This window comes from Carcharhinus amblyrhynchos, chromosome 7 (genome assembly GCF_965287045.1).
Source record: "Carcharhinus amblyrhynchos chromosome 7, sCarAmb.v2.hapA, whole genome shotgun sequence".
NCBI classification, from domain to species: domain Eukaryota; kingdom Metazoa; phylum Chordata; class Chondrichthyes; order Carcharhiniformes; family Carcharhinidae; genus Carcharhinus; species Carcharhinus amblyrhynchos.
The window spans coordinates 30649120-30793298 of record NC_137330.1 but is presented as its reverse complement, the minus strand read 5'-3'; the positions used below and the strand labels follow the sequence as shown (position 1 = coordinate 30793298).

General features: G+C 42.6%; 1 non-coding gene across 1 annotated transcript; it reads left to right on the top strand.

Moving 5' to 3' along the window:
- Window positions 1-140811: 140811 nt before the first annotated feature.
- LOC145345795 (U2 spliceosomal RNA) lies at window positions 140812-140994 on the top strand. The gene has a single exon (XR_013887178.1). It is a non-coding gene; the product is annotated as a U2 spliceosomal RNA (small nuclear RNA).
- Window positions 140995-144179: the final 3185 nt, after the last annotated feature.

The window sequence follows — 144179 nt, the reverse complement described above, 5'->3', positions numbered from 1 at the left end:
TGTTTCCCACTGGTGGGAGGTGCGATGTTGTTTGTTAGCGGGATTCTCTGGTCCTGCCACTGTCAATGGGAATTCGCATTGACATCACCCCACGCTGGCAGGAAACCTGCTGGCATGAACAGCCATAGCATTCTGGCCAATATCTCTTAAACAATTTCTTAGTTTCGTATATTGGTTAGAAAAATTTTCAGCCCATTCCATGTGTGGGAATGGTGCAGGCTGAGTGCGTGGTTTTGTGCCACTGGTTAGCATGCTGGTTAGCTGGCAGCGTCTTGGCCCTGAGCCACTTTCTGGTGGGCTGGATCAGGAGAAGAATGGTCGCCCAAATTCAATTGGCAGGTAGCTTGTCAAGATAATCAGGATCGGAAACAGGAAATGTTGGAACTACTCAGCAAGTCAGGCAGCATCTTCCAGGTGAAACAACAATTTGACCCCGATGTTGTGGTCCCCATCCAAGGTGCAAAATCCTGTCTCAGTTCAAAAAAATACAGTAACGTTTCCAGTGATATTTCATTGCAGATTGTATTATGGATTGGACTTTACTTTCAGCAACATTAAACTTTTGAAAAAAAAGGTCAGAATTGCTGAATTTTGAAGCTTGTGGCTGCAACAATAATCAGGTAAGTGGGGAAGCTAGATCTCCCCCGCCTGCTGCCAACAGGATGTCTTTAGGTAACTCCATAGCAATGTTTAATATTGCTGAATGGCTACATAGAATCATAGAATTCTACAGTACAGGAGAAGGCCTTTTGGCCCATTGAGTCTGCACCGGCCATAATCCCACCCAGGCTCCATCCTCATAACCCCATGCATTTACCCTAGCTAATCCCCCTGACACTAAGGGGCAATTTAGCATGGCCAATCAATCTAACCCACACATCTTTGGACTGTGGGAGGAAACTGGAACACCTGAAGGAAACACACGCAGACACGGGTGCAAACTCCACCCTGGCAGTGACCCAGACTGGGATAATTACATCTCATTTGTAAATTAGAAACTATTTTGCTAAGCTCTGTTGCTGCAATCTATGTTAAAATAATTACATGGCAACACATTACCAGGAGATACAGTTCCAGCATTCAGGTAATCTTTTTTATTCCTTTTATTTTGCAGGGATGCCGCAGGGGCAGGTCTGATTTCAATGATTTCAATATACCCTATGTTATAGGGTAACATATAAATGAGACTTTATAAATTGTGACCAATGGAAGGCAATAATGGCAGAACTTTATAAATCACTGGTTCAGCCTAAGCTGAAGCATTGTGTTCGTTCTGTACACTTTAGGAATGAATTCAAGGAGAGATTTACTAGAAAGGTATCTGGAATTAGGGACATAATTTAGGTAGAGCACACAGAAGTTAGGATGGGAGAAACTTATTGGAGGAATTCAAATTTGTGAGGGGTTTTGTTAGGGTAATTTGGGAGAAACTGGTTCCACTGGCAGGGGGGCTGGTAACTAAAGGGTACAGATTCAGTAGTAATTTTCAAAGGCCTATTGAATAGGGAAAATTTGTATGGAAAAAGAGAAAGACCAAGGGAGTGGGATTTATTGGTTATTCCTTTCAAAGAGCTGATGCACACAGCGGACTGATTGGCCTTCTATGCTAAATGATTCTGATTCAAGATCCTTATCTTCAAAGAGCCAAGGGAGCAGAGAACCACTTCTGATGGAGGTTTGCTGTAAAACCGGAAATTCAGGAGACAGCAAATGTTAGCTTGTGGGTATGCGACTGTTCCACTTGTTTCTTCTACTGTAATTCGGCATCACAAGTTTAGAGGAATAAATTGCACACAATTGGGAGCTGCCATAATGTGCATGCTGCTTGAATTAGAAAATGTATATCAAAGGGTTCAGAACAATAGTTTATTGCATTGACAGTGGCAGCAAAGATAATGCACCACAGATGTCTTCACAACACAAATGCATCTTGCAAAGTTGCAAGCTGTAGCCTAGAGGTGTGAGTGCTGAGAACCATTATTGATAGTAATTGCACTGAAAGTCATAACACAAATATTCAGAGTCAGGCTTTCAAGAAGTAAGCTTGGATGCACAGTAATTGGTCCATACTGATGGTTAGTTCCATAATTCTTCTTGTCATATGGCAGAAAACAATCAGAAATGAGTGATGAATAGGATGAAATGCAGATAAATATATGATACAAATATAGTGCATATTAATCCAGGCAATCTTAGACCATGAATCAGGGAATTTTAGTAACAATAAGCCTAACGTTCCACGGAATGCTAGCTACCTTCAACTAATATGAGCAATGCCTGGAATTCTTTGAGGAGGTAACCCCAGTGGCTCTGGGCTATTCAATGGAAATATTTACACAGACTTTTGGAAACATGATAACATCTATTCTTGAGGCTTTTTACAGAAGACAAAAGCACACAGAATTCATGGGAACACTGTTGGTCTGGGCTTAAAATTGGCTTTACAATAAGGGGATGATAACAGGGAAAGATTTAGTCTCTGGACCAATGATAAATGGAGCTCCATGGGACTGGGTTATTGATCTTCTGCTCTTCACACTATCCATAAATGTTTAGGAAGAGATTATTTTCTTGATGTTGTGGAATTTGTTAAGAAGACTAAAAATAATTGCCATTTATACTGCAGCTGTTATGTGTTCTGATGATAGAGAAAAACCCCTGGAATTATGCACAGAAATATTGTACTTTTAAAAAAACCTGAGTTTTATGTTTTTATAAATGACACAGACCTTGAAGATGACTGAAACTGAAACCAGCTAGTCATGGACAGGAATGGCTGCCGGGTCTTCCTCTAAGGAACAACGAAACTCCTTCCCGTGGATGCTAAAAGAATCCAGAGACTGATTAGCATCTCTGGTACACTCAAAGGAACATAATGACTATCTCATCCAAAGACTCTGTGTGTAATTGCCTAGATTGACCAGCGGATTCCAGTGCAAAAACACAAAGACGGGGTTTGAAAGCTCATTGAGAGGACTGCCCAGTGTCCGTTGGTCGGTGTGTGTGCTGTGTGAAAAACAGCTAAATGTTTTCCACACTAAAGTTGATACAGTATCCAAGGCAAGACCCCTGCAAAAATAGCCAGCTTTTGCAGGAATATTTAGAACTCTCCCTGACTGTGAAAGTTGATCAGTTAGCAGAAGAATGGCAAGTGGAAAAATAACTGAAATATTTCAGTAGAACTACAGACCACCTGAACTGGAAAATCAACCATACTAGAATCAAGCTGTATCTGATGTAACACATCATCATTCTACTCCTCAAAATTCAAGGACTGTTCTGTAGAACCTTTTATTTATATTTACTGACGATTGGACTCAATTCTTACTTCTAATCCATATGATTGTAGATGCCTGTGTTTTAACATTTCTCCTTGCCTTTTTAATAATTAATAAACTTACTCTATCTTACCTCAAGGAAGCCTGGTTAAATTGCTTCCTTTTTAAACATAACCGTATGGTTTGAAAAAGATATCCAAGGGAAACTCATTAGATTAAACAAAAACAGAAAATGCCGGCAAATCTTAGCAGGGCTGATGGCATCTTTGGAGAGAGAACATGGCTAACATTTAGAGTCTGGATGACCCTTTGTCAGAGATCTTGCTATCAGAAAAGGATAAATTGAATAAATACATGGAAACAGTCATCACTGCTCACCGGGGTTTGTGACAATTTGAAGAGTATCCCAGCTAAATGTGATAAATTAGGGGCCTTGCCTGGATCAATAACTTTTGGGGAACCTCAGCTGACGCTAGTCATAACAATAGTGGAAAAATGTCCATGGTATTTCACAAATATGTGTGATTTCTTATGGGGTTTGGGGAAATGCCTGAAGCACTTGTCAAGGGGATGCTCAGGGAGCTTCTAAAACCATTATCAAAATTAAGGAGGCCAAGATGAATAAAGGGAGGGGATCCTAGTGAACTGAATCTAGATGGCTGAGGCCCATGCAGGAACAGCATAAAAGTCATAAGGAATACAGACACATCAAGCCAGAATCAGGGGTGTAGGGTAGAAAAGAGACATGAGTTTAGAATAGATCTGCACATGTGGGCGTAATCTGGGACCATGAATGTCTTTGTAGATGAGGATGAGATTTTAAATGTGATGTACAGAGTTCCAAGGACCTAGTGTACATTACTGTGGAGTGAAATTGAGTGTGGTGTCTAATATGGAATCAGAGAATGGTATAGCACAGGAGGAGATCATTCAGCCCCTCTTGATAGTGCCAGCTCTTTAAAAAAGTTATTCAAGTAATCCCACTCCCACACTTATAACGCTTTTGTTTTTCAAGTACATACTCAATTTTCTCTTTCAGGTTATAGAATATACTATACCATACTTTCATGCAGTTCATTCCTGATCACACCAACTCACTGCATAAATAAAATGCTCTTCATCTCACCCTGGCTTTCTTTGCCAGTTATGCCAATACTGGAGAACATGATTTTAGCAACTGGCTCTGGAATAAAACTACTCCAGTTAAGGTGTTTTAAATGGTAATGAAGAAAAGTATCCTCTCATGCACTAGTGTGACATTTAATTTTAGTAACTTCTGTAGTGGTGACATTTTAGAGAAGTTGGAGCTTGTGGAAGGCAGGAGGGCAGTCAAGAACATTGTAACAAAATGGGTGGCATGGTGGCACAGTAGTTAGCACTGTTATCTTATAGCGCCAGGGATCCGTGTTCAATTCTAGCCTTGGGTAACTGTCTGTGTGGAGTTTGCACATTCTCCCTGTGTCTGTGTCGGTTTCCTCCAGGTGCTCCAATTTCATCCCACAGATCAAAGATGTGCAGGTTAAGTTGATTGGCCATGCTAAGTTGCCCCATAGTATCCCAAGACGTGTAGGTTGGGGGGGGATTAGCAGGTTTAATATGTGGTGTTACAGGGATAGGGTCAGGGTGGGGTGCTCTGTCAGACAGTTGGTGCAGACTTGATGGGTCAAATGGCCTGTTTCTGCACTGTAGGATTCTATGAAAAATATGGATAAGGTTCAGGACTGTGTGGAGTTTGCACATTCTCCTCGTGTCTGCGTGGGTTTCCTCCGGGTGCTCGGGTTTCCTCCCACAGTCCAAAGATGTGCGGGTTAGGTTGATTGGCCATGCTAAGAAATTGCCCCCTTGGTGTCCAGGGGTGCGTAGGTTAGAGGGATTAGTGGGTATAATATGGAGGGATATGGGGGTAGGGCCTGGGTGGGATTGTGTTCGGTGCAGACTCGATGGGCCGAAGGGCCTCTTTCTGCACTGTAGGGTTCTATTATTCTAATGTAAGTGTGGCTGGGGTGAAGGCAAAAACTGTTGATCATGGACATAAGTGTTTTGGTGTTATCTTTTCTCAGTTCTAAGGAAGAGACAATTTGATGTATTACTCTCCACAGATTCTGCCAGACCTGTTAAGTATTTCCAGCATTTCTTGTTTCGCTGTTGGATTGTTGTAAGCCTATCATATCTTCACACTCTTCCCTGCCACATGGCTACACATGCCTTGGCAGTAGCATTAAGCACCCAAACAGGAGTTGGCAGCAGAGCAGATGGCCCATTGTTTGCAGCTTATCACCACAGTCACTTCACTGAGTTACTGTCAATGCAACCTCATTCCACATCGTTACCCTTGAATGGCCTGTTCGTAAGTGGCTGAAACATTGCCAGATCGGCGATGGCTCAGAGGCTCCAGCTGGGAGATTCTCTTTGGGTTTGACATCCAGACGATGGTTTATTCTGTAGCTGTGACCTCTATGCAATCATTCTCGACTGTTCTACACTAAACAGAGTGGGTTGGCCGAGTGCAAGAAGCTGTGTCTCATCTCCAGTTGACTGTGGGCATTATAACTGCTTTCATCTGCCTGGTGGTCCAGCACCAGCCAGCAGATACAGATCATTTTCATGGGTAGGTTTGAGGCAGCCAATAATGCAACAATAGCAGGTATTTGGAACTAAGCACTCCCATACTGAGCAAACATTTTCAGCAGCAAATTCTTCACAGTCTTTGGACCAGTGCCCATTTGGAGTTAGCCAGATTTCGTGTTATTCCACGTTCCAACATTAGCTTTGATGATGCATTCCTTGTAACTCAAAGTGCAATCTGTGTAGACATGGTTGAAACAAGAATCAAGTCTCTTCCCATTCAAACCAATATATGATTTCTGTTGGCTTCCCTATTCTTAAAATGGAATGCGGGGAGTTGTATATTATCTAAATTGGTCTTCAGTTGATTGTAGGTCTAGTATTGTGATAGGTCAGCAAGGTTGTCACTCTGAATTACTCCAATCCTATCAAACGTCCAGCTTTGAATGGTAATGGGAAGAGCATGTTAATGCAGGAAAATTCTGATGCCAGCCTGGAAGGGTTGGTGATTTACATGTATAATTGCATCCCACTGTACCTTATGGGAGCCCATTCTACTGCCTCTGCCAATTAAATTTTTTAATCCCACATAGCTGCCTGAAGGAATGGCAATTTGCCAATAAAGGTTGAATAAGAATTTGAGATGAGAATCCTGTGTCCATATTGAAACATTATATGTAAGTATGCGAAATGCAGTGTCACAGGCACCTGGCAGATTAACAGTCGCTCCAGTTATTAGGCTTTGTTCAAATCTTTCTTCAGTATGCTGGGTCAGATTGTGGTGTTGGTCCATGCAGCCTTTCTAAGGAGGAATTAGGCTTGTTTAGGTATGAGCTGTTGCTTTGGCCAGGGAGAAAGATGGTTCAAATACAGGACCAGTGAAGGAGTGTTTGTGTTGCTGACTCTGTCGCAGTTTATATTAAACTGTAGTGCCAACTATTTCTTTATTATAGTCTCAAAGACACATTTTATGACCATGTTGGTTGTCCTGCTTGAAAAGTTGTTGGCATGAAGGCCATAGGATGAATGTAGATGAAGGCAATCACATTTATGAAGAAAGGTTGGACAGGGAAGGCTTCTAATCACTGGAGTTTAGAAGAGTAAGAGGTGACTTGATTGAAGCTCCTGAGTGGTTTTGAGAGGGTGGATGGAGAGGATGACCATAAGACCACAGGACATGAGATCAGAAGTAAGCCATTCAGCCCATCGAGTCTGCTCCACCTTCAATGAGATCTTGACTGATTTGAAATCATAAACCTCAACTCAACGTTCCTGCCTTATCCCCTATCCTTTGATTCCCTTACTGATTAAAAATCAAGGGGAAGTTGCTAGGAAGTGGTGGCCAAAGAAGATAACTGCCCTGCAGTGCAGGAAAAGAATGAAAAATCTGATGGGATCCACCAGGGTACATCAAACTTCAACTCACTCTGGACTGAGAAGGTTTTTCTTATTGATGTTTTTATTGAAAGATTTCTATTTTACATTTACTACACGATGCAACAATTTTTCAAAATCTAGTACAGTCTAGAGTAATCATTATTCCACATAAATAAACAGAAAAGGCTAACATGTATTCATGCAACTGATTCAAAATATCAATCATTGCAATCATTGTATTTGTCGTCTCTCTCGTACAGATAACGAAATGATACCAGAAAGGATAGGGAATCTCAGAATAACAGGGTAAAGCCATGAGCACATGGCCCAATGGTGCACACTTTCCTCCACAGGATAACAGAGATAGAGCTGCACAATAATCAGGATCCCTCCTGGGGTAATATACCATTAATTGAGGTCTAACTCAACAACCAAGGATCTCCATGCAATAAAAGGATAACCTAGAAAGGGGGAACCTACGGATACTGCCATTGGTACAAGGTGCGACGTGGTATTGTGTGCTCTCATGTACAGAAACCAGTAAACCAAGGATTCATACACCTCATCCAGGCTTGGGACAGCCATATCAAAGGCACTGATCGGGCCTTCCATCAATGGAGCAGTTAGATCATTTTCCTCCAAAGAATCCTTACTGACAAGGAGAAGAAGAATCGTCAAGACACCTATCAATGGGGTATCTAAGGGAAAGATATGACTCTCCTCCTCTTGAGGAGATAAGGAAAATCCTCTAGAATTAGCAATAACAGATCAGAACCTGTATCAACACCCCACCTTTGTAGAAAAAGGCACTCCAAAGGAAAAGGAACATCAGGATTCTCCAAAGATTGCCAGATGCAATCTTTCAGTATAGACTTCCACAGGAAGGATACCAGGAATAGAACAGCATAACCTTACAAGGAACAGGATAATGCTTCCCACCCCCCTCCCTCCCACAACCCCCATCCTCCCCAAGGGAGCCCAAACCTGGGAGACAAACTGGAAACCTCCATATAAGACCACTTGAAGGAGGCAACCTTCTGCCAGCCTAATCTCCAACTGAAGAAAGATTCTAACAACTCTGAACTGAAGTATCCAAACTCGCACTCAGGCCCCGCAGCTAACAGGCCACTACACCCTCAGGGGAATCAAGTGTCAAGAGGGAGAGCAGTCCAGATGCTCCCCGAAGGAGACATCTTGGGGGAAAGCAACCTACCCTCCCCTGCCCAACACACCGTCCACCTGACCTGGACTGCTGACTGCCCTAACTTGCTCACAACACACTAAAGGCCAACAAGCCAAGAATATTCACATACTCCTGATATAAATCAGCGGTAAACTTGACCCACCTTTAACCTGCCATCAACATCGGGAGAACAGAATTCCAAACAGAATTTCCCACTGGAGGAAAACTGACGTTTTCAATGCCTTATTTTAAACTATTATTTTTGCTGCCCTGCCTCCAAAAGGAGGTTAATTAAGTGCTGGAGTGTCTACGGTACTACGCATTGTACACTCCTTCCGCTGGCCCCACAAAAAGAAGCTGTGGACCCTGAAAGGAAAACAATGACAGAGCATGTCCTTTGGTATCTGAAAACAGAAAAACACAAACACACGCAATCCTGATGAGGAGCTTATTCCTGAAATGTTAACTCTTGCTGTCTTCTTACCAGAGGCTTCTTTGTTCTTATTGCAAATGTGCTGAATACAAAGAATACAGCATTATTAATACATTATGGGTCTGGACAGACATTTTTCCAACAACTTTTTCAGGCACCAGAAGCCTACCCACTTTGTGATTATATATTCTTTCCTCGGGGAAGCGTAAACTAACACATCAGTTATCAGCTATTCAGCTACGTAATAAAGGACCCTTTGTGAAATGCAGAAGGGAGGAATGCATTTCCTACATTGTTGTATCGAAATCCCGGAAAGTAAACCTCTCTCAGAACGACAGATATAGTCGAGTGCTCCAGTTTCTCTGATGAAATGTTAAGCAGACATAAAGAGCCCGATTTTACCATCAAGCTGCGCCCGTTTTCGGGTGTAAAAACTTGGTAAAGTCAGGTGTGAGGTGAGTAGCGTGTTCCACGACTGCCTCAGTGCCCGTTCCCCCTTTACCAAGCGTCTAAAATGGCTGCGATCTGGACTGTGCCCGAAACAGTTGCGATGGCAATATAAATGTATTTGAATGCATTTAAATTGAATTAATGGGCTGGCCGTCCAACTTTGCCAGCACTTCCCCTCTTTACCATCACATTCGCCAATCGGGACTTGGTGCAAATCAGACATACTCAATAGAAGTCCAGTTCAGGCACTCCACCAGTGAGGATTAGTGAGGAGGTAAGTGCACAGCATCTGACGGCTCTCTGCTACTCATAGGTATCCTGTTGTTGCGGCCATTTTCTGTCTCGGATCGGTGGCGGCTCTGCGAGTGTGTGGAGGGGTGGGAGAACTGTTGCTCAGCAGGGTCTCTGATATCCGACTTGCAGCACGGAGCCGGGTCTCAGCACCGACCTCACGTCTTGCGGTGCTTCTGGGCCTTAGTGCACTCAGCTCACTTCCAGCTGAAGGATGTGCACTTTGCAAATTGCACTGCTGCAGCCTTTCAACTTCGCAAGGAGCTGTGATTTGGGAAGGATGTAGCTGGGAGAATTGGGGGGCTGTGATTGTGGGGAGCGTGTGGCTGGGGGAATTGGGGGGGCTGTGATTGTGGGGAGCATGTGGCTGGGGGAATTGGGGGACTGTGATTGTGGGGAGCATGTGGCTGGGGGAATTGGGGGGGCTGTGATTGTGGGGAGGATGTGGCTGGGGGAATTGGGGGGGCTGTGATTGTGGGGAGGATGTGGCTGGGGGAATTGGGGGGGGTGCTGTGATTGTGGGGAGTGTGTGGCTGGGGGAATTGGGGGGGCTGTGATTGTGGGGAGGATGTGGCTGGGGGAATTGGGGGGGCTGTGATTGTGGGGAGGATGTGGCTGGGGGAATTGGGGGGGGTGCTGTGATTGTGGGGAGTGTGTGGCTGGGGGAATTGGGGGGGCTGTGATTGTGGGGAGGATGTGGCTGGGGGAATTGGGGGGTATGATTGTGGGGAGCATGTGGCTGGGGGAATTGGGGGGCTGTGATTGTGGGGAGAGTGTGGCTGGGGGAATTGGGGGGTATGATTGAGGGGAGCATGTGGCTGGGGGAATTGGGGGGCTGTGATTGTGGGGAGCATGTGGCTGGGGGAATTGGGGGGCTGTGATTGTGGGGAGGATGTGGCTGGGGGAATTGGGGGGGCTGTGATTGTGGGGAGAGTGTGGCTGGGGGAATTGGGGGGTATGATTGTGGGGAACATGTGGCTGGGGGAATTGGGGGGCTGTGATTGTGGGGAACATGTGGCTGGGGGAATTGGGGGGTATGATTGTGGGGAGCATGTGGCTGGGGGAATTGGGGGGGCTGTGATTGTGGGGAGAATGTGGCTGGGGGAATTGGGGGGGCTGTGATTGTGGGGAGCATGTGGCTGGGGGAATTGGGGGGGGCTGTGATTGTGGGGAGCATGTGGCTGGGGGAATTGGGGGGCTGTGATTGTGGGGAGCATGTGGCTGGGGGAATTGGGGGGGCTGTGATTGTGGGGAGGATGTGGCTGGGGGAATTGGGGGGGCTGTGATTGTGGGGAGCATGTGGCTGGGGGAATTGGGGGGCTGTGATTGTGGGGAGCGTGTGGCTGGGGGAATTGGGGGGGCTGTGATTGTGGGGAGAGTGTGGCTGGGGGAATTGGGGGGGCTGTGATTGTGGGGAGAATGTGGCTGGGGGAATGGGGGGGGCTGTGATTGTGGGGAGGATGTGGCTGGGGGAATTGGGGGGGCTGTGATTGTGGGGAGAATGTGGCTGGGGGAATGGGGGGGGCTGTGATTGTGGGGAGCATGTGGCTGGGGGAATTGGGGGGCTGTGATTGTGGGGAGAATGTGGCTGGGGGAATTGGGGGGGCTGTGATTGTGGGGAGAATGTGGCTGGGGGAATGGGGGGGGCTGTGATTGTGGGGAACATGTGGCTGGGGGAATTGGGGGGCTGTGATTGTGGGGAGCATGTGGCTGGGGGAATTGGGGGGGCTGTGATTGTGGGGAACATGTGGCTGGGGGAATTGGGGGGGCTGTGATTGTGGGGAGCATGTGGCTGGGGGAATTGGGGGGCTGTGATTGTGGGGAGCATGTGGCTGGGGGAATTGGGGGGTATGGACAGTGACTGTTGATGTGCTAAGGGCAAGGAGCATGTGCTCCTCTCCATCCCCCCTCCCTTCAGAGTGACAAGATGGCTTTTGCGATGCAACCAATTGATCTTGCTGTTCTTTAGGTTGCTGCTGGAGCTGAGAAGGAGGAGCTGGAGGAAGAATTGCGGGCACAGGAGGCCCGGGCCTTACCACTTGCAGGAGTGGAGAGAGATGACCATCAGAGGCAGGAGGTGGCCATCATTCCCCAGAGAAGGAGGGATCAGAACCCCCTGGCATTTCCATGCATGAGTGTCATTTGAACACATGCCGGACACTGTGCACCGCCGACATCTCTGCCTCCGAAAGGAGACAGTGCAACACCTGTGCAACCCTGTTGTAGGACCAGGCACCCAGAGGCGCAGGGCAGGGGGGCACCCACCCTCGGTGGCTGTCAAATTGACGGCCACTCTGAACTTTTATGCCACTGGCTCTTTTCAGACCCTATCAGAGATGTCTGTAGCATCTCCCAATCAGCCATGCACACCTTTGTCAAGCAAGTCACAGAAGGTCTGTATGCCCAGGCTGGACCAGGCTCATTAGGAAGCCCAGACTGCAGGGTTCACAGCTATTGCGGGATGCCTAACATACAGGAGGCCATTAATTCCACCCATGTCACCCTCGAGGCTCCGCTACAGAATCCCCGGCGATTCATCAATAAAAAGGGGTTCCACTGCCTGAATGTTCCACTCATGTGCGACCGTAACATGAACATTATGCAGGTCTGCGCAAGACATCCAGGTAGTGTAGCGTCATTGTCAGGAACTCAGACATCCCGGAGGCATTTGAGGAGGACCCCAGGCTGAGAAGGGGGTTCCTGAGTGATATGGCTTACCTGCTTTGAACATGGCTGATGAGGCCTGTGACTGAGGTGGAGACCCAATATAATGAGGCCCACGTAACCACCCGCATAACAGTGGAGAGATACATTGCGCTCCTCAAAATGCGATTCTGGTGCCTGGACTGATCTGGTGGGGTCCTCCAATACAGCCCAGTGATCTCTCCCCACACAGTGGTCATATGCTGTGCCTTGCACAAGCTGGTTCTACAGAGAGGTGACCTAACGGAGAACAAGGAGGACGTGGAGGCTGACCAGCCAGGCATCGCTGGGGAGGAGGGCCAGCCAGAGGAGGAGGAGGAAGAAGAGGAAGAGCACACCAAGGAACGCCAACTAGGCACTGGAGCGCTGGCAGCCCAAATGAAGCATTTTGGGGGGTGGCAAGAGAGGCCTGATCATCAGGCGATTTACTCACTAGGGGTTTGTGGCTGTGGATTCCAACTCCTCCCCCCCAAAATTCCTTCTAAATCCTGTGGCATTGTCACACCAGAGTGGTGGAGCTGGGTATTCTGTGTTAGTGAGTTCTTTTTGGCAGGCAGGAGGGTGATGGCGACTCGCAAAGCACCATTATAATGATACCCTGGTGCAAACTAATCTGACCCCTCCCTGAGCGCCACATGCACACTGGCACCTGGGCCCTGCGTAGTGGGTAAGGGACCTGAAACCCCTATACAGGGCCCTAGGGCAGGAGGGGAGGACATCACTTGTGGGGTCCGCGGAACCAATGCCTTTCTTTTCTCAGTGACATAGCATTGAGGGGCCTCCCTAACTGACAGGCGATCATCAGTGGAAGAGGATTCATAATCGAGACAAATTAGTCGCAGGTGGGTGGTGAAAAACATTTATATACAATAAAAATGTTTAAATAAGACGTTTGAACATAAAAGTTTGTGAACCGAAAACATTAAGATGCTTAAATATCTTCCTAACAAGTGCAGACCTTCTCCCTTGCTATCTCAGTGCAACTACAACTTCCTAACCTTACGTGGCTACCACGACGTCTCAGTGACTCCCCACAATGTACATCGGAGGTGGAGGGGGCCAGCTCCCTACCATGCCCCACAGCCTGTGATGCGCGTGGCAGGTGTCCTCTGGAGGCCCTGGACCTTGAGGGCCCTGGCCTGTTTCCTGGTGTCTGGGATTTTTCCATGACACCCTCTTCATCCTGCTGCCCCTGAGATGCCACGGTATCAGGAAGGGGAGAATCCGAAAGTGTAGTCATAGCCATAGTCTCCTGGCTGGAAGGCCCTGGCAATGGCTTGAGCCCTTCTCCTTCCTTGAGGTTCCAGTGGGCCCCTGGGTCACTCCATGGGATGGCAGTGCTTCTGCAGTGAGCTCCAGAAGTTCCAGCATTAGCTGGCACTGCCAGTCCTGGAGGACCTTCTGCGTCCTACACATGGTGGCTGAGCTCTCTGCGATGGTCACGAGTCGTGGGCCACCTCTCAATGGCTGCAGCAAGTACTCTGAGACTGGGCCATGCTCTTCAACCCCTTAGCCATGAATCTCTGCAACTGGGCCACATTTTCAAGGGCTGCTGCCTTAGCCCACTGTGTCTCAGCGTTGTCCCAAGGGGTCTCCTGCAAGCTCTCAAATCTTTCAACCATGGGTTGCAGAACCTCAAGAAGCCTGTTCAGTCCCTCAGCTGTGGCCTGGTGTTTTTCGGCCATCGCTTGGAGCCTGCGACTCGGTGAGGATCCCTGCTCCAGGTTTTCCACTGCAGGCACCACCCTTGCAGTGTTGGCTTGGGAAGCACGCAAGACAGGCAATAGCTGGTCTGCCTGAAAGCTTTGGGACTCCTCCCAACAGGCTCACAGTTGGCCCAGTGTGGCCGTCAGCCCCTCCTGCACTCCCTGGCTCTGTTCCTGCATCTCCAGCAGCTGAGGGAGAAGTGATCTCAGAGACCAAACATGTACCCTGGGGCCAGCTAAGTCCGTGCCTCCGGTGGGCCCCTGCATGCCAGAGGCCTTGGACGTTCCCTCCTCCACCCAATGTACATTATCAGATGTGTCATGCTCACCAGAGAGTGACCCAGAAGCCTCAGCACTAACTGGACCCACCGACATGTCAGTGTCTGGGATGGTGAGTTGTGAGGTGGAAGCTGATGCCAAAACGGTGCCACCCTCAGAGGTCGCTTCAACCATTACCCTTGCTGCAAGGCTGAGGTCATTGACTTGTTTCTGACGCTGCTTTGCGGTTCGGGGTGTGGGGCCTGTGCCCTGGCACGGACTGAGGTGGTGACTTCCTCCCGGGCCACATTTCCATCATCCTCCCCCAGATGTGCATCCCCCTAGGGGGAAGAGGGTGTCCTGCCTCGCCCCTGCTGCATCCAGCAGCCTCCCCAGGTCGCCCTCAGAATTGGGGGGGTTTGTTGTGCACACATTTTGTGCAGGATTGCCTGCCCCTGTCTATCCTTGAGTTTTGAATGGAGCTGCCCCTCGTTAGGGCAGATCAGCTGCTGGCAGTTTAGCAGAACATTCTAGCAAGTTCCATGCAGTTTGCTTGTTAGCATTGAGGGGAAGGCCAGTGAGCACTTGCAGGTGTGCTAAGGGGGAGAGGGAGGGGGAGGGGGGGTCCGGTGGCGGTGGATCAGTGCCTCAATGATTGGGGACAGGGGGAGAGAGGGGGAAGTGTCACACAGCCATCGGAGTCCAGAGGGGATTGAGGCCTTGTGCAGGAGGGTCCGGGGTGAGGGTGAGGTGGATCACTCTGCCTGATATCTATAGGGTGGAAAGGGGAGGGTGGATCTCTCTGCCTGAGATCAGTGGTGGGGAAAGGGGGGGTTCCACTGCCACCCTGCCTGAGGTTGTTGGGGGGAAGGGAGAAGGGCCCACAATCAGGGGGCAGATAAGGAGGTCAGTAATGTTGTGGGGGGAGGGGTAATATCTGTGGGAGCCGGGGAAACATTTCAGCAATGTGGTAGGGGAGCAGCATGCTATGTTATTTTCTGCCCCATGGTCAGTTGGAGGCGCTGATTGGAGTTGCAGGGTTTCAAGCACATTAAGCCCCACCCACAGGTTTATTCTTTTCTGATGTGTACTTTGTCTCACCATATACTTTTTCCCAATCCTCTCCTAAAAAAGATAACATATAGGAATGAAAATATAAATTTAGACAAATCAGCAAATTACGTCATTCAAAAACCCAAAATGCTCTGATGTTGTTTCGAGAACAGTCTGAAACTGCACTTATGTTTTACATTTGATAATCCCACCTGTTGGTTAAGATACAAAGAAAAGCTAAACTTGTGTGTTGTGTATATAAGTAGGGATATGCATTTTGTAGATTTGTGTTGAAGGATTTGATATTGACTTTTCTCCAAGCTAAATAGTGAAGAGGATTAGCTCATAATGACCTTAGCATGTCTGTCTGCTAAGATTTTCCATAAAATATTTCAACTAGCAAGTTATTCAGCTGTTTGGATTTTTTTTTTATTTCTGCGAGACTAACTGCAATAATAAATGCACAGTTCTAAACAGTGGAGGAATAAGGTAATTGTTGTAGCTACATAGAGATTTCACACACGTAAAGGTAATCAATCACAGAAAATTTTTGCCCCAAAAGAGCTACAACGATTGTCTGATGTTGCAGCTTTGAGAAGCGCCACTCTGCATTGATGAATTGAGGAGGTATTGTGGCAAATTTTCCTGTTCCACCCGCCACGGGAATTGTAGCGGGTGAGGGGCAGAAAGGTTTATTGACCTTGGATGGGATTTTCCAGTTTCGGGGTGAGCGTGGCTGGAAAATCCCGCCCATTGTGTCTAATGTGTTCTTACAAGGTGGGATCCTAGTCCCAACTACTTCACCAGTAGAGTGAACCCTAGGTTCACTATACAGAGAATAGCCCAGCTTCTAATGATGCATAATGGACCCACAATTCCTGATACATCAGTTCGCTGTATAATCGGGGATGGAGCGAGGGTGCAGTCTGCATGGCCCCCTCCTGCATCCCTTTCCAGAGAGTAGTCCCAGTGATTTAAAATTTGCCAGCCCTTTTGGGGTGATCACATACAAATTAAGATAAAATTTAATTAAATGCTGTATTTTCTGCTGCTTTGTGTAGAAGAACAATCAGCTTCATTTGTGTCTTTTCTGATTTTGATTTGATTTATTATTGTCACATGTATTAGTATACAGTGAAAAGTATTGTTTCTTTCGTGCTATACAGATTAAGCATGCCGTTCATAGAGAAGGAGAGAGTGCAGAATGTAGTGTTAATTCATAGCTAGGGTGTAGAGAAAGATCATCTTAATGCGAGGTAGATCCACTCAAAAGTCTGATGCTGGCAGTGAAGAGGCTGTTTGCATCGGTTGGTATGTGACCTCAGACTTTTTTGTATTTTTCCCGATGCGAGAAGTTGGAAGAAAGTATGTCTGAGGTGCGTGGGGTCTTAATTATGCTGGCTGCTTTTCCGAGGCAGTGGGGAGTTTAGACAGAGTCGATGGATGGGGGGCTGGTTTGCGCGATGGACTGGGCTTCATTCATGATTTCTTGCGGTCTTGGACAGAGCAGGAGCCATACCAAGCTGTAATACAACCAGAAAGAATGCTTTTGATGGTTTCTATGCTTTCTATGTCTTGTGCCAGCGAAAGGCTTTATTGAATCGTTCAGAAATGGCAGCCTCCAGCGCTTGCCTAATAGCACAGTCACATGACTAGGTCAAGCCAGTTAATTGGATAATATTGGATTGCATTTACAATATCTAATTACCTATCATGTGCCCTCTTTACTGTATCCTGGGGCAGATTGTTGGACCCCAGTTTCCACTGTTTGAATTCCAGTGGAAGGTATATATTAAATTTACTTTGTCTCCCTTAAATTTTAAAAGGCTGCCTTGTTACAATTAAGTAGTCAAAAGCCATTGGTAAGAAGTCGGTGGGCCAAAGAAACACATGGGAAAAATGCAGTGAACTGATCTGTATGATGAGTATGCAAATATTTCTGCCAGGTCCTGTCTACAGTTCAATGCAGCAGATGTAGCTATTTTTCTTTCATCTTCTGAGAAAACAGTTAAACTTGTAACTACTGCCAATCTACAATATATTGTTTCCATTTATCCATTTATTTATAGTCCAAAAATAAGGACAATCAAGGGAGGGATTTGATATAACTACTAACCAAAGTTCAGTGATACTGGCTTTCCGCTCAGCCCATGAATTTGTTAGACATGACCGATGTGTGAATTGGAGAAAGGCACATTGCGTCACAGAGTGAGAGAATGCCCACAACAGTTGTGTGAGAGGCTGCACCCAAGAGAAATATTTGGAATTAAGACTGCAGAAGGGAAAAAGCCAACTCCCTGAATGCCGTGGCCATCATACAATGTATGGAAATAATTCAGATTAATGTTTTTATAAATCAATTTCTATTAGTGCTGTACACAAATCATTAGTTGTCACTGTTAGAATGTAGAAAACACAGAAACCAGTTTCCTTTTACCAACAGTGATGCGATGCAGACTGGATAATCAGTTTCTGTCATGTTGATTCAGGAATAAAAATGACCAGGACAAACAGGGATAACTCCCCTGCTCATCTTCAAACTATTGCTGTGGGGTCTACTTACATCCACCCGAAGGAGCAACTAAAACTCTCATCTGAAAGAAATCCCCACACTTTGATGCCCAAATCAGAAAGACATGCTGTTAGGTGCATTGGCCATGCTAAATTCTCCCTCAGTGTACCCGAACAGGCGCTGGAGAGTGGTGACTAGGGGATTTTCAGAGTAACTGCATTGCAGTGTTAATGTAAGCCTAAAGAAGCAACTCTTGCCTGGTGCAGGGATGATTACTCTTGCTCCTCAATGTACGATACCATCCTGGCAATTCAATTCATCTTTGTAATAACAAATGGTTTTATCTCTTCAGAAACTGGCCCATTGGCCTACCCTGTAAGTGTTTCACTTTGGGCAGGAATGGATCCGGGCTGGCCCAGTACCTGAATTGCTTCACCAAGACTGGCAATGTGTCTAAAAAAATTAAGTTTCCTGTGGTTCTGGAGCTGGTATAACACTTGTAAAGATAGGCAGCTAATGCATGGTATGTGTGTTCCAAGTCAGTGTTTGAATGTATATTCATAGATGGACAGAATTATTGCCCAGTGTTGAATTCTTGCAATATGCGGAATAGCCTTGTCTTCTTTAAGAAGACCTAAGAATGGCTTGTGGTTAGAAATGATGATAAAGTGTCTACCATATAAATACTGGTGAAATTTCTTGGCATCATAAACTATTGATAATCCTCTTTTTCAATCTGTTAGTAGTCTTTTTTGGCCTCTGAAAAGGATTCTTAAGACCTGGACCGGAACTCTACCACCTTGCCCGCCATGAAATTGATGCGGGCGAGGGTCTGAAAATGGAAATCTCCACTGACGTCAGGTAGGAATTTCCGGTCTCGCTTGAGTGAGACCATATGTCCATAGTCTATTGGCATCTCATGTAGCAAAACCACATCTACACCATATGGAGAGATATCGCAGGTCAACGCCAGTTCCTTAGACCCTGGGTCAAAATGTAGTAAGAAGTTTGAAGAATGCAGCAGTAATTTTAGGAAAGCTTCTTTCTGGGGCGTCTTCTAAGACCTACACTGGTGTTTCTTTAGCAGAATATGCAAAGAGGTCAGTAACGTTGACAAGTTTGGTTAAAAAGAAAGCCCACAGTAATTTACCGTTCCCAAAAATGACTTGAGCTCAGATGCGTTTTTGGGAGCTCGTGCCTCCTTCATGGCCATGGGGTGTAATCCTTGTTGATCAGCATTTGGAATAGTCCTTCAAGTAGAGTAGGCAAAAACCTATTTAAGAAACAAGCAGATGCAGCAAATGGGAAAATATAGGGTCTCATCACTAGATATCTTGTGATCTTATACTGTTAACACAGTGTGTTTATGCACAGCTTTATTTACGACTGTAATTGTGGTCTCAGAAGGGAATAGATTTATTTCTTTCCCTTCAGGGTGCAGAAAACACTATTTTTGAAATATATAAAAACCCACAGGATTTCCTGGCTCCTGCTTGTTTGCCAACTCTTTGTTTCGGTGTTAAAGATCTGAAGGCAGCGCTGTTGGTTCTTAAGTCTGGCAGCCCCACGGATCATTGCAGGTGCTGAACTTCCTTTTGAGGTCGAGCATTTCTGTGAGGCTCGGGAAGAGTTTAAAATAGCTTGAGGTTTACTACAAGCTGTAAAATTCTGGATGGAAAAATGAAATACTCTCCAAAGCCAGATAAAACTCCCGAAAACCAGACACAGACTTGCCTCATTTCCATCAAAAAATAAAATCAGGCAATCTGCTCCAAAAGCAAACAAGCAAGAACCCGCACTTGCATCATTTTCTTTCATCTATCTGTCTTCTCTCATCTCTTTTGTTTGCTTTTAACTTTCCCTGTTCATGTCCTTTTAAACTAAATACCATGGCAGATCTTTCAACAAGAGGCTGAATTGAAGCAGATTGTTTTGGAAGACAGGATGAATGTTTCTGGAAAGTTTTATGAAATCTATTCACATCAGATCACCTTGGAAACAGCACTAACTAGATTGAGATGGTTCAAAGGTGCTGGTTTCTCACTTTACATGCAATTGATATGCTTCCTACTCTGCTCTGATGAAGGGTCATCTAAGCTCAAAACGTTGGCTCTATTCTCTCCCCACAGATGCTGTCAGATCTGCTGAGATTTTCCAGCATTTTCTGTTTTGGCTTCCTAGTGAAAAACCTGTTAACTTTTTCTTAATTAAGTTTTATTGCACTTGCTTGCGAACAGTACAAATTCCAGATATAAATAGGCAACCTCCCGACACCATTTCCCACAGCTGCCTGAATATGAGGACTAATAAGGAGGACTGATTTTGTAGGTTTGTCAAGATGCAGAGGGAGAATTTTGATCCCCTGATTACCCCGTTTTACAGTGTGAGTGACAGAAAGGTGAAAACAGCAAAATCAAATAAATAATAATAATAAACAATAACTCACACTTGTTTGGACCTATCCTGATAGTAGAGTCAACATCATAAAGAGAGAAGGGATTAGAAGGCAGAAAACCAAGTATTTTCCCCTCTAATTTCTATTGTTGCCAATTCTATGTTGCTAAGATCAAAACAGCTACAAGAGCACAGTCATCGTTATGGAAATAATTGAATTGTCCCAATAAATATCGATGAGTACCATTAGACTACAAATTAAAGTCACTCTGGACTTCGCAATAGGAGTTGCTCTCAGCTGGGGTGCCGGATTTGAGAATTGCACTGGAATCCCTGCACTAGGGAGAGGATGAATTGAAAAATGGAATATAATAGCAGGAAACACTGGGTAAGAACTGGTGCCCATGGAGATGTGTGGAAGGGGATAAATTATGAGGATAAGTCACATAAACAAGACTTGTACCCCCTTAAGTAAAGAAGGATAAAAGGTGATCTAATTGAGCAGTTTAAGATGATTAAAGAAATTGATTGGCAAGATAGAGAGTAACTATTTCCCTCCGTAAGATATTACATAAAAGTTGGAGTTCGGCCATTCAGGAGTGATGTCAAGAGGACATTCTTCACACAGGGTGCAGTGAAAATCTGGAACGCTGTCCCTAAAGGCTGTTGAGGCTAAGGGACAAGTGAACATTTCAAAATTGAAATTTATAGAATATTATTAGGTGTTATGGAGCCATGGAGAGCAGCTAGAGTTCAGAGACAGACTTTTAATGATTCTTGAGATATGAACATCGATGGAAAGGCCAGCATTCATGCTTGTTTGGCACTTCGAATCTTTTTGGTAAGACTGCCCCCAAGGTGAGGGAGAAAATAAAGCGCTAAACATTGGAACCAGCTATAACCGCTGTTATAATGGGCATTTTGAAATTGAAAATATGGGCCTCACTTTTAGCCATAATATTTTCTTAATGTATCGCCCAGCTTCCATCAAACGTACTGGACTGAAACAGCTTTCTGTTGATTACACATTCCTGCTGAAGAACAACAAGGCTTCAGATGTTTTGATAGTCAAATTATGCCAGAGGAATTGCGATATAGAAACACAGAAATTAGAAGCAGGAATAGGCTATTCAGCTCTTCGAGCCATTTATTTTGATCATGACTGATCATCAAATTCAATATCCTGATCCCTCGCTTCACCCCATATCCTTTCATCCCTTTAGCATCAAGAGCTATATCTAATTTCTTCTTAAAATCAGACAATGTTTCGGCCTCAACTACTTTTTGTGGTGGCGAATTCCACACATTCACCACTCTCTGGGTGAAGAAATTTCTCCTCACCTCAGTTCTACCTTATCCTATGACTCCTTGTTCATCTTTCTGTCTTGAAGCCAGCTAGCAAACCATTCTGTCATCTATCTCCTGACTCTATCTCTGAACAAATTTATTTTCTATAAAAGGGATACCCTGTCAAATGATAATGATGACAATAATTTAATTTCCTTTAACAACAGCAAGGCACAGTTTCAGTAGATCCTCCAAGTCACTTACCAAATACCTGACTGTATTGTAGATCAAACAAGAAGTGAAGGATGAATTGCCATTACCATCCTGTCACAAAATATACTTCCAATCTCTGCTGGACCAAGGCAATGCAAATGAATCATTCCACCTACACCCTCCCCCACATCCCTTTCCCCCACTTGAGTGTGGAGTTGATCATGAATTCAGGGTCTCAGTTATAATAAATTAGTAATGGAAATAAGGGAAGATTGCATTGTATGTTTGGTGGCAGCTGTATGATACATTAAGAAAATGTTATGGCTAAAAGTGAGGGCTATGCTTTCAATTTCGAAGTGTCCATTATAACAGGGGTTATGGTTTAATTATATGAATGGTTCCAAAATTATTCTCTCCCTTGCCTTGGCAGTGATGGATTATCATTACTGACATCTGATAGTTCTCACACAATAGAAGCACAATAAAACATTTTCATACCACCCTGCCAGTTTCCCACTAGTGTGGGACTGAAATTGCTTTCACTTGATCACACATTCCTGCTGAAGAGCATCAAGGCTTCAGATGTTTTGGCAGTCAAATTATGCCAGAGGAACTGAGACATATGAGGGAGAGATTCTGTGCTTTTGTAATCATAGAATCCTACAGTGCAGAAGGAGGCCATTTGGCCCATCGAGTCTGCACCGACCACAAGTCCACACAGGCTTTATCCCCATAACCCCATGCATTTACGCTAGCCAGTGCCCCTGACACAAAGGAGCAATTTAGTGTGGCCGATCCACCTAGCCCACACAGCTTTGGCTCGTGGGAGGAAACCGGAGCACCCGGAGGAAACCCACACAGACACGGAGAGACCATGCAAGCTCCACACAGACAGTGACCCAAGCCAGGAATCGAAACCGGGTCTCTGGCACTGTGAGGCAGCCATGATTCAGTGGACAATATTATCCAGCAACACATGAAAACCATCTGACCATTGTATCCTCTCAAAAGATGTGACCAAGATATTGGTAACTAATGTTAAATGATTGTGTTAGATTCTGTTGTGCGAAACAAATAGCAAAAATTAAAGACTGTAACAACATGATGTCATTTTAATTTAAAATTGAAAACAGTTATGGTATGGGGTGTGCAAGGTAGAATGTTTCAGAATGGGGAGAGCCCTGCAGTTCCATAATACCAATCTAAGATTATGCATTGAAATTACAATGTACAATGTATTGCTAATATAGGTATGGTGTTGGAAAACCCTGGGACAGAATCTACATCGGATTTTGGAGCTGTTGGTTTTCAGATCAGGAGGTTTGTGTTGGACAATTTGGTGCAGGGTGGGTTAATTGGGGTTAGCGTCTAATAATAACTCATGCATGCTAGGTTAAAAAAAAACCTGGTTTTCAGACATTGTCAGTTATTGGACAGTTCGAGTTAAGACACTATATCTGTAAGGGTCTAGGGTGTGTTAAAACTATCTTTGTGTCTATTTTGATTAAGAGGTTTAGTTTAATTTATTTATTAGTGTCACAAGTAGGCTTACATTAACGCTGCAATGAAGTTACTGTGAAAATTCCTCAGTCGCCACTCTTCGGCACCTGTTTGGGTACACTGAGGGAGAATTTAGCACGGCCAATGCACCTAACCTGCACATACTTCAGACTGTGGGAGGAAACCGGAGCATCCAGAGGAAACTCATGCAGACATGGGGAGAACGTGCAAATGTTCTTTACTGAGAGGGTGGTTTGGGTGTGGAATGCACTGCCTGCCGTGATAGTGGAGTCGGATACTTTAGGAACTTTCAAGCAGTTGTTGAATAGGCACATGGAGAGGGAGTGGGACAGCTTGATCCTGAGTTTGGACATAGCTCGGCACAACATGGAGGGCCGAAGGGCCGGTAATGTGCTGTATTGTTCTATATTCTATGTTCAAACTCTGTACAGACAGTGACCCAAGACAGGAATCAAAACCTGGTCCCTAGTGCTGTGAGTAGCAGTGCTAATGACTGGGCCATCATGCCACCCCAGCTTAAGAAAGAGAAAGAAAGAAAAAGTAAAAGCTTCTATTTATATGGCATCAATTATGACCTCAGGAATTTCCACCCCTGGTGAAGTACTTTTGAAATGGAGTCACTGGTGCATTGTAGAGATTGGAACAGATAATCAACACACATTAAATTCTCACTGACAGCTATGAGATACTAACTAAATAACCTGCCCTCATAATGTTGATTGAGGGAAAAAATATTGACCATCCCTTAATTCTCTTCTTCAGATTGTTGCCATGGAATTATTTCTGCCCACCCTAGACAGGAGACATAGGTCTCGGTTCAATATCTGATCTGAAATAATGGTTGAAATCCTCGGATCTCCTCCGCAGCTGGGATTCTCCAGACCTGCTGCAGTAAATGGAGTTTTGGCTGAGTTCTAAATTCTCCGTTCTTGCCGGCAGTGGTGGAAGAATGTACGAGACTGGAGAAACCTGGTCATACACTTAAATTTGTGGTAAAAAAGTTTCAAATTTTTAGGTGTTCAGATTACCAGCAACCTGTTCTGGTCCCCCCATGCTGACACTATAGTTAGGAAAGCCCACCATTGCCTCTACTTTTGCAGAAGACTAGGGAAATTTGGTATGTATGCTACGACTCTCACCAACTTACAAAGATACACCATAGAAAGCATTCTTTCTGGCTGTATCACAGTGTAAGACCATAAGACATAAGAATTAGGCCACTCAGCTTGGCATGGCTTCTGCTCTATCCAAGACCACAAGAAACTGCAAAGGGTTGTGAGTCCATTGTTCAAACCAACCTCCCACCCATTGACACTGTCTACACTTCCCATGCCTTGGAAAAGCAGCCAGCACAATTAAGGACTCACGCATCCTGGACATATTCTGTTCCACCTTCTTCCGTTAGGAAAAAGATACAAAAGTCTGAGGTCATGTACCAACTGATTCAAGAACAGCTTCTTCCCTGCTGCCATCAGACTGTTGAATGGGCCTGCCTCACGTTAAGTTGATCTTTCTCTACATCCTCGCTATGACTGTAACTCTACATTCTGTACTCTCTCATTTCCTTTTCTATGTGCAGCATGCTTTGTATGTATACTGTGCAAGAAATAATACTTTTCGCTGTATACTAATACGAGTGACAATAATAAATCAAATCAAAATAATAGATAACAAAATTTCATACACACTCCTATCTTTTTGAGTTACCAACACATTGTTAATTTGGTGCAAAATAGATGTAGTATAATCCTAGATCCATGCAAATCATACTGGTACTTATATTTCCATTATTTGGTCAGTTGTTCACTTTGCTAATCCTCCCTTTCATTCTGCTTCATTTTCTGCATATTTTCCCATATTTTTACTTGGGTTCTTTTTTACAGGGTTACCCCGAGCATTGTTAGGCTTGTTCCAAATTAAAACAAGATTGCAATTTTAAAAAAGGGATTTCTGCATGAATTATGAAGTTGAGTGTGTTTTGAAGTTTGACTAACTGTCTACCATTGAATTCCAGGATTTTGCTGGTCAGTTTTACATTTTACATCAAACTGACTTACAAAGGCTCTTAAAAACGTGTCTCTACCCACATCTGAATTCTAGACATGGAGTCAGAGTCCATTGTGGTTTATCATATTTACTTAAGTCTCCATTCTGAATGGTATCAAAAATATAAAACTAAATTGTAGTCTAAACAAATCTGGAATTCAAAAAGAAACAAATGACTTGACCACTTCAAGAGACAGGGGTCTTGAAATTACAAATGTGGGTTGTACATTCATTTAAAATGTAATTTATTTTCAATTGATAGAAACCTTCATTAAAGTAACAGTCAAAATAATTCTAGATGAAACATAACACACCATGTTGAAATTTCAACTTTAAATGTTTTGCAGAATTCTTTGCACAATTCTTCCTTTTTATTCCATCACAAAATGCAAATTTAATTTAATATTTCTAACTTCCATCAGGATTTATGCTTAAAGTGAAAAGAAACTTAAATATTCTTTGAAAACTAAGTGATTACATGACATGAGATAAATTATTAAGTTAACTCAGTAGTTCATTGGGTTGTCATGTTAACATTTATGTATTACTTCCCAACTTTATCCTCTAGCCCCCATCATGCTGAGGGTCTGTTGGTCACCATAGTACTTGGGGCCTGTTGTGTGGTCTCCAAGACTGCCATGATATGTACAGTAAGAAGTCTCACCACGCAAGGTTAAAGTCCAACAGGTTTATTTGGCAGCACAAGCTTTCAGAGCACTGCACCTTCATCAGGTGAGTGGGAGTTATGTTCACAAACAGGGCATATACAGACACAAACTCAATTTACAAGATAATGGCTGCAATGCAAACCTTTACAGGTAATCAAGTCATAAAGGTACAGACAATATGAGCGTAACCTGGTGTTGTGAAACTGTGCGAACCCCAGTCCAACACTGGCATCTCCACATATGACATGTACAACCATAATTACACTCTTTAAATATGCAAACGAGAGTAAACCTTTAGGTATTTGCAGCATTTTGTACAAAACATGAAATAATTCACACCATTACTACTCGGTCTTCTGTGATAAAACAATTAGGAGGAAAAAGCTAGTGCCGTAATGAGGTTAAGATTAATGGGTGGGAAGGGAATAACTGGAGCAGGCTGGTTGGATCAGAGTTGCGGAAATGGAGGCCAGTTGAGGCCAAAAGAGGATGATGAAGTAACGTGGTGGTGGGTGTTGTGTTTAGGGTGGGAAAGACAGTAAAGCATTGTGGAGGAGACATGGATATGACTGGGTCCCACAGGACTGTTGCAATCGACACTGAACAATATTCTTTCTAAATAAATTGTTTCCTGGTTATAATTCAGAATCTCTGTTGATATGCAGTGGCTTTCGACAAAACTTTTCTCACCTTTTATACCAGTGACTGATTTTTGTCCTGTAAAAATTGCTTTTTCTACTCTAGTACATATTTACACATCATGCCATCTGACAACTTACCAACCATATGTATTCCATTCCAGCCATTGTAAAATTGAATAATTGTTTCATTGGTTGATTCTATCTAGACCTGTCTTAAATGAACAAAATGAAAACATCATGAAGCCCGTGTATTAATCGTATTGTGTACGGTATGTGGAAAATTAGTTACTGCGATATGTTTTAAATATCTGTCAAGGAAAAGTGGGCCTTATTCCTGAAAGCCATTAAACAGCCTTCCCAGTCAATTCTTAAACATGCAGCATTGTTAACAAATGGTTAATAATTCAGGTCAAAGATTGAATTATGCATACAGGGCTGAAATAATGAAAGTAACCTAATCAGTATTAAGAGATTAGAATTATTATTCCAAACCTAGTACAGTCATGCGTTATTAAGCTGATTCTATATCCCATTTAATACACAGCTGGCGGTGACTTGGGGCCTGGCAGTCTCAGCCTGTGCAACCTCCTCCCCTAGTCCCCTGATGTCTGCAATCTGTCTCCTATTTTAGTGGGTGGAGTGGGTTGTCCCTTTGCTGCATTTCTATCCTTCACCACTCGCTGCTTCCTACTGGTAAGCTGGGAGTTGAGTTTTCAAGCAGCAGGAGCTGGATCCAGGGAATGGGTTCAATGCTATCAGGAGGCCCTGAACAAGTAATTTCTAACTCATAAACTGAACAAAGGAGGATCTGTGGAAATCTGGGAAAAAAATGGAGAAGATCCAGGCAAAGACTCAGAATGGCTGACTTGTTGCTTGGTTAGTGATTGGTGAGGCATAGTGAGTCCGAGCAAGAGGCCTGGAAGGGTAGGGATGCAGATGCTAGTGCTAGAGGGAGGAAATAAAAGGCAGGGGAAGGAAAAATGCACTTAATTAAAAGGAGAAAAATGCTAACTTTAAAAGTTAAAGATCAACTCATCTCGCAAGGAAGTATCAGTATTCAAAATAAAAGCTCACTTAACTTTGATGTGAAAAGATAACTGTAAGAGCTATGCACATTGTTATTAATGTAAAAATTGTCCAGCAACTTGTACCCCATAAATTGTGGATTGCTAGAAGTTACAGTTTAATTTGCATTACTCTGCTAGTAGCTTCACAAGAATGGCATCTTCCCTTTAACCTCCCTTTGAGTTTACATGAGGTTGCTGCATTTGTGTGTTAATGGCTGTTAAACTTGTCACAGTATTATAGAATTATACAGGACATAAGAGGCCTTTTGGCCCATTGAATCCACACAGACACATTATTCATTTGCATGCATAGTACTCTTTTAAGGATGTGCTAATTATTAATGTTTGTCAATTAACCTCTTTTGCCAGAGAATGAACATTTAAAGAAGTGGATGGAGTCTCATTCTTTTCCATTGTTAATTGATTCAGGAGATTTTTAACATGTTAAAATTTAACTTTTGTTTTTTTTTCCTAACTACCCTTATAGAGAACAATGACTTTTAAAGAGAAATCTGAGCTATTTGGTGAAAAGATGACACTTCAAGATTTTGCATTTCAAAATACTTTTATGCAATCAATGACTAGAAACATTATGACCAAAATATTCTATCCTTGTTCGTGGCTGGGATTCTCCGGTGCCGCTGAGAATTAATGGAGTTTTGTCTGGAATGACAAATTTTCCATTCTCGCTTGCAAGGGGTCCCACCATGGATTAGATTCGTGCCTTTTTATTGTAGGCAAATCATACCTTGAACTGTCAATCAGAATTTGCTGCTTTCTAATTTTAATGGTAACCTAATTTTGTTATGTTACTTGGCTTCTTAAGTAGACTTCCAATCCTCCTGGAACTAATTCAAAGGATTCTACTCCTGTTTGTTTCCTTTCTTAGTACAATCTTCCAATATGAGATTTTTCCTGCAGAATCTCCCTCTAGCTCCAGCTAGGAGAACCCTCCAGCCATGTTTTAAACACTCAAAAGCTTGGTGTTCAAATTCAACATGAGTTCCAGCTGATATTCCACATGGTGAACAATAGAATCAACATTTTCTTTGCTTAAGGTGCTGGCCTCTGCTTTCCTCCCCGTTTGACTGCAGACTTCACAATGCCAAACTATATCTTCCTCTGTGATATATTTGAGTTCATAGGGAAGTCTGAAACCTGAAGTCAAAATGCTTTATCTACCCTCTTCTCCATGGCAACAGGAAGACAGTTATTGTTTTTACATTGGAACCCAAGTTCCCAACATTCCTTCCTTTTATAAGTAAAGACATAGTGCCGAATTCACCCATTTTGAAGTATGGCGGTGCGCATTTTGGGCAATACCTGATTCAGTGCTTGGAACTTAATTAATTATGAACGTGAGCTCCGCTCTGAATCCGGGCGTTTGGGGATAGAGACAGTTGGCATCCTGACACTGCCTCCTGGGCACTGGGCAGTGCCCAGGGAGTGGGGCCTAGCGGCAGGGCTTTTTGGGGAGTGGGGCCAGACCGGGGAGGACTGACTGGGGGAGAGCTTTCTGGGCAGCAGGGCCAGACCGAGGGCTGATTGCAAGAGAGGGGTGGTCAGGGAAACCATTGGGAGGCTGGCGATTGGGTGGCCATTGATGAGTGGGCTAATGCAGATGCACCAATCTCCCTACTGGGTGACTGGTGCATGCACAATGGCCTGCTCAGTATGCTGATGCCAGCCTCTTGGAAGGGATTAGACCCTAACCCTCCCACCAGTGTAAATCCCCGGTGGACTCTGTGGAGCACAGATTGCCAGAAATTCAATTGATAAAGTGCACCCAAAAACAGGCTTGAAAATTTCCTGTTTCCCTGCTCATTGGGTTCTTGTTTTTTGGGGGGAAAATTGCCCCCAGTGAGTCTGTTGTTGCACAGAATCTCACTGTGCATTGAGTCCTTGGACTCTACTATTTTTTACCTTTACACAAGATTTCACTTGTACTACTGGAATTGTCTCTTCCATGCCTTTACTAAAGGCATCTAGAAAGTGATGGTTATGGGACAAAATATCACATCACTGCCTTTGATTGCACTAAAAAATGCACCCTGCTGGAAGCAGTTAGCAAATTCTGCTACTTTGAGTTCATGGTCATTGATAATCTGTCCGCAATTGCAGATCTTGGTATTTGCATGGGAAAACAACTATGACTTTGGCTAACTCACAAAATGTGCATGGAATGACATCAAGCTGATTCTGAGGACCAAGATGCTTGTTTATAAAACCTGCGTTCTCAGCACTTTGTTTATGGTCCTGAAACATGGTCAACTTGTAGTTATGAAGGAAGGAACCTCAACAACTTTTATGTTTGCGGTTTGAGGTTTATTCTGGACATCTCATGGAAAGACAAAATCATGAATGCGGCAGTCCTCTCAAGGCAAAACTTCCAAATATGTTGCCAGTCATTAAGCCTAGGTGACGTTGCTGACTCAGAAATGTTTGCAGCATACGGTCACGTACTCTAAGGATGGGTAGCCAGAGCTGGATGACCAGAAGGATGTTCAAATCTTTGCTCCAAGGGTGTTTGCAAGCATGACATGAAGGCCTTACACACCATGATTACAGAAGACAATGTCAAGATTACCTGCATGCTGTCCTGTCTGCCATGACAATCAGTGGTCACAGTCAGGTGTTGGCATCAGGTGCCAACACTGAAAACAGCAATCCAGAACAACACTTCATATTGTTGGCAGGGGCTGTCTCTGATGGATTGGTCTCTTCAGCCATCAACAAAAGTGCACGATATGAAGATACCCTAATCCAAACAACTTGAGGGGGTGATGGGGGGTGATTCTCTGGCCTCCTCGTAGCATGTTTCTCGCGACAGGAAGTGGTGGCACGCTGTTTGCCAGTGGCAGAATCTTCTGGTCCCGCCAATATCAGTGCGATTTCCCATTGACAGCACCCCACATTACCAAGAAATCCGTGGTGGAGGTACACTGTCAGTGGGACTAGTTGATCCTATTGGCGTGAACAAGTAGCAAATTCCAGCCTTGATTTCTTGCACGTCCACCATCTTACACAGATGGCAGAATGCCAAGAAGATAAGTGGCATTTTCATCAGCAAAATAACGTGTCCCGCCATAATGTCTGGCCTTACAGTGAATTTGCCTTTTGTCCAGTTTGTTAATCCCAAGCTGCCTAGTAACCACAAAGTCTCAGACGATGGTAGAAGGAAATTAGATGTGCCTTGGTTCTCTTTTGTTTCACAATTCCGATGTTCCAATGTAAATGTTTGGTCTGAAATTCCTCTCTGCTCTTTTAGCTGAGACATTAGCCCTATTACAATAAATAAATTAATGCTTCCAGTCAGATGGTGAAGAGTGGAAGTTCAGGCAAACATGCTCAGCTTTAATACAGCAGTTTCCCCATTTTAAAATTTAAAAGCTCTGCGCTCTGTCTTCTGGTCAGAACACCTCCATTTACAGTTTCCTGCTGTATACGAGCCTTTTCTGAAGTTGCCCCTCCACGGGTGGCATAGTGGCATAGTGGTTAGCACTGCTGCCTCACTGCACAGGGACTTGAGTTCGATTCCCAGCTTGGGTCACGGTGTAAGTTTGCACATTCTACTTGTGTCTGCATGGTTTCCTCTGGGTGCTCCAGCTTCCTCCCACACTACAAAGAGGATCGGCCGTGCTAAATTCCCCTTAGTGTCAGGGGGACTAGCTAGGGTACATGCTTGAGATTATGGGGATAGGGCTCTGGGTGAGATTGTGGTCAGTGCAGACCCAATGGGCCAAATTGCCTCCTTCTGCACAGTAGGATTCCATGATAATTACTGTCAGTTCTTTGGAAATAATTCCAGCATGTTAATTCCTTTTCTCACTTCTACTCCCTCCACCATGATAAAATTGTTTTCATATGAAGCTCCGTTTAGAAAAACTGGTCAGGTCTTAGGTAGGTAATTTTGAGTGACAGGCAGATGTAGGACCTCCAATATTGACCATCTGTTGTCTTTTAGGATAAAGAAAATAAGTCTGCAGGCTTTTTTATGCAAGTCTGACACGTTTTTGTTATTTCAAGACTGCACACTTTAGAGTTCAAGACCTTTCACTGGAAACTCAAACGTGTCCAGACCCAGAGTAGCAGCTGTTATTGGAACACTGTATATCAACAGTGAATCTATACATAGATCATCAAGACTTTGATGTTGCAATTTAGTATTTAGCATAGCTACCACAGTTGAATTTCTACATTTCTTTCATGATTTGTTTATTGTGAAATGTTTTTGTAGTTAAATAATTCAATCCATACGTCATTTGCAGTTACCTTTCGTTCTGGATCATGTTTGTTCTTACAAGCCAAAGGAATTGGCAGCTTTACTTCAGTTGCCTTCCTTGGCAGCCGTTAAAAGTAGTTTTCTTCTGTATATTTTGCCTCTTTCGTTAAAACAAAACTGAAGTAATTACATCCGAACTTCTAGTGCCACCTTTGGAATCGGATCCTTTTCCATCTGCAGTTTTATTTTGGCAACTGTCTGAGTGCCACTGTTGTTTCAGAATCCCAATGGCTCACTATTTTAAGATTGCAAATGTTTTCATCTCAATAAAGAACTGGGTTCATTCACATTTATAAGTAGTTGAATAAATTGATGGCATTGATGATAGCAAGGACAACGTGTGAATTATAGAGCTGATATATCAATATACACTAACCCAAGAATGTAGTAAGTGCTGATTGTGATTCCCAAATAACTAATTTTGTTCTAGCCTTCAGTATTGACATGTTATGTGTGAACCAATAATACAGGTGTGCCTTGTTAAACTGCAGGTATAACTAACTTCCCATCAATTGTTTTGGAGGAAGCTAATAACCTGATGCAGTTTGTAACAGAAGTTGAGTGAGAAATTTTTGAACAGGATCGTGGGCACTGCACAATTGAGAGTCAGAGCTCTCTGATCTCGCACAACTGCCAGCAAGAATGGAGAATTTGGAGCTCAGCCAAAACTCCATTCACTGCAGCGGGACCAGAGAGTCCCTGCTGCGGGAAAGGTTGGAGAATTCCAGCTAAAGTCTAGTAATCTCCTTTTCTTTCTTTCCCCATCTTCAAAACATGAGAGTTTTGGTTGGTGACTGTAGTTTCAGGAGATCAAAGATGTGCCATTTGCTGAAGATTATTGCCCAGTGATGTTTCTCATTTTAAAACTGGTTTCTTAAGCCACTTTACTATTAAGTCCATTGAAGTCAGCTGAAAATGTGTCCATAAGAGGACACATTTGAGAGGGCATGGGATCCAAGGGCCTTTGGCCTTGTGGATCCAGAACTGGCTTGCCTGCAGAAGGCAGAGAGTGGTTGTGGATGGGTCTTTTTCGGCATGGAGGTCAGTCACCAGTGGAGTGCCCCAGGGATCTGTTCTAGGACCCTTGCTGTTTGTCATTTTCATAAATGACCTAGATGAGGAAGTGGAGGGATGACACGAAGGTCGGTGGTGTTGTGGATGGTAGGGAAGGATGTCAAAAGTTGCAGCAGGACATAAATAGGATGCAGGACTGGGCGGAGAAGTGGCAGATGGACTTCAACGCGGATAAATGTGTAGTCGTCCATTTTGGCAGAACCAATGGGATGAACGAGTACACTATCAAGGGCAGGAGTCTTAGCCGTGTTGAAGAGCAGAAGGATCTTGGGGTCCGGGTCCATAGGACTCTTAAATCGGCCTCGCAGGTGGAGGATGTGGTCAAGAAGGCGTATGGTGTACTGGCCTTCATTAATTGAGGGATTGAGTTTAGGAATCGGGAGGTAATGCTGCAACTTTATAAGACCCTTGTCAGGCCTTATTTGGAGTACTGTGTGCAGTTCTGGTTGCCTCACTATAGGAAGGACGTAGAAGCTATTGAAAGGGTACAGAGGAGATTTACAAGGATGTTGCCTGGACTGGGAGGCATGCCTTATGAAGTTAGGTTGAGGGAGCTGGGACTCTTTTCCCTGGAGAGACGAAGGTTGAGAGGCGACCTGATAGAAGTTTATAAAATGTTGAGAGGAATAGATAGGGTGGATTCTCAGAGGCTATTTCCCCGGGTTGAAATGGTCGCTACGAGAGGACACAGATTGAAGGTGCGGGGAGGCAAGTACAGAAGTGATGTTAGGGGTAAGTTTTTCACTCAGAGGGTGGTGAGTGAATGGAATCGGCTGCCGTCAGTGGTGGTGGAGGCGAACTCGCTGGGGTCTTTTAAAAGACTCCTGGATGAGTATATGGAATTTAATGGGATTGGGGGTTATAGATAGGTCTATAGATTGGTAGGTGTTGATGTGATCGGCGCAACTCGTGGGCCGAAGGGCCTGTTTGTGCTGTAGTGTTCTAAGTTCTATGTTCTATGAATATTACTCAAATTAAATTGTTAATTTAAATGTTCCAACTGTTGAGGACACAGTGCTGATGAGATCTGCCCTGCCACATTCTGCATTTTAGTACAAGATTATGTACCTTTTCAACAGATGGGTCCAAATTGAAAAAAAAATGATGCTGCTAAATATATACACAATACAAAGAGCCTGATAATTACCCCATCTACTTCCATTGTACATCTAATCAGCATCCTTTCCACCTCCCTGCAGTGCAACATTATTACTTCTTCACTTTGTGTAATGAGGGGGTATTACTCCTCTTGTACAGTACAAATGCTTATGTCCTCTTCTGCCCAAGGGCAGATTGTGCTCTTTGTGCTCATTGTGCCCTTCCTGTTTCTCTCTATCTTGTGACAGTCGTTTCACTTTCCCATAACTTCTCTCAATTTTCAAGGCATCCAGCATTGATATTCTCTTCCTATCACCTTCCTCTTCTTCTTTTTCCTTGAAATCTCCTTCATAATGTGTCTTATAAGTCTATTTCCTCCTAAGATGTGACCTACCCAGACTGCCTGTCTAATCCTAATGATGTTCAGCAAATTTCTTTGTTCATTCACTCTCTACAGGACTTCAACATTGGTTACTTGTTCCATCCCAGAGATCCTTTCCAGTCTTCTCCAAACCCACATCACAAAACTCTCACATCCGTAGAAAGCAAATGTGACCACCTTTTCATTGTGTCATTCATTTCATTGATTATTGTCTTCTTTTCAAGAATGTACAGATTTATACATATATCCATACGTACCCTTTTCCTGTTACTCCAATCATTCCATATACATTTAAACTTTTTACTCACCGTTCTGTCAACCATAAACATTCTAGATACACCAATAAAGTAAATATAAACAAAATATTGTACTTGCGCTGAAAGTCTAATTTTTGCTAATTGGTGTCTTTTAAACAAAATCTTCACAATTGTACTACATTTTTACAACAACAATTGTATTACATTTTCCATTATAGCAAAGAGCTCAACTGATTGAAAGAGTCTTATTAGAGTAGGTCACAATTTGTAAAAGATTTTGGCTCTGTAATGATCATTTCAATTAATCTTGTCCAATACTGGAGTCACGTGTTTACAATACACAACCCATGTTGGCTCATGGACCTATATCAATCCTTAGTGATTCACATCAGCACACTTGGACAAGCTGTCTCAAGGTGTAGAATGCTGACTGTCCATGTACAATGTGGGCATCATGTGTGTAATTTTGTTGTTGTTTCTCTTCCTACAGCTGGTGGTGCAGGCTTTCATGTGTTTCCATAGGGAGGTTTTTCCTGGAACAGGTCACTAGTCTGTCACCAGAGACTTATAGCTCGAAGGGAACCACTCCATGTGGCTGTCCAGGAGCCTCTCCTGTGCTGACCACTTACCATTAGCATGTAGGAAGGACTTTGCAGGTTGACACTGAAACTGTTGGCCATGCTTAAACACACCTTCCTTGGCCATTAAATCCTGAGGTGGGGCTCAAATCCAGACTTTCAACCCAGAGACGTGGATGCCAGCCACTGTGCCACAAGTATGAATGCAACATGCAATGTGTTAATTCAACCAAGTTGTTTAACTTGCCTCAGTGGTCTCTTGTTCACCTGGGTTCAAGCCCCACTTTATAGACTTGGACACAAAATCAACCAAACACTTCAGTGCTGATGGGATTCGGCCAGTTTTCAGAAAAAACATTCAGCTAAATCCCAAATATGAAAAAGTGATGAATTTATTTACAAATGTAAATTCAAAAAAAAATCTTTTAATACCCAGGTGAGAGGTGGATGATATTAGTGGAAGTTGTGAAGGGACATGGATGAAGTGAGCAACTGTTTGCAATGAGAATGTCAGATGATATAATGTGGACATGTGCTGTGTGGTGAAGAATATGATGGAAGGATGGGAATTATTAAGATGAATGAGAGGGAATGAGGTGAAGTACTGTTACCACTTGTTGACAGGTCATTGAAGTGGTTCCTGCATTATATCCAAGTCTTGGAGGTCACACTCCTGGAATGGATGAGTTCTAAAATCTCCATGTATTATGGACAAAGAGCTTGACAGCCTTCTGGCACTGCTGAGAAAAGGAGTTCCTGTTTAGTCTTCACCTCTATCACAACCATTTCCAGGGAGGCTTCTGGCAACCTGATGGCTTGTCAGTGGCTCAGAGGGGAACCTACCTCTTTTAAGAGGTGTATTCCCACTTCAAATAGGCCTCTGTCCTGCCAGAATTGACTCACCAAAAGTGGATGTGTTTTCAGACAGGCCAGCCAATTCAGTGAGGAACTTATACATGATCATAAATAGATCTGGAAATTAAAATACACCACTTCTGTTTTTGACTGAAGGAGACAAGTTGTAAATTGAATGGGATACTCATCTGTTCAAAATTGACCAGGTGTTCAAATTGGAGCAGCAGAAAAGGATCATGTGGGTCTAAAAATAATTGATTAGCCTGAATCTAGCTTTTAGCAGTTGGCATTGTGCCTTAAGCCCTGCCTGGCAGGCTGCTTTGTCTCACTGCTGCCTTGAACTTGAAGGGGATAGGAATTGCTTTGTTTTAAAAATGTATCCAAATGGCCAATTCCTGTTTTTAACTACCTACACTGGAAGTACTGAGAGACCATTGACCTGTGCTAAATATTTGAATTCCATATAACTTATCATTTTGGTTATCGCTTGTTTGATAAATTGTTGACTATCTTCACTGTAGAAATATATTATTTGAATATTAACTAATTAGTATGTATTTCCCTCCGTGTTCACTCCTTCATTAAGACTTGTAGATTTAATAGCCAACTGCTACACACCAATCGTTTGAGTCAATTTTATGTGTTCATCATGGCAACTTGCAATCCTGCTGTATTGTGGAATTGTTTGTTCACTTTAGGGTCTTGTCAAACTGTGATTAAAACAAAATTTATAACTTAACGTAACTCTGTCCTGTGTATATTAGTCCATGACATAAACTTAGAAGTCTTGCATATTACTTACTTTATTCTTCTTTTGATAATTCTTCAGGATTGTGACGTGGTACTAATTTTATTCAATAAATAATATTAGAAGCAAGCTTAATTTTTATGGGCTTTCATTCGTAATGTTGTCGTTCCATTTGCTAGAAATTTTATTGAAGTTTTCAAGAATATTCCATGTTTTTAAACTAATCTTATTAGTGTGATACTGATGTTGATGTAGGGACAATTCTAAAGTAAGTATCAAACTAATAGGTGGCAGAATTGATCAATGGGCATAAGTAGTTAGAAGTAACACATTATACAGTATTAGCATATGATCATTATGTGTTCTGTCATGATCTCTGTGGAGTCCAATAACATGGAAGAACCAAGCTTCCCAAATGACCCCAAGGGAAGAAATCAGAATAGATTTCACTTGTTAAAAGTTTTACTGTAACAAACAAACCAAAATGGGGGCAAATTGTATTTCATAGAAACTATAAATTACATTTTAAATCGACAATACAGCAAAGATAAGGCTCATGAATTTACTGGGTGTTTCCCCAGCATATAAGGCACCATATGCAATCACCAAAGTCTTTCACAATTTATTTATTTATTTATTAGTGTCACAAGCAGGCTTACATTAACACTGCAATGAAGTTACTGTGAAAATCCCCTTGTCTCCTGTTTGGGCAAACTGAGGGAGAATTTAGTATGACCAATGCACCTAACCAGTATATCTTTCGGACTGTGGGAGGAAACTAGAGCACCCATAGGAAACCCATGCAGACACAGGGACAACATTGCAAACTCTGCTGAAACAGTGGCCCAAAGGGAATGAAACCTGGGTCGCTGTGAGATAGCAGTACTAATCACTGTGCTACTGTGTCACCCTTTGGCTTCCTCAGCTAAAGTTGAACTTCTTCCTCTAAAGCTGGATTGGATCATTAAGTGGCCCATTCTTTTCTACATTCAAATTCCAGTGATACAATCATCACTATCGAGGCACACTTCTGCTAAAGTTCTTTCATTAGGTTCACAACAATCTTGATGACAGTCACCTTCATCTGACCACTCAATAACACGCCAGTATGATCAACTCTGGTTATAACCACCCAGCTCCTTGGTGTTCGGCGAATGTTCAGTCTTTTCAGCCCAAGAACACACATTACTTCACAGCCACTGCTCTGTTCTTACACTGCCTGAAACATATTGAACACCGGGATCTCCTGTGCCTGTTCTGACCACAAGCTGAAATCCACTCTCCCAGCCTGATTTATTCTTACCAATTAGCTTCCGTTTCCTTAAGCAGCAAAGGGGCAGACTGATTTCTCAGCAGTCTGGAATCACAGCAGGAAATCCAATTGATAAGCTGTTCCAGAAACTAACTTGATTTCTGCATCAGTTATGGACAGAATGAAAAAAACACTGGCTTTGAAACAATTTCATTGTGGTTCATATGGAGCTACATGAGCAACTGTATTAAAAAAAAGTGTTACCTCACCTAATGTACAGAATTATATAATCATATGGCACAGAAGACGACCAGTTGAGCATCATTCTGGAGTTGCCTGTTTAAAATAACTATCTACTTTTTCCCACTCCCTGTTCTTATAGTCTTGCAATTGCTCCTTTTCCAATTTGAACTTAGCCAATATCCTCTGAAAGCTACCGTAGGCTCTGCTTCCACGACCCTTTCAGACAATGCATTCCATATCAGAAAAACAGATCTCATTTCCCCTTTGGTTCTTTTACCAATTATCTTAAAGTATCCTGCCAGTAGCAACAATTTCTCCCTTCCTACCATATCAAAGCCCTTTACAACTGTGAACAGTTTACTGAAACTTCCTTTGCACATCTGGCCTGGCTAATGTTTATCCCTCAACCGACACCACTGAATCAGATTATCCGGCTGTTATCACGTTGTTGTTTATGAATTGTCTGTTGCAGTTCCTATATTACAAGAATAACAACAACACTATAAAAACGCTTCATTGTCTGTGAAATGCTTTGGGGGTGGGTTGGGGGTACCCTGAAGTTGTAAAAGGTGTTATATAAATGAAATAGTTTATTTTCTTTCTTAAATGTCTCATCTTTCAGGACAGCAAATCAAATATCTCCAGTCTGGTTAATATTGTTATTAAGTAGCAGACAAATGAATTGCTCATAAACATATTAGTTAATTCATATGCGAATATTCCACAATGGAATTTCACCCTTATATATTTTGCTTTGCAGTTTAGTAAGTAATCCTCATCTTTCCTGATCTTCTAACTCATAAGCTAGCTGAGTAATGCACTGAAATGGATAACCACCTCACGTGCCCTACTGAATGCAAGCACAGATAGAAGGTTTCCATCCTTGGCAAAGCAACCAGCATATTTAAGGACCCCATGCACCCCGGACATTCTCTCTTCCACCTTCTTTCGACGGGAAAATGGTACAAAGGTCTGGGGTCACGTACTAAACCACTCAAGAACAGCTTCTTTCCTGCTGCCATCAGACTTTTGAATGGACCTACCTCGCACTAAGTTGGTCTTTCTCTACATCCTAGCTATCATTGTAACACTACATTCTGCATTCTCTTGTTTCCTTCTCTATGAACGGTAAACTCTGTCCGTGTAGCGCGCTAGAAACAATACTTTTCACTGTATGCTAATACATACGACAACAATAAATCAAACCAAAATCATCAGCATCTTTGAAAGAAGCTAATTACAATGACTAAAACCTAAAATTCTGCTTGTTTACATGTGTCTTAAGTAAGGGCTCAGCATGGCACAATATTATTTCACCTCCAATAGCTAGGTTTGAACCCAACCCAGCCCGATGGAATTTGAGTCCTGATTTGTGTTGTGCAGTCAGTGACAAAGTGAAAAATGCTGCCTTTGGAGATTTGAGAAACTCTGTGGCATGGATTTCACCTTTCCTGACATTACTTTAATTCTGCACCAACTCTCGCAATGGCAATGTCCTCAAGCAGGCTAAGCATCCAGTTGCTTTAAATCATTCTCAAATTCAGACAGCAACTAGTAATTAATATCATTGATTTCTTAATCATTTTGTAAACAATGGAATGAACATTGGACTATACTGTGGGATTAATCATAGATTCCCCACAGTACAGAAGGAGGCCATTCGGCCCATCAAGTCTGCACTGACAACAGTTCCACCCAGGTCCTATCCCCATAATCCCACATATTTACCCCGCTAATCACTCTAACCTACACATCCCAGGACACTAAGGGGCAATTAACATGACTGATGCACCTAACCCATACAACTTTGGACTGTGGGAAGAAACTGGAGAACCCGGAGGAAACCCATGCAGACATGGAGAGAACATGCAAGCTCCACACAGTGACCCAAGCTGAGAATCGATCCAGGTCCTTGGAATTGTGACGCAGCAGTGCTAATCACTGTGCCACCATGCCACCCTAAGGTAGTAGTTGAAATGTATTAAACAATGGTCAGAATTTTACTGGCATGTCCGCCCAAGGTTCATACAATCCTGCCTGAGGCTAACGGCTCTGAGCTTTGCCTACCCCCAGAATTGGGGTGGGCACGCTGGTAAAATTCTGGCCAAACTTTAAACAATAATTTTTATTTTTTTTAAATCTATGAATGTTTTAAGGAAATGCTTAAATTTGACATGCTAAAAATATAATTCAAGACCAGGAGGAGTTTGTCAACAGTAATTATGAATTTAGTATGCTGTTTACGAAAAACGCAGTTCCACTTCATTCAATAAACAAAATACATTTTTCATGGGTTAGTGAAACTAATAGCATAAGGAGGGGAAATTCATAACTTATCAGTGATTTCTAGATTACTTCCATCTCCAGTCACTTCAACATTAAGCCATGCGAAGGAGTATGGCATCACTGATGGCAACCTCTGGGTTTCTCTATGTTGCTGAACATTTGCAGATGCCAGAAGTTGCTTTCATTTCACAGAATATTGAGAGCAAATACTAACAGTTTTTGCTGTCATTACAAATATAAGATGTGACCCTTTTGGATTTAAGAAACACCAGCATAAAATATCAACAAATTGGCACCATGTTCTTATTCTCCCTCATATTCGTCATAGAGATGGCTGTTTAAGGACTGGAGAACTTTGTGTCAGTGTAATCAAGTGTACTTTTCTGGATTTTGGACAAAAATATATTGCTGAAACCTCTAAAAGTGGGAAAGTATAGACATATTTTTTAAAAGGAGCAATAAAGACTTTAGACTGTTAGATTGGGACATCTACTAGGTTACACAAAAGATCATTCATTTTGCATTATTCAGATACTTATGATGGAACTGGACAATGTGGAATTAGAGTTCTGTCAAGAATTCTGCTCAAGCAAAATAAATTAATTTGCAATAATTGAATATGTCTGATAAATATTCCACTGTGAATGGGATATTGTAGGATGCTTATACATTTCTGAAACAGTTTAAACAATCTTGAGAGGAAAAAATAACATTAATTTTATAAGACAATCCTATTTTATAACATTTGTTCGGTCTTATTAAATATGATGAGATCCCTGTATCCACAAACAGGGACTTTTAGGATATTGCATTTTTTTTGCAGTAGGCAGGACATTTAAATATGCATACCACTTACAATTTTGTGATGAAAGTGCGCGATAGCCTCCCTTACTACCTATAGGCGCTTTGAGCTTTTTAAGGATGACTTGAGTTTCTAAAGGAATGAGTTAAGGCACTGAACAAAAGTTGGCTAATATTGGCAAAGTGACAACATTCTGGAAAATTCCTTACAGGGATTACATGGGCTTGGAATTTCACACCTGAGCATGCGTCAAAGTTCACTTCAAACAGAGGAGTTTAGAAGAAAGGAATGGAAAACACAAAAGCCTGAACGAACCTTCTGAGTTTGTGAGAACAATGGAGTCTCTCCAGACATCCCAAAACACCCACCTCCACTTGATTTTTATCCTGGATTGTGTTAAAAACTGTGAGAAATGCAAGGCAGGGCTACTTCCCCTGCAAGGAATACACAAGGAAAATAGTCTAAAAACTGACCAATATACTATGAGGAAGCAGAAAAACAAAGAAGCAAGAAATACCTCACCCTTTCTCTCTTGTTGGAGGCAAGTTTCCCACAGACAAAGCTAAGCAGAAATAAATAGAACAGCATATATATTATATTTGAGCCTCTTCAATGTTCCTTCTTCGTGGCGTCCAATGTTGCTGGAAAGGGTGGCAACAGGTACCATTGGGTTAGGAACCACATGCTGGCTTGTTAAATGGTGAGAAAGGACCATCTCCACATCACGATTGCCATCGACATCGCAAACTGCCGGCTCCAAGTGGAGAGGATCTCCAAGAAGATCATGCATAACTTGTGCTTAATGCTCTCTCCACTCACCTTTAAGACTTGATTAGCGGTAAAGACGCGCATTCCAATCATTATTCATGTAAATTGAGTTTGTGCTTTTGTATGCCCTGTTTGTGATCAGAACTCCCACCCATCTGACAAAGGAAGAGCCAGTCCTGAAAGCTAGTGGCGTTTGCCACAAATAGACCTGTTGGACTTTAACCTGGTGTTCTGAGACTTCTTAAATGGTGAGAAACAGAGCCAGCAGGCGTGGTAAGATTCTCATGTTGCAATGATCATCCCCTTGCATACCCCATGCTTGTCAACCACAGTGGGAGGGTTCAAATTGGGGCTTTTAAACAAAATGATCATCTAAAATGTAGTTAATCTGGCAGCTATGGCATCATATCTCAGCTTGGGTCCATACTTTCACGATAGGAAAAGAGTGCTGAACACTATTATCAAAGTTGCAGCACATTCGTAGTCTGTGAAAATACTATAAATAAGGAGGAGGAAGCTGAAACAGTTTATCACCTAAATCCCATTCACAGTAACTCTTTTCCATGAATTGCTGGACTCCCTCAATAAAGCAGGATAAACTTAACTTCAAATTTACAAGAAAATGAATGTAATAGATGAAGAGAAAAATGCTCATCTATATGCCAGACAGAGAAGCAAAGAAACAAGAACTTAGGCATAATAATAATGCACATGCTTTCTTTTATGAGAAATGATGTACATTTGTACTTTTAAAGAGTTAGGAAATAACTTCACGAGAAAATTGGAAAAGTTACATAGTGGAAGACTACAATACAGTTTTGGAGAGTGAAGGGTATGGTGAAGATGGCATAGCTACATGAATTATGCCAACCCATCAGTGAAATGGAAATACTGGTTAACAATTAATGCCATTAATCAGTGAAAAAATTGATTCTATTTGTTCACGGTGAGCAAATGAATGCTTATATTTTGGCCAAGTCATTGAGTGGAGAGCAGAGCAGAGCCGCATTGATTCAGTGAGGTAATTCACAAGTTAGTTCTCACCCTCCCACGAATCTCGCAATGTAACATCTGTGGACTGGAATGCTGTTAATTTCTTTGTGTGTGCTTGTGTCCCAGGGGGAAGTTAGCAAAACAGGAGGCAAAAGTGAGAATGGATCCAGTGGACTAGAGAGATTCTTTTATGAATCCTTATTTGAGGCAGGAGGTGAAGGAGGGAAGGGTTCGGTGCACATACCTCCAGTATTGGACACTACAGGCTCTATTTTACCATTTTGATTCTAAGTGCTGGGCAGATTTGAAACTGGGAGTGTTTCAGATCTGACTTTTAGACCCGTTCTCAGTCGCCCCCATACACATTCTGCCTGAAAAAATATCAGCGATTCCAAGTCGCGCTGCACAAGCCTGTGGGCGGGGCTTAACACACCCAAAATCCTGCAGTTCCGATTGGCGCCTCCAACGGCGCACGCTCAGAAAAAAATGATAGAATGCTGCTTCTCCGCCACATTCCTTCCAGGCCTCCCCCGGCCCCCACAGACTTCTCCCCATCTCCACAACATTACTGACCCCTTATCACCCATTTCCCACACCCCAAAACAATCACGGGCCCCCCCTTCCCCTCCCACTGATCACAGGCAGAGAGGCAGCAGACCACCACCCCCTCCCCCTGCTGATCTCAGACAGAGTGGCAGCAGACCCCCCCCTTCTCCCCCCGCTAATCTCAGGCAGAGTGGCAGCGGATCCCCCCTCCAACCCCCACTGATCTCAAGTACAGTGGCAGCGGATCCCCCTTCCAACCCCCACTGATCTCAAGTAGAGTGGCATCAGACCCATCTTCCCCCACCCACCAATCTCAAGCAGAGAGCCGTCGGACACTAGGCACCTAGTTCCTCACTAACTGGAGCATCCAAATTGGACTTTTATGGAGCATGGCTGTTTTGTGCTGATTCTGGATAGGCGAACATGATGGTAAAGGGGGAAGTGCCGGTAAAGCTGGGCGTGCAACCTATTAAATCAATTTAAATGTATACAAATGCGCTTAAATGACTGTCGTGTCCGTTTCAAGTGCAGACCCATTCGTGGCCATTTTTGGGCCTTGGTGAAGGGTGAGCCAGTGTGGAGATGAGTGCAGATCACACTACTCGCCTCACACCCGACTTTACCAAGTATTCATGCCCAAAAACGGGCACAACGCGATGCTAAAATCAGGCCCTACCTGTGGGCCAAAGCCAGGGTCCGCATCAGGATGAACTGGAAGCCGAGGAGCAGAGGCCCAGACAGTGGAGACGACTGGTAACACCAAGGGTTTATCATCCACCAATCTCTACTCTACAGATGAATGAGAGGTAGTGGAGGGCAAGACTGCCATTCTCCAGGGATATAATCCACCATATAAAACACATGCTGTGAGAAAACTTGATGCTACATGGGTTTAAAGGCTTCCGATGATGTGCTGAATATTTGATATAATTTATTATTGTCACATGTATTAACATACAGTGAGAAGTATTGTTTCCTGCGTGCTATACAGACAAAGCATACTGTTCATAGAGAAGGAAACAAGAGAGTGCAGAATGTAGTGTTACAATATAATGGGATGGCTCTAACAAGCGAGTTTAATAGGATGACTCTAATCAGGGTGCGGAAGGTGGCAACTCACTGACTTTAATAATGGCTGCCCCACTGCTCAACAAGTGAGTATGAGCTGCAGAAAGAAGACTCAGAGGCCAGTTTAACACTGGGGGAGGGGAAAGGCATAATTAACATGGTAAAAGTGCAATTTCCTCCCCTCAGGGACAGGAAGTCCCACCCTCAAGAGCTGTTGACTAATCTGATCGGCTGGCAGTGAGCAACCCTTGTAGCAACAGAGCACAGTAGATGTGGCTGCTGGGACTAGAAGAAAAGCCTGAGGAGAAAGTCATGGAAACTTGTATTAATTATCCTTTTAAGGGCAACACACCTGGCCTGGGTGCCCAATGAGGACTCAGAGTAGGAATCACCCAGGGGTGCAATCTTCTTAGGCATAGTGGCATTTTGGAGCAAGCTGCAGCCATAATGCTGTTCTACAGTTCTTATTTTTAAATATATTTTGTATCCATTGGTGAAGTCTTTGAAAGTGCTTCTTTACAATACCGGATTGAAAAGTAAATTTGGGATCTTTGATCAGGAAGGATCACAAACCATAGCAAGGCAGTGACAGGGGTGCAAGACCAATGTGGGCAGCCAGGTTGGTCCCTGGGGTTGGGAGGAGCAACAGGGGCTGGGATGGTGAGGGAAGTGGAGAGGTACCATTTGAAGGGGTTTGCTGATGGGCACAGGGGACCTCTAAAAAAGGTATTGCCTCCTTTTCTCCCAACTTTTGGCCTGCTCCGTGATTCTGTGTTGTTGTGTGTCATGAAGGCCACCTTGGAGAACACTTACCTGAAGATCAGAGGCTGAAAGCCCTTGACAGCTGATGTGTTCTCTGACAGGAAGGGAACACTCCTGCTTGGTGACTGTTGAGAGGTATCCATTCATCTGTTGTCATAGTTTCTGCATGGTCTCGTCAATGTACCATGCCTCGACACATCCTTCCCTGCTGCACATCAGGTAGACAACGTTGGCCGAGTCACAAGAGGATATACGGTGTACCTGGTGGATGGTGTTCTCATGTGAGATGATGGCATCCTTGTCAATGATCTGGCATGTCTTGCTGAGGTTGCTGGGGCAGGGTTGTGTGGTGTTGAGGTCACTGTTCTCCTGAAGGCTGGGTTGTTTGCCATGTACAATTGTCTGTTTGATGTTGCACAGTTGTTTGAAGGCAAGTAGCAAGTTTGAAGGCAACTCATCAGTCAACAGTTCCAATGTGCCACAGCAAAAAACCACACAGACCTCCTCAGAAAACAAACATGAGACAGGGCGGACAGAGTACCCTTCGTTGTCCAGTACTTCCCTGGAGTGGAGAAGCTACGACATCTTCTCCAGAGCCTTCAACATGTCATCGATGAAGATGAACATCTCGCCAAGGCAATCCCCACACCTTCGCTACTTACCTTCAAACAACCCCACAACCTCAGCCATACAACCATGCCACAGCAACCTTTGCAAGATGTGCCAGATCATTTGTAATTGAGTTTGTGTCTATATATGCCCTGTTTGTGAACTGAATTCTTCACTCACTTGATAAAAGGGCAAAGCTCCGAAAGCTTGTGCTACCAAATAAACCTATTGGACTTGAACTTGTGAGACAACTTTTGCCCTGAGTTGGGTTTCCCCCACCCAACATATGATGGCCTTTGATTGGCAACTTAAGGCCTCAATAAGCCACCCCATAATGTGGAGAAAGCTCGGGGCGGGTGGGATTGTGGTGGGCTGGCCACCTATTTTATTTTGTGTGCCCCACCTGCCTTAAATACATTGGAGGGGATGGTGAGGTATAAGATTTCTCTCACTGAGTGTGTGCAGGAAAATAGGCACAGGAATAAACCATTCAACCACTTGAATCAGTTCTTGCCATTTAATTCGCTCATGGCTGATCTGTATTTTAGTGCTATCTGACTGATGGATTACGTACTCCTAAATACCCTCGACTAGTAAAAATCTATCAAACTCAGTTTTTAAATTTTCACTTGACCTAGCCTCCAAGGCTTTTTGACGGAGACAGCTCTTGGTGCAAATAAATGATCGGAGAAAGATCTTGCAATTGCTTTGTAAAATTTTTATTCAACTATAAGGGTCTTTTGAATAGTGATAGAGAAAGCAACCCAAACAGATCTTCTGGTTTGCATGGTCTCCAAATTTGTCAGCTGTGGGGATATGCACGTATATAGCATGTCTCAGCGTCTCTGGTGAGTTGCTGTTCTTAGGTTTATTCATTAAACAGAGAAAGCAGATGGACAAGATGTATGTTTGGAACTCTAAGGTGCATGCATTTTCACCTCACCACTGAAGCAATATATCACAAAATGCCTACAATTCAGAAGGAGGCCATTTGACCCACCAAACCTTCAACGACAACAATCCCACACAGGCCTATCCCCATAACCCCACCTATTTGCCTCTCCAGTCCCCCTGACACTAAGGGGCAATTTAACATGGCCAATCCACCTAACCCATACATCCATGGTAAATTGCCAATTTACCATGGCCAATTGGCCTAACTTGCATATCCTCAGACTGTGGGAGGAAACTGAACCACCTGGAGAAATGGCCAGATTTGAACCCGGATCCCAGGCACTGTGAGGCAGTTGTGCTAGCCACTGTGCCGTAGTCAGTGAACAACATAAATACAAGCTGATATTGGTTTTTAGGTGCCTATTAAAAAGCTGAAAGGCACTGGTGTTTCCACATTCTCTGTTTATACCCTGCCTTTTAGTTTGCTATTTTAATTTCATTTAGAAGTGAACCAAGTTAGTTGTAGCTCAGCAGATTGCAGACAGGCCTTTTACCTCTTGGATTCTGGGTTCAAATTTAACCTAGATTGAAAGAATGGCAGATTTCTCTGCTGATCCATAGGAGTCCTTTGTGAAGTTTATTTTGAAAGACTTGTCCCAAATACTAGTGGATATGGACCCACAGCACAAAGCCAGCTATTTCCCTCAGGAAAAAACACAAACATTTGGGCATACATATTAGTATTTAAGATTTATTATTGAGCTGCAATAAAGAGAGCTTTTCTCCTTAATTGTACAATGGTACAATCTAATTGTATAATAAATGAACTGAAAGTACTTGTTCGTGGTTGCCTAAAATGGAAGAGACTTCCACTTGTCAGTAAAATAATCCCCATCTGGATAAGTAAAAACATGTTAGCACGTTAATATATACAACCGTCATGAAAAGCATTTGTCGTACATTACATTGCTTATGAAGAAAAGACACTTGCTTTTTTTTATTCAGTCTTGGAACATGGGCATCGCTGTTTGGCCAGCATTTATTGTCCAGCCCTAGTTGCCTTGGAAGGGCAGTTGAGAGTCAACCACATTGCTGTGTATCTGGAATCATATGTAGGCCAGACCAGGTAAGGATGGCAGATTTCCTTCCTTAAGGAATATTAGTATACCAGATGGGTTTTTCTCACAATTGATAATGGTTCTCAATGCCAGATAATTTTTTAATTAATTTCAAATTCCACCATCTGTTATGGCAGGATTCGAACCCGGATTCCCAGAACATTTTCCTCTCTGTGATGTCTCCTCGCTGACGGTAAGTACTTTGAGATGATGGGATTGATTTTAAAGCATTGTATGGAAATAAAGCTGGTATTGTGGCTCAGCTGGCCCGTCACACTTCCATTGTACTTGGTGTCCAGGCAATTGAAAAATCTACCCTGATACTTTTCTACATGATTTAACTTTTTGTGTAAAGCATTTGATCAGAGGTACTTTTATATTAAACAAATGATTGGTTAAAATTGTTTTCCTCTGTAGGTTGCAAGGCAGTATGCAATGATGTACAGTGGGTTCAGTTTACGTGAATGTGCAACAAGACATTACTCATGTAATAATATAGGAATTGGTTGGTGAAAGATGTGTATATTTAGTATTAAAGTGGGCTTTTTTTTTGCCTTTCTGTTGGTTTAGAAGTACTGATTGGGACTGTACGTGGAATATGTTGGTAATTAACTGTAATGGAATTACATTCAGAAAACAGCTGTCTTTTAAGTGAATCTTATACTTTTGAAATGCTATATTACATTTCTTCACAAATTAGGGGCAAGAACCTTCCTATACCATGTCCCTACAGATGACACTATATAATGTTACTAAAGACTGCTTCGCAGAGATAACTTATGTACATAAGTTGTTATCATAAACAAGAAAATTATGTGTTATGCCTTTTAAATGCTTCATACGACAAGTTAGATTATACAAATGTTCCTGGGTCACATTTTATCTTTATCTGTTTTATCTTTAAAGTTTAATGGAGGTTAAAGCAAATGCTAACCAGCTTTTTCTTTTAAAAGGACATTTTGTAATTTAGGCTTCGGCTAATAAAATACAGTCATATTAAACCTCTGTTCTGAAATGTTATTGTTTAGTACATTTTGAGTATGAATGCATCACCAAGATCATACATCATCAACCTGACTTTAATAGAAAATCCTACAGTGACAAGTGAAAGAGATAATCTCTCTATTCAGCATTGTGAAAACTGTTCTTTCAGAAAACAGAAGCTGTTGTCATGGTGAAAGCAAAATTAATTATGCTTCATGACTATGACTAACATAAGACAGCTTCATTGCAAAGCCAATTATAATCGGCCCACACATTGTTGCCTTAGTTAATCGTTCACAAACCACTTAATAATCTATGTTCACAAAGTCTACCCGGACTGAAAATTTAACCCTTCGTTGAATCTAGGACCATGAGAAAAGTCAGTCTGGTTGCTCAAAGACTGCTAATGATCGAACGTTCTTCATTTTTCTAATTAAACTTTGACTGTGATGTTTTTTTTCTAGATTATCAGATATTGAAGTGGAATTTGTCTAGCAGATGTTATCAAGCTACAAGATGTGAGTGGATAATTACAAACAGTTTTAATTACGCTATTAAAATATTTTAGCCAATCATAAGTCCGTGCCTCTGACTCTCCGTAGAGAAGAGAAAGAGTATAACTAAGCAAAGAACTTTTCTGATATCATGTTCCTATAAATGACATCATGTAAAGTTACTAAAGACAGCTTTGCAGAGACATTATAATTTATGTACATAATTTGTTATTATAGGCAATTCAAGAAAATAATGTTTTATCCTTTCTAAATGCCAGGTACGACAAATGAGATTATAAAAAAAGTCTTTATGCTTTGCAACTACCGCACCTTCCATCTTAGCATTAATTAAATCCTCTATCTAGCTTCAGTCGTACGGAAAATTGAGACGACTAAAGGTTGTGGCTTTGGAACTGTTTTGTTTGTTATTATAACTGAGATTCCGAACTGAAAAGGTGTTCAATGGTGTGAAGTAACACATGCAGCTGTCAATCATGCAAAAAACTTCAGCTAAGTTCTTAACAATGGAGACAGTGTTACTAAAAATCAGTACAGTAAAATGGTAGAGTAAATGTGCAACGTTTCAAATCACAACATATGCAAATGTTAAGTCTTAGAATATAGTCAACTATTAGTTTTGCTATGATTCAGGATCTGGTTTGATGCAAAACACTGGACCAGAATTTACAGGCAAGATATTAATGATCATGCCTTTATTAGTGTACAACTCATCCAGCAGTTATGGTGAGAGAGGGATATTGTCTGAAATGCAAATCAATGCAAGTTGCTAGATGATTTCCATTGCACTACTGTTAGCCTCATGAAAGTTACAACTTACTGTCAACCTTATTGTGATTTTCAAGAAGTAGTGCATTTGTTACAAATTAAACTGACCACAGAGAATTAAGGCTGGTACTTAACAGCCAGAAGACAATTTTAGTGGGATAATTCATGTTTCTTAAATGCCCTTTTCCCCCAAAAAACATCTTATTTATAAGAAATCTGCAAGAACATTACAAACATTCCAAAATGGAACCACACAAAAAGCAATAATATTCTGGTTCTTTACATATATCAAGTAACCCTCTGAGATGCTTCAATACAGTAAAGGAAATGTTTCAGACATTTTGCAATGGTCCTTACAAGTATTGGAAAGTTATTTTAAAGGTTCGCTACATAGAACAAGTTACACTCTGAAGTGCTTCAGTACAACTGCATACTCACTGTAAGCATTCAGTGAGTAATTCAGCCCAAGCGTGCAATGCTGCGCAACCAACCAAAACGCCTGGTGGTACAGTTAAAGTTCACACAGGGTCAACTTTGTTGTGACAACATGCACTTTTTCATGTATGTTGTAGTCTGAAGCCACGGATAGTGATGGTAGAGGCACCCAAAATTCTTTCCATTACTGGCTGACCAGAAATCTCTCCCACTATTACCGCCTGCCATTGGCACGTGTTGGAATGATTTTGTTTGATCTCATTCAGAACCTTGGCCATAAATTACTGGTGTGGGACTTGAATCCAGAGTTTCTGGATTCACTAACCATTGCACCACAAAGCCTGCACGTCTGAGTCCTACAGCCAGTAAGGCTTTAGATTAGCAATTTTTCTTAAACTTTTCTTTTTTGTCTGATTTTTCCATCAGTCTTTCTTTCCCTTGGCAGAAGATGAAAAGTAACATTTCACAGGGATTAGTTCCTGAGTTGCTGTTGTTCATAATTTACATAAATGATTTGGACTCAGGAATCAGGAGTAAAAAAATAAATATTTGCAACCAATGCTAAATTGGGAGGGGTGAAGTTAATACCGATGAGGATTGCAACAAAATACAAGAAGGTGTGAACAAATATACAGAATGAGTGGGTAAATGGCAAATGAATTTTAATACAAGTTATTAAGTCTTTTACAGCTAGCTGGTGAAAAAGGAGGCTGGGAGTCAATCTTTACCATTTTTTCTTAAAGCGAAACATTAAAAATGCATAGCTTCAACTCTACAACCTACTCCAATGTCAATACATATCTTCTTCTACTCCTTTGACAAATGATAAACAAAAATGAATGGTCAATCCCCTTTTATAGGGGCATTTCTGTTATTGCAACTAAAGCAAAATATTTTAAAGGAAATGTATCAAATTAAAATATCATTCCAGTGATACACTCAGCGATACTCCCTTTGAGCAAAAAAATGTTACCCCTGAAATTGGTACTATCAGGTTATTGTAATGAAAAAACAAAAATACCAAAGAAAACATATCAAAAGTCAATTAAATTATAGTGATGATGATGCACCCGGCCCCTGCAGTGTCCACCAGTCATGGAGAGAAAGTGTTATCCTGCATTCCAATAAAGTAGTCTAATTAACAAATTCAGTAATAAAACAAATTGACAACCCCTTAAAGGGACACTGTAACAAAGGCCTTTAAAGAAGCTAATATAATTAAAATGCTGTTTCCAGGGCTGATGAAATAGCCCAATCCCTGCAGTGCCCGGTGGTCATAAAAGACCTCAAACGTATCAGTGGATGTTGCATGTTCCGTTTCCAGTGACACACTGGGTGGCAAAACAGCAGGAATCTGAGGCTGAAGGGCAACCAGAATTTGAATAACCAAAAAGGGGCTACAACCTCACACAGTTGAGGCCGCAGAAAATATAGGCAGTGTGGGTATCTGTGAACCAGCCTCAGGTTGCGTGGGACTGCTGCATGCATTACCTTCCATACAAATCTGTGTCTCCTTATATGCACATAAGTAATTATGTAATACGGCACCCCACCTGTATACATTTAATTATACAATGAACAAAGGTAAAAATGAGTTGGTACTTTATTGGGAGGAGGAATAGGGGGTCGCATACTCTTGGGAAAATAAGTGCCCAAAGAAGATAAAAGAAATCCAAGAACAGACACACACAACATTTAAAGTAAGAATACAGATTAACAATGCTATTAAACAAACAAAAAAATAGTGGGGTTCATTTCTAAAGGGATGGAAATCAAACACAGAGATGTTACAGTAAACTTATATAGAACCCTGGTTAGGCCATACTTATGAAGTAGAGATGCTGGCGATGGACTGGGGTAAACACAGTAAGAAGTCTCACAACACCAGGTTAAAGTCCAACCTGTTTATTTGATAGTAAACCCACAAGCTTTCGGAAACGGTGTTCCTTCGTTAGATGTGTGGAAGGTTCTGATCAGAGAAGGGCATATAAAGTCACATACAGTTTGCAGAATACTGATTAGAATGCAAGTCTTTACAGCTAACCTGCTCTTCAAGTCTTAAAGATGCAGTCAATGTGAGTGGAGATAGCATTAGCATGATTTTATTGCTAAACGTGGCTTTATAAAGCAACACTGATTTGTTCCAGTTAACTCATTTTTTTCCAAGTGCTTAGTAATTTCATCTCATAAGGTAGACGGAAATAAGACTAATTGGTCTATAATTTCCTAGTTATATTTTCTACCCTGCTGTCCTTTCCAAATTTTTCCTTTCCAAAGAATTTGGGAGATTTATGGTTGGAGACTCTATTATCTCTGCCTTAATGACCCTCAGATGCAAACTATCAGCTCCCTGCTATTTGATAGTCAAGTTCCGCACACATGAGGACAGCCTCAACCAGGATCTTGGGTTCATGTCACACTATCTGTAACCCCCATGGCTTGCCTGGGCTTCTAAAATCTCACTTACTGTCCTGTCTGGAGACAATACACATCTCTTTAACCTATGCTTAATGCTATATCCACTCACATTGACTGCATCTTTAAGACTTGAAGAGCAGGTTAGCTGTAAAGACTTGCATTCTAATCAGTATTCTGTAAACTGTGCGTGCCTTTATGTGCCCTTCTCTGATCAGAAACTTCCACACACCTGATGAAGGAACACTGTTTCCAAAAGCTTGTGGGATTACTACCAAATAAACTGGTTGGACTTTAACCTGGTGTTGTGAAACTTCTTACTAGGCCATACTTAGACAACTGTTCACAGTCTCCATATTGCAAAAAAGATGTAGTAGAATTGGAGAAAGGGTGAAAAAATATTTACAAGGATAAACAGAACTGAAGACAGTCCAGGCTTTGTCTTTTTCTTCAGAAAGAGAAGGACTCAGAAATCATCTGATAGAGATCTTTAAAATTGTGGCAGGATTTTCCTTGCAGCCCTGAGGAGTGTTTTGGGGTGGCAGAGGCGGTACGTCATTGGCTAGCTGGCAGGATCCTCTGACGGGGTTTCCAATTCTACACACAGTGGGACTGGAGGATCCTGTCAGTGAGAACAGCTGGAAAATCCTGCCGATGAAGATGATTGTTAGGCTGGAAATAGAGAAAACTTTTCTGTCAGTATAAAGTCCAAAATTAGGGAGAACAGCTATAGAACAGTCCCTAATAAATCCAATAAGGAATTCATAAAGTTTTATTTGACTTGGAGAGTGGTCAGAATCTGGGACTGAATACCACAGAGAATCATTAAATCAAATAGCATAGGAAATCTAAATGGTCCATGAAGGAGAAAGGTGTGGGGTAAGATTTTCTGGCTCCCCAATGGCATGTTTCCTGGGGTGGAGGTGGTTTGCCATTGGTCATTGGTGGAAACTTTTGGTCCCACCGATGTCTATGGCATTTTGCGTAGGTCGCCAACCTACTGTTGGGATCACCTTCGGCGTAACTGGAAGATCCCTAGAAAATCCCACCATAGAAGGACATGATGATAGTAAGATGATGCAGATGGAGTTGGAGGAGGCTTGTGTGGAGCATAGCCTGTCTGGTATGAGTAGTCTGATACTACATTTTAAATTCTATGTCATTAATAGTATTTCAGGAATAGAGAATTCCACATTCTAATTACAAATTGAATTTTTCTTAATTTCTTGATTTATCTTAGATCTATACCCTCTTATTACCAGTAGAAACCATCCACCATTATTCATAACCTTTCATACTCTTGCAGATCCATCAAGCATCTTGATGTCAGTGACATGACCTTACTGTTTCATATGTTTCTTCATAACTGCTAACTCTTTGTACTTGATAACATTCTCGTGAATCTGTGTTACAGTATTTACTGTTACCTTTATATGTTTTGTGCATTGCCGTGCCCGAACGTTGTATAATCAGACTTTTAACAAATTTAACATTTCCTTCTTGCTTTTGTAGTCCCTGTTTCCAGGCACAAGACCAATGAGTTTATAACCATTACCCATTAGTACTGCCACCTTTAATTACCTATCTATTTTCACACCAAGGGCTGTCTGGCCATTTACTTTGGTTAAACTTTTCTATTATATGCATATTTTCTTTGTCCATTTCTAGTTCCAGAATACATCACTTCATACTTTTCCATGTTGAACAGCAACTGCCACTTAACTGTCCATCTTGCTCATCTGTCTGTTGCAATAGTTGGGAAAGGGAGGGGGAAGGATCTTGTGATACCCTCAGCCAGAAGCCCTGGGGAGTTGTGAGACTTCTTACTGTGTTCAAGTCCCATTCCAGGACTTGTTGACCACAGGATGAATGGTCAAGACGCAATTGAAACGAGTTAAGAATCAGCCTGTTAATCCTTTCAACATTTCTCGACTGTTCCTCAATGGTGTAAACATGTGCGAGGATTCAAAACAACTACCCCTTCCACTCATTCACAATGTGTATCATGATTTAATATATTAAATCATATCTCCATCCCCAACCAGTTAAATTCAATATAGTGCCCTCACTCCCTAAGTTCTGATTCGTTATATATACTGTATAGTAAGTTATATTAATGCTGAACTCTGGAGAACATCATACGCTCCATCTCTTTAATCCTTACTCTTTGCCTTCTGCCCTCCAGCCATTTCATTTAAGTGGGCACGTCCCCCTAAATTCCTTGGCTCATCATGTTTAACAATACTTCTTACTGACGATGTATCAAGTGTTTAATCTGTATAATCCAAAATCTACTGCATTTCTTTTAATTCTCCTCTGTTATTTCTTCAGACTGTTCTTTAAGATTGCCAAACATGATTTTATTGCTAAACGTGGCTTTATAAAGCAACACTGATTTGTTCCAGTTAACTCATTTTTTTCCAAGTACTTAGTAATTTCATCTCACAAGGTAGACTGAAATAAGACTAATTGGTCTATAATTTCCTAGTTATATTTTTTACCCTGCTGTCCTTTCCAAACTTTTCCTTTCCAAAGAATTTGGGAGATTTATGGTTGGAGACTCTATTATCTCTGCCTTAATGACCCTCAGATGCAAACTATCAGCTCCCTGCTATTTGACAGCCTGTGCAGGAGGCTTATTTGGTCATTTGTGTCTTGAGTCAGCTCTTTGTTAGAACAACAATAAGTGGTTCCTTAATCCCTGAACGTTATTAGCTTCAAATGTTTATCTTAAATTTGAGAAACTTCTTTGGTACAATTGCTTTTCCAGTTAACCTCTGTTTATTGTTCTGCATCATCCTGGATTTTATCATCCCAGGGATTTTTTTTTACCATTTTGCTGCAGATGAGATTTTGAAAATGTGTTATGTTAAAGGTTGCTTCAAATCGTGATGTTTTGACGAAATTTGTGAAGAAAGGCACTGAAGTAATAAGTGGCCAACGTACTAATGAGTTAAGCTTTGATCTTGTTTCATCTGCAGACTTCAAATAATGAAAATTCATGAGCTGGTCTCGCCAGTCGATGAACATTGCACATTAGTTGTTTCAGGAAGTACATGATTCCTTTTAGGCTTGAAAAGACATAAAGGAGAAAGGAAATTAAAGATGGAGGTAGTCAACAAGGAATTACAATGCACTATGTTGCAAGGACAATCAGGACATGCTTTTAACAGAAAGCTTTGAGCCCTGAGGCAAATCTTTGGCCGAACCTAGCACTGGAGAGAAGTTATGAGTTATTAAAGCAGTCAGATTCAACTTCAGTGGAAGGAGCCGAAAGCTAGTGCTGCCAAATAAACCTGTTAGACTTTAACCTGATGTTTTGAGACTTATTACTGTGCTTACCCCATTCCAAAGCTGGCACCTCCATATCATGGGTTCCAGCGGTGGCCACAACTCCTGCTGGCACTGTTAGCATGCAGAGCTGCTGTCATACTAAGGTGTGATATATCCAGAAATGGTGCATCTTTAAAATTGGTGAGTGCCATAGCGGACATGCCAAATTTCCTTTACCTCTTGAGAAAGTAGATTGTGGAGGGGATGGTGGGGTTGAGGATACCAGCAATGATTGTGGAGGGGGTAAGGTTTGTGCTTCATGCAAGTTTCCTTCTCAAAACTGACACTTTATCACATTCTGGTATTTGCTTGTTCTTTGAATATTTGTTAGCTTCACCTTGAATGATTTACAATATTTTCCTTTGATTTCTCTCCTGTGTAAAATATAAGTTGTGCTACATACTTTAGTTTTGGAGACTGGGAAATAACCATATATCTGCTATAATTTGTTTGGAGTTAATCAGTCTCTAAATTGTCCTGGGGTGACTCAGCCTCTCATTTCCTCTCCTTGCATTTTATGACACTCCCAACATGTTGCATTATAAATCCCGTTCTTGTTGCAGTGTGGTTCAGCACAGTAGTGCAATAACCCAATCGGGCAGCTTTCTGTCTTCACTGTGTGGGTGATAATGGGACTACACAGCTTGCCTGCCCAATCGAATGGAAAACGGATGGTTCTCTCATGAGCAGACTGTCCACTTTGCCAGATTGCAGTCCAGGGCTGAAGTAAAAAATGTATTCCAATGTATCAATGTGCTTCCGCTTCTGATTTCTCAAAGCTCCTCAAAAGATTTGAGAAACACAGCACAACTAATACTGTGAACTATGTCTTTATTGACGAGAGGATTCAGTGGATTATTTTGGCCAAATAATGAAAACAGGCATTAAATGAGTGCTGCACGAATAAGGCATACGTGAATGTCTGGACTGGGTTTACAATTGTGGTGCAAATTGCTGATTATTTTACTGCAGGGGCAGAATCAGAACCTTGTAAATTTAACACTCAAGTTTGACCAGATGCAATTTTTGTAGGGCAATATATGTGGGTTCCTCACATTCAATTTCACTGAAGATACAGAGTGCACTAACTGGCACACAGTGGCATTGCAGGATGGCTCAGGGACAGAGGGAGATGGGTTTGAGTTCTAAGATATGGCACTGGTGGTATTGGTAGAAGTGGCCCAGGAAGGAAGGGCCCTATTTTACCATTTTGATTCTAAGTGCTAGGTGGACTTAAAACTGTGAGTTGTTCAGATCTGACTTTTAGACCCATTCTCAGGCGACCCCATACACACGCTGCCTGCAAAAAATATCAGCGATTCTGAATTGAAGAAGCTTGTAGGCGGGTCTTAACCTGCCCGAAACCTTGCAGCTCCGATCGGTGCCTTCAACTGCATATCTGCAGATTAAAATGATAGACTGCTGCTGCTCCCCTGCTACATTCCTCTCGGGCCAGATAATGCCTCTCCCCCCTATCCCCACAGACATTGCCCCATCCCTCCCACAACAGTACTGACCCCTTTACCTCCCAATTCCCCACCACCCAGAACGATCACGGGCTCCTCCCCAACTTCCCTCCCATCGATCTCAGGCAGAGTGGCAGCAGACCCCCCTTTCCCTCCACTGATCTCAGGCAGAGTGGCAGCGGACCCCCCTTTCCCTCCACTGATCACAGGCAGAGTGGCAGCAGACCCCCCTTTCCCTCCACTGATCTCAGGCAGAGTGGCAGCAGACCCCCCTTTCCCTCCACTAATCTGAGGCAGACTGGCAGCAGACCCCCCTTTCCCTCCACTGATCTGAGGCAGAGTGGCAGCAGACACCCCCTCCCCAATTCTACTGATTTCAAGCAGAGAGCCATTGGACGCTCAGCACTTACCTCCTCACTAACTAAAGCACACGAATCCGGCTTCTATGGAACATGTCAGTTCTGTGCCCATTCTGGATGGGCAAATGCAGTGGTAAAGGGGGAAGTGCTGGTAAACTTGGGTATGCAGCCCATTAAATCAATTTAAATGCATGCAGATGCATTTAAAGAGCCATTGCACCCGTTTTGGGCATGGTTTTGATTGCATCCATTTTCAGGCTTTGGGAAAGGAGGAACTGGCATGGAGGTGGGTGCGGAACATGCTACTCACCTCATGCCCGACTTTATTGAGTTTTCGCGTGTGAAAATGTGCACAACTTAATGGTAAAATTGGGCCCTCTATATCTCTGCAGCACGGAAGGTTGCCATCTCACTTTCCTGCCTCTCTTGCAGCATTTGCTTCTCTTACTGGTCTTCATGTCTTCCTCCCATTCCTCATCTGGACCAAGGGTCCCTTAGCAAAATGCGCATGACCAAGTATTCTCTTTCTCCTGGTGGGCCGCCACAAAGTATTCTGTGTGATGGAATAACAACACACTTACTCTTTTTAGGTGATAACTTCAGAAAATTTTTGGACTATGTACTGCTGGAATATTGAAGATGTTTTGACAAAACCTCCTAGGAAATCTCCAGACGTGTTTCAGAGGCTCAGTTCACAGTTCATTCACTATCGAGCGTGAAATATTGAGTGTCCCTTTAAATACTTCCTGAAATGAATATCAATTCCCTGTTTATTCCCAATCAGCTGGTCAATGTTAAGAGAATGTGCAAGTTGAATGCTAGCCACCAAAGTGTCATGGAGCCTCTTTATTGAGTAGCAGCAAGTATTTAATTGAGCAATATGTTACCCATTGAGGTTTCTAGCAGCCATTCCTAGCTTCAATCCCTTTAACAAGATGCTTCTTGGCATTTTGGCTAAGATCAAGCATCAGATCAAGCCCAAAAGCGTTGCAATGCCTTATCTTGTTAGTTTGGATCTTGTTTGTTTCTCTTTTGGGGACCTTGAATTGGATTCAATTGGATTTTGAATTTGTTTTTTGAAGCAAACAAGGAATGGATTTGGGCTTGTCCGCTCCACCCTGAGCATTGGCTTTATACCTTCAAAGATGGAGTAAAAATTAAAAGAAAACAAGATAGTATCTTGCACTGAACTCTAGTTGCAGCTCAAGATTTCATTTGCGACATTTCGGAGACTCTTGTGCATCTGAAGTATTTGATCCTTTAATCTCTGTGTGAATCACTTCCTGTAGTTTCTTAGTGGACTAGCTGAAATGTGACATGAGTCTATAGAAGTACACTGAAAAAAATACTCCCCTTTGGCTCACTCTATCATGAGGTTCACATTGATCTGCATCTCTATCTCACTGTGACATTGATTTCACCTTATTGCTCATTACTCACTGTCAAATCACATTTCCTTAAGACTTGAGTTTGTTCTGCACTGCTGTGTCAGTCAAACTTTAGTTTTAAGGGAGAGATTTTAACCCTAGCTGCTTGACAGAAATCTGGAGGATTAAATCTTTAAAATACTTAGGTACTGCAAGAATGCAGCCTAGATCCCATCATTTCCAAATCAAAGGCATAGTTTCTGGCAGATAAACCACCCATCCAAAGCCAGAAAGCTCCTAATTCATTTATATCAGCGAGGTGATGGCCTAGTGGTATTATCACTACACGATTGCTCCAGAAACTCCAGCTAATGTTTTGTAACTCAGGCTCGAATCCTACACTGGTGGAATTTGAATTCAATAAAAAAATCTGGAACTAAGAATTCACTGATGACAATGAAACCATTGTTGATTTCGGAAAAACCCTTTTGGTTCATTAGCGTCCTTTAGGGAAGGAAATCTGCCACCCTTACCTGGTCTGGCCTACATATGATTCCAGAGCCACAGCAATGTAGTTGACTCTCAACCGCCCTCCAAGGACAACTAGGGATGGGCAATAAATGCTGGCCAGACAGTGACGTCCATGCCCCACAAATGAATAAAGCTATTGATTGGATTCTGGCAACATTATTAGGCTGCAACAGTGATTTTATAATAAAGTTTTTTTTGGGAAAATGTGTCTGCAAGTGAAGGCTAATGTGAGAAGAATCAAGAACATGAAGAGGTCTTCCATGTAATTGTTCTTTATTTATTTTGCAGTGTCAGGAGGAATTGGGTTCCTGCCCTAGCTTGTAAGGTTCAATTTTTCTGTGTTTGATTATAAAATTGATTACAATTGCAGCTCAGTTTGATTAGTTAGGCCTGGATGTGGTTCAGGAAAAAAAGACAAATAAACTGAAGCAAAGAGTGGACATTTTAATGTACTGGAAATAAAATCTATTACACATAGAAACCAGTGTCCTCCCTACAACTTGTTGTATCCGAGATACAACTTGTCCCATGGAGAATTTTATGCCTCCCCGTTTCCAGACTCCTCTCCTGAACCCTCAGAGCTATCTTCCCCATATATCTCTGAGCTCTGGCATTTTCTGGGGGCCCAGAAGCCATTATGAATGGGAAGCAGACTGTGGCAGGCTAATGGTTCTCACGAGTTAAAACCACCATGGCATTACTGCTGCCAGTGAATGGGAAACTAAATTAAAATAGTAGTTTCACACCAGGAAACTGTTGGCTATAAAACAGGTGGACAGAGTGGCGAAGAAGGCATTTGGCATGCTTGGTTTCATCGGTCAGAACATCGAATACAGGAGTTGGGACGTTTTGTTGAAGTTGTACAAGACATTGGTAAGGCCACACTTGGAATACTGTGTGTAATTCTGGTCACCCTGTTATAGAAAGGATATTATTAAACTAGAAAGAATGCAGAAAAGATTTACTGGGATGCTACTGAGACTTGATGGATTCAGCTATAAGGAGATGCTGAATAGACTGGGACTTTTTTCTCTGCCGTGTAGAAGGCTGAGGGGTGATCTTACAGAGGTCCATAAAATAATGAGGGGCATAGCTAAGGTAGATGGTCAACATCTTTTCCCAAAGGTATAGGAATCTAAAACTGGAGGGCCTAAGTTTAAGGTGAGAAGGGAGAGGTACAAAAGGGTCCAGAGGGGCAATCTTTTCTCACAAATGGTTGTGAGTGTCTAGAATGAGCTGCCAGAGGCAATAGTTGGGGCAGATACCGTTTTGTCTTTTAAAAAGCATTTAGGTGGTTACATGTGTAAGATTGGCATAGAGGGATATGGGCCAAATGTGGGTAATTGGGATTACTTAATGGTAAAAACTGGGCGGCACAGACAAGTTGGATTGAAGAGACTTTTTCCGTGCTGTAAATCTCTATGACTCAATATTATTCTACAAAACCTTGCAAAGATAAAGCCAATTATTTGCAGAGTGGCAGTCTCTGAGCAGTGACGTCTTTTGGAACTTTAGCACCATTGCCCACAGGTCAGTGATAGTGAAGCTCTGAACACATGTGCCTAGAGACTCTTTAAATAATCATAGACAGCACATGCAACATCAACCAATCCTTAATGCATTGATACTTTAAGCAGCGGTGTCGTTCACCAGAATAAATGTCATTATTACTTTTCCCAGCAGCAGGGCAATGTAATTCTTCCATACCATGGGATTCCTCAAAAGTCTAGGATGTCACAGTCCATGTAGAAATCAGATCCAACACACAGAACATGGTGGTATTCCTAAACACTAAGCATTTTCATTTGATACTGGTGCCGGTAGTCAGTGACCAGCGTAACCTGTGAAAAGATGCTCACCTGTGTGTTGACTGCAATTAATTCAGAACTGTGGAGTTCCTCAAAATCTTTAATTTGTAACTTTTGTTTAAAGGCAGCCCAAGAAAATGTTGTCTGGAATAAAACTCTTCCCTGCATAATGGTTCATTTACGGCTAGAGTTAGAGAGAGTTACACAATTAGCATTAATGATCTAATAGAAGGCTGAACTGTGACAGCAGATGATTATGCCAGAGGCTAATTTTTGATGTGACTTGTTATGAATTTTATGATAATCGAGATGGGGGACGTTCATGCAAGGAAATGGAATGCATGCCTTTTTGAACAACACTGCCCAAGACAGGAAATTCTACATTTGCTTCCCCTCTGTCCCAGAAACAACACAGCATCACCTTTAAAAAGAATCTTTTTTTATCTCCCTGAGGATGATTTCTAGTTAGTGCCAACTAATTTCTAGTTAGCTTGCTTTGATCTCATGCTGAGTGGGATATGCATTGGTACACCACAAACTCATATGACTGCCAGGGACAGAGAGATTGCATTGTATCAGATCCCAGAGATTAAAGGGTAATATTGAGTGTTCACCTCTACTTTTCCTCTGAATGTAACCAGTCAAGTCTTAAACTCTGCCTTGTCTCTTGGGTATAGGTTTGTGTCGATTTCATGTTAAACTATGTCTATATGAATAGTGCCTTGTTTGCAAAATCACACATGGTACATTCTGTAATGAAAGTACATTATTTGCTAGCAATGTATTGTTTAAGTGTAACACTTTCTGTTCTCACTTTAAATATGTCCAGCCTTTAATGTGCAATACATTCTGATGGGAGATATCATGGGAAATCTGGGAGACACATCCATGAATTCCTGCCCATTCAAATTAAAGGTTGAAAATCATGGGCTGCAAACCTGTGCTTTGCCTATAGGCGCTCATCCCATTGTGAGCGCTGGAACGTTGAAGTCCATCTTTCATCCAAATTCATAAAATCATAGAATTGCTACAGTGCAGAAAGAGGCCATTTGGTCCATTGAGTCTGCATTGGCCACAATCCCATCCAGACCCTATTCCCGTAACCCCACCTATTAACCCTGCTAATCCCACTGACACTAGGGTCAATTTAGCATGGCCAATCAACCTAACCTGAACATCTTTGGACTGTGTGAGGTAACTGGAGCACCTGGGGAAACCCATGCAGACATGAGGAGAATGTACGAACTCCACACAGACAGTGACCCAAGGCCAGAATTGAACCCATGTCCCTGGCACTATGAGACACTGCTAACCACTGCGCTACTGTGCCACCCATAATTAAGAGGCAAGGGATTATGTAGCAAGTTTATGTTTAAGATTAAGTTGTCCCCTGCTTTGCTCACAGCTAGCCTATAGTATTTTGAGTATTGAAACTCACCTGAATCCTGAATTTCTCCCTATAATCCCTATATGTACGACAGCCTCATTGAGTAGATTGGGCCTGTACTTGTTGGAGTTTAGAAGGGTGAGGGGAGATCTTATAGAGATATATAAGATAATGAAGGGGCTAGACAGGGTAGAGGCAGAGAGATTATTTCCACTTAGAAAGGAAACAAGAACTAGAGGGCACAGCCTCAAAATAAGGGGGAGTCAATTTAGAACAGAGTTGAGGAGGAACTTTTTCTCTCAGAGGGTAGTGAATCTTTGGAATTCTCTGCCCATTGAAGCAGTGGAGGCTATCTCGTTAAATATGTTTAAGTCACAGGTAGATTTCTGATCAATAAAGGAATTAAAGGGTTATGGGGAGCAGGCGGGTAAGTGGAACTGAACTACTATCAGATCAGCCATGATCTTATTGAATGGTGGGGCAGGCTTGAGGGGCTAGATGGCCTACTCCTGCTCCTATTACCCATATTCCATATGGGTAAATTATACTTCTCACAGGGAATAACAGAAGAGACCATTGAGTTACATGTCTATAACACAGAAACAGACTATTTCACTCAACTGGTATATGCTGACATTTAGTTATCCAACTCTTGTCATCAATCAAAATATTCCTCTATACCTTTCTTCTTGAAGTGTTTATCCACCTTCCCCTTTAAGCATCAATGCTATTTGCCTCAATTATTCTTTGTAGTAGCACATTTCACATTGGTATTACTATTTGGGTTAAGAAGATTTTCCTGAATTCCCTATTGAATGTTTCACCCACATATGAAAGCTTTTTCTCTATGTTCAAACTATCAAACACTTTCATGGTTTTAAAGATCTCTATCAGCTCACTCATCAACCTTTTCTCCTGGAGCAAAGTGGCCTAACATGCTCAGCCTTTCCTGATAAGTATAGAATTGTAGAAACACTGCAGTGCAGGAGGAGGACATTTGGCCCATTGAGTCTGCACTAACCCTCTGATAGAGCATTCGACCCAGATCTTTTCTCTGTAACTCCACATATTTACCCCACTAATTTCCCTAACCCACATAACCTGAGACTCTAAGGGGCAACTTAGCATGTCCAATCCATCTAACCTGCACATCTTTGAGCTGTGGGAGAAAATTGGAGCACCCAGAGGAAGCCCACGCAGACATGGGGTGAATGTGGAAACTCCACACAGTTACCCAAGGTCAGAATTGAACCCATGTTCCTGGCACTGTGAGGTAACCACTGTGCCACAGTGCCACCCTCTCATATATTCTCTCAGTTCTGGTATTATCTCTGTAAATTTTGGCGCCTTTTGTATCCTTTTTGTAACATGGAGATCAGAATTGTGCGCAATATTCTGCAGTCTTAGCCAACTTAAGATACAATACAAGTTCGAAAACCTTGCAGCTTTTCAATTCTGTCCTTCTAGAATTGAGCCTCACTGCTCATAGTTTTCTTACTTTATGGCCATATTAACGTGTTTTCAGTGCTTTTGTGAAGTATATATTTGAAACCTTTGCCCCAGTACACTTTTTAGACTCCTATTTTCCAAGCAATAGATGACCTCCTTATTCATCCAGCCAAAATGTACCATCTTACACTTACCTATATTGGATTATCATCAATCCATGGAAATTTAAGATTGGCGTGGATGAAGATGGTCCTTTAAAGAGTTGGATCTTCTCCTCTCAGGATACTAATGCTATCATATTCTGATAAGAGCTTTTTAAAAATAGATGCATCTGTAAATGTATTTCAAATTCTCTCTAACAATGGTGCTAAACCAAAGTGTTGTAGAATTTATTACTCAGGTGCTTGTGATTTTCAAGCTCGCTTACGATATCAACAATGCAAAACTGGTGCTGTAAATGAACTCTAATACAGCGCATGTTTGAAGTGCAACATCTGGCAGTGATGTGATTTTGAGTCAATATCCACATGAGGCTTTGAGCTTTAATCCTGCTCAGTCAAGCTGCCCTCTACATGCGTGAAGCTCTTGACAAAATGTAACCTTTGATACAAATCAACACATCTATTGTGCTGTACTCGGGGAGGCCTAAAGGCATCAATAACTTTGTGAAAACGTCAGTAAGAGTGGAAAAGATAGACTGCATGTTCAGCATTTATCTGGAACATTACCCAGACAGTCTAATCTTACAAATAAGAACATATGCATTATAAATATTTATAATCTCTTATCATTTTAGATTTCTACTTTGCAAGTGATTTTCAGTGATGAATATTTCCTGTTTTTTTGCTATCTTTGGCTTCTCACATTATTCAAGAGGTCAGTGGACAGCCCAAAGGTTGAATGATAGAATCTAAATTGCCTGGGCCATCCACTACACTCTATGTAACTGTTTGAACTCCCTTGATTTTAGCCTCTGTGCTACCTACCCCCACTAACCACAGGGTCAGACTCCCACGCATTTACCCCTATTAAAGCTGTACCGCAGCTCTGCAGTTTGTCCCTGGGAAATATGCTCACAATGCCTTTACTAGGCTCCTGTGGTTATATGATTCAGCAAGAATTTTTCATTGAATTTTCTAGCAATCGTAAGCAAATGAGCAAAAAAAAGAGGAGCCAGAGCAGTTAATAGTCTCCTTTGTTCCATGTTCTATTGTTCATGGCAAAAGGAGATATTTGGTACAAAGGACACGCAGGCTAGTCCAGGCAACTGTCCTTGTAAAAATTTATCTCTCCAATAATAAAGGTTCAGACATTTTTCTTTACCACCCGGAAGTCAGCCTGGTTGACAGGCTGGAGGGAATTCCAGAGCAAGAAGGCAGAAGGAGACAAAGCGGCTGTATGTTAGGAATGTGGAGCTGTGGGGAGGAGTGATTGTTAGTCTGAGAGGATGTGGAGAGAATGGGTGGTCATCGATCCTGGGAAGGATTGCAGAGGAAAGGTTTTGTTATCAGCCTGGGGTTGGTAGGGCGGTACTGATATCCAATCCTTGGTGGGTAGATCTAAGGTCCAAATGTAGGGCGTCTTTGGCCCTGATGGCAGACAAAGAATTAGATATGTTTGGTGGGCAGGCAGGAAGAACTTCTGCTCCTCCTGGCCCACAGGCAGTGCTGCAAAGACACATTAACAGAATCCCAGGATTGTTACAGCATAGGTGGAGGCCATTCAGCCTGTTGTGGCTGCACCAGCTTGCAGAATGGGCAATTCATCTAGGGCCATTCCCCAGCCTTCTCTCTGTAACTCTGCAGCATTTCATTTTCAGAAATCAGTCTAATTCCATCCCTTTAGCTGGCACATTTCCTGAGCCTGGTGGACCAGGGTTAGAGTTGAACAACAGGTTAAATATGAGACACACGAGGGCGGAAGTTTCACAGAAAAATTCTGTGTGTAAACCTGGTGAGAAAATAGGAGGGCTTCATGGCCTCCAGTTCCACCAGCGAGGCCATCACTTCTGGTTCCAATTGGTGGGGACCAACTTTGATCCTTGCCGGTACGGACATCCACTGGTAAGGTAGGAAAGGTAAGTGAGCCCAGACTATTCCAGCCCTGACTCATTAATCACATGGTAATCATGTAATTTATATTTAGGGCACGAGATTTGATTTTGCTGGCAGAAGGGGACCAGCAACATTGAGAGTTTTCGCCTCCCGCTCATATTTCTTGCCCCATTATGCTACACAGCCAACGCAGCGGGGTGGAAACATTCCACCCATGGTGTCACTAACATGACCACCTCTGTCACCGTCACAATTTTACCAGCTACAGGGAAGATGCTGAGAAGCCCTACCACCTATGGACCCATTAATGGCCATCTATGGGCCTCATCCCACCACTGCTGGGATTTAGTTAAAGATAGGAGACGCTGGCCACTGATCATACAGCCTGGCTGCTTTCACTGTGTGAGCTGGTGGCACACAAGTGTATGTTTCCTCCTTAATGGAGCCAGCCACGTGCCACGGTCTTACACTTCCTGTGTTTGCCCTTCCCCACCTTCTGACTGTGTCAACCCAATCCCATCCCCCCCACCTTGTCCACCTTGCCAGGGCCTGCCAACCCAACTCCAGTATTCCCCCACTTACCATTAGCTCCAATTCCATGGCTACTCACTGTTGTGGACTGGATGGAAGTCCTACAGAGGTCACTTACCCCAGTGTTGTTGCCTGAGAGTTACTGGCTATTTGATAATCTGATGGCTGTCAGAGGTGGGACTTCCTCCCCAGATTGGGGGGGAGATAAGTCTTAAATTAAATTGGTTAAATCAGTGTGGGGCAACTGTTGGAACTGGGCATGGGCTCATAGAACAGTGAGGGGTGGCTTGATTGAAATATATAAGATCCTGAACAGTCATGACAAGGTGGACATTGAAAGAATGTTTCCTCTTGCAGATGAGTCCAGAACTAGGAGGCACTGTTTTAAAATGACATAAACTGCATTTATAGGACAGAGGTGAGAGAATGGTTTTCTCTCTCGAGGATTTTGTGACTTTGGAACTCTGCCTTAGAAAGCAGTGGAAGCAGGGTCACTGAATATTTTAACGCAGAGGTAGATAGATTCTTTTTAGGCAAGAGAACCAAACATTATTGGGCTAGATGAGGAAAGTGGAACTCAACACAAACAGATCAGCCATGATCTTATTGAATGGTGGAACAGACTTGAGGGGCCGAATAACTTACATTTGCTTCTATTTTGTATGTTTGTATGTGTATTTGCTCAGCAGACAGCAATGTGATAATGACTAAATAATCTGTTTTTATGATGTTCATTGAGGGATAAATATTGGCCAAGACGCTGGGGATAACTTTCCTCCTTGTCTTTAAAATAGTACCATGGGATCTTTTACATGCACCAGAGCAGGCAGCTAGAGAATCAGTTAAATATATCATTTGAAAGACAGCATGGTGTCACTGGAGGTCAGCTTTGATTTTTGCACTCAAACTCTGGAGTGAGACTTGAACCCAGAATCATGTGATTCAGAGTGACAGTGCAACTAAATAAGCCACAACTGACAATTAGTGCTTTGATATATAGGAAGGACACCAATCTTGGCTGGCATGACCTGACAGCTTTGCCCTGCACACTGAAAGCATTCCAAAAATCAATCCATAAGCCTTTCATCCTAATCATTTCTCATAAAGTAGATGATTTGAAGTTCTCACTTTGGCTGCGGCCAATTTGGGTGGCAGGCCTTTGCCACATACTTCACTTTCCCTGCCCTGGTGGCCAAACACATGTACCAACAGACGTGTGGAAACCCATCAGGAAAATGTCAATGAGAGAACTTTCCCTGACCTTGAACACTCAGCAAGACTTTTGGTGGGAGATTCACCCATTGAGCAAATCTCAGCACGCAGGCCGGGATCAAAGGCCTATAGATATTTAGGCCTCCAAACTGATAAAAGGTATCCTTTTCCCTGCTTCTAATTGTAGTTTTGCGCAAGTGAATAATTGGTGACTGAACAGAGGAAAATTTGGATGCAAAAATTGCTTTTAATAGCAACTCTTCCCCCCCCACCCCCAACTATCTCAATTCCACAATGTCTACTTTTACAAGAGAAGTCATGCTTATTCTATTTTTACCTCAAAGCTGGAAACAGCGAGGTTCCAGCGACGGCTGCATGACTTGAGGGAGGTTACCTTCAGTCATATTAATAAAGTATGAAACACAAGAAAGCTGATTGTATCATGTTTAATCTTGCTTAACCTCCAGAAGAAAGGTTCGTTGAATCATGTCAGTCAAATAAATGGAAAAGCTGATATCTGGCATTCAAACTGAACATGTAGTTCACCACAAGTTTAATGTTTTCATTTGGTAAACAGATAGAGGAATCTCAAATCCTTTCCAATTTTCACAATGTTACTTATTCCCTGGAGTAAAAATAGTTCAGAAATTCAATTTTTTCATCCACCAGTAAACAACTGGTTATTAGATAAGACTGCAATCTGTTTGTTGAATGCAGGTTTTGGCAGTAGCAGTTCATAAAACACAGTAAAAAGAATTTCTACAGAGAAGAATGAGCTAATTGTGAAACATATTAAGAAAACATAACGCAAAATAGGTGAAATATATAAACTGATAGGGAATTGCGAAGGACTTCAGGGTCACTCCCAATCATCTTGGCTGTTGGCCCAAATATCTCAGGCGGGAGAGGAATTTTGAGGGTAACATGTTGCAATACAGCACATTAGTCCCAAATGTGCTTACCTACTGTGGTAAGGGGATGTAAAAAGTCCCAGGAAAAGTTACATAAGAAATAGGAAATAGGAGCAGGAGTAGGCCATCTAGCCCTTCGAGCCTGCCCCGCCATTCAATAAGATCATGGCTGATCTGTCGTGGCTCAGTTCCACATTCCCGCCCTCTCCCCATAACCCTTAATCCCCTTTCTTATCAAAAACCCATCAACCCGCGTCTTAAAAATATTTAGCGAGGAAGCCTCCACAACTTCAACGGGCAGAGAATTCCAGAGATTCACCACCCTTTGAGTGAAGAAGTTCCTCCTCAACTCCGTTCTAAACCGCCCCCCCTTTATCTTGAGGCTGTGCCCCCTAGTCCTACTGTCCTTTCTGAGCTGGAAGAGTCTCTCCACCTCTATCCTATCCATCCCATTCATCATCTTATATGTCTCAACGAGATCTCCCCTCATTCTTCTAAACTCTAACGAGTACAAGCCTAGTTTATTCAGCCTCTCCTCATAGCTCAATCCCCTCAACTCCGGTATCAGCCTAGTAAACCTCCTCTGCACTCCCTCCAAGGCCAAAATATCCTTGCGTAAGTGCGGCGACCAAAACTGCACACAGTACTCCAGCTGCGGCCTCACCAATGCCCTATACAGCCGCAGCAAGACCTCCCTACTTTTATATTCAATCCCCCTCGCTATGAAGGCCAGCATCCAATTAGCCTTCCTGACCACCTGCTGCACCTGCAGGCTGGGTTTTTGCGACTCATGCACAAGGACCCCGAGGTCCCTCTGCACCGTCGCCTGCTGCAGTTTTTCGCCACGTAAGTAATAGTCCTTCCTACCATTATTCCTACCAAAGTGGACCACCTCACGCTTGCCAACATTAAATTCCATTTGCCAGTTCCTGGCCCATTCGCCCAGCCTATCTAGATCCTTCTGCAGACTCTCCACACCCTCCACGCAATTTGCCGTTCCACCAATCTTGGTGTCATCAGCAAATTTCAACACCATACACTCGGTTCCCTCCTCCAGATCATCTATATAAATGGTAAATAGCTGAGGCCCCAGCACCGACCCCTGGGGCACTCCACTAGTCACCAACCGCCAATCCGAATAGCACCCATTGACACCCACTCTCTGCCTCCTATTTGACAACCAATCCCCTATCCACGCTAACACCCTACCCCCAACTCCATGCCCCCTTACCTTCTGCAATAACCTCTTGTGAGGTATCTTGTCAAACGCCTTCTGAAAATCAAGAAAGACCACATCTACCGGCTCTCCTCTATCCACCGCCCTAGACACATCCTCATAGAACTCCAATAAATTTGTCAGACACGACTTCCCCTTAACGAAACCGTGCTGCGTCTGCTCTATCAAGCAATTCCCCTCAAGATGCCTCGCTATTTCCTCCTTGATGACGGATTCTAACATTTTACCTACAACAGACGTTAAACTAACCGGCTTATAATTCCCTGCCTTTTGCCTGCCACCCTTCTTAAACAACGGCGTAACATTAGCCGTTTTCCAATCTTCCGGCACTTCCCCGGAATCCAGCGACGTTTGGAAAATAACCACCAAGGCATCCACTATCACCTCCGCCATTTCTTTCAGAACCCTCGGATGCATTCCAACCGGTCCTGGGGACTTGTCCACAATCAGTCCCTCCAGTCTGTCGAGCACCGCCTCTCTAGTAACAATAATGTCATTGAGACCCTCCAGTCCTACCACCTTTCCATCGCTAACACCCGGCAAATTATTCACGTCCTCCTCCGTGAAGACCGAAACAAAAAAGTTATTCAAGACCTTAGCCATATCCCCATCCCCTACCACTAAGTCCCCCCTCTCATCCTCTAAGGGTCCAACGTTCACCCTAGCCAGCCTCTTCCTTTCTATATATTTATAAAAACTCTTGCTATCCTTTTTTATATTAAGCACTAGCCCAGCTTCATAGTTTCTCCTACCCTTCTTTATCAACTTCTTTGTCAATCTTTGTTGACATTTAAACCTCTCCCAATCCTCTTCTCGCCCACTACTCTTAGCTACTCTAAACGCCTCCGCTTTTAATTTAACACTTTCCTTCACCTCCTTCGTTATCCACGGCTTGTTACCTCTCCTCCTACAGTCCTTTTTAACCATCGGAATAAATTTCTGCTGAGCACCAAGAAAGATCTCCTTAAAGATCCTCCACTGCTCCTCAGCAGACCTACCTTCCAACGCGCTCCCCCAGTCCACATTCGCCAATTCTTCTCTCATCCTACCATACTCCCCCCTGTTCAAACAAAGGACGCGTGTCCGGGAACCCACTTTCTCCTCCTCCATCTGCACCAGAAACTCCACCATACAATGATCACTGTCCCCAAGAGGATCCTTCACCACAAGGTCCCTAATTCTACCCGCCTCATTACATAACGCCAGATCCAAGATAGCTCGCTCCCTTGTCGGCTCCAACACACACTGTTCGAGGAAACTATCCCGGCAGCATTCCAAGAACTCCTCCTTGAGCCCACCGCGTCCAACATGGGTTGACCAATCAATATGTAGATTGAAATCCCCCATAATTATGGCCGTCCCATTCCTGCACGCCGCACTTATTTGCGCGTTAACAGCCCGCCCCACCTCCAGATCATTATTCAGGGGCCTATAGACGACACCCACCAGCGTCTTCCTCCCTTTGCTGTTCCTAATCTCCACCCACAACGATTCCACTTTCTGCTCTTTGGTTCCTATATCATCCCTTGCTACCACCCTGATGCTGTCCTTAATCAGCAGAGCTACGCCCCCCCCCTTTTTCCCCCCGTCTATCCTTCCTAAACACTTGATACCCCTGGACATTCAGCTCCCAGCCCCTGTCACCTTGCAGCCACGTCTCTGTAATGGCCACCAGATCATATCCATTTGTGCTGATCTGCGCCACCAGCTCATCCACTTTATTCCTAATGCTTCGTACATTCACATAAAGTGCCTTCATCCCAGCCTTCACCTGGACCCTATTTGCCAGAACGCCACCAACCATACTCACGCCCCCTACTCCCTTTATTATTGGGACATCCTTGGCCTCTTCCCTTGCCTGTACCCTCTCCTTTACTTTAGACCCCGTAATGTCACCTACCGTCGCACCCTCCCCCCCCTCCTAATTAGTTTAAAGCCCTAACTACAGTCCTATTTACACGATTAGCCAGCACTCTGATCCCAGCACGGTTCAGACCAACCCCATCCCGCCCGAACAGGTCCCACCTACCCCAATACTGATGCCAATGCCCCATAAATGCCAACCCATTCCTCCCACACCAATCCCTGAGCCACCCATTCACTTCCTTAATCTTATTAACCTTACGCCCGTCTGCACTCGGTTCAGGCAGTAGCCCAGAGATGACCACCTTGTCGGTTCTACTTTTTAATTCCATTCCCAGCTTTGCATACTCCCTCCCCAGATCCTCAGTTTGCATTTTGCCTACGCCGTTGGCACCCACATGAACCACAACGACCGGATTCTCACCCTCCCATTCCAGGTTCCTCTGCAGCCCAGATGTGACATCCCGGACCCGAGCACCAGGCAGACAACACACCCTTCTGTGCACTTTGTCATTGTGACAAAGAACAGTGTCAATACCATTAACCCCACTATCCCCAATTACTACTACGTTCCTTTTCACCTTCTCTTTGCCTATATCCTGCTGCATCACTGTACTGTGTGCAGTTTGCTCACCAACATCACCTCCCTCGTCCTCGTCCAGACTGGAAGCAAGAACCTCAAACCTGTTATGCAGATTGAGAGGCTGAGTCATCCGCTCCCCACCCCCCTTCCTCCGCTCCCCACCCCCCTTCCTCCGCTCCCCACCCCCCTTCCTCCGCTCCCCACCCCCCTTCCTCCGCTCCCCACCCCCCTTCCTCCGCTCCCCACCCCCCTTCCTCCGCTCCCCACCCCCCTTCCTCCGCTCCCCACCCCCCTTCCTCCGCTCCCCACCCCCCTTCCTCCGCTCCCCACCCCCCTTCCTCCGCTCCCCACCCCCCTTCCTCCGCTCCCCACCCCCCTTCCTCCGCTCCCCACCCCCCTTCCTCCGCTCCCCACCCCCCTTCCTCCGCTCCCCACCCCCCTTCCTCCGCTCCCCACCCCCCTTCCTCCGCTCCCCACCCTCCTTCCTCCGCTCCCCACCCCCCTTCCTCCGCTCAGCAGCCCCCTCTTGTTCCTGACCCTTAGAGTTAGCCAGTCTAGGGGGGGTGGATGTCACTTGCACCCCATTGACAATGGCACCCTCTCTCCCCCTGATGAGCCTCAGTGTCTGTAGCTCAGAGGCCAGCTCATCGACCTTGAGCTGGAGCTTCTCCAGCAACCTGCACTTACTGCAGACATGGTCACTGGGAAGGACCCTGGGGTCCACCAGCTCCCACATCATACAGAAACAACACATCACATGCCCCTCCATTATTCACTGTAGTAATATTGAACATTTCAACATGAACTTACCTGGCCCTTTTCCTCCCCAGCTTTTTTGCTCCTAAGCCCTAGTAGCTCACTCTGCTTCCCTCTCACTCCGCTGCCCGCTCCGATGCTACCCGCTGTCTACACCAGGCCTCCTTTTAAACCTGGCGCTGTTTTAAAGCCTGCTCCCCCACAACTCCCTGCTATCCACTCCCTTAGAATTCTTAAAGCGGTAGATACAAAAAGCCCGCAAAAATGCTTTTAAATGATTTAAACAGTTCTACAAGGTAAGTTCTTACTACGAAAGTGCGTTAAACTTATTTAAACAGGTTTTTAACAGGTAATTTCTTATCTGTCTCTCTGCTTCTTCACTCGTCTGCTCCAGCTGTTACTCAGCACGCCTGCCTTTTTTGGTTAGCATGAGCAACTGCTGTTAGGGGCTTCAGATGATGGAACACTGAGACATCAAAGGCTGTAAAGTTGAAGATGGGACATCCCTATCTGTAACTGTGCAAAGGCAGCAACATTGCTCCAGGCAGGTATTTGGTGCATCTTGAAACGTACATCTTGGCTTTCGATTGCAATTCTCCTTAAAGATGCTTGACCTGTTTTGAGATAAGAGGGGTTAGTTGTTGGGTTGCTTTTGTCAGATCTAGTTAGCTGCTTTCAAATTTCCCTTTGTTTTATATAAATTTTAATATTCTTCCTTTTCACCTTACATTGGTCATGGATTCCTACAATTGTAGAACGATCCAACTCAGCAAGAGGCAATTTGTCCCATCATGTCTGTACTTGTTCTAGCCATCCCATTTACATGTTTTTTTTCCCATTGCCCTTCCAAACCTTCACCTCCAAATATATATCCAATTCAATTTGGAATATTACTATAAAAGACTCTTATAGAATATTACGATAAAAGAGACTCATGGATGGCGTGTTGCCTTTCGGGTTCAAGGGTCCGTGACGTCTTGGAGCCTGTTTTCAGGATCCTTAAGGGGGAGGGGGAATCAGTCGCAGGTCGTGATGCACATCGGTACCAATGAGGTAGATAAGAGAAGGGATGGAAATTTAAAACAGGAATTTAGGGAGCTAGGATGGGAGCTGAGAGCCAGGACAAAGCATGTTGTCATCTCTGGTTTGTTGCTGGTGCCACGTGCTAATGAGTTGAGGAACAGGGAGAGAATGCAGATTAACTTGTGGCTGCAGGGATGGTGTAGGAGAGAGGGTTTCATTTAAGTGGATAATTGGAGCACATTCTGGGAAAGGTGGGACCTCTGCAAACAGCACGGTTTGCACCTGAACCAGAGGGGCACTAATATCCTGGGAGGGAAATTTGCTACAGTTCTTCGGCGGGGGGGTTAAATTAATTTGTCAGGAGGGAAAATGAGCTGTAGTCCAAAAGCCAGTGTTGAGGGTTGTGAGGTACTGAAGAAGGTACTAAGGTTGCAGGAGTGTACAGGCAGACAGGATGGTGGGTTAGAGTGGATCTACTTCAATGCAAGGAGCATCAGGAATAAGGTGGGTGAACTTGGAGTGTGGATTGGTACTTGGGACTATGATGTTGTGGCCATTATGGAGACATGGTTAGAACAGGGACAAGAATGGTTGTTGGCAGTTCCGGGGTATAGATGTTTCAGTAAGAGTAGGGAAGGCGGTAAAAGAGGTGGAGGAGTAGCATTGTTAATCAAGGATAGTTTAACGGCTGCTGAAAGGTGGGCAATCTGCTTACTGAGGTAATATGAGCTGAAGTTAGAAATAGGAAAGGATCGGTCACGTTGTTAGGAGTTTTCTATAGACCCCCAAATAGTAATAGAGATGTGGAGGAGGAAATGGCAAAGCAGATTATGGATAGGTGTGGAGGTCACAGGGTAGTTATCATGGGTGATTTTAGCTTTCCAAATATTGATTGGAACCTTTATAGGCCAAATAGTTCAGATGGGACACTTTTTGTACAGTGTGTTCAGGAGGGTTCCCTGACACAATATGTAGATAAGCCGACAAGAGGTGGGGCCACATTGGACTTGGTACTGGGGAATGAACTGGGCCAAGTGTTAGATTTGTTTGTGGGAGAGCACTTTGGAGATAGTGATCACAATTTAGTGTCCTTCATTATTGCAATGGAGAGGGATAGGGTCATATGGCAGGGCAGGGGTAATTATGATGCGATTAGACAAGAATTAGGGAGCATAAGATGGGAGCAGAAACTGTCATGTATGGGCACAAATGAAAAGTGGAGCTTTTTCAAGGAACAAATACTGCATTCCTTGATAGGTATGTTCCTGGCAGGCAGAGAGGAAATGGCCGAGTGAGGGAACCATCGTTCACAAAGGAGGTTGAATGTGTTGTCAAGAGGAAAAAGGAAGCATATGTAAGGATGAAAAAACAAGGTTCAGTTGGGTCGCTTGAGAATTACAAGGTAGTGAGAAATGAGTTTAAAAAAAGGCCTTAGGAGAGGGCATGAGAAGTCCTTGGTGGCTTTGTTAAAGGAAAACCCCTAGGCTTTTTACTCTTATGTGAGAAATAAAAGAATGACCAGGGTGAGGTTAAGGCTGGTCAAGGATAGTAGTGGGAACTTGTGCATGGAGTCAGAAGAGATAGGTGAGGCGTTGAATGAATACTTTTCTTCAGTGTTCACTAAGGAGAGGGGCCATGTTTTTAAGGAGGAGTGTGTGATACAGACAGATAGAATGGAGGAGGTAGATGTTCTGAGGGAAGATGTATTAACAATTTTGAAAAACCTGAGGGTTGATAAGTCACTTGGGCCAGATGGGATACATTCTAGGATACCTTGGGAGGCAAGGGATGAGATTGCGGTGCCTTTAGCTTTGATCTATGGGTCCTCACTGTCCACAGGGATTGTGTCAGAGGACTGGAGAGTGGCAAATGTTGTTCCCTTCTTCAAAAAAGGAAATAGGAATGACCCTGGTAATTATAGGCTAATTAGTCTTACTTTGGTGGTCGGTAAGTTAATGGAAAGGGTCCTAAGAGATAGGATTTATGACCATATGGAAAGATGCAGCTTAATCCGGGATAGTCAGCACGGTTTCATGAGGGGTAAGTCCTGCCTCGCAAATTTGATTGAATTCTTTGAGGAGGTAACTAAGTGTGTAGATGAAGGTAGAGCAGTTGGTGTCATATACATGAATTTTAGTAAGGCGTTTGATAATGTTCCCCATGGTAGGCTCATGAAGAAAGTAAGGAGGTGTGGGATAGAAAGAAATTTGGCCGGTTGGATAAGTAACTGGCTGTCTCAAAGAAGTCATGATGTAGATATGCCGGCATTGGACTGGGGTAAACACAATAAGTATTAAGTGTGAGGTGATTCATTTTGGTAGGACAAATCTGAATGCGGATTACAGGGTCAATGGCAGGGTTCTGAGGAATGTGGAGGAACAGAGAGTTCTTGGGATTCATATCCACAGATCTCTGAAGGTTGCCACTCAAGCGGATAGAGCCGTGAAGAAGGCTTATGGTGTGTTAGCGTTTATTAATAGGGGGGTTGACTTTAAGAGCCGTGGTGTTTTGCTGCAACTATACAGGACCACGTTTGGAATATTGTGTGCAGTTCTGGTCACCTCACTATAAGAAGGATGTGGAAGCATTGGAAAGAGTGCAGGGGAAATTTACCAGGATGCTGCATAGTTTGGAAGGTGGATCTTATGAGGAAAGGTTGAGGGAACTGGTGTTTTTCTCTATAGAGTGAAGGGAGACGAGAGGCTTCTTAATAGAAGCTTGTAAGATGATGAGGGGGATAGATAGAATGGACGTACAGAGACTATTTCCTCGGGTGGATGTAGCTGTTACTAGGGGGCATAACTACAAGGTTCGTGGTGGGAAATATAGGAGGGATCTCTGAGGCAGATTCTTTACTCAGAGAGTGGTTGGGGTGTGGAATGCACTCCCTGCTGTGATAGTGGAGTCGGACATTTTAGGAACTTTCAAGTGATTATTAGATAGGCACATGGAGCACACCAGAATGATAGGGAGTGGGATAGCTTGATCTAGGGTTTGGACATAGCTCGGCACAACATCGAGGGTTGAAGGGCCTGCATTATGTTGTACTGTTCTATGTTCTATGTTATACTATTGAATTGGCTTCCGCTATCCTTTCAGGTACTGCATTCCAGATCACAGCAACTCACTGAGTAGAATATTGTTTTCTTTATTATCCCACTGGGTTACTTTAACAATTACCTTAAATCTGTGTCATCAACTTTATTGCCACGAATCATTGTAAAACTAGCCATGATTTTGAACACCTTTATCAAATCTCTCCTTAACCTCCTCTGCTCCGCCAAGAACAGTTTCAATGTCTCCAGTTCCTTCACATAACTGGTCCTGCATGCCTGGTTTCTCTTTAGTCGTGATGTGATCTCAGCAAACTCTTCTGAGAGGCAGGATTTTGCGGATCCCTTGCTGTATTTTTCTGTAATAGATCTATCAACTCTGCTTCATTTACATCTTAGTTTTCAATCTAAATTAAAAACCTCTCCTAAAACTCCGCATCAAGTGAACAGGACAATGTAACTATTGTGTGTTTGAAAAACCTGCAGGGGATAAGTCGTGTGTTGTATTATCCATTAACAAGTTTTGTCTTTCTTTGCGCTGATCAAAGTGAGGAACGTCAATGCTGGGGAATGGAACATTTTTCTACTTTAGTCATCTAGTGTCAGGATCAAGCACTCCCAGTTCACATATGGTGCAAGCTGATGCAAAGCAATGCTTTGTTCCTACTCTCCTGACAAATATGTGTTGACCTGTCACCTCAAAAGAGCACTCCATTGTGAAAAGATGGCTTTTATATTTCATGACTTCAGTGATCCTGCATCCTTTCTGACTGAGATTGTCAGTTTTGTATTATTAAAGTCACATTGTGTGTTATGGATTTACACATGTAAGAAACTGGAATTTGACCATCCATATCTATTTTCTATAAAGTCTCTTACAGATAGCAAAGGAAAGACACAGGTCAGGATTTGAACAAATACTCTGAAAAAGAGAGGACAGTGTTCTAATCCAACCCAGGTGATCACCTGGGGGCAGCACGGTTGTTGCCTCAAAGCAGCAGGGACCCGGGTTTGATTCCTGCCTTGGGTCACTGTCGGTGTGGAGTCTGCACTTTCTTCTTGTGTCTGCATGGGTTTCCTCCAGGTGCTCTGGTTTCCTCCCATAGTCTGAAAGACGTGCTGGTTAGGTGCATTGGCCATGCTAAATTCTCCCTCAGCGTACCCGAACAGGCGCCAGAGTGTGGCGATTAGGGAATTTTCATAGTAACTTCATTGCAATGTTAATGTCAGTTTATTTGTGACACTAATGAATAAACCTTAAACCTATTATAATTGTCGAGTCCCCAGGGCAGCACCAACTACCTTCTGAGCTAGTGTTTTTCATATAATCGTAGAATCTTACAGCTTTCAAGGAGGACATTCATCCCACTGTGCTGGTATCTCCTTTTAACTCCACTGCTTTTTCCCTATATCTCTGCAAATTTGACCTTCTAAAATATATACCCATTTTCTTTTTAAAGTTACCACTGAGTGACTTCCACTACCCCTTCAGGCAGTTATTCCAGATCCCAGATCCTGATCCCCTGCACCTCCCTCCTACCCTCAAGTTCCAGCATCACATGTTATTTTATGTCGTTTGGTCATGTTCACTTCATCCAGTGAAAGGCCGACAGTTATGAAGCACTTTCTCATTTATCTCAGAGCTGTCTCATGAACTTTAATGTGCAATGATGCACACTTGCTCTTATATAGGTAAATATAACAAACATTTTGGGTACTGTAAGATCCCACACACAGCAAGGTGATAAATAGCCAGTTGAACAATCTTTTGTGCCGTTGGTTGAAGCAGCAATATGGGCCAAACAATGAGGCTAACTTGTTGTAGCTTGCAACACTTTCAAACAGTGATGTGCCTTTTTGATGTTCCATTCAGCAGTAGAAATAAGCATTTAAATATGACATACGATGCTCCTGCAGTGATTGCTGTCAACAGAACAGGATCATTAAAGAACTATTTTTTTCCTAATTTCATCTGAAGCTTTCAAACAGCCGGCTGGGGTTGCGTATTCATGTCTGCCATAATAGACTGGAATATAATTACCGAGGAGGGTTTTAACTATCTTGCTTATGTTCAGTGTTAATGATCTATGGTGTTAGATAAGAACTCACTCCTCCCTTATTGGCTCCAGGTCACATTCCAGTCCTGATGGCAGTTTAAATCGCAAAAGAAACAGACACTGCTTTTTAAGCAGACAGAGACTTTGTACATTAGGGACTGAACTTTAATGTGCGGGAGCGCATGGGTTTGGGAACGGGTGGTGTTGTGGGGGTAGGCAGAAGGGGGAGTTAAAACCAGGGAAGCCCATTGACTTGCATTTCACTCCAGTGAGTCAGGCTGGGTGCGACCATCTTGGGAGAGGAGGGCTCTCAATTTCAATATGTTACTCACAAAATGACAATTATATTAGTCTGGGTTTCAAAATCTTACTTGGGACCTTCTATGGGTTTCCTGCATTTTTGGAACTTGCCAGTGAAGGCAAGTTAAGAAGACAGTAGCATTTGAGGGGGCTGCTATCATGAGAGGAAAATAAATCAATACATACTGAGCGGTCACAGCTGCTTTCTTATCTACTTGCGTAAAATATCTTGTTCACAGTATTTCTGCTGAGTGATTATTTTGGCAACTTCGGATGTTTGTATGTCTGTTTTTTTAATTCATGTGTCGGTCACCAAAGAAGGACAACCATTGTTTGTACATGACTTTGAAACTCTCTGCCTCAGAAGGCAGTGGAAGCTGGGTCACTGAATATTTGCAAGGCAGAGGTAGTTAGATTCTTGTTGGCAAGGGAATCACGGTTATTAGGATGGGAATGTAGAAGTCAACACAAGTAAATCAACCATGACCTTATTGAATGGCAAGGCAGGCTTCAAGGGTTGTGTGGCTTACATCTTCCTACATGTTCCTACATAAGAGCCTCTTCTTGAGAATAAGGAACAGTAAGTGTAAACCATCACAAAAGGTAAAACACTGGGACACTTTAAGGGAATGCTGTGTTGAGATTGTGGTCTTCTCTGTGTCACTTCTTACGGAAGTTTGCAGGGAAGTATCCATATCGATTGACAAACTCTCCCATCGGTATTTTTTGCAGTTCTTTCTCACTGTTACGTCAGTGCGGTTCAAGCTTATTCCAGTTTCAGGAATGATCACCATCCCATCTGATATAAAAATGTTATCCAAAACAGCCTTGTTTTCTATGTAACTAAAGGCAGAAGGCTTGTGGGATAAACCTTTTTAATCGTCTTGGATTCAAACTCGAAGATCCCACCAGAGCAAACATTAACATGATCAATAATAGATTGATGGATGGGACTTGATGGATTGAGATATAAAGAGAGGCTGGATAGACTGGGACTTTTTTCTCTGGAGCGTAGGAGGCTGAGGGGTGATCTTACAGAGGTCTATAAAATAATGAGGGGCACAGATCAGCGAGATAGTCAATATCTTTTCCCAAAAGTAGGGGAATCTAAAAATAGAGGGCACAGGTTTAAGGTGAGAGGGGAGAGATACAAAAGTGTCCAGAGGGGCAATTTTTTCACACAGAGGGTGGTGAATGTCTGGAACAAGCTGTCAGAGGTAGTAGTAGACGTGGGTACAATTTTGCGTTTTAAAAAGCATTTAGATAGTTACATGGGTACGATGGGTATAGAGGGATGTGAGCCAATTGCGGGCAATTGGGATTAGCTTAGGGGTTTTAGAAAAGAAAGTGCGGCATGGACAAGTTGGGCCAAAGGGCCTGTTTCCATGCTGTGAACCTCTTTAACCCTAATGATGCATGTATCCTTCCTGGAACTAAGGAGATTAAGGGATACTGCCATACTTTTCATATTGACACATCAAGTTAACCTGTTTTACATAATTTGAGACAGTTGCCATTTGCAATCTGTGCTGAAGTGTCACAGGAACTGTAATGACTCAAAGTAAACAACAACGTTGAACAAATCAACTCATCGTCAGGGAAATCTAGTCAATGTACAATGAGAAAAAGGTGAACTTCGAATATACATCAATCTTTGGGCAATCATTCCAGACAAGAATCAACTTCTTATAATCCAAGAACTGTCAGACTCATTTCAGGATTCCACAGTCTTCTGAAAGCTTAGTATGCGACAGAGCAAGTATCTCTGGAGGAGTAACATTGATACCTTACAGCTAATGTTACTCAAAAGTGTGACTTGCAGCCACACAATACTGTATGGACTAAATTCAGAACGCAGTGCCTTCCAGAAGGTTATTCCTTCAGTTATGTCAGATGATGAGAGAATGTTCAGCTTATTTGATAATGTTGTTGTCTATGGAAAAACAAAGCAGAACACGATCAACAAGTGTCAGCACTGTTGAACATTGCAAAACACAATTTGATGTTCAACAAGGACAAATGTACCTTCAGGGCATCTGAAATTGACTTTCTAGGGCACAGAGTGGCAGCAGCTGGAATAAAGTCTGCAAGTGACAACATCAAAGCCATTCATGTTTTACAGATGTGAAAAAGTTACATAGTTCCTAATCACTACCAATTTTTATCACAAATTAATTTCCATGTACGCAGAGATCATGGACACCAATGCGCAACAATGCACAAAGGGAATGGACAATTGCATTGCAAACAGCATTTAAAATATTAAAGAGGAAGCTAGCATCTCTGCTGTCCTTGTACGTTTCAGCTGGTGTTCGGTTACACATGTCACAACCTATGTACCAGGAAATGCTATTGGAACTGGATTCTTACAGTACATAGTTGGAAGTGAACAACTAATTACTTGTACCTCTTGCATGTTGTCAGAAACTGAACACAAATACTCCACTCGAGAGCAGGAAGCACGAGCCTGCATCAATGCATGTGAATTGGAGCCTGTATCTCTGTAATAAGAAGTTCAGTCTCTGCACTGATTATCAAGCATTAAGACCTGGTCATCGACCTCTATGCATCCACCAATGGTCAAATTGTCTTCAACAATATAGCTTTGAAGTCAAGTATCTTGAAGGTTCATGAAAGCAGATAGCTGATATGCTGAGCTGTACTACTATTGGAAACAGTGTCAGTGATTGCGAAGCAACTTGTAATGCTGATTCCACATGATTGTGGTGAATTTGTGTATGACTGTGTTGTGCAAGAGGAGTATGAGGCAGAATTAGTGGCAGACAGCATGCTACAGGAAATAAGTCAGTACTTAAAAATCGGGTGGTCTTGTGAAATAAGGGAAGAACTGATCCCACACTGCAGAACACACAGTGAAGTTCCATTGTTCAATGATGCGGAACTTTAACTAGCACGATTTGATGCTGGAGATTGGGTTCAAATCAAATGGCCAAATTGCAATTACAAACTTGCATCATCAGTTATCAGGTCCAAAGCAGATCACCATGCGGTTGTTCAGTATCAATGCCTATCTGTTGGCTGACAACGCAAAGTGAAACATGAAATATTTGATATTGAGCAGTTTAGGATATTTCCAGGACAGTGATTATAAAGTAATTTCCTTTTCCAATGAGCAACGTCAATAATCTGCCTCATCAAGTGATGTGAGAAAATGCATAGGCAGAGAGAGTGGGACAAGTGGACCTGTAACATAAGTGGGTGTGAAGAGTGATGTGCTGGAGTCAGCTTGACAAGGCAGAGTGAGGGGTGTTGGGGTGATGCACATAGAATCATAGAATGCCTACAGGACAGGTATTGCATGAGGAATTCAAGCTGTTATCACTACAGTAATGTACATTGCATCTTGAGCATGAAGGACGTAAAGGTATGATTAAGATGAAACAATAATCCTGTGAAGCAATCTAGTGGCCAGCAATAAAAGACTTCATTAAAAACTGCTTGTACACCCAGTGAGAAATTATCCACACTGTTCCAACAGATGTGATGGCCAACAAAACCATGGCAACAACTTCACATTAACATTATTCGAGAAGTTCAAATCACCCTTAGGAATCAACATTTCCTGCTCATTGTTCATAATCTACAAATGGCTGGAAATTGCGACAACAAATGCCATGACTACAGTCATTGACATTTGAGACAAGTTGTTTACAAAATGGAGTTTTCAACAGACAATGGATCGCAGATTGTTTGCAGCTAGTTATGGTCTTCCTGGCAGGTTATAGAATTCATCACATCTAGATTTTGCTTAAAGCTACAATTGAATGATGGGTGATAAAACAATTCACAGGGTGATAAAGGACAGTCTGAGTGTGAGTATGTTGGAGAGGAAATTGTTAGAATGACTTATTAATACCCTACTTTTCATATATCGATCCAACCAACACTCACTGACAGGAAAGACGGTGGTTGAAATAATTTTGGCATGATACTGACCATTCTTAAACTGTCAGTACCAGTTAATGTGAATGTCAGAGTGAAAGCAGATAGAATCGCAAAGTGACAAGGCAAAGCAAAAACTTTAACTAGCACAAGCGAACCACGATTTGATGCTGGAGATTGGGTTCAAATCAAATGGCCAAATTGCAATTACAAACTTGCATCATCAGTATCAGGTCCAAAGCAGATCACCATGCAGTTGTTCAGTATCAATGCCTATCTGTTGGTTGACAACACAAAGTGAAACATGAAATATTTGATATTGAGCAGACTAGGATATTTCCAGGACAGTGATTATAAAGTAATTTTCTCTTCCAATGAGTAATGTCAATAATCTGCCTCGCCAAGTGATGTGAGAAAATGCATAGACAGAGAGAGTGGGACAAGGTAAGTGGGTGTGAAGAGTGATGTGCTGGGGTAAGCTTGACAAGGCAGAGTGAGAGGTGTTGGGGTGATAGAATCATAGAATGCCTACAGGATAGAAGGAGGCCATTCAGGCCATCGAGTGTGTTCTGACCACAACCCCACCTGGCCCTATTCCCATAACCCCACATATTTACTCTGCCAATCCCTCTGACACTAGGGTCAATTTAGCACGGCCAATCAACCTAATCAGCATATCTTTGGATTGTGGGAGGAAACCGGAGCACCTGGAGGAAACCCAAGCAGAAAAGGGAAGAAAGTGCAAACTTCACACAGTCACCCAATGCCAGAAATGAACCCAGATCCCTGGAGCTGTGAGGCAGCAGTGCTAACCATTGTGCCACCATGCCACCTGTAATAACATATCAGGAAGTAACTGGAACAGCCACTGCCCTCAACTTTGCTGCTCTATTTAGATCGTTAAAATCATTAAATTACTTAGCCTTCACTACAAGTGTGACCCCACGCTCCTGCTGCTGACCCCTCCACTATCTCCAGCCACATTTATTTTCTGTCAGGAAGGCAGAATATCTCCCCATGGTGCCTTGCAGTTCACAACAGCAGAGATGCAACATTTAAAAGTCAGGATTCCATTCTCCCAGTTCTGTTGGTTGTGCACCTCCTTCCAAATCCCATCAAATTACATGTTTGGCGTGTAATTTTAAATATATTTTGAAATTGACACACAGGTTGACATCTTGCCTGCTCATGCTAATCAGTCAGGAAACCCTGAAATGATTTGATAACACAGTGGCTGGATGATAAAGTCTGCAAGAAGTCTCACAACACCAGGTTAAAGTCCAACAGACTTATTTGGTAGCAAAAGCCACTAGCTTTTGGAGTGCTGCCCCTTCGTCAGATAAGTCCACTTAGTCTCCCAACACCAGGTTAAAGTCCAACAGGCTTATTTGGTAGCAAAAGCCACTCGCTTTTAGAACGCTGCCCCTTCTTCAGGTAAGTCCACTGCCCCTCCGTCAGGTAGTGGACTTTCCTGACGAAGGAGCAGGGCTCTGAAAATAGTGGTTTTTGCTACCAAATAAACCTGTTGGACTTTAGCCTGGTGTTGTGAGACTTCTTACTGTGTTTACCCCAGTCCAACGCCAGCATCTCCACATGATGATAAAGTCTCTAGCAGATGTACTGCACTTACTGTTGTGGGTTGCTCCTGCTAAAGATTTTCACTGACACCCCGTCCCCAACTGTACCCTCACTGGGCAGGTTGGGAATGTAAAATCCAGCTCCTATGTACCTGCGAGTGTGTGCTTTTTGTCCTCCGAGATAAAACATTCAAAGAGACTGAGAGAAATTACCCCAAAACATCCATCCCTTTTATCTACTGCTGAATCTTTAGGCTGCTGCTGTGGCAACCTGTAATAACGGTTGACACCATTCATTCCAGATGTTCCAAACCATTCTTTGAGACCGTGTGCCACACAAAAACAAACCTCCTTTCTGATTCGAGGAGCAAATTATCTCAAGTTAATACAACAGGAAACCGGAAGGCCTTGCTATTAACCACACCTTAGTAAAGGATCCCACTTAATGGCTATTAAAGAAAATTTGAGTTTAAGTTAGCACAGCACTGATCAGCAGCATGTTCGCAATAAGAAGAATAAATCTGGCTTTGGGTACTATTTGTTCTCAAAGATCCCAGGGATTTCTTTTGCCGGTTATGTTGATTTTGACCAAAGTATGACAAGAAAAACAATGCAATTGAGTGCAAACTCCAGTGCACTATTTGCACCTTGGTTTGTAACCTGACAAACAAATAGAAAGGACAGGAACACTTGGATTTTTTGAGGTTGATTTTGGCTTTGTGCATTAGTATAAAACATATGATATTCTATTTCAATTGACTTCAACAGCAATAAAAAAGTTGGACAGATGTAAAACGGTCTTTTATCAGCCAATTTACACTTGCTTGGAAAGTCAAGATTCCACCCCTACTCCCGTTGTATTGTTCTGGAGTTGGTCAGAGCTGTCACAATTTGTATGCCAATGCGGGCTGGAGGGAGATGGGGTGGAAACATAATTTCACAGAAAAGTCTGTAAAAGTCTCATGCAGGGCGGCACAGTGGTTAGCATTGCTGCCTCACAGCACCAGGGACCTGAGTTCGATTCCCAGCTTGAGTCACTGTCTGTGCGGAGCCTGCGTACTCTCCCCGTGTCTGTGTGGGTTTCCTCTGGGTGCTCCGGTTTCCTTGCAGTCTGAAAGACATACTTGTTAAATGGATTGGCTACAGGCGACAGAGAGTGACGATGAGGGGATTTTCAAAGTAACTTAATTGCAGCGTTAATGTAAGTCTACTTGTCACACTATTAAAACTTTAAAAGCAGGTGTGCCTTTACTCATAGGCTGTCTTGGTAGAAACTGCTTCACTGGCCTTTGGAAGAAACTAAATCATTTCACCTAAAATATCACATAGCCTTCCTGCCAACTGCTGACCTTAGAAGCTGACCTTTAACCAAGCATTTCTAAATAAATTGATGACAAACTTGCCAAAGCCGACAAAATAAGTTACAGCATTGGACTCTGTAGCCGAGAGTTGGTGTTGAAATGGATTTGAAGACAGTTCTTTGATCATCAATACCACCTTGTGGTCTCATCATGCCATGGCAGAATTATACTCGGATTTCAGTATTTTTCATCATGGCCGTAGATTATATATTGATTATATTCAGGGACATTAATTTACATTATCCAAACGTTTTTTTTAAAGTCAAAATGGATTTCTGTTGTTTTCAAAATCTAATTTCACAATTGAGAAATTTAAGTGTAAATTGTAAAGTTAAAAGAGGCATCATGGTGGCACAGTGGTTAGCCACTGGTGTCACAATGGTGTCACAGTGCCAGGGACCTGCGTTCAATTCCAGCCTTGGGTGACATTTCTCTCCATGTCCGCGTGGGTTTCCTCCGGGTGCTCCAGTTTCCTCCTACCGTCCAAAGATATGCAGGTTAGGTGGATTGGCCTTGCTCAACTGCCCCTTGGTGTCCCAAGATGTGTAAGATAGAGGAATCAGCGGGGTAAATACATTGGACTATGTGAATAGGACCTGGGTGGGATGATCTGTCAGAGAGTTGGTGCTGACTTGATGGTCCAAATGGCCTCCTTCTGTACTGTAGGGATTCTATGATGATAACCTTAGTTATAAAATTACACTGCATAGCCATGATTTTGTAGGACACCATTCTCAATGTGAGGAACTTGTCAGCAAATCACTGTGGGAGAGAATCTGTACAGATGTTTAGTTTGTAACCTGGCATTTTTGTGTATCTAGCAACTTTGTCTCCTTAACCCCATACATTTACACTAAGGGGCAATTTAGCATAGCCAATCCACAAAACCTGCACATCTTTGGACTATGGGAGGAAACCAGAGCACACGGAGAAAACCCACAAAGATACGGGGAGAACGTGCAAGCTCCACATAGTCAGTGACCAAAACCAGCTATTGAACACAGGTCCCTGGTGCTGTGAGGCAGCAGTGTTAACCACTGTGCCACTGTGCTGCCCCGTGCCACTGTGTTGTGTGGGTTTGCCATATTCCACTGGTTTCCATCCGCATAGTATTTTTCCCTACCAGTGTGACTAAAATAATAAGCACGTAAAGCAAATGAGGTGTGCGCTAATTGCATACAAATTGACTATGAGATCCATGTCTTCCCTTTGCATCCAATCAAAGCACATATATTTATTTTGTTTTATTATTTGAGATTGATGACAGTGACAGGGGTGGCACAGTGGTTAGCACTGCTGCATCACAGCGCCAGAGTTCCAAGTTCGATTCCAGCCTTAGGTCACTGTCTGTGTGGAGTTTGCACACTCTCCTGTATCGTGGGTTTTCTCTGGGTGCTCCAGTTTCCTCCCACACACCAAAGATGTACGGGTTAGGTTAATTGGCCATGTAAAAATTTGTCTCTTAAGTTTATTTATTAGTGTCACAAGTAGATTTACATTAACACTGCAGTGATGTTACTGTGAAAATTCTTGAGTCATAGAGATTTCCAGCATGGAAACAGGCCCTTTGGCCCAATTTATCCATGCCGCCTAGTTTTTAACCACTAAGCTATTCCCAAATGCTCACATTTAGCCCATATCCCTCTATATCCATCTTACTGTCTAAATGCTTTTTTGAAGACCTTTGCATGCTTTTAAATTGACTTAATGGGCTCCATGCCCACCTTACCGGCACTTCCCCCTTTACCACCGCATTCACCCATCCACAATCGGTGCAAAACAGACAAGCTCCACAAAAATCTGATTTGGGTGCTCCAGTTAGTGAGGCGGTAAGTGCCAAACATCCAACAGCTCTCTGTTTAAGATCAGTGGTGGTGGGGGGGAGTGGATCCGACGGCTCTCTGTTTCAGATCAGTTGGGGGTGGGGGCATTGCCACTCTGCCTGAAATCAATGAGGGGGAAGGGGGTTCCGCTGCCACTCTGCCTGAGACCAGTGAGGGGGAAGGGGGTTCCGCTGTCACTCTGCCTGAGACCAGTGAGGGGGAAGGGGGTTCCGCTGTCACTCTGCCTGAGACCAGTGAGGGGGAAGGGGGTTCCGCTGTCACTCTGCCTGAGACCAGTGAGGGGGAAGGGGGTTCCGCTGTCACTCTGCCTGAGACCAGTGGGGGGGAAGAGAGAGTGGCCCACGATTGGACTGAGTGGCGGAAGGGGTGGGAGGATAAAAGGGTCATTAATGTTGTGGGGGTGGGGAAATGTCTATAGGGGCCAGAGGTGTTATCTGGCCTCGAAGTTGCAGTGGACTGCATTCTATCATTTATTTTCTGCGCATGCACAGTTGGAGGCATCAATTGGAGCTGCAGGGTTTTGGGAGTGTTAAGCCCCATTCACAGGCTTCTGCAGCACGATTCGGAATTGCTGATATTTTTTCAGGCAGTGTGCATATGGAGGCACCTGAGAACGGGTCTAAAAGTCAGATTTGAAACACCCACAGTTTCAAGTCTGCCCAGCCCTTAGAATCAAAATGGTAAAATAGGGCCCTATGAGTCTATCAGTTTATGAGTGATTAAGTATTATCATTATTATATTCAGCTTATTAAATTTATTTAATCATACTTAGCATGGTTAGTGAAGATGCCCAATTTCAGTCTTGCGGTCCACTGAGATGAGGGCCACTCAGGCTGCCCACTCTGCTGCAGGTTGTCCATCACTGGCCTAGTCTCATGAAAGAAGCAAGGTCACACCAGTGGAAAACTACCTCAGTCTCTATGCTCCCACAAGAAAAAATTGGAAAAAAGAAGTTTTTAAAGAAACATAACCGTTAGGAGCAGCCAGAATTATAGGACCTGCAATAGCCTCTGCTGCATGCGATGAATCATTTCTTACTTGTTGGCCCACATTAACACCTCCAATTTAAAACTTTCATCAATGTGTTCATATCCCTTTATTGCACTGCCTTATCTCTGTAACTTCCTCCAGCTGTACAACCTCAATTTTAGAATATGCTTTGTGGATTGAAAAGATGCTAACGTAACCACATTATTTAAGGAAGGAGGAAGAGAACAGAAGAAACTGTAGATTCTAACATCAACAATAGGAAAATGCTAGATGCTTTTATTAGGGATCCGATAACAAAGAGCTTCGAAAATCATAACATTTGAGGGCAGAGACACTTTACGAAAAGGATATATGAAAGGGAAATCGCTTTTGGCAGATCTTTTGGAATGTTTTGAGGGTGTAACTGCAGTAACAGCGTGTTCAAAAGAGAACCAATACATGTAGTATGTTTGGATTTAAAAACAAACATTTAATCAAGTGCAACAAAACAGGTTATTACATAATATTAGGGCACATAGTGTGGTGATTTTAAAATGTAGGCTGCAGGCCTCAAAGGTTTAAACAAACAAAGAGCTTTATTGAAGGGATGTTAACACTACAGGCTGCTAACACTACCTGTTTGTTTGGGCAAATGATCAATGTTGTCCTCAGTAATGTCATGTGATCAGTCTCTACCAGTTCCCCTGTAAAGCTGTGAGTGAGGAAACACCAGAGATGACATGAGTACGCATCACGTTTCCTCCCTCTGCAAATTAAAGATCTCTGACACAATAACAGTATGATGTTAATGATCAAAACTAGCAATATGAACAATTAATAAACAACTGTCAATAGGTCAGATGTTTTGGAGGCCATTATTCTCTGTGAGATTGTCAGCCAACCTCAGGTGTCTGTTTTTTAGTGTTTACTGTAAACCTGGTGTCTTTGACTTGGTTTGGTTATCACCCATGGTGGTTATCTTAACCAGAGTTGATTTAGTGTTCTGAAGTTCACATGGTGTTGAAGGATTTTCAACAGAGGTACTGACTTCCCCAATGGGTTTGGTTCATAGCATGATCCTCTCTTGGCACAGCTTGATGTGAATTCACTGTCAGTTCTGTCTCTGCCAGATTGGTTCTTGTTGCCAAAAGTTGAACTACTGTGTCTTCTCCATATTATGTCACTGTTTGTACAGTGTAGGAGACTAGTCCTGTCTGTGCTAAAATGATGGTAGGTATCCACTTTTCACCAGTAGTATAGTTCCTTGCCAGAACTTCTTGACCCTGATGAAAAACTTCAGGCACGATCTTAAGACCTTGTCCTACCTAGCTTTGGGCAAGGTGAGGTGGTAAGATCAGACGAGAGGTGAAAAACAAGAAACCTGCCTGACTCCTCGCTTCCCCTGATCGTACTAGCCCTGTTTTTCTGGCAAAATTGGCTTGGCACCCAAAAATGACACAAAGCTAATTTAAATATTTAATAGCATGCTTAACATGACGTTAACAAGTCCTAGACGCTTACCTTAAGCAACTCACCTGTCAACACTCTCCCCGGTGAGAATCACAGCTGATCTTCGCCAATGGAGATCAGACATGATGGCCTCGTCAGTGGGATAGGAGGCCATTGATGCCCCTGGGTGGCTGGGGACGGGGCTGAGCAGTGCCCATGGGGTAGTGCCAGCCTGGCAGTGCCCACTGGGCACCCTTGCACTGTCCACCAGGCACCATAACTCTACCAGGGTCAGTGCACCCAAAGGGCTGGGTCCTGTGTAGGGCCTGTGGGGTGGAGCTATGAAGTGGGGGAGAGAACGGGAGCTCTGAAAGGTAGGAGCCAGGGAGCGAGGGAGGGAAGAGAACTCTGCTGCGGGTGATCATGAAGGAAGAGAGGAACTCTGTAGATGAGGCGATTGGAGAGGGAGGGACTCTGCAGATTGGGGCAGCAATAGTGGAGAGAGAGAGGGAACTCTACGGATGGGAGCGATTAATGGGAGGGGGGTGTGGGTATAGTGATGTTTATGGGGTATGAGGATGGGAGACCATCACAGAGGGTGATTGGAGGTGGCATGGGGCAGCTAAAATCTGTGGTGGGGGGGGGGGGTAGACCAGCATAGGAAATGATCAGGGTGGGTGGGACATCCCAATTTGCATGGGATGCATTGTGGTTAGGGGGAGGGTGGCAGGAAATTTCCCACTACAGTGGGAGGTTGGGGCACCCGCGCAATGGTGCTCCTAGAGCTCAGCAGCCGGCTTCCCTCTGTCACCAGCTTTGACTTCAAATATTTATTCTTCTGTTAGGTGTCTACAATACCATCTGACATTTTTCATTTTCTTTTTGGAGAGGCTGCAAGTGTGACCCGATCACCTCGTTGCCATTTTCCTTTCTGGTAGTTTTAAAAGATAAGTTGCAGATCTTGAAGGTTCAAACAAACAAAGAGATTTATTGACAGGATGTTAACACTACAAGCTGCTCAGGTAGACTGCCCGTTTGCTTATGCAAATTGCTGTTGCTATCATCAGCGACATCATGTGATTGGTCTCTTAAAGTGCCACAGCCAAGCTGTGAGTGTGGAAACACTTGAAATAAGATAAATATACATCACATGAGACTGTTAGCAACATAGTAGCATGGATTGAGGGTGAGTTCGTGGACACAAAACAAAAAGTTGGAAGAAAAACATTCATTTTGGGTTGGCAGGAGTTAACTAATAGAGTACCACATGGGTCATTACTTGGGCCTCAGTTACTTCCAATCTGTAGTAATGATTTAGATGAAGGAACCTAGTGTAACTTGTCCAAATTAGCTGATGCTAAAAAGTAAGGTGGGAAAGTAAGTGTTGAGGAGAGTGCAAAGAGTCTGCAGAAGGTTAAATGAATGGACTAGAAGATGGCTGATAGATGTGGAGAAGTGTGAATTTATCCACTTTGGTAGGAGTAACAGAAAAGCAGAATTTCTTTAATTGGTGAGAAACTGGGAAATGTTACAGAAAGTTAACATGCAGGTCCAGCAAGCAATTAAAAAAGCAAATTGTATGCTACTATAAGGGAATTCAAGTAGAAGAGTAAAGAAATCTGACTGCAATTGTATGGGGTCTTGCTGGGATCACACCTGAAATACTGTGTATAGCTTTGGTCTGCTTGCCTAAGGAAGGAGATATTTTTTGGAAGGGTCGCTATGGATGTTCGATATACTGATGCCTGGGATTGTCTTATAGGGGATGAGTGAGTTTGTTAGACCTAGATTTCCAAAGGTCACAGTGTCTGAGTAAGAGATTGGCCATTTAGGACTGAGATGAGATGAGAAGAGATTTTTTCACTTAGTGAGTTGGGAATCTTTGGAATTCTCTACCCCCAAAAAAAGTGGATGTTTAGTTGTTGACTACATTCAAGATAGATTTGTAGAGACTGAGCAAATCAAGGGATATGGCGATTGTGGGGTACAGTGAAGTTGACGTAGAAGATAACCATGCCCTTAATGAATGGTGGAGTACACTTGGATGGATGAATGGCCTTCTCCTGTTTCTACTGATGCCCTGGCCCTCTGAAAACTCTGTGGCTGGAATTTTACCACTTTACCCATCCCAGAATCAGGGAGGGCGAGGGTCACAGAACAGAATTCTCCGTTGGCCTAGGATGGGTTTTTATGAGCCTTGCTTGAGTGAAGTCATAAAATTCCACCCTATGTTCCTGCAAATCAGGCCTCTCATATGTCCCCAATTTCCACTGATAGAACCTAGGTTCCCTAATTCTTCTCCATTCCTCTGTCTTAATTTATGACATTCTATAAAATATATCTTTTGTATCAAGTTTTAATGTATCTATCATAACATTTCTTCCCGCTCAAAAAAGACAGTAGGACTAGGGGGCACAGCCTCAAGATAAAGGGGGGGCGGTTTAGAACGGAGTTGAGGAGGAACTTCAAAGGGTGGTGAATCTCTGGAATTCTCTGCCCATTGAAGTGGTGGAGGCTACCTCGCTAAATATTTTTAAGACGCAGGTTGATGGGTTTTTGATAAGCGAAGGGATTAAGGGTTATGGGGAGAGGGCGGGAATGTGGAACTGAGCCACGACAGATCAGCCATGATCTTATTGAATGGCGGGGCAGGCTCGAAGGGCTAGATGGCCTACTCCTGCTCCTATTTCTTATGTTCTTATGTTCTTATTGCCATTCATTATGTTATTAGAGGGGCCAGTTAGCTCAGTTGACTGGTGGGGGATTCAGAATAATGCCAACAGTTTAGATTTGATCCCTACTCTGGCTGAGGCAGACTTGGGACCTAACTCCTTACACTGCCTCGAGAGTTGAAGACAGTAAAAAATCTACCAAGGTAAACAACTCAGAATAAAGCAGCAGCACACAATGTCACTAGACCAGTAATCCAGAAACTTCAGCTGATTATTCAGAGAATGTGAGTTCAAACCTCACTGAGAAATTGAATGCATTTTTTTGTAATTAAAAAACTCTGGAAGTAAAGGACTTACGTTAATGAAATTAATTTCCTTGTTTGTTTAATTTGTATGGGGAAGGAAACATTCTGTACTTTCTCTAACGAAGCAAAATCACACCACTGTGGTTGCTGCTTGGCTAACTGTTCTGGCAAAATATTTACTTTTATCACCACGTTCACAGTATAACCAAAGGATCACACTGAGTGTTGACCTCACCCGTAACGCCCACATTTTGAGAATGGACTTTGAAAAAAGATTCTGTCTCAGATCTGTCAGGCTCTGTGGCCCCTTCCAATACTCCCAGATCCCAGGGTTGCCTCAGTGCTGACAAGACAGTGGCTTGCTCAGTATTATGTTGCATAATATTCTGAAAAAAAAACTTAGTAATCCTACAGTACAGAAGGAGGCCATTCGACCCATTGACCCCACACTGACAACAATCCCACTCAGGCTTTATCCCTGTAACCCCATGTATTTATCTCGCTAATCCAGCTGACATGAAAGAGCAATTTAGCAATGCCAATCAACCTAACCTGCGTACCTTTGCACTGTGAGAGGAAACTGGAACATCCAGAGGAAACCCACGCAGACACAGGGAGACTGTGCCTACTCCACACAGGCAGTGACTCAAGGCTGGAATTGAACTCAAGGTCCTTGGTGCTGTGAAGCAGCAGTACTAACCACTGTACCACAGTGCCACCCTAACCCTGGTCTGAATTTTCAGAATGGCAAGTGCTTGTCGCCTGTCATGCTGAGTGTTGGTAGGAAGTACTCTCTGCCAACTCTGGCAGGCCTATTACCTTTTTTTTGTTCACTCCTGGAACATAGGCGTTGCTGGCTAGCTAGTATTTATTGCCCATTCCTAGCTGCCCTTGCAGGGCAGCTGAGCATCGACCACATTGCTGTAGCTCTGGAGTCACATGTAGCCATGATGTGGAGATGCTGGCATTGGATGGAGGTAAGCACAGTAAGAAGTCTCACAACACCAAGTTAAAGTCCAACAGGTTTATTTGGTAGCAGAAGCTTTTGGAGTATTGCTTCTTCTTCAGGTGAGTGAACAATTGTGTTTCACAAACAGGGCATACGATTCACAGTCACAATTTATAAGATAATGGTAGGAATGTGAGTCTTTACAGGTACAGACAATGTGAGTGGAGAGAGGGTTAAGCGCAGGTTAAAGAGGTGCGAAAAGTTGTAAATGAAGTGGTCACATGTCAGCCAGACAGGGTAAGCACTGAACATTTCCTTCCCTAAAGGACATTAGTGAACTAGATGGGTTTTTGTAACAATAGTTTCATGGCCATCAATAATTCCAGATATTTTTCATTGAATTCAAATTCCACCATCTGTCAGGGTGGGATTTGAACCTGGGTCCCCAGAACATTAGCTAAGTTTCCTGGATGAATGGTCTAGTGATAATACCACAAGACTATTGCCTCCCCATGTTCAACTGAGCATCAATGAGCTGCAGGTGGTACCTTTGTACTTGGACAGGAGTCTTGTCTTGGAGAGCAGTTCTCCAGCCTCCCCAGGCACAGTGCTGCAGTGACCAGAAGTGGTACTGCAGTGTCACGTCTTAGACTAAGATCCAGGACCATACCTCAATCAAGTAATACAGGTCCTGGGGATGGGAGGATAGAGGATGGGTTACAGGAGGATACAATCTCACCGCCTGGGGGTGGGGAGGGGGTGGGGTGTGGTGGCAAGGTTGGGGGGGATGGAATTAGGCAGTTTGGGTTGGGGTGGGGTGGAGGGAGAACCAGAGCTCTCAGGTCCCTGAGGGGAAGGCTTCTCCTGTCTGAAGGGGCTTTTCTCCCCAAAATCGAAGGTGAAAATTTTTCAGTTTTCCACGCTGGTCACCAGCCTAAAGCCTGAAACTGGGTGGGAATAGGGGCATGGGTTGGTTTTGCTGTATCTTGCTTCCGTATGGGTACTTTTAAGTAGACTTGATTTTCAGTCCTTTTCACACTAGATGGCATTGCTGCACCTGCAAATCTTTGTTCTCAGCTCATTCCACAGCTTGCTGTTGTGTAAACTCCATTCTCATCTATGCCTTTCAGTTATACAATAAATGAATTTGGAATGAGCTCATTATCACACTGCTCAAAAATAATCTAATTCAGATGCCTGCCTTGCTGCTAAAGGTCGATCATATTTCATGCAGTTATTCGGGACATGTTTTCCTATCCTCAAGCTTCAGTCCTCATCTCCATCAGCCTAGCCCTTTAGGTACTTGCTGCTGACTGGCCCTGTCTGCATATTCCTGTTTCCACCTCTTGCCTTTGGTCTTAACCCCCCCTGGCCACCTGCCCCTTGACCACTAACCCCTTACCCTACCTGCCAACTGTGTTGCCATCCTCCTGACTCCATCTTTCTTGTTTTCTGGTTTTGCTGAAAAAGCAATTTGTTCCTAAAAGTCTTACTGCAGCCCAATAAAACAAAACTTCAACTTAAGAGTTCTATAAGTATACAAGATGGCCAGTCTCCACATTTGGTGTTGCAGGATGCCAGAATGAGGATCAAGCTGTAGAGGTGGAGCCTCAGGCTAATGGTGATGGCATTGATGGTGGTTAAGCTTGACATATTGTATAAGGTATACCAAAGTGTAGCCCAATACTGAGAGGCTTGAGAATATGTAGGCCATTTCGTCCAACAAGTCTGCTTCACCATTTAATGAGATCTTGAGAGATCTGATATGATGATTATCAACTTGAATCCCTATAACCCTTAAATCCCTTTCTGATTCAAAATCTGTCTATCTCAGTCTTGAACATACTTAATGGCCCAGCCTCCATAGCTCTCTGTGGTGAAGAATTCCAAGATCCACTACCCTTTGATAGAAGAAATTTGTCCTCATCTCTGTCTTAAATAGGTGACACCTCACTCTGAGATTATACTCTCTGGTCCTCGCCTTTCCTACAACCTATCAACATCTATCCTGTCAAGTCCCCTGAGAATCCTATACATCTCAATAAGGTCACCTCATTCTTCTAAACTCCAATAAGTATAGGGCTAATCTACTCAACCTCTCCTCAGAAGAAAAGCTCTCCGTATCCAGAATCAAACCAGTGAACTGATGATCTTGGTTTAGATGCTAACTGCATGGGATCAATCAAATCACCTTGCCCAAACTGAGTCTAAAATTGGCCTTCTCTTGTCAAGTTGAAATTGTGCCCAAATTTACATGTAAACAAAGTAACACAAGCCTGAACATGAAATCTTCTGTCAATCATGAAATCAATGAGTATAACGGAACAGGTACTATGGGGCACCTAGGTGGTCAGGTGAGGCAGTATAAAAGGTGGGGAAAAGTAATTCCCCTTCAGAATAAGTAGCATTGCAAACTTCTCCATTAATGAACTTACATTGCAATGCGGGAAACTTTATAACTTTTCCCTTTCTGCAGATGAATTAAAGTGAGAAGAAAGCTGTCCACAAGCAGGCCTCTAGTTTTGCAATGAAGACTTTCCTTAATGAAGTTAGAGCGTGTGGTAAATCAAAGAACAAGGCAAAGCAAAAGAGAAAGGTATGATTATGGGAAATGATAAACAGACCATGACAGGAACGGATTGAGTCATAGAGGTCATAGAGTCATAGAGATTTACAGTCTGGCAACAGGCCCTTCAGCCCAACTTGTCCATGCTGCCCAGTTTTTACCACTAAGCTCGTCCCTATTGTCCGCATTGGCCCAGATCCCTCTATATCAATCTTACCCATGTATATGTATAAATGCTTTTTAAAAGACAAAATTGTATCTGTCACTGCTGCTACCTCTGGCAGCCCATTCCAGATACTCACCATCCTCTGAGTGAAAAAATTGCCCCTCTGGTGGAGAGTACAAATCTTACAGCAGATCAATGGATGAGGCTAAAAGCTGTTAAAAAAAGATATAAAATGAAAAGCTCTCTATCTGAATGCATGTATCATTTGAAACAAAAGAGATGAACTGGGATTGCACATAGAAATAAATAAGTACAATTTGATAACCATTCTGGAAGACATGGCTTCAGGACGATTAGGACCTGAATATTGAAGGGCACAGGTTATTTAGGAAGGGTGGGAAGTGAGGAAAAGGTGGAGGGATGACCCTTCAATTAATTGATGTTTGCATAAAACAGAATTATGCCTCAAGTTCAGGAAACCAGGATGTGATAAGTTATTTGAAGAGGGAACCTGCGCTGTGGATAAAGGGGGAACCAGTGTACTTTCCAGAAGACATTTGATAAAGTGCCATATCAAAGGTTATGGAGGAAAATAAAAACTCATGTCATAAGAGGGGAACACCACTGCCTGGGTCATGTGAGCAGAATGGATAATAGCCACATCATCAAAGACTTGCTTTATGACAATTTTGCTACCAATATGAGACCACCAGGCCACTACAAATTGACCAGGATTGCTATCAATATATGGGAAATCCTTGCTGCTGAATGCAGAACCTGGGGACAAGTAGTCAGGTTGGTTGTGGAAAAAGCAGGGTACAAAAGAAATAATCAGATGTGGAAATGAAAACCCATCAGAAGGAAAAAACATCAGTTAAACTTGGATCAGCGCTATGCATCTGTGCCAGCTGTGGAAGGGACCGCCACTCATGAATTGACTTTTACAGGCATAGCAAATGATGTTCAGCACAGAAATGATATACTCCCTGGGCACGGTCTATTGCCTCTCAAAAACAAATGCCAATACTAACAAAATATACACAACAGCTACTGTCCGCTGACGGTGGAGATGGAGGATAATGATGGAGAGTAAAACCAAAAGCATGAGTGGAAAATAGGCACTACTAATGACCTAGATGGCATACCTCTTCCATTCTAATTTCTGGATGTGTACAGTGCTTTGACAGCAGTGAAATAGGCAGGCTGGTAGCAATCAATTTGATCTTAATGCATGTTTCCCAAATCATTGTAATGAAGAGAACATTAAGAGAGGCAAAGAGATCTGCAAGGAATAAATAAAGGACATTTTTTTGGGAAATTTCAAACTGACTCCATTTGTTGGGAAACTAATACATGGGAACACCACCACCTGCAAGTTCCTGTCCAAACAACTCACCATCCTTACTTGGAAACACATCGCCATTCCTTCAAAATCCTGGAGTCACATCCCTACTGGCATTGTGGATCAACTCACAGCACATGGACTGCAGTGATTCAAGATGGCAGCTCATCACCACCTTCTCAATGGCAAAGAGGAATAGGCAATAAATTCTGGCCAGCCAATGGTGCTCATGTCCCACAAATGAATACAAAAAAGATTGGGTCATCTGGCTGTATGTTTTGAACCCTTCCTGTTTTTGGGAAACTGATCTGATCCTGCACATTCTCCTCACATTTAGTTAATCTAACATTTGGTATATTGGCATCAGGTGCATACAGTCAAGAAAGTAAGAGCTTATTTTGCGAAATAGTTTGTACAATGTGATTCTACAGTTTAAGTGTGAAGATTAGACCACTAGACAATGTGAAAGCTATCTTCTTATGTCTTAAAAGTTTAACAATTTCTGAAATTACCAAAAGCCCTAGAGACATTCCTGACCAACTTTCAAGTCACTGATCCTAATAATATTCATTCTTTTGATGTACAGAACCAAATGGTAGATTAACAGGAAAGGAAGATTTTGGATAGGTACTGGAAAAAATTCAAAAGGAAGAAAAAAATATGCATTAGAGTAATTTGTCATGAAGGGGCAAAGTCATTTCTGTGAACAAACAAAAAAATTAACCAATACAGTAACAAATGCACCATTTTTGTGAACACATCTTGACTTGAAATTAACTTAATGTTGAAAGTATTCAAAACATAGCTTCTTGATTCTTAACTAGATGATCATTCCATGAATGCATGATCAAGAGGATGGGTAAATGGCCATGCAATTTTCCTTCTATAATAACCATTGTTTCTTATAGAAGGAATCTGTTTGTAATCATTCCAATGTTTTAATTTAGAAATCATATTTAGAGTGTCATTCAACAAGTTCCACAAAGAAAATGACAATTAGTTTTATAGCCCCTGCATTAACGTATTTTCTATGGACCTTAATTTGTGTTCATCAATCAAACTTAACATAATTTTGCTATCATGTTGTGGCAAACGGTAACAACAGTTCCAACCCTAAAGCTTCACAGGATAGTAGCTTCTGTTTCTGAACGTGCATTCGCACTCATACATACATTAAGGTAAGCTGAAGTTGCCATTGTTCCAGATGACCATAGGCTGCTCTCCATTTTGAGTGGGAGATCTGGCTGGTGGTGATTTAACCTCCGGCAAGGGGCAGGATTGAGAAGGTGGGGCCCTCATGAATAACTTTGGTTGGTATGGGAATTGAATCCCTGCTGTTGGCATCGCTCTGCAATGTGAACCAGCCATCCAGCCAACTGAGCTAACCAACATACATTAATGGATTGTCTATAGCTATGCCCATGGAAAGTCAGGACAAACTAAATTTCTTTTGGAGTGTATTGATAAAGAGGATAGTTATGTGGGACTTGTAGGATCTAACTAGTGGGGAAAAATTTTAGTGTCATAGTGTGATATTTCTCAAAAAAAGGAGTGCATTGCATTTCCCATTTGAAATGCCTATGTCTGTACCAATTGCCTGTGTAAAGTTATTGTGCTGGAATTACAGCGTCTCGTTTGGAGCAAGAGGAGTTTGGAAGGGAGTGGAAGATTGTAGAATATCAGACAGTTTAGAGAAAGAGTAGGCTGAGGGAAGGAGGGATTATGAACAGACAGACGAGCAATGATGGATAGAAAAGGGGAAATATGGGCAGGATAAAAGTGGTGCAGAAGGACAGCAAGGATTTACAGGAGGCAGAGGATGAAGAAGTGGGGATATAGTGGGAGAGAGGAGAGATATTGGTTGATAGAGTACAGAGTTTGGGCAAGGTAAAAAGTTAGGGGTTGGGGTTATTTTAATATGAAGCCTTGTGCCATCTCCCTTTTACCTGTCCTCTCTTCACTCCACTCTCAGCTATAATCTCTTCCCTTTCCCCATAGCATTATTTACTCCTTCACTCCCCCTTTAAGCCATATCATCCATTCACCTATCTGAGTTCCCCTTTCTAATTCCCCAGTCCCTTTATCCCCCTCCTACTCTGCCTCTCTCTCAATCTGCGCTCCTGTACTCCCTGATTCCCCCCACTGCAGTCAATGGGATAAAAATCTGTGGATTGGGTAGCTGAATCAATATTGCCTGCTTTATACTATCACCCAGGCAAAATTATTCCCATTTTCCTTTGAAAGTTATAGAGAAGTTTAACAGAGTTTTTCTTTCTTGTCAGTCTTAACCGTATTTGTTTATCTCCCTTGGGCGATTGAGTTGGGTGAAATCTATCACATTGTAGGTTGTCTAAATGCTCAATTGTAAAATGCAATTCTGAAAGGACAAATGGTTTTGTTCCTGTCTCACTCAATCCTCTATCTTGTTGTGTAGCAAATACATTTTTGTATTATCATGTCCCTGTGCTTTGAGGCTCATCCATCACACTTCAGATGGCAGATTACTATGTGGACAATCTTTCTTTGTCAAACTTAAAGCAAAATATAAAAGAAAATGAATAACAACTGTTAATTTCCCAGATGAAGAGAAATATGTACACAAAACATGCTTTAATTAATATCATGGGACATTTGATTTTTTTTTCAACACAACACTATATGGCAATGGTTAGCTTTCAAAAAAAGTTAAAAACAAGTCTGATATGGTGCTTATAAAAGTAATAATAATTCAGCCAAGGAATAGAGATTACACTTCTGGTCTTGAAAGTGCATCCAAAGTAATGTACTGCTACACTTAGCTGCAGAATATTAAATTGTGTTTCATGCTATGATAAAAGAACTGTGTTTTGCGACCATTTCTGAACAGTGACATTACATTATTTTTGACTGATCATGTGATTTGTTCACAATACAGTTATAAATCCAACATACCGGAAACACAAAAGGTAATACATTTAGCATAGATATTAGTCATCAAGTAATTCCATTCCCTGAAGAAATGCTGAAAGCAAGATTGCTTTTAGTAAACCTCATTCAATGCCTCACAAGGAATTGCTACCCTGGGCTCAACTTCCTTCATTCATGGTTTAACACAAATAACTGCTCCCCACGCCCCCAGCAACCTGCTTTGGTAATGTAAACCAATGCAGCCCAACATAAATTCTAGAAGTGAAATATGATGAACTGAAGTCATTATAAATGTCCCTTGGTATAATTTAGAAGTGTGAAGCTGGTCAGTGTAAACCAAAATGCTCAACGCCCATTCTCAGGCCTTTGTTGCCTGATTTCTACCTGTGTTTTATAATTGTATAAATGTTCCTCTGAAATGTGTTTGTCGCGCGTGATTTGTTTGGGGGTAGGGGGTGGGCGAAGAGCAGCAAGAAGCAGACTGCTTCCAAAATTGATGTGTGTCTTTGTGGATTGCGGTTTGTCTTTTTTGTTTCAAGTGTGGTAGTTGATGAATGAATAGGCCACATCCTTTACGTTTCAAATAAATGGAGATCACAAAGCTAACCATTGCCATATAATGTTGTACTCATTCTAACTGAATTGATACTTGGGGTGGATGCTATGAGATCAAGATGAACAGATGGTGGAACTCACTTGAAGTGTGTACGGTCTCACTAAGAAGCATCTGTAAATATAGACATAAGAACATAAGAAATACGAGCAGGAGTAGGCCAACTAGCCCTTCGAGCCTGCCCCGCCATTCAATAAGATCATGGCTGATCTGTCGTGGCTCAGTTCCACATTCCCGCCCTCTCCCCATAACCCTTAATCCCCTCTCTTATCAAAAACAGATTGACTTAAACTTGAAGAATTCTGTAGAACTTGTGAAAACAACTTTATTGATTGATCTTACAAACTCTATCAGCATATGGTGCATGACTATTGATGCCAGAAGTTACAACAATGCCAGGAATCAATTTAAGAGAAGGAGATTGTGCAGCCTCAGGTGCTGCAGTTGGATAGGACTCGAAGATGTGGAGAGACGGAATGACATGGAGTGACTGGCCAGCTCCCAGGTAAAAGCAACTTGGAGATTTGAGTGTAAAATGTAACTTTTCCACAAACTTTTATTCACAATACAGATTCCCATAGTTGGTAGAAACAATTTGAATCTAATCTGAATGTGTCTCATCCATACTAGCCCAGAGTAGTGCTCTGAACTTAACAGTAATTTTTTTCACCCTGTAGTCAGTGGTCCATTGTCTTTTCCATTTATTTTAATATTGCACCTCGCTGTACCAACAAAACTTTTAAAACTTGATGCACTTTTGATTTGAGGCAAAGGAAATATTTTTGTCAAACTTTCGCATTGTTATGTAAATATAACACCTTGAATTTTTTACAGTACACTGATGGCTCATTAAATGTGTTTGTGAGCTGATTAAAACTTGTTAGTGCGATTAATTGCCAGTTGGTGACAACAGTGAGGTTTACGAGTTGTCGAATATATTTTATACTGCCCAAAGGAATTGAGGAACAGATATCCTGCAGTATAAATGGGAAGGCAATTTCATGATGTGGGTATGCCGGTGTTGGACTGGCGTAAACACAGTAAAAAGTCTGACAACACCAGGTTTTAGTCCAACCTATTTATTTGATAATATACTCGCAAGCTTTCGGGTTAGCCCCTTCGTCAGGTCACCTGACGAAGGGGCTAACCCGAAAGCTTGCGAGTATATTATCAAATAAATAGGTTGGACTAAAACCTGGTGTTGTCAGACTTTTTAGTAAGGCAATTTCAAACAGAGTTCATCTCCTTATGCGGTGATAGAGATAATACATGTAAGAGAGGAGAACTGGCAGTGATTCTCACCATGACAATTATTATGTAAAGACATTGTTAATGTATCTCCTCAGGCAGCATCAACAAATGAATATATCCTTTCACACACCTACCTTCCTGATGGTTCAGCTTCTTGTACAGATGCGGGAAGCAAATAATTGCATTAAGACCTTTCACATCAAACTGACTCAAAGAAGTCATGGCATGATGAAGGTTTATTAGGGTCAAATTACTTGTTAACTGAGTGATAATGCCCGTCAGTTAAGTCTTACAAGGCCCTAATTGCTACCCTGTGAAGTTTTAATACACTACCTTGAGCGACTTTTCTGATCACAAGAATTATTAGGCACTCCTTTGACAAATGTATTTTGCCAGGGAATTTGCAGAACTTTGGTAGGAAGAATGCAGAAAGGCAATAAATGGTACAATTTTCAAAGGGATTACAGTCACAGAGACCTGTGAATGTATGCATGAAAATCACTGACAGTGGTATGAAAAGTTCAGAAGGCTGTTAAACACAATATATGGATACCTTGGCTTTATTAATCGAATCACAAAACACAAAGGCAAGGAAGTTATGCAAGATCTTTATAAGATTTGTCCTCAGCTGAAATATTGGGATGGTTTTTGTCATGCTAAAAATGGTGATGCATTCAGAGTTTGCTATTTTGGACATCAGATCAGACCAGCAATTTCTAGTGTGGACTGTAGTGTGAAAAGCCAGAGGTTGCAGGGGATTTGCCAATTCCACTCCTGAGAGCTCAGAACCTCCATCGCTGAACTGTAGATTTAAAAGGTAGGTATGGAGCAAGCATGAATTTGGGCTAATTGTGCATTAGTAATGAAGCATTCACACAGAAAAACTTTAGATCTTGGGTAGAATCTTGTGCTCTTCCCTGAGCTGAGTTTGGTGTTGCGGGCATTTAATCTGGCATCAGGATAGTATTTGGAAACTTGACTACATTTCCAGCTCCACTCCACTTAGGTTTTATGGTAGGAAGGCTGCCAAGTGAGTGAGCATCAAAGGACAAGATCTTGGAGCCCATCAGCAGAGATGTATTGACTGTTGTTATGGACAGGGGAGAGAGGGGAGACCTTTATTTTCTCACTGTCTGTCCAGAAGCAGAGGTGTTTTAAATTTTGAGATATGCTGTGGCGTGTTTCTCCAAACCCTCCGCTTATGAAGTCAATTTTTAAAGAGACTTTCAGGTTAAGTCAGAAGTATAATTTATTCATACATTCAAACCCTTGTTATGCTCTCAATTTCATATACATACATGCACACAGTAAGAAGATAGGAAATAACAGCTTTTACAATTATGAATAGCTAAAATAAGAATAACCACAGATATTGATATCAGTTCATTTGATTGCGAAGGTCCAGAAAGTCAGAGTGCAAATGAAGCTTCCTTCATGGAGGAGTTACACTTCAGGTAGCTACAGCTAGGTGAAACAGGAATTGCAAAATTCCATTAAAGCTGATGGTGACTCAGTAGGATGAGATTGGTATATAGAGACTTGGTCTGCTCAGCAGACAATGGCTAGGACCTTCTGGAGAGTAAGAAGTCTCACAACACCAGGTTAATGTCCAACAGGTTTATTTGGTAGCACAAGCCACTAGCTTTTGGAGCACTGCTCCTTCATCAGGTGAGTGGGAGTTCTGCTCACAAACAGGGCACATAAAGACACAAATTCAATTTACAAAATAATGGTTGGAATGCGAGTCTTTACAGGTAATCAAGTCTTAAAGGTGCAGACAATGTGAGTGGAGAGAGGGTTAAACACAGGTTAAAGAGATTGTATTGTCTCCAGCCACGACAGTTGCTGAGATTTTGCAAGCCCAGGCAAGTCGTGGGGTTACAGAGCCTGGTTGAAGCCGTCCTCATGTGTGCTGAACTTGGCTATCAGTTTCTGCTCAGCGATTCTGCGTTGTCGTGTGTCATGAAGGCCACTTTAGAGACTGCTTACCCAAAGATCAGAAGCTGAATGCCCGTGACTGTTGAAGCGTTCCCCAACAGGAAGGGAACACTCCTGCCTGGTGATTGTCAAGAGGTTTTCAAATCTCTTTAACCTGTGCTTAACCCTCTCTCCACTCACATTGTCTGCACCTTTTAGACTTGATTACCTGTAAAGACTCATATTCCAACCATTATTTTGTAAATTGAGTTTGCGTCTTTATATGTCCTGTTTGTGAACAGAACTCCCACTCACCTGATGAAGGAGCAGCACTCTGAAAGCTTGTGGCTTGTGCTACCAAATAAACCTGTCAGACTTCAACCTGGTGTTGTGAGACTTCTTACTGTGCTTATCCCAGTTCAACGCCAACATCTCCACATCAGCTTCTGGAGAAACGGCTTTGAGGTGGCTTAGACTTGATGTAGGCTATTGATCAACCTGGGGTCCTGCTTTGATGTTTTCAGGCTGGAGGTTAAACAACACACTGAATTGCAAGTCCAGAAATGTAAATATTAAACCTTTTCAAAAGGCAAAATCTTAGATATATGATGATGTTACTCCCACAATGAGTCAATTGCAGGCTAACAAGCAGTTTCTATACCTCTGATCAAAATTAAATGCTTATCTTTGGAGATTGATGGTAGCTATTAGCATCTCTATGGGTCTAATAAATTTTGATGGCTCTCCCTTTGTTATAGGACCAGGCTGGGGAGATGGATTGTTTGCTGGTCCCTGGTCATGTTGATTGCAATGTGCTCTCACAATGAGAGGTGTGAGGCTACACGAGAATGAGGGTTGAGCTTTCAGGCCTGTAACTGTTGTTGGAAATGTCCAGAAACTGTAGTCAACTTGTGAATCGTGTGACTGGCAACTTTTGGTTCGGCAAAGTCCACTTTTTAAGTAAGCAAAATAAGAGGTTTAATTTAAATAGTTAATTTGTTTTTATGTCTTAGGGACATGTCATTGTAAGACTTATTTGTGGATAAAGCAAAAAAAAATGAAGTTTAGGATACCAAAAGCGTAACACACCAGAAAGTCTGGAAGAGTATAGGAAAGGAAAGAGAGAATATGAAGAAGTAACAACAAGTAATATTATGGAAATATTTTAGAAATACATATAGAGCAAGAATAGGTCCCCATAGAGATCAAAAAGTTAACTTGTGTATGGAACAAGAAGGCAAGAGCATGATTGTTAACAAATACTTTGTATTGGCATTCACGGAAAAAGGTGATGATGCAGATATTGTAAACAAGGAAGAGGAGTGTGAAATATTGGATGAGGTAAACATAATGAGAATATAATAAACAGGTTAGTATATTTGAAAGATAAATTGCCAAGCCTGGATGAAATGTTTCCCAGGTTTTCAAGAGAAGCAGGGGAGGAAATAATGAAAGCTCTGATCATCATTTTATAATTCTCTCTGGCTACAGGTGTGGAGGGAGGTGTATTATGGTTTGAAAAGGGAGAGAGGGATAGCCTGTTATAGACCAGTCAACCTGACTTCGGTGGTGGCAAATCATTGGAAAATTTTCTCAGGGATATTATAAACCATTCTTTCAAAAGACACAAATTAATCAAAGACATAGAGCATGAACTTGTCAAGGAAAGATAATGGGCTGGATTTTCCGATCTCGCTCACTGCTGGGATTCTCCAGTCCTGTTACAGGAAATGGAGATTTGGTTGAGTGCCAAATTCTCCATTTGCAATGGCAGTGGCGGCAGGGCATGAACGGTGAGAGATGTAAATAACAATGGGATATAGTTATTCAATAGTTGGCAGAAATATTAAAGGGGATTTAAGTATTTGAGCGGGAGAGTTAGAACCCTTCATTGCATTTAAAAAGAAAACTTGGATATGTATTTGAATTGCTATAACTGTAGGGCTATGGACCAAGAGCCAAAAAGTAGGATTAGGTGCGATAGCTCATTTCTTGACCAGAACAGACATGATGGCTGGAATCTTTTGCTCTTGCTGGTGTTAAGGTTGGGAGTAGGAAGGGCACAAAATTAGGTAGGATGTTGGTGTACCAGAATTTAGCTGTTTTCCCACCTCTGCCAGAATTAGATTCTGGTTAAAAAGATGAATGATTGACCTTCCTGCCCTCCTGTCAGTTTAGGCCCTTAAGGTAGCCACTTATGATCCTCCTCCCACTGAAGTTGGTATTCACTCAGATGGAGGCAGACCTGTCACCACGCGGCGTACATGACAGATAAAATGGTGGGCTGCTGGTCACTTCCCTGGGTCTTCAATTGAAGTGGACTAGACGTTGGGAAGAGAGAGCCTGCTGAAAGCTACCCCAACCCCTGATGTTGACCCATCCTGCACTCCTCTCCCTCTACCTTGCAAACAACCCAATGGCACTGTGGAGCACAAGAGATGCCAGCCTCTAATTGGCTGACAATTCCTAGGAGGTGAGACTCCCAGAATTGGGATCTTGTCGGGGGCCTCAATGCCTCTTACCCCACCAATGGTGTGAGTACGCCTGGTCCCTGCTGGCGGGGAACAATTGTAAACCCCCTGGTGGGAACCTCTAACCAGAGCAGGGGGAGACACTAGCTGACCCAGAAACTACTAATCATATGAGAATGATTTCCACATGGTAATCAGTCCCATGCTGATTTCTAGTGCAGGGGGCTGCTTATATCAGAAAAAAGAGCTGGGAAACTCTCGATTGGCTGGATGCCAGTCGCGAGTCCCGCTAAAGTCTGCTGCCTCCCAGCCCACTGCACTACTCGAGTAGCACAATGGGCTGGGACAATCCCAGCCATTATTTTTTTTAAACCGCTGATGTATGTGTGGGATAATAAATAATCTCACTTATTTTAAACCTCACAAAATGGCTTGCTGCTGAGATTTTTCATATTGGGCCAAGTACCCTGAGGATAAAGATACAAACCACCTCACATACATATACATTTTGAACATGCATAGTAAGTGAATGCATAAATTTTGTTCATGACAATTAGAAAATAATAATGTTAAATACCTCTATTGAACAGTGCACTGTGATGTCCGTCTACATGCTCAAGATTTAACGTGGAACAATGAATGTCTGTTCCCATTATTAGATTTTGAAGCTGGCGGAAGTTCTTGTTAACCAAGTTCTAATATTGTACTTCTTTGTATACTATTTTATTTATAGTCTGCTGGACAAGGCATATTTCATGATCTCCCAGTTGTTGAAAATATGGGACCTCATCTCTTTTCATGAACATTTATTTCCTATCATTGCTTTTCCAGAGCTATAGCTTTCTTATATAAGCCCCTATGATGTAGGCTCTATAGGCAATATTGCAACAATCTCCATCTTGCTCTTATACTTATCCTGTGTTTTTCAAACAAAACAACTCCAAAAGCTCAATATTGTTAGCTTGGCTTATTTATCTAATAATCTCAACCTGTCTGTCTTTACAGTACAATGCCTTCAGACTTGAGATTTATCCTTCTCCAATCTGTATCAGCATTGCAGGAAAGTCAAGGTTTTCGATAAAATGGTTCAAACTTATTCTGTTGACATTGCTGCTCTGTATCAGAATATTGTTTACAAAAAAATCCATATGTTACACTTCGAAGGTTTCATCAAGGCACTCGTTGCTGTCTCCTTACAACCAACTGTGTCACCCTACTGGATGACTGACATTATCACTTAAGCATGCCTGATGGAAGTGAATCTTGCTGGTTGTCTTTCCACTCCACTCACACATCACGGTACTGATCCTGTGGATTCAGCCCTTCTCCACATTCAATCCACCTGCTGTCAAATGAATTATTCATTATTGAACTTGGAAAGTTCCTTGAATTTAGCTTGATTTCACAAAGTAGCCATAATTAACTTGATAGTATGCTGTTTCAGTGGCCTTAAAATGGAGATGAATTCCTCTTACCAGATATTATAGCTGATTCTACATGGATATCATTGTTTGAATCGGTGATAAGCCAAAAGACAGGTACTAAAATCTGCCAACAAAACAATTGAAGTGGAGAAATGACTGAGTTGCTATTTAAAACTATTTGAAATGCTAGATGTGCAAAGAATTAAATTATCTGTTTCTTACCTTATTTGGAAAGTTAAATAGGACAGCTCCAGGAAACAGTTGTGGGACTTAAGATGTTTGATTCACCTGTTCCCATTCAACATAATGCAGGCAACATGCCAACTTGTGCAACATGCCAATTTCTGCAGCATGCCAACATGTGTTGCATGCCAACTCATGTTGTGTGCCAACTCGGGCTGTTTGCCAAGCCATGCTGCGTGTTCATTTCCAGTGATTGCTGTGTGCAACCAGTTTGTTGGTGCTATGTACCACCATGGGATCCAAATCAGAGCTTCCAAGCCCCACTTAACTCTAGCCAAAACTGCTTAAAATTAGCCTGCACTTAAAGGGAAGACACGTTGATGGATGGAGTTCCTTACAATCATGCAGGAAGTAAATCTGATTTGGGAATGAATGATCAACACGAGAGGCCAGATTCCCAGTTTCTTAGATGCTGCACAGGAGGCAATAGTGGAGGAAATGGAGAAGAGGAGAGATATCCTGCATTGTATTGATGATAGTGGTGGGAGTGAGAGGTGGTGTAGGAGCCCCTCAACATAAAGGCTCAAACAGTAGTGGGAGCAGATCGCCGTGGGGATACACGTCAGGCAACGAACTCCGAGGACTTGGCTGCAATGCCACAAGATGTTCAATAATCAATGATCTCACAGAAGAGGTCCAGATCAATGAATACACTCTCAAAAGCCATAAATTATCAAATGCATCATAAGCCTCATACACTGCTGAATACACTGTACTCCTATCCTTGTGGATGGTGGTGGGGTGAGGGGGAATGAGAGTCAGTGCAGCTCAATGGGCCAACAGCCTCCTTCTGCATTGTAGGGATTCTATGATTCTCTACCTGACATTCATAATGTGTCAGGTTAAATTTTTGTTGAAGTTGAACCAATACAAGAAGCTTCAACATTACTTTCATGCTCCTGTATTCCATGCCTCAATGAATAAAAGCCAGGATCCTGTGTACATTTTAAACACTCTCTTCACCTTTAACATATATTCTTTAGTCTCTCTGTTCCTCCACTCACTTTAGGATTTATTCCATTCGTTTATATTGCTTCTTCTTGTTCTTCTTACCAAAATGCATCACTTTGCAGTTCTCTGCTTTAACCTTCACCTGCTAGGTGTCTGCTCATTCCACCAGCCTCTTTGTGATCTCTATCCTTATCATTCTCACAGGTCTGAATACTTACAAGTTTTTGTCGTCTGCAAATTTTGAAATTGTGCTCTGCACACCCAAATCTAGATAATAAGGGTAGATGCCAAAGTTCAAGCAATGCCAGGACAGCCACAATTCTGGCATCTACCATGAAATGTGGGAATAATCCCAGGTGCATCTGACTCAAAAAAGCAAAGACAAATCCAACCTGACAAATTTCCATTCCATCGTCAGCCAAGTAATGAAAAGTGTTGTATGCAGTGCTATCAAACAATACTTCATAAACTGCTGATTGATGCTCAGTTTGGGTTTTGCCAAGGCCACTCAGCTCCTAACCTCATTACATTCTTGGTCCAAACATGGACAAAAGGGCTGAAATCAAGAGATGAGATAAGACTGACCACCCTTGATATCAAGCCAGTATTTCACCGATTTTGGTATTGAGGAGTGCTAGTAAAACTGGAGTCAATGGGAATCAGGAGGAATCTCTCTACTGGTTGGAGTCACACCTTGCACAACTTAGTTAAACATGATTTGCCTTTTACAGATCCATGCCCACTTTTCTTAATTAATCCTTCCCTGTCGAAGTGACTGTTAATTTTGTCCTAGATTGTTGTTTCGCAAAGAATTGGCCACCACCAAGAGTCTGTAATTGCTAAATTTATCATTGCACTCATTTTTGAACAGGGGTTTGACATTTTAAAGTTTCTTGCACCACCCCAGACATCAAAAGAGAATTGGAAGATTATGGCCAGTACCTCCAGAAATTCCACTCTTCCCTCAGCATCCATGTATACATCCCAGCTGTCTTGGTGACTAACCAATTTTAAGTACAGCTAGCCTTTGTCCTCTTTATCAATTTCAGCCCATCCAGTTCACAATTACCTACTCCTTCACAATGACATTAGCAACATCTTCTTCCTTGCCAAAGACAGATGCAAAAATATTCATTTGTCACCTCAGTCAAGCTCTCTGTCTTCAGGCATAGATCTCTTTTTGGTCTCTAATCAACTCCCACTACCATTTTTCTGTTTATATTTCAGGGGATCTTTTACATCCACTTGAGGGGGCCAGAAGGGGTCTTGATTTAAAGATGACACCCCTGGCAGCATAGCACTCTCTCAGTACTGGAGTGGCCGTTTTGCTTTCTCTACTGAAGTCCTGGAGTGGGACTTGATCCCACAATTTTCTGTTTCAAGAGGCGAGAGTGAACTAAGCCACAAGTGACATGATGATGTTGTGGTTATGGCACTGGACTCGTAATTTGGAGACCTACTCTAATGTTTTGGGGCTAAGGGTTAAAATCCCACCACTGCAGTTGATGGAATTTAAAGTCAATTCATAAATCTGGAATAAAAGCAAAATACTCTGGATGCTGGTGTTTGAAACAAAAATAGAAAATGTGGAAAATCTCAGCAGGTCTGACAGCATCTGTGGGGAGAGAATAGAGCTGATGTTTTGAGCCAGTGACAAAGGGCTATCCAGACTCGAAACATTGGCTCTATTTTCTCAGCAGATGCTGTCAGACCTGCTGAGTTTTTCCAATATTTTCTGTTTTTATGTCATAAATGTGGAAAGTAACTTTCAGTAATAATGATCATGCCAACTATCATTGATTGTTGCAAAAGCCCAACTTTCCTTTAAAGAAGGAAATCTGCCATCCTTACCTGGTCTTGTTCAGGTGGGAGTCTGGATCCACAGTAATGTGGTTAACTCTTAACTGCTCTCTATGGCTTTGCAAGCCATTCAAGTGATGCGCTTTAAAATGCTGGTCTTGCCAGTGATGCCCATATCCTATGAAGGAACAAACGAATGCCTAAAGAAGGCTGTTGGATTCTTATTTATGTCAGTTGCTTGTCTCATACTCTCTCTTTGCCATTGCCCATCTGAACTATCTATTATCAGCTTGTGTCTCACTGGCATTATCAAGCTGAAATCTATCATACTGCCCCTTTTTCTGCTTCATATTACTGCTGATCTCTTTGTATCCAGGGAGCTTTTGACCTACCAATCCCCTTTGTGAGAATGTACTTCAACTGTATCTGAACTATCTCCTCTTTAAAGGCAATCCTTTGAACACTTCAAGTTTTGTTGGCCAGTTGATCCACTTGACCCACCTTAATCCCTAGAACCAGATCCAGAAATATTTTATGGGATTGGATATGTACAAATCAAAAAAAACCCCTCCCTCTCTGTACTGTACACTATTGTTATGCCAGTTTATATTAGAATCATAGAATCCCTACCGTACAGAAGAAGGCCATTTGACCCATTGAGTCTACACCATATCACATATCACCCAGGCCATTCCATTCTTAATCCCCCTAGTGCTAATCCCCCTAATTTATACACCTTTGGACATTAAGGGACAATTTGGCATGGCCAATCCACCTAACCCACACATCTTTGGACACTAAGGGACAATTTATCATGGCTTAGCCCCCTAACCTACACATCTTAGGGCACTAAGGGGAAATTTAGCATGGCCAACCACCAAACTTGCACATCTTTGGATTGTGGGAGGAAAATGGAGCATCCAGAAGAATCCTATGCTGACACAGGGGAAATGTGCAAACTCCACACAGAAGAATCGCAGAATCTCTACAGTGCAGAAGGAGGCCACTCAGCCATCATTTGTACCCCTTGTTTATCTTTCCACATCTTAGCTTCTTGTTCTCATTCTCTACCAAATGACACAACAAACTACCTCATGAAGACATTGGTCCTGGTGCTGTTGATATTCACATTATATATTAATACATGCAGATACAGCACGTGGTAAAGAAGGCAAATGGCATGTTGGTCTTCATAGTGAAAGGATTTGAGTATAGGGATAGGGATGTTTTGCTGCAATTGTATTGGACATTGGTGAGGCCACGCCTGGAGTATTGCACGTGGTTTTGGTGTCCTTATCTGAGGAAGGACTTCCTTGCTATAAAGGGAGTACAGCGAAGGTTTACCAGGCTGATTCCTGAGATGGTAGGTCTGTTATATGAAGAGAGACTAAATCAGTTAAGATTGTATTCACTGGAGTTTAGAAGAGTGAGAGTGGATCACATAGAAACTTACAAAATTCTAACTGGGTTAGATAGGATAGATTCAGAAAGAATGTTCTCAATAGTTAGGGAGTCCAGAATTAGGGGGTCATGGTTTGAGACTAAGGGGTAAACTTATACAACAGAAGTGAGGAGAAATTTCTTCACCCAGAGGGTGGTGGATGTGTGGAATTCAATACTATAAAATGTAGTTGAGGCTAAAACATTGTCTGATTTTAAGAAGAAATTAGATATAGCTCAGGGGCTAAAGGGATCAAGGAACATGGGCGGTGGGGGAGGTGGGAGGCGGAATCCGGCCACTGAATTCGCTGATCATAAAGAATGACAGGGAAGGCTTGAAGGGCTGAATGGCCTTCTCCTGCTGCTAGTTTCTATGAGCAATCCAACTGGGTGGTATAGGTCCCACCTCCATACCTGGTTCCAATATCCCAGGAATCTAAAGCCCTCCCTCATGCACCACCTGTCCTGTCACACATTCACCAGTTCTTTCTTCATATCTCTATACTTGCTTGCATGTGGGACTTGCTGTAAATCAGGGATTAAGATCTTTGAGGTCTTGTTCATGAGTCTCCTTCCCAAAACTCTCAAATCTGCCTGCGATACTTCATCACTCTAGGTACTGATATGGATCATGACTGCTGGCTGTTCTTGCGCCCCACCTCAGAGTGTTCTGTAGCCACTCAGTGACATTCTTCATCCGAGTACCAGGGAGGCAACATACCATCCTGGATTCACATCTGTGGCGACAGAAACCCCATCTAGCCCTCTAACTATTGAATTCCCTAATCTTCTTCCTGCCTCCCTGTAATGCTGAGCTGCCTGTGATGCCATGGACTTGGCTCTGGTTGCAATCTGAAGTGAAACCATTACGCTCACCAGTATTCAGAGCTGAATACCACTCGGAGGGCGAGATGCTCTCCGGGGACTCCTGCTTAGCTTTCCTTGACTCATTTCCTCTCTGCCTGTGCACCTTTTGAATTGCAGCGTGACTTCCTGGTGTACTTGGGCTCCCCCTCCGCCTGCTGGTACAAAGCTCCCAGCTGTCAGAAAAACTAACAGAGTGTAGGAAATTGCAGTACTGAACTTGCTAAAAGATTGGTGTGGAACGTTCCCGTTTTCAGACTTCTAAGACACTTTTTGGGAAGATTCTGGCCTCTGTGTTCATCAAACTCAAGACTCATAACATCCCTACTTGCTTTACCATGGCTTGCCATGCCTTCAGCCATTTATACCCGAAGCTTTGCAATTTCTTCCCCAACTCTTGCCTCTCTATCTTTCTCCCCTCCTTTAAGACAGTGCTTAAAACTTACCTCTTTGACTAAGCATTTGGTCCCATCTCCCAATGTCTCCTGCTTTGCCTCAGTCTCTGACTGTGCTCTGAAGTACTTTGATACATTTTATAATATGAAAGCTGCTATATGAATACAAGATGTTGTTCACTCTATCAATCTATCTATCATTTCTATCCCTCCTTGGAGAATTGGTTGAAATGATTGTTGAGCCTGCTCTGAGCATATGTATTACTGCCTCAAGGTGGTGCCACAGCATAATGTACAGCACACGTAACAGCAATGGATTTCTTGTGCTTTGATCCAACGCTTTGGCCAGCCTGCTTGTATGACTGACAGAATATAAACAAGAATTAAGATTTTACTTGTGTTGCAAAATTAATCTTGATACTTTCTTGGAGCTTTTAGTCAAAATCCAAGTTACAGGTGGTTTAGGAAAAGGAGAAATCAATTCAGCCAAGATTCTGTTTGCTGCTTCTAGCAAGAAGTGTGTATTTGTGACAGAATTCTGTTCAGTTCCTGGATTACGTCAATAGTCACTTCCAGGTTTATGTACTGGCGAGGAAATGAGGATCTCCATCCAATCAAACATTAATCCATTCCAGAAAGAAGAATGAAGGTGGAAGAAAAAACATGACAAAGACAGGACAAATAAAACCTGGATGAGAAAATGTTGTGCATTGCTGAAATAATTCCCATTCTCTTTGTAACGCTAATTTTCTCCAATCCTTCCCTGAAATGTTGGCTTTTTGTTGGGATATTCTTTGGTGGATGCTAGTCACGTGTGACACATGCTGCATATCTCACTCAAATGGTCATTATTCACGGACAAATGAGAGTCAACTCTGTGTCCGTGCTGCATTAATCAGTTCACTTCCAAGTGATTTGTTGTGTGAACTGTCTAGGGTTGTTTTGGAAAGCCACGATGTACTGCTGTATAAACCTGTTACAAAAGCAAAACAGTGCGGTTGCTGGACGTTCTCAGCAGGTCAGGCTGTATCTGTGGAGAGAAAAGAAACAGGAGTTAGTGTTTCAGGTTGATGATCGTACATCAGAATATATGCATCATGTAAACCTGCCTTCATTCTTCTAACGTCAATAAATATCATAGAATCCATACAGTGCAGAAGGAGGCCATTCAGCCCATCAAACTTGCACCAATAACAATCACACCCAGGCCCTATTCCTACAAGCCCACTTATTTATCCTGCTCATCACCCTGACACTAAGGAATATTTTAGCATGCCCAATCAACCTAACTTGCACAACTTTGGTGTGGGAGGAAACTGGAGCATCTGGAAGAAACCCATACAGACACAGGGAGAATGTGCAAACTCCACACAGATAGTCACCCCAGGCCGGAATTGAACCTGGGTCCCTGGTGCTGTAAAGCAGCAGTGCTAACCATTGTGCCACCATGCCGCCCAAGTAGTTTAATAGGGGACAGAAGTCAGTTCATTCCCTAATCCTGAAGTGCTGATATCAATGTTGGTACTCATAGGACTAGTCCATCCAGCCTGTCACAGTCCAGAGGTTGAATTAGGAACTGCCTTTAATTGTGTTGCTGAATTAAATATTCTGAGCCATCAAGGAAACCAAGATAGAAACTATGTTTTTCCCTTGGAAAAAAACTTCCCTAAACTTTTTAAAAAACTGCACCTTAACACATTTTTGTTCACTCTGGGGAATAGTGGGGAGGTGGGAGAAAGATTCCACGCTGATCATCAGCCCATTGAACCCCATCTTAAAAACTTCTATGGTCAACAAGTCTTGGCATGGGATATGAATCCTAGAGAGATATTATCATTGAGCCACAAGACCTCCCACTTAAAATAAATTTAAAATGCTTTGCAAACTGGGAGTTTATAAACTTTGAACCTTATACACAAAGGAATGCATTCCCTAAAAGTGAAAGCATTTTTTTCTATAAAGTGTGTTAGGAAGTAAATGACATCTCATTTTTTTGTTGTCTGTATTGATGACACCCTGCTTGATGACTGCACATTACCAAGACTATTTAGCTGTTGGCATTAAAAGTAGATGAGATTAGTTAGATCAATTTCTTGCTTCTCATTAGCATCCATGTGATTAATTATACTTCTTCCGTGCAGGATGTTACAACTGAGTATTGAAGGAACATTAGTTGGAGCATCATCCATTTTTGGAGAAAATTACAAACGGGCTACAGATTTAAATTAACTATTTCAGGAAAGTTAAGGCAAAAGTCGTTCAATTCGGGTGCAATGATACATCAGTCCACGTGAGATACTGCACAGTTAGTGGAGTCCTCACCCTGAAGAGGTATCATTATGATCCCCGTGGAGAACAAGAACTTTTAAAAAGAAAGGAATTCCCATGAACTAACAGAAAGAAACTGATGGCTAAGATTCCATTTTGTTAAAAATAAAACCAAAATCAATGTGATTCCAACATCAAACGTCATCAACACCAGCACTGACACTTCCTAGCAAACCTTTGGTAGGTAACAATCATTCAGTGTGAAGTGCTGGTATGGCATTGTTATGTGGCTGGCTGTAACGTTTAGATCTGTGGAAATTACACAGAGTAAAAAGTCTGACAACACCAGGTTTTAGTCCAACCTATTTATTTGATAATATACTCGCAAGCTTTCGAGGGGTTACCCTCTTCATACCCACATCGAAATTACACAGTGCAGCTTCTCTTTGATGTTGACAAGACAGTGGCTGATACCGTAATCAGCACTGTGGTAAGTGGGGATGAGGAGAACTCTGAGAAGATGGCACCTTCTCCAAAGATGTGCAGGTTAGGTGGATTGACCATACTAAATTGCCATTTCATGTCTCACAATGTGTGGGTTAGGGGGTTAGTGGGATAAATGTATGGGGTTACTGGGATGGAGCCTGGATGGGTTGCTTTGTTAGAGGGTCGGTGCTGACATGATGGGCTGAATGGCTTCCTTCTACACTGTAGGGATTCGATGATTAAAAAGCAAATGATACATCAAATAGCAAATTTCACTTTAAATAGTCTATACAACAAAGATGTATTTTAAAAAAATACAAGCACCCAAACCTTGCCTACCACCCCTCCTCCATCCCAGCATTAAACTCAGCTACCAAGTCCCACAGCCCTCTACACTTTCCATATAGAAATCAAGTCCCAATACTTATATAGTTGGGCCTCAAGTCCTTTCAGACAGTAGTCTCACTCTATCCAATTTCCACCCACTCATAAAATTCATGTCCTCCCTAACCTCACCCAGAATGTATCTTTCTGATCTCCTGCACCAAAAGCCGCAGCCTCCTATCTCAGCTGCCTTACACCCACAATTTCAAGCTCCTGTCCCATCCCTGAAGGGCATCCTTGCTGCTTCGATTCACATCTTTGTTTTCTGCCTAAACTTAAAATCAAATTTCCTGACTATTTACCTTTGGCTTTAACTCACCCTCGTTTCCATGGCAACATTGATCACATAAGCACTTCTCGGAAAAAGCTGACCAACGTGATCGGACACCACTATAATTCAGTTTTATTTTGGATTTAAAGGGTCTTTCACAAAAAAAATGCTGGTTGTTTTTCCAAAACACAAGTCTAATATTCACAATATTTTAATTGAACCTATTTCAGCATCTTATTTGGATAGCTGAAGTTCGGCACCCATGTTCTAGATTAGCATAATGCAACTCAAGAACAGAGAATGAGAAGACACTTAAAGGTAGCGCGTTGAAAATATGATGCAAAGCTCAAGGGACACTACCCAAAAATTGAGTCAACCTCAATCAATTGTATGCCGTAAATACAAAAAAAGTGTGGAACAACAAATCCAGTCAGTCAAAGAAATTTTACCACTGGACTTCTATGCTTTAATGTTAGTTCATCTGGGATATCTCCTTCCATTGAATGCTCCGAAACATGTTCTGCAGGTTTCCTGTTACCGAAAAAAAAGAATAATTTTGAGAAAGTGATCTCTTCAGGAATTGAACGATAGGTCAGCTTTTTCCTGAAAGACATAGTTTGTTTGGAGCTGTTTGCTCGCAGGCTAAAAAGAAAACCTAAGGCTTTTAAGGGAACCGGGGACCCAGTCATTTGCTGTCTTGTAAGATAAGAAATCTGCCTTGTTCACTTGCAGATAGTGTGACAGATGAAACGTGTACACTCATTGTGGATGGGAATTCACTGCAGAGACTGACTGCATTTTAGATCTAGGATGAAATAAAAGAAGAGAACGCTTCACTGTTACAAGATCATTGTCTCCGACTTTAATTCTTTATCTCTGCAGGTATTTTCTAATTTGCTAATTTTACCTGAACCAGCTGCTTATCACATCAAAAGCAGCATTAACTTCACAAGCTTCATCACAACAGCAGAAATGGACTGGCTAAATTGCATGATGAAGTGGATCATATGCCCATGGGGCACAGAACCTGGAGACACAAAGCTCACCTGAAATTGAGCATTGGATGTCTTCAATCATTTGAGTGAGCTACCTGTGCCCTTCGCCTCGTGGAAAACAGGTTAATTTTAGTCCTCTTTCCTAGCTGCTAGTAGCCCTCAGGTGGTGAATGGATAACACACAGGGAGCTGAATATCAGCTCACAGACTTCCCTGCCACAGTTAAAAATGTTTACTTATATTTTTGGCGGCATCTACTTTGCTCAGTCCAAGCCAAGAAGGGTCCTAAGCATGTGTTAGGCTCCATATTAGCATATACAAATGAGCTGGTAGATGTTTTAGGATGCCATTCTGGATGCCTGAAAAATTGTTTAATCCGATTTTGGGTTGGACATTTTTAGGCATTCTTAGGTGCAGTACATTGGTTCCTTAAATTGAGCCTGCCCTTTGCAATGTTGTTCAATTTATGTTCCAAAAGTCCCATGTGTGCAGCCACATGTGGGACATAGAACATGTCCTATGTTGTTGTTGTTTCTCTTCTCACACTGAGTGGTGCGCAGGGCAGACTTTCCCCTGTTGCCATAGCCAGGTTTTCTCTGGAGCATGTTGCTAGCCTATCGCCAGAAGTGCATGACAAATGGATAATTGTTAAATAAAAGAAATACAGCTACTTACTTATTCAATTGAGTTTACTTTGTCAATGCCATTTATGACTATTCCAGGGTTACTGTAGATATGAGGGAGCCTGTGATTAACAGGACGCACCCCATTTGGTATGCAATCATTGAAACAAGATATTTCTGTCATTTACATCATAGTAAAAAGTCTGACAACACCAGGTTTTAGTCCAACCTATTTATTTGATAATATACTCGCAAGCTTTCGGGTTGCGAGTATATTATCAAATAAATAGGTTGGACTAAAACCTGGTGTTGTCAGACTTTTTACTGTGTTTACGCCAGTCCAACGCCGGCATACCCACATCAAGATTTACATCATAGTCAGAGGATCACAGTGAATGCATTTTCACATACTCAGGGGAAGGTTTTATCCTGCTAAATGTTTGAAACCAAATCTGAAATAACCTTTCTCTATTGTTTTATAGATTTTTTGGACAAATTATATTGCTTGAGAAATTACAGTGTTTGGTCCTTTATTTTAAATTTTGATGAATTTTGAAAAATTTCCTATGTTGGATTTAGCTCTCGGTATGCATATGCTCTCTTAGTTGCCTGTGATGACACTGACTAGAGTTTTAATTTCTCGTTTACATGGACAAAATTTGGCAAACTGTTTGCCCATCTATTAAACTTGAATTGCTTAGGGGAAGTTAATAATGCACTATTAAGCCCAGGTATTTATGAATCATGATTCTGTGGGTGGAGGTTAAGTACACAGGCTGTCTGTGTGTCTGATAACCAACTCAGAATTACCAAGCAAAATTATATCCCTCATTTAAACAAAATATGCCACTAGCCCTACCACAATAAAACACGTTTAATTTAGCAATCTCATTTTAAAACAGGGTTCTACTTCAAAATTCTGCCTTGATTAATAACATCAGGTTGAATTAATTTCTAAAGGAGAAATATTTGGCTGGTCAAAATGATGTGAGACTAATCCAGAATCAGATGGATCCCACAGCTAGGCTTATGAGGTTCTTAAAAGAGGTCTTGTACCAAAATCCAATGAGTATCAAATAAAATTGCTCATCGTAGCCACTGTATTATATATGTTTACTACAGTGTCACAAAGTTTAAAGTTTATTTATTAGCATCACAAATAAGCTTATATTAACACTACAACGAAGTTACTGTGAAAATTCGCTAGTTGCCACACTCCTGCACCTGTTCGGGTACGCTGAGGGAGAATTTAGCATGGCCAATCCACCTAACTAGCACATCTTTCAGACTGTGGAAGGAAACCGGAGCACCCGGAGGAAACCCCCCCGACACACAGGGAGAATGTGCAGACTCTGCACAGATAGTGATCCAAGCTGGAAATCAAAGCCGGGTCCTGGTGCAGAAGTGCTAACCATTGTGCCACCGTGCCACCTTAACAATTGTGCCACCATGTTGTCCTAACCACTGTGTCATTGTACTGCCCAAGATATGTCTACAGTGAAGATAGAGTTGACTTCTTGATCAATAGCTACAACATGAGGAAATATGTGGAAGGCCTATTATGAGATCAACGAGTATATTGCTTCTAGTACAATGTCTTTATTAGAACTAAGTATAACATAACTGCCCTCAGTTTCTCTCATAACAGAGGTCACATTACTACTGAAAGTCAGTTCGGACTTCTGGTACATGTTTCCATTTCAAACCCCAAACATTCCCCTTTATATAATGAATAAAAGACAAATTTGCATGTGCTAACCAAGTTATCCACTACACACTATTCACTATCCTTATCAGCCTCTGAACATGCATTGCACGTATAGTCATTAAATCGTGCAGGTCTCTTAATGATATGACTGAGTGTTGTCATTTGCTGTTTGTCCAATGGCATCACAGTGGCACTTGTTGCCATTGTAACTGTTGTTGGTGTTTCATTTCCGTTGTTGGAAAATGGTAGACCTCTGGGAGTGTTGGTTGTTCAGTAATCTGTGTAGCTGGTGAGTTCCTATCTTTCTGACCAACCACCTGCAGTGAAGGAACAGCTTCTCTAGTTATGTCTTTAGTCATTCATGGCCACCACATATAATTGAGAAGACAACTGCTCCACTCATGTCCCAAGTTTCCGTGGAGGCTGGGACTACTGCAGGATTGTAACCTGACTGACGCTTTAATGCTCAATTCTTGCAATGATTTGGTAGTTGTGTCAAAATGAAATTTGGCTTTCTGCCATTTCATTGTGATTTCTTCTTTCATTAATGTCCCTTATTACTTATGGCCTCAGTAGCTTTTTTGTTAAAGAAAGATTAGTTTGGGGTGATGTGACATTAGTCTTTGGGCTAGACTACTTTTCATGCCTTTGGTCATTGTATTTCTCCAGTCAAGGATCGTCTGTGCATCTGTGTACACCTATGCTTGATTTCCTGATGATTTCTTTGGTGATTTTCGTTGCTGCCTCAGCTTTTCCATTTGACTGGGAATAATCTGAAGATGGTGTAGTACATTAAATTTCTAAGTGGCTGAAATCTTCTCTTGTGAATTGAGGGCCAATGTCACTCATTGCAATGTTTGTAATGCCATAAGGACTGAAATATGCTTTCAGATATTATACAATCTCACCAGTAGTCATTGAAGGCAGCTGGTTTGGCTCCCAGTAGATAGATTCTATTAGGGTAACAATGTCTACTCCAGCTTCATTCATGGTCTGTCTGGGATATCATGCATCGTCAGTAGCTCTCTAGCTTGCTTAGCTTGGTACTCATTACAAGTATCATACTAGCTGATGTGGTCCTTAGTTTCATTGCTCATGCTTGGCCAGCTGAGCACTTTTCTTGCCTTCCTCAGTTTCTTGGTGACATTCATGAATGCACTTCAGCTTTTCTCCATTCATAATCATAGGGATAGTGACTCTACAAGATTCCACTTTGGGCTGCTAATGCATCTCTGTATGTCCAATATCATCTTGTGACCACAGATATCTCCTTGATGCTCTGAGGCTACTCATTCATTACTACCCTTGCAGAACTTGGAGAGTTGCATCTTGTTCGGTAGTTTGCATGATTTGAGCAAGGCCTTTGTCTATCAGATTCAATGTTTCTGCAGGATTTTTTTTTTTCCAAAAATATACTTTATTCATAAAAATCTCAAGTAATCTATTACAGTGTACAGGGCTTCGAGTAGCAAAACAATGCGGAATCAAAACATTTTTGCAGATCTGTCCAAACTACAGTGACTACATTTCAGTACTTAAAAAACTATGTCCATGTCTCAATATTTACATATTTGTACTAATTGCCATGATTACATTTCAATACTTAAAACTATATACATGCCTCAAAAGATTACTGTGTGCCGTTAGTGCTCAGATTGGCACACAGTTACGCAGGTCGAGGGTATTCTGCAGTTCCTGGGCCCTCGGTCTGCCTCCGTTAAAAGGCCTTACAGTGTGGCCTTTCCCCATTGTGCCTTTGCGGCGGCTGCCCCAAGCTTCAGCCCGTCCCTCAGCACGTAGTCCTGGACCTTGGAATGTGCCAGTCTGCAACACTCGGTCGAGGACAGTTCTTTCAGCTGGAAGATCAGCAAGTTTCGGGCGGACCAAAGTGCGTCCTTCACCGAGTTGATGACCTTCCAGCAGCAGTTGATATTTGTCTCGGTGTGCGTCCCCGGAAACAGCCCGTAGAGCACAGAGTCCTGCGTCACCGAGCTGCTCGGGACGACCCTCGACAAATACCACTGCATCTCGCTCCAGACCTTCTTTGCAAAGGCACATTCCAGAAGGAGGTGTGCGACCGTCTCGTCAGCCCCGCAGCCGCTTCGAGGGCAGCGTGCGGTGATGTTGAGACCTCGAGCGTGCATAAAGGATCTGACGGGGAGTGCCCTTCTCACCACCAGCCAAGCCAGATCTTGGTGCTTGTTTGTCAGTTCTGGTGATGAGGCGTTCTGCCAGATGACACTGACAGTCTGCTCAGGGAACCATCCGACAGGATCCGCCGTCTCCTTTTCTCTCAGGGCCCCAAGGACGTTACGCGCTGACCACTGCTTAATCGCCTTGTGGTCAAAGGTGTGTTTGCGGAAAAATTTCTCCACGAAGGACAGGTGCTGCGGTACGGTCCAACTACTCGGAGCGTTCCGCGGCAGTGTGGCCAGACCCATCCTTCGCAACACTCGGGACAGGTAGAACCTCAAAAAGTAGTGGCACTTGCTGTTGGTGTACCGAGGATCTACGCACAGCTTGATGCAGCTGCACACAAAGGTGGCCATCAGGATCAGGGCGGCGTTGGGAATGTCTTTCCCTCCGTTCTCTGGAGATTTGTGCATCGCCTCCCTCCGGACGCGATCCATCTTTGATCTCCAGATAAATTTGAAGATGGCCTGCGTCACTGCTGCAGCGCAGGATTTGGGGATAGGCCACACCTGCGCCACGTACAACAACACGGACAGCAACTCGCACCGGATCACCAGGTTTTTCCCTGTCATGGAGAGCGAGCGTTGCTCCCACAAGCCGAGTTTCTGCCTGGCTTTCGCGATGCGCTCCTCCCAGTTTTTGATGCATGCCCCTGCCGCTCCGAACCATATCCCCAGCACCTTCAGGTACTCTGCCCTGACGGTGAAGGGGACAAAGGATTTGTCGGCCCAGTTCCCAAAGAACATGGCCTCGCTCTTTCCCTGGTTGACTTTGGCTCCTGAGGCCAGCTCGAACTGCTCGCAGACCTGGAGGAGCCTGCGGACAGACGAGGGGTCCGAGCAGAACACAGCCACGTCATCCATGTACAGGGAGGCTTTGACCTGCGTGCCTCCGCTGCCTGGGATTGTCACCCCTTTGATGCCTGGGTCGCTTCTGAGGGCCTGGGCAAAGGGTTCAATGCAACACACAAAAAGGACGGAGGAGAGAGGGCAGCCCTGTCTGACTCCAGACCTGATTTGGAAGCTATCTGTTTCCCACCCGTTGACTGAGACTGCGCTACTGATGTCTGTGTAGAGCAGCCGGATCCAATTGCGTATTCCCTCCCCAAAACCCATTTTGGAGAGCACATCCATCATGTAGCTGTGCGATATTCTGTCAAACGCCTTCTCCTGGTCGAGGCTGATGAGGCACGTATCCACCTGCCTGTCCTGCACGTAGGCGATCGTATCCCTGAGTAGCGCCAGGCTGTCAGAGATCTTCCTGCCGGGTACAGCACAGGTTTGATCAGGATGGATTACTGACCCCAGAGCAGACTTGACCCGGTTGGCGATGACCTTGGCCAGAATTTTGTAATCCACGTTCAATAGTGAAATGGGTCGCCAATTCCGAATTTCTTCCCTCTCCCCCTTCTGCTTGTAGATGAGGGTAATGATGCCTTTCCTCATGGATTCTGACATCCTGCCCTCCAGAAGCATACTCTCGTATACTTCCAGGAGGTCCGGGCCCGTCAAGTCCCACAACGCCGAGTAAAACTCCGCCGGTAAGCCGTCGCTTCCGGGAGTTTTACCCTTCTGCAAGGACTCGACGGCCTTGGTCAGCTCTTCCAGAGATACCGGTCTCTCCAGGCTGTCCCGCTCACCGTCGTCTAAGACCTGCGTGATAGACGACAGGAAAGACTGGGAGGCCGTGCTGTCTGTCGGCTTCAGGTCATACAGTCCGGCATAGAAGGATTTGCAGATCCTCAGAATGTCAGACTGCGATGACCCCACTGAGCCGTCCTCTTCCTTCAGGCTGCTGATCACAGAGGTTTCTCTGTGTACCTTCTGGAAGAAGAAGCGTGAGCACTTTTCGTCCTGCTCCACGGAGCGGACCCTGGACCGGAAGATGACCTTGGCGGCCTCCGAGGCAAAGAGCGAGGCTTGCTGGCTCTTCACCTCCTGGAGCTCCTCCTTGACATCGACCCCCATCGACTGCAGTTGGAGCAGTTCCTGCATGCTTTTCTGGAGTCGGGACATGTCCCGCCGTCTCTCCCTGGCCTTCTGAACCCCTTTGCGAATGAAGAACCTTTTGATGTTGCCTTTGATGGTTTCCCACCAGAGCGATGGAGACTCAAAGAAGGGTTTGACGGTCCTCCAACCGTGGTAATCCCTCCTGAGTTCCTCGAGGTTCTCTGGGGTCAACAGTTCTACGTTCAGCTTCCAGGACCCCCTGCCCACTTTCTGGTTTGCCTCCAGCTGACAGTCTGCCAGCAGGAGGCAGTGGTCAGAAAAGAACACCGGCCTGACGTCGGTGGGCCTGACCGTGAGCGCGCGGGACACAAACATAAAGTCGATCCTGGAGCGAACCGACCCGTCGGGCCGCGACCACGTGTACCTGCGCTGCCCTCCGTCTGCTGGGTTGCTGAAGACGTCGAGCAGCTTGGCATCTTTGACCGTCTCCAGCAGGGCTCTGGACGTAGCGTCCAGTTTGTTTTCAGCCCTGCTGGATCGGTCGGCCTTGTCTAGGATACAATTGAAGTCCCCACCCAGAATGACCGGCCTGGAGGTGGTGAGCAGCTGTGGCAGCTGCTCAAAAACCGCCAGCCGCTCGGTTCTGGCGGCAGGGGCATACACATTAATCAGCCTGAGAGGGCAGTTTTTGTACGTGACGTCTGCTACGAGAAGGCGTCCCCCCACCACCTCCCTAACTTCGGTGATGGTGAAGCCACCTCCCCGCAGCAGGATGCCGAGGCCCGAGGAACGGCAGTCGTTCCCACCTGACCAGATGGACGGTCCGTGGGACCACGCACTCGACCAGCGCCTGTAGCTGCTGAGGTGAGGGATCCCACACTCCTGCAGGAACAGCAGGTCGGCTTTGACGTTGGCCAGGTAGGATAACGTGGACGCACATCTCAACCCGTCTTTGACACTGCGTACATTTACCGAGGCAAACTTAAAAGACATTTATGTTTCTGCAGGATTAATGACTTTTTAAATATGTTGAGCTGCTGCTTCACCTTGAATCTGGAAGATTGCATACTCTGTTTCAGCATTCTCAGCTCTCTTCATAGAGAGTGTTGCTTTTGACAGCGTATCAGTGATGTAGATCTGTTCCCATTGCTTATATGCCACCTCTAGAGGAAATCTTTATACATAAAGTCACGTTCTTTGCAGATATTTTGGAATAGATGGTAACAGGTTGCTTTGAAGTGGTTGATGGTTGGACTCTAATGTTATTTTGCCTCTCCCAATCAGGTATTAATGAAAATGTTCACAAACAAAGACAATAGCAGGGCACCCTTTATTGATCTAAGCCTAGTGTTGATTAGTTTGTATTTACATCTTGAATGCAAATGCAACAGATTGTCCTTGCTGTATTTGTGTTGCTTGGAGACCAGTCTTGCTGGTGTCACATTGCAAGGTGACTCCATTGATATCATAGTACTTCAGCACAGGCTTTGCTGTTTGCTGCTCTGTGACCCATACCACTGCACATCCTTGACCATGAGCTACCATAGTGGTTCAGTCTGACTACAAATTAGGCAAGCATCTTGCTAAATAGTTCACAAATCCAACAATTTATGAGTTGCCTTCACATCTGTTGGTTGCTGTATTGCTGCCACAGCTCTCCCCATTACAGGATCCAGGAGAAGATGTTTTACTGCTAATATTTGACCTGTGTGCTTGACTTCAGGCATTTTCAATTGCAATTTTTTCTTGTTCAGCTTCAGGTTAATCTGGCAAGATCGCTCTAGCACTCACAATAGATTCTGTTTGTGGTTAACAAGGGCTTTTTCCATTGTGAATCCACGTCCATAGACTAGTAGATCATCCACTATTCCTTCCACTCTGGGAAGATCACTAACTGGCTGTGTTAATGTACTTCTGGAAATGTGGAAATGCCAAACAACATGTGCAACCATCAGCATCTCCCAAACGGTGTCCCGAATGCTATTAGGAAGCTGTCACTTCCATCCAGCTTCAATTTACAGTAATCATCCTTCACTTCCCGGGTAGCAAAGCCTTGACAGGTTATGGCAAAATTCAATCAATGGATGGCACAGGGCAGTGAAATCTTTTCAAAGCTTTTCAGATCATCTGGGCCTAAGCATATGCTTAGCTGTTCAACTTGTTTTACTGCTACCATACTCTTAATCCAGTCTGAATGAGTTGTTACTTTCTGGATTATTCCCTTCTTTTCCAGCTTTTAATTTCCTTGTGTAACAAGAATCTGCCTCCACCTTAAAAATATTCAATGACCCTTGCCTCCTCCACCTTCTGAGGCAAAGTTCCAAAGTCACATAACTCATTGAGAGAAAAGTTTTATTCTCATCTCTGTCCTAAAAGGTCACTCCCTAATTTTAAGTCAGTGCCCCTTAGTTTTGGGCACATCCTCAAGGGGAAATATCATTTCCCACCTGTCTTGCTAGGACTAATCAGGATCTTGCATACTTCAATTAAGTCATCACTCACTCTTCTAAACTCCATTGGAAACAAGTCCAGTCTGTTCAACCTTTTCTCATAAGACCCGCTCATTCCAGGTATCAATCTAAAAATCCTCCTCTGAACCACCTCCAACTTAATTACATCTTTCCTTAAATAAGAAGACCAAAATTACATACAGTATTTATGATGTTGCTTACTAATACCCCATATAACTGAAGCATAGCGTCATTACTTCTATGTTCTCCCATAATAATGGATAGCATTTCATTAGCTTTTTTAATTGTTGTACCTGTATACTAACCTTTTCTGACTCATGCATGAGCTCACTTAGATCTCTCTACGCCTTGGAATTTGGCAGCCATTCTCGATTTAAGTAATATTCTGTTCTTTTACTCTTCCTGTCATAATGAGCAACTTCATATTTTCTATGCCTGCCAACTTTTGGCCACTCATTGGTCCTATCTATAATCTATCTGCAACCTCATCACAATCTTTCATCTGCAAATTTAGCTACCGTGCCTTCACTCCTACAATCTAAGTCACTGATGTAAATTATAAAAAGGTTGAAGCCCCAGCACAGACCTCTGTGAGCCTCCACTCATGCCACCCAGAAAAAGACCCGTTTTTGCATACTCTTGTTTTCTGTAGTATTGTATACAGAGATTCATCAGGTTCCCCAGTGGCCACCTTTTACTTCTTTCCAGCCAAACACTTATGTGAGAAATGATTTGGCTTCTTGCAGGTAGAACACTACTTTTCCTATCCTATTCGAGCCTTTTTTCCTTTGCATAATGGCCTCCAGAGTACTTGCATTTATCCCTTTTCCATGATTGTTCTGTTCTTTCAGTCTGGAATGTCTATCAGCTTAATGCAAAGAGTGGTTTGTTCTGCTGTATATATGTACTAGCTGATGTTATGCAACCTCAATGCTCCAGCACATCTCTCGCTTTCTTGAAAGTGAAGTTCGCCTCTCTCAGTGTGGTCTCTCTTATGCCTCAGACAATCCTTTCTTTAACTGGATCAGCTTTTCGTTACCTGAATTCACAGGATTCTGTGAGCTGTGTTACTGTAGTCATATATTGAACAACGGACTACTATTTACCTTAAGTCCTGATGTTAAACACATAGCATTCATAAGTTACATTCACTTCGGTTTCAAAACATGCTTTCATGACATTTTCTGTCAACTGTTTTTTTCTGTTCCTCAGGGAGATTTAGGGCGGAATACAATTTGGAGCGGTCTCTCTCCAGCTGTATTAAAAGTGTTGCTACTCATATTGGCCCCAGCTTATTAATTAAATCTGTTGCCATTCAATGTTGCTTAGAAATTGTGTGACCCACACAATAAACCAGACATTCCCATGCAGACTGGACAAAAACTGACTTCTTTGAAGTATTTTGCGTTCATGGCAGTGCAAATGAACTTAAAAGGCCTGTGGGTTTAAGTGCTGCGTGCGACAAAATAATTAGTGGGAAAATTGCTTGGGCCTTCTTTGTCCAACTCTTCCCTCCTGCCATTTTTATCCAGAGTAACCACCTCTTCCTCCCACTTACCACTTAGTGCAGTGATCCCTGGCTGTAGCAGCTTCTTCCTAAACCCTGCCAGATCAACAGTCAGAGTATTGATGGTAATGAAGCTTAGTCATAAGGATTGCCTGGGTTACCGTGGCTGGATTCATGGCATTTGCTGTCTGCTTCATTGGTTCTTGTATACTCCTCACCTGCTCTCCCCAGTGAAATGGGGTGGGGTGGGGTTGGGGTGGGAGATACCTGTGGAAGAACTGTAGAATTCCCTGCCCAGTGAAGCAGTGGAGGCTACTTCATTGAATGCTTTTAAGGCAAGGACAGATAATTTTTTGAACAGTAAAGGAATTAAGGGTTATGGTGAGCAGGTGGGTAAGTGGAGCTGAGTCCACAAAAAGGTCAGCCATGATTTTATTGAATGACGGAGCAGGCTCAAGGGACCAGATAGCCTACTCCTGCTCCTTGTTCTTATGTTCTTATATTGGGATGCAGGACATGGTGGGCATTGTTTCTGTGTGTTTATTGTTTATTCTGAATACATAGAATTTAAATGTAACTATATAATAGAAGCATATATAATCACTCAGTTATTAGACTGGTTCTACAAAGCCAGCATGCGTATGTTCAACGGAAGGTAGAAAAGAGCATCTCAAATCTTCTCCAGCAAATCTTATTAGTGGGACCTGTTTTTATGGCTGTACTCAACAGCAATGAACAGAAGATGCAGCGGACTTGATGTCCAGCTGCACAGTTAGATAACACACTAGGTGACAGTTTTATTAACATGGATCTTACATAGGCCACTGTCTGTGTGTATTCTGCTCATAACCAACTAGATAATCAATTTGATTTTTACTACAGTTCTGATGCAAAAAAAAAATTCTTAGATGTTGTGGAATTAAGTGTTTTTTTTGATGTTATAAAATACCTATAGGGAATTAATAGAGATAAGTGTTAGGAATGCATATCAAGAACTTGCATTTCCCTAGGCTATGGTTTTGTAACCATTTACATTAACAGACAGAAAATCACAGGGCTGGATGTGGGGAGAAACAATTTTTCAGGCTTGTTTTCTTGGCATGCTTTAGAAGTGTCAAATCACTCCATCTCTTACATTGTAAAATGGATAATTAACAAATTTGGCTTTCATTTTCTAAGTTGGCATCCTGCCGTATCTTATTTTTTTTCCCTATAAAACTCCATCTGGAAATAAGGCAATTAGTTTTGGCCTGTGCACATTGAAATAATGTATTTTCTCGCTTTTTGAAGATAACCAGGCTGTGTAATCTCTGGTGATCTGTACATCCTCATTTTTAAAAAAACTTTGTTTTGGGATGTGGGTGCTCTATTATCCACCTTTTCACTACATCATCCACATCCAAAGCACTCAATTGGAGCCATGCACCTCCAACCAATCATAAACTGGAATACCTGGAGGAAACCCACGTAGACACAGGGCGAACATGCAAACTCCACACAGACAGTGATCCAAGCGGGGAATCACACCTGGGTCTCTAACGCTGTGAGGCAGCAGTGCTAACCATTGTTCCACTGTGCTACCCAGTGTACATTGAGCATGCATATAGGTGTGTATATAGGAGTGAGAAATGAGAAAGAACCAGCTGGCTGGAGTGCCAGAAGCTATTGTCTCTTGGGACCCACATCTCATGGGTCCGCATTTAGAAAAAGGTGGCTTGCAGTGTTTGAAATATATTTACAGACACAGAAAATGGTCCCTTGGTAACATGCAGCAAACAGCTCAATTGGAAATGTCTCGTATTTTCATCTGCAGCAGTGCAGTTGGCTGTGGAGCGTGTGGTAGTTCCATGTGAGCTACAATGGATATCTCTGAGAACAGTCTGCAATGGATATTCAAATTGTCATCAGAGAGGCTGCGTTTGCTAGATTCTAAAATAAATCTTCTTGTCTTTTGTGTCATTGGCAAGTCAAACACTCTTTTAGTATCCCAGCTTCCTCTGAGAACTAAAAGTTTTGCTAGGTTATCTCAGAGAGCGTGTCGATTAGTGTCACAGATAGGTAAGACTGGGGATGAATAACAAGTTTCTTCCTAATAGAACATTGGCAATCCAGTTGGATTATTGCAACTTTTACTAATGTCAACTTTTTATTTCCAGCCTTTTTTTAAATACTGAATTCAAAGTCTGAAATTACCAGGTTGAGATTGGAAATCATGCTGTCTACATTTTTAACATGATAATCACTATTATAACATAAAAGCAAAAAGATAAGGAAACAGGAACTTTGAAATGAAAGCAAATAATGTTGGAAATACTCAACAAGCCTTGGAGCAAATGTGGAGAGATAAAAAGATTTAACATTCCAGACCTAAGTTTTAAGTTTGAGATGCTCCTTGAAATCCAACCACTTTGTTCTAGTTTATTTATTAGTCACAAGTAGGCTTGTGTTAACACTGCAATGAAACTACTGTGAAAATCTTGTAGTCATCACACTCCGGTGCCTGTTTGGGTACACTAAGGGAGAATTTAGCATGGCCAATGCATCTAACCAACACGTCTTTTGGACTGTGAGAAGACACCAGAGCAAACCCAGGCAGACACAGGGAGAACGTGCAGATTGCGCACAGAGTGACCCAAGCTGGGAACCGAACCTGGGTCCCTGGCATTATGATGCAGCAGTGCTAACCACTGTGTCATCTGTGAGATTCCTTCAGGAATTTTGATGAACGGTCACAAAGCTGAAATGTTGGGCTGAATTTACCACAGTTCCTGGGGGCAAAATGGGTTCCAAAATTCAGGTTTGCCATGAGTGTGACAGATGGAGTAATATTCCCATAGGTGGCCTCTTCTAATTGGCCTCTTCTGAGGACACGCTCCTATTAAAAATGATGGATTCCTGGTGTTGTCAGTCCAAACAGTGGGCTGCCAATCCTTGAGCCTCAGCAGCCCTCTCCCCTCCCCCCAGGAGAGGCGGGCACTGCTGGGGCAGATCTGAGAACATGAGGGCACTTCATCAAGAAGATGCCTTCCCTGGGGGTAGAAATTACAAGTAAAATTTCAGAACAATCAAGTTCGTAGTCCCCTCAAACTGGAGGGCAATCCCTTCTGGAGAAGGCATTGGGGCTGCGGGTGTGGCTTTTCCTATCAGTGGCCCCCCTTGAGGGCAAGGAGTCTACAGCTCCAAACACTCCTACTTGATGAGAATTAGAGATTGAGCCAAAGCAATGATGTACATTGAGCATGTGTATTAATGAGCATGCAGGAGTGAAAAACAGGAAGAGCCTGCTGGCTGGAGTACCAGGAGCCATTCCTGGCGAGACCATAAAGGCCACTGAGCCCGGATGATTGAGCACTGGGCTCGCTAAGCAGGTGCAAAACAGTATTTGCTTACATTTAAATAAATTAGTCAGCTTCTTGCACGTTTCTGGTGAGAGCCTGATTGCATCCGAAATCCAGGTGTTGTAAAATCATGAGAAGCGCAAAAATGGACGCAATTCCCACTCATCATTTTACGCCCGATTTTACAACATTTTCCTGCTGCAAAACAGGTGCAAAGAGATCGTAAAATTCCACCTTAAATGTTGATAATCTGGGACCAAAACCTAACCAGAATTGTATGGTCCCCATCCCTGTGCCTCACCCTGATGAGTTTTGTGACAGGTGGAAACGTGAAATTGCATGGAATGGATTCCCTCCAGGATCCTACTCACCCCAAACTGGGAATAATTTTACGGTAGACGAGTAAAGCCTTTGGGCGGGAGGCCCATCCTTGCCCCAGTTAAGAGCCTTAGCTGGCCACTTAATTGCTACTTAAGAACCTTTTAACACCCAGCCTCAGTTTTGATTTGATTTGATTTGATTTATTATTGTCACATGTATTAACATACAGTGAAAAATATTGTTTCTTGCACATTATGCAGACAAAACATACCATTCATAGAGAAGGAAATGAGAGAGTGCAGAATGTAGTGTTACAGTCATAGCTAGGGTGTAGAGAAAGGTCAACTTAATGCAAGGTAAGTCCATTCAAAAATCTGACAGCAGCAGGAAAGAAACTGTTCTTGAGTCAGTTGGTACGTGACCTCAGGCTTTTGTATCTTTTTCCCGAAGGAAGAAGGTGGAAGAGAGAATGTTCGGGGTGTTTGGGGTCCTTAATTATGCTGGCTGCTTTGCCGAGGCAGAGAGAAGTTGTTATGTTCATTGTTCACGAGACTCTTCCGTCCTTGATACAAAGGCAAACACCAACCGTTGTCAGAATCAAAGTTCTTTATTTGTCCTATGTGCGTAGGCTGGCTAACCTTCGCTACTCAGCTTCCACTCAGTGCTGGAAGTCAGTTAGCTAAAAGCGCCCAGAGTAACAAGACTGACCCCTTAAGCACACATTATCTGATTCAATCAAAAATGTCTAGACTTAAGCATACATCACCTGATTCACTCAAAAATGAGTAGTTACAGGAATTACTGCATAAGAAAGAACATGCTATTCAAAAACGCATTTACTAATAACAACCCCGCCCATCAGAACGTCTTTAAGATACACTATCTGTTAGCGCAAAAGAGAACGTTGTCACGTACTTAGCTAAACTCACATCCCAGCCGTGCCCAGCAAGCTGGATCCTGTGGTTATCCTGTTTTGTCAGTTTGCTCCCATGAGCATGTTTCTCTGCTGTTCTTGCAAGCCCAATGTTTCACCTTGCCCTCTACAGTGAACATTAACTCCTTAATATTTCAAAGTGTAAACAGAGTCAATGGATGGGAGACTCGTTCGTGTGATGCATTGGGCTACATTCAAGACCTTTTGTAGTTTCTTGCAGCCTTGGGTAGAGTCAGAGCCATACCAAGCTGTGATACAACCAGAAAGAATGCTTCCTATGGTGTATCTGTAAAAGTTGGTGAGAGTCATAGCTGACATGCCAAATTTCCTTAGTTTTCTGAGGAAGTAGAGGCATTGGTGGGCTTTCATCATGGTGGGGACCAGTATAGGTTATTGGTGATGTGGATCTAAAAACCTGAGTCTCTCGACCCTTTCCACTTTGTCTCCGTTGATGTAGACAGGGGCTTTTCTTCTTTATGCTTCCTGAAGTCAATAACAACCTCCTTTGTTTTGTTGACACTGAAGGAGAGATTAGTGTTGCCGCACAGATCACCAGATTTTCTATCTCAATCCTGTATTGTCTCGTCATAGTTTGGGATCTGACCCACTACGGTGGTGTCGTCAGCAAACTTGAAAATCGAATTGGAGGGGAATATGGCCGCACAGTCATAGGTGTATAAGGAGTATAGTAGTGGGCTGATAACACAGCCTTATGGGGCACTGGTGTTGAGGATGATTGTGGAGGATTTTTAGGTTAATGGACAGATGACAGATCACAGTGGGAGTGGTATGGTGAAAACTGAAAAATGACCAAACTTACATCTCAGGCTGTAAGGAAAGGGGGAGGAGGCACCACTATCAGAAGCTCCTTCTAACTGGGTGCATACATCCGTCAAAGCATACAGACCTCTGGATCTTTCTCCCCATTCTGTTAACCTATCCCCTGGGACCCCACTCATGACCTCCTGGTGTGCCCTACTTTTCACTTCCTGGGACTCCTGCATTTACCTTCACTCTAGTTCCTTGCATGTAGTTCCAGGTACGTTGGTGCAGTGCCTCTTCCAGCCACTGCAGCACTGTGACTGGAGGGCTGCAGAGCTTACGGCCAATCTGATTGGCCAGCAGTTCTCCAAGGTGGGACTTCCACCTTAGTGAAAATGGAAGTCCCACTTTTGTCCATCAATGGTTGTTAGAGTGTGAAATGGCAGCAAGCCTGTGGGAGTTGGTGGGAAACATATCCGGGCTGAGCCTTGTATCCAAAGGTTAGGCCACTATTTGCCAGAAAAGTAAAAATGCAGTAATAATGATGGGGGCAATTCTCCCAACTCGTTGCTCTGCTTTCACATGGTTGGGGCCTCTGTGGGTGGGAGATTGGTGGGGATGGAAGGATCCCATTGCCACTCTGCATTTGGCAGTGACAGAGTGATCAGGGCTGGCCATGGGTGTGGCGAGGGGAGGGGCAGTGGAGGAGTTGGAGCTGCTGGTGGTGGGGGGAGGGGGAATCGGGAGATCGGGACTGCTGGGGACGAGGAAGAAATCAAGGTGGGATAGGGTCGGGGCTTGCCCGGATATATCCAGGGCGCCAGCGATTGGGCCATGGGTGGATCGGTGTGACAGCAATGGTGGGGAGGGAGTTGCTGTATTGGCCAGCGATCTGGAGGCCGGCAGTGTGGGGCTACTGTGCATGCACCGATCTCGGCTATGACAGAGAGGCACACGCGCAGTGGCCTGCTCAGCGCTATGGTGCTAGTGTCTCCAGTCGGAGTAAGCCCTGCCCTGGATTTTTAATGAGATTCACACCAGTGCAGTCTACAGTGCACAGAGTGTGGGAGATTCATTTTGAAACTCCTGCTGAAAACACCAGTGGGATTTACTCCAGTCTATATGTGAATTTGGCGCTTAGATTTTTCTTGGGAGAATCTCACCCAATATGTTTACATGTCTAGTGTGGAAAGACTTACATTCTAGAGCAGTATAATTGCGATGGGAGTTCTCTATTCTGGAGCTCCCCTTTTTGCACCTTACAACCCAAAGATATCCAAAATGCTTAAAGTCAATGAAATGCCATTGAGATGTAGTCACTGTTGCAATGTAGGAATTTGACATGTACTATCATGTTGTGACTGTGAGCTGAACTCCATGGAACAATACACTATCCATGTTATGTTCATCCAAGATGCTAAAAAAGACCCTAGGACATGATCAATTTTAAGTTTAAAGTATTGCGTAAGAATTGTGTTGTAGGTTAGTTTTTGTATTCCTTTGTGACTCTGCGTAACTGCAAAATATTGTAAATAAGTGAAGTGCTTGCATTAGGCAGAATTACATTGCCTTTCAGTGCCTTGAAGCAAGCAGGAGTGAATTTTAAAAACCAATGCAAACTCTGGTACCAAACAGTCATTTTAATCCTGCAGCCTTTATGTTTCAGATCATAAGAGTCTTGGTTCTGCAATATAAATGAAATGCACTTTACCACCAATACAAATAAAGTGAATTGGGAGAGAACACAAACTGGCCGGAATTCCCTGGCCATTCGACCAGCAGGATTCTTTGGTCCCGCTACAGTGAATGGAGATTTGGCTGAGTGGAGCACGAACGGTTGGAGAATTCTGGCCTTTTAACAATATTTTCCTCTTCCAATGTGCATAAATTGGAGAACAGCTCTAGATACATGAGTCACAACATGTGTGCAGCTTCTTGCAGTATTGATCTCACTTACAGGTTACTTGATCTTCAACAGCTTGCTGCTACTGTGTTATATGAGATCAATGGCCTCAGATAGAGTCTGTTTGAGTTTGTTGATTGACACAACATTTCCAATACGATCAATAGCATCTCCTCCTACAAGCATTAATCTTCAAATGCTTAGTACCAGGGTCAATGGGCTTTCAAGGCTTCGATGTTTGTGACTTTCTGATAGCATCTTGTTTCCAGTATTTTGAAAGTTGTTTATCTTGAACAAGTATGCCAGCAGCCAGTGTCAATCTTAATCTTTCCAATTGCCTCTTAAAAAGTTTATTAGAAGACGGAACAAGCCAGATGTAGGATGTAATTTTAAAATTCTTCATGATTTTCTCAGTGCAGATTACTGTTATTTTATAAAGCATGGTCACGTGTTCTGGTTAGTCTCAGTGAAAATGTTTAGAGCCAATTTGCATCTTAATTTGCTTGATCTTGCTTAAGCTTTCCTTTATATTAAATACAATACACAATTCAATGCATTAATCATCCAAATAGCACATGTTTCATAATCTATGAACAGTTCTTTTTAAGGATCAACCTTTATTGCACTACATAAGCAATCAGTGTCATTCCAAGATCTAAATTTTGTAAACTTTTGATATTTAATTTAGGTACCCAAGTCAAATTGGAAAATAACAGAAAAATTATCTGGGCTATTATAATAAACTTAATTTTAGGGTTTAAACTAAATTATGTTCTTCTGTACTGCAACTTCCCTTCATTATTTGCCCCTGTCAAAGTTTATTTGACTTAAGTGTAGTATGTGAGATATTTCATTATATATTTGTACTTTTACTTTCATTAAAGAAGTCTGACACAAGTGCCTCTTTTTATAATAGTTAAGGGCTCTCTCTGAATGTGCACTTGTAGACTGATTGCTACTTGCTGCATTAACAATATTGCCAGAAACATAATTAGCAATTAGCTTTTGGGCAAAGACCTGTGGTGGGCAGTGCAGTAGAAATGACAATGATGCATCTGGATTTGCAAAGTTAAAATAAGTCTTTCAAGCATTGACTGATGAGTCTAATGAAATGTATGCATAGGTGTTGAGTTATATCCTTGTAATTCATATGTAAATTGCATCTGAAGACTAATGCAACCTCTTCCTGGCTTGTTCATCATAATTTTTTTTGCCATGTGCCGTTCCTGCTGGTTGAGTGATTTGAATGAGATGTCTTTCTATGAGCATTTTTATAGTGTTTTTCTGTTACTGAGACTAACTTCATCTTGGATTATGTATCGTCAAGTATTATTTATTATTGAGAAACCACACAATAATGTTACTTCTATCATTTACCCCACCAATTATGCACTCAATTGCTTCTAAATCATTTTGGCATTAAGCATTCTGAGCAGCACTCAGTGTCCTGGAAATTCTAAGCTGGCAGTGAATATGTTACATACAAATTTAGAGGCTCCATGTGAATTTAACCATGGTGATTAAACAGGTTGTCCTGCAGCTTCAAATGGTTTATGATTTAATTTCACATGCATTTGGAATGTTTATCTGTGTTTTTGTGCGAATATTTTTTTCCTTAAAACAGTGAGCACTGATGGCTTAATTGGTAGCATTGGGAAAAAAGCAATTGTCAAACTGAACATTTGCAGCGTGTTAAATTAACACCCACACATGTAAAAATGACAAGATTGTCAAGGAAGCTTTGAGTCAAAAGCTATTGATATTAATTCAGCTTCTACACATAGTCAAGTTTGCAATGAGTACCAGAAAATGTTGAAACAAAATAGTCTGGGCTGAACAGAACAACCCAGTTAACACTTTTTGGTGCAGTTCATTAACTTGGAACACTTTAAAATTATGGTGAGCTTTCCCAGTTTAATTTAAATCTGCTTTTTACAGCACAAAACTTGAAATAATAATTTTACTTCATGGGCATAAGAGAAGTGGAAAAAAAGCACTGATGATGGTTGCTGTTGTAAGGTGCAACCAAGATACACTGTTGAGAAGAGTAGAGGTCACTTAATTTTTCACTTTGTCTCATATATATCTCAATCATTGTTATAAATAAGAACAAAAGTAAGAAAAGTGCATCATTCTATCACCGATGACAGGGGAAATCGTCAGCTTAGTCAAAAAAAAGGTCAAGGTGGCAAAGGAACTTCACTGGAGCATTTTGGGAGACTAATGCAATCTCCTGGCTTGTTCATCATATTTTTTTTGCCATGTGCAGTTCATGCTGGCTGAGTGATTTGAGTGGGAGGTCTTTCAATGAGCACTTCTATATTTTTCTGTTACTGAGACTAACTTCATCTTGGATTATATATCATCAATTATAATTTATTATTGAGAAACCACACAATAATGTTATTTCTATCATTTACCCCACCAATTATGCACTCAATTGCTTCTAAATCATTTTGGCATTAAGCATTTTGAGCAGCGCTTAGTGTCCTGGAAATTCTAAGCTGGCAGTGAATATGTTACGTACAAATTTATAGACTAAATGTGAATCTAACCATGGTGATTAGACAACACCTATTAAGAAGTGGGAAGCGGAAGAACCCCTCCAGTGATAAACAGGAGGAAGAGCATCTGGTAGACGTGACGAGGGGCTTCACTGGAGCATCGCTTCTTGGCCTTCTGGCTAAGATCAAGAGTAGTATCAACATACTATCCTTAGTTGAAGTCATGAGGTTACATTGTGTCTTCATTTGAAGCAATATTTTAAAGTGGCATCTTGATCTTTTGGCTAAGATGCAAATGAGATCAAGCCTTGGAGGAGGTGTAATGCCTACTCCAATCAGCTTGGATCATGTAGATCAAGCCCAAGACAGGAGTGAGAGCCCTGTCTTGTCAGCTTGGATCGGGAATGTCTCACATGCTGAGACATTGAATTGGATATATAAACAAAAAAAAATTCTGAGAAAAGTTGATGGAGTTGCACATTGTGACAAGGATTGTCAAAGAATACAGCAGGATATAGATCAATTGCAGACTTGGGTAGAGAAATGGCAAATAGAGTTTAATCCAGACAAATGTGAAGTGGTGCATTTTGAAAGATCAAATTCAGATGCAAATTATATGTAAATGGCAGACTCTTAGGAGCATTGACATAGAGAAGATTCTGGATGAACATGTCCACAGAGCCCTGAAAGTGGCAACACAGGTGGATAAGGTGGTCAAGAAGGCATACAGCATTCTAGCCTTCATTGGTTGGGACATCAAATATAAAAGTTGCAAGTTATGTTACAGCTGTGTAAACTTTAGTTAGACTGCATTTGGAATATTGCACGTAGTTCTGATCACCACACTACCAAAAGAACATGGATACTTTGAAGAGGGTGCAAAGATGGTTTAACAAGACGTTGCCTGGTGTGGAGGATTTAAGTATGAGGAGAGGCTGAATAAACTCAGATTGTTTTCACTGGAAAGACGGAGGCTGAGGCTTGATAGAACTCTACAAAATTATGAGGGGCAAATCATGATGGTTTGTCAGAAGCTTTTTCCAGGGTGGAAGGGTTGACTACAAGAGGGCACAGGTTTAAGGTGAGAGGTGGTAAGTTTAGGGGAGATGTGCGGGGAAAGCTTTTCGCATAGAGGGTGGTAGGTGCTGGAATACATTGCTAGTGGAGGTGGTGGAAGCAAGCACATTAGCAGCATTCAAAGTGTACCTCAATAAACACATGAACAGATGGCAAACAGAGGGGTAGAAAACATGGATAGGTGCAGGCTTGGTGGGCAAAAGAGCCTATATTTGTCTTTGTTCTTTGAAATGACTCATCTTGAAGAACAAATTTAATATCCAGAACTCATGTTGTCTAACTATCACTATAATTAGTCATTTGCTGCATTTCTGGGTATGCACAATCTATTTTAAGTAATGTAAAATCTCATTCATATTATTGTATTTTAGGGATTCACGGTACCTAGGGAATTTTCTTAAAAGCATTAGTGTACCTGCAGGAACCTACTTGGTGATATAGCTACAATTAATCATTCTGAATTCAACAGTCTTCTATTTATGTGTTATAGGATAGACTTTCCACTTCCAGTACCATCGGTAAATTGCAAAAAAAAGGTACTGCAAATTGCACTAATTTTTTTGACTTAGTATTTTGCTCAAACTTTTCTTATTGCTGAGTGCAAACATTTTTGTGATGCAGCCCAGTTTATCAACTTTCTGCAACATAAATTTGAAAACAAATACATGCCATTTGAAATTGGTTCATCATCATAAATAAGCCCTCTTGTAGTCGACTCTTCCACCCTGGGAAAAGGCCTCTGACTATGCCTGTCTCTGCCTCTCAAAATTTTGTAGACATCTATAAGGCCACCCCTCAGCCTCCATCTTTCCATAAATAAATAACCAATCACAAATTAGTCATACTGTATAGCCCACCAGCTGCAGTAACCTGTTTTTAAGAATTCTCCAGCTGTTCGCTGGCAAGATTCTCTGATCGTGCTGGCAGTAGACCCCCTACCACGGATTTCCAGGCAAAGCAGGGTGGCTTCAGTGGGAATTCCCATTGCAAGTGGGGGAGGGACAGAGGATCCTGCCATCAGCGAACGGCAAACTGCCTGTGGCTGCTGAGAAACACAATGAGGGAGGGCCAGAGAATCTCACCCTAAATAACTGAAAGTGTCTCAGAAAGCTATAAGAACCAGTATCATTGGTCAGAAAGAAAGCCGGAAAGAAACAATGGAATGAGGTTCAGTAATGGAGCCAGTATTGAAACTGGAGGATTGACAGACAGAAAACTCACTATAAAGAACCATAAACCATTAGGCTAAAAAAAGGTTTTAAAAAGTGTTTATTAAATAACAGTGTAAATAACTTCAAGAGTCTCTTCAATGGCCTATAGTTAGGTGCAATTGGGAGAAATGTGCCATGATATTTAGTTCAATCTGAGGCATGAGTCGCATCATCATCATCATCATCATGTTTCTTAAACTAGTGCTAAAAAAAACACGGAAAACAGTTTGTGTTGGATATCATTTGTGCTTGAAATTCTGTGACACTTTCACTTTGCCGACTTAGCTGGTTATGAATGAATTCTGTTGGAAATACCAAAATGAAACTGAATTGAACTTCTCCACCTATAAATGTTTTATGTATAACTTCAGAATGACCACAAAATTGTGATAAGTTTTCAACTTGTAAGTGAAATAGGATAAGACAATGCTGTGAATGTTAGTAATAGCTTAACTCAATAAATCCAATCATTTGTCAACAAGTACAATAAGTCCTGATAATAACTGAAAAGCTAGTGCAGTGAATTGAAGCTGAGATGTATGCCAAAAACAGATAAATGCCTTGAATGTATTAAAAATGTTGAAAAGCATATCAGTGACCTGCAGATGAAAATGGGCAAGTTATGTGATGAGCTCCAGACAGGCTATAGATTGAAATAGATGAGCTGTGCACTGATATACAGACAAAATAAACTGAATTATGTACTCGGTTGTATAATGGAGCAAAAAAGGAGATTAAATCAGGGACAGAGTCTGAGAGAGCTATCAGGAGAAGTGAATGTGAACAATACTGGAATCTGTCACTTTCTTGCACAGGGACATGAGCAAATCCATTGATGATAGACTACATTACCGCATCTATCAATTTTATATTTTTAATATGTGGGTCTATCACTTAATCAGCAACTACAGTGCATTAGAAAGACACTGGCTTGTCAATATTCAAGCTCAGCGAAGTCATCACTAGTTACATTTGTTCTCTTCAGGGCTCTTTGCAGGGTGTATGATGTGTCTAATGATTCCTTAAGGTGAAAACCATGGCAGGATTCTCAGCTCTCATTTGTTGCCACCCCACTGCAAGTAAGATCGGGGAATTTGGCATTGCAGCCAAAACTCCATTCACTCTCAGTGGCTCTGGAGCATCCCAAGTGACCTCATGAAGAAGCTTTTATGAAACAAAATTTATTTAAGAACACAGTTAAAATATAACAATAAAAATTAGCATGCCTTTTACCAAGTA